The 141,915-nt window shown below is 41.6% G+C and overlaps 11 protein-coding genes and 1 long non-coding RNA gene across 20 annotated transcripts in view; 6 read left to right on the forward strand and 6 right to left on the reverse strand.

Annotated features, from left to right (window-relative positions):
• LOC108902541 (cyclic nucleotide-gated channel cone photoreceptor subunit alpha) overlaps positions 1-3,643 on the reverse strand; it is a 6,984-nt gene extending 3,341 nt beyond the window's left edge. Inside the window, exons 1-4 of the mRNA XM_018704458.2 lie at positions 2,837-3,643; positions 2,362-2,463; positions 2,133-2,239; positions 1-2,042 (exon numbers count right to left, since the gene is read on the reverse strand). The exon at positions 1-2,042 is cut by the window's left edge and continues 3,341 nt beyond it. Of these exons, the coding sequence (XP_018559974.2) occupies positions 685-2,042; positions 2,133-2,239; positions 2,362-2,463; positions 2,837-3,072 (1,803 nt within the window). The 5' untranslated portion in view covers positions 3,073-3,643 and the 3' untranslated portion in view covers positions 1-684. The remainder of the gene's footprint in view (positions 2,043-2,132; positions 2,240-2,361; positions 2,464-2,836) is intronic.
• LOC127139138 (uncharacterized) lies at positions 3,644-6,644 on the reverse strand. The gene is made up of 3 exons (XR_007809095.1): positions 6,353-6,644; positions 4,326-4,379; positions 3,644-4,221 (listed from the first exon to the last, which is right to left on the reverse strand). It is a non-coding gene; the product is annotated as an uncharacterized LOC127139138 (long non-coding RNA).
• A 7,295-nt stretch (positions 6,645-13,939) lies between these two features.
• atp1b1b (ATPase Na+/K+ transporting subunit beta 1b) lies at positions 13,940-21,619 on the reverse strand. The gene is made up of 6 exons (XM_018704468.2): positions 21,383-21,619; positions 18,900-19,028; positions 17,028-17,183; positions 16,699-16,883; positions 15,708-15,791; positions 13,940-15,602 (listed from the first exon to the last, which is right to left on the reverse strand). The coding sequence occupies exons 1-6, from the start codon at positions 21,471-21,473 to the stop codon at positions 15,342-15,344; spliced, it is 906 nt and encodes a 301-aa protein (XP_018559984.1). The 5' UTR covers positions 21,474-21,619; the 3' UTR covers positions 13,940-15,341.
• A 13,442-nt stretch (positions 21,620-35,061) lies between these two features.
• Positions 35,062-38,537, forward strand: LOC108902557 (DDRGK domain-containing protein 1). Its single transcript, XM_018704480.2, has 8 exons — positions 35,062-35,271; positions 35,935-36,084; positions 36,544-36,662; positions 36,778-36,879; positions 37,002-37,124; positions 37,772-37,810; positions 37,892-37,997; positions 38,102-38,537. The coding sequence occupies exons 1-8, from the start codon at positions 35,184-35,186 to the stop codon at positions 38,260-38,262; spliced, it is 888 nt and encodes a 295-aa protein (XP_018559996.1). The 5' UTR covers positions 35,062-35,183; the 3' UTR covers positions 38,263-38,537.
• Positions 38,447-44,838, reverse strand: cars2 (cysteinyl-tRNA synthetase 2, mitochondrial). Of its 2 annotated transcripts, none has more exons than XM_051066069.1 (15): positions 44,419-44,838; positions 44,280-44,330; positions 44,072-44,189; positions 43,914-43,985; positions 43,609-43,714; positions 43,429-43,509; positions 43,074-43,203; positions 42,750-42,883; positions 42,245-42,312; positions 42,079-42,145; positions 41,658-41,796; positions 41,397-41,520; positions 41,222-41,320; positions 40,070-40,282; positions 38,447-39,959 (listed from the first exon to the last, which is right to left on the reverse strand). In XM_051066069.1, the coding sequence occupies exons 1-15, from the start codon at positions 44,679-44,681 to the stop codon at positions 39,870-39,872; spliced, it is 1,755 nt and encodes a 584-aa protein (XP_050922026.1). In that variant the 5' UTR covers positions 44,682-44,838; the 3' UTR covers positions 38,447-39,869. The 2 variants fall into 2 exon arrangements, with proteins under 2 accessions (XP_050922026.1, XP_018559992.1); XM_018704476.2 differs by having other exon boundaries at positions 40,070-40,285.
• A 35-nt stretch (positions 44,839-44,873) lies between these two features.
• On the forward strand, positions 44,874-50,087 carry atg3 (autophagy related 3). 2 transcript variants are annotated; one of them, XM_018704478.2, is made up of 12 exons: positions 44,874-45,089; positions 45,353-45,394; positions 45,519-45,568; positions 45,833-45,903; positions 46,212-46,319; positions 46,598-46,653; positions 46,952-47,045; positions 47,142-47,176; positions 47,270-47,422; positions 47,503-47,630; positions 47,792-47,860; positions 48,187-50,087. In XM_018704478.2, exons 1-12 carry the CDS (start codon positions 45,018-45,020, stop codon positions 48,266-48,268), a joined length of 960 nt encoding a protein of 319 aa, XP_018559994.1. In that variant the 5' UTR covers positions 44,874-45,017; the 3' UTR covers positions 48,269-50,087. The 2 variants fall into 2 exon arrangements, with proteins under 2 accessions (XP_018559994.1, XP_018559995.1); XM_018704479.2 differs by having other exon boundaries at positions 44,875-45,089; positions 46,601-46,653.
• Positions 50,088-50,173: 86 nt separating this feature from the next.
• Positions 50,174-57,666, forward strand: LOC108902554 (thiamine transporter 1-like). The gene is given in 7 exon segments (XM_018704477.2): positions 50,174-50,433; positions 51,936-52,387; positions 52,389-52,491; positions 52,577-52,823; positions 52,922-53,114; positions 54,471-54,612; positions 54,714-57,666. Coding segments are annotated over 7 exon segments (1,428 nt in total). The 5' UTR covers positions 50,174-50,310; the 3' UTR covers positions 54,882-57,666.
• A 1,259-nt stretch (positions 57,667-58,925) lies between these two features.
• arl6ip6 (ADP-ribosylation factor-like 6 interacting protein 6) lies at positions 58,926-61,206 on the reverse strand. The gene is made up of 4 exons (XM_018704446.2): positions 60,707-61,206; positions 60,251-60,304; positions 59,620-59,752; positions 58,926-59,521 (listed from the first exon to the last, which is right to left on the reverse strand). Exons 1-4 carry the CDS (start codon positions 60,975-60,977, stop codon positions 59,428-59,430), a joined length of 552 nt encoding a protein of 183 aa, XP_018559962.1. The 5' UTR covers positions 60,978-61,206; the 3' UTR covers positions 58,926-59,427.
• A 614-nt stretch (positions 61,207-61,820) lies between these two features.
• arhgap1 (Rho GTPase activating protein 1) lies at positions 61,821-80,274 on the forward strand. Of its 2 annotated transcripts, none has more exons than XM_018704470.2 (13): positions 61,821-61,929; positions 69,134-69,372; positions 69,588-69,686; positions 69,887-69,974; positions 70,746-70,877; positions 72,255-72,341; positions 73,698-73,796; positions 74,121-74,228; positions 74,971-75,047; positions 75,221-75,298; positions 75,438-75,566; positions 76,337-76,440; positions 76,563-80,274. In XM_018704470.2, the coding sequence occupies exons 2-13, from the start codon at positions 69,249-69,251 to the stop codon at positions 76,728-76,730; spliced, it is 1,293 nt and encodes a 430-aa protein (XP_018559986.1). In that variant the 5' UTR covers positions 61,821-61,929; positions 69,134-69,248; the 3' UTR covers positions 76,731-80,274. The 2 variants fall into 2 exon arrangements, with proteins under 2 accessions (XP_018559986.1, XP_050922027.1); XM_051066070.1 differs by lacking the exon at positions 61,821-61,929 and adding an exon at positions 63,366-63,862.
• A 3,923-nt stretch (positions 80,275-84,197) lies between these two features.
• Positions 84,198-85,235, forward strand: LOC108902552 (CD59 glycoprotein). The gene is made up of 4 exons (XM_018704475.1): positions 84,198-84,296; positions 84,403-84,472; positions 84,608-84,733; positions 85,057-85,235. The coding sequence occupies exons 1-4, from the start codon at positions 84,213-84,215 to the stop codon at positions 85,161-85,163; spliced, it is 387 nt and encodes a 128-aa protein (XP_018559991.1). The 5' UTR covers positions 84,198-84,212; the 3' UTR covers positions 85,164-85,235.
• A 325-nt stretch (positions 85,236-85,560) lies between these two features.
• On the reverse strand, positions 85,561-101,226 carry LOC108902551 (calcipressin-1). 5 transcript variants are annotated; one of them, XM_018704474.2, is made up of 5 exons: positions 92,476-92,700; positions 92,022-92,378; positions 89,969-90,142; positions 89,354-89,513; positions 85,561-88,136 (listed from the first exon to the last, which is right to left on the reverse strand). In XM_018704474.2, exons 2-5 carry the CDS (start codon positions 92,106-92,108, stop codon positions 87,952-87,954), a joined length of 606 nt encoding a protein of 201 aa, XP_018559990.1. In that variant the 5' UTR covers positions 92,109-92,378; positions 92,476-92,700; the 3' UTR covers positions 85,561-87,951. The 5 variants fall into 5 exon arrangements, with proteins under 5 accessions (XP_018559990.1, XP_018559988.1, XP_018559989.1 ...); XM_018704472.2 differs by lacking the exons at positions 92,022-92,378; positions 92,476-92,700 and adding an exon at positions 100,749-101,226; XM_018704473.2 differs by having other exon boundaries at positions 92,022-92,700.
• Positions 101,227-103,774: 2,548 nt separating this feature from the next.
• LOC108902558 (chloride intracellular channel protein 5) lies at positions 103,775-110,974 on the forward strand. Of its 2 annotated transcripts, none has more exons than XM_018704481.2 (6): positions 103,775-105,490; positions 108,079-108,188; positions 108,266-108,391; positions 108,770-108,876; positions 109,076-109,257; positions 109,349-110,974. In XM_018704481.2, the coding sequence occupies exons 1-6, from the start codon at positions 103,799-103,801 to the stop codon at positions 109,508-109,510; spliced, it is 2,379 nt and encodes a 792-aa protein (XP_018559997.1). In that variant the 5' UTR covers positions 103,775-103,798; the 3' UTR covers positions 109,511-110,974. The 2 variants fall into 2 exon arrangements, with proteins under 2 accessions (XP_018559997.1, XP_018559998.1); XM_018704482.2 differs by lacking the exon at positions 103,775-105,490 and adding an exon at positions 107,654-107,948.
• Positions 110,975-141,915: the final 30,941 nt, after the last annotated feature.

Consider the following 141,915-nt stretch of genomic DNA (forward strand, 5'->3'; position numbering starts at 1 on the left):
TGTCCATGTATGTTAAGCAAAGAAGTTAACCAGTTGTTAGTGGCTTTAACAAGGCAATTCATTCCATTCAATAGATTTTGAGATATTGCACTGGATGAAATTAAAACTCTGACCTGATGATGGTACTAGATTAAAAAGTCAAGATTAAGTCATCAGGATTCATCTTCCAGGGACGTTGAATATTGGTACCAAATTTATTAGAAATTTGTGGAGATATTTTAGTGAGGATCAAAGTGGGGGAAGTGGTGGTGGAGCGACTTCACAACAGTGAAATAAAGCTAGCGTGGTTTAAAAGGGAAACTGCATTTAGGCATGGTGGTGGTAGTACGTGTAATTTTCCTGATTACTTTTTATATTAACAAGTAACCTCAAGAGATGGTGTTGTAATTGATAACAAAAGTGCATTGCAAGGGCTGGGGATCATTCAAATGACTTCATTACATGTGTGAAGATGACATAAATTTCAGCTCTGAGACCAAAATGATTCCATTTTGATACCTTTTGTTGCTCAGCACTAACAATTTTTTTCTACAAAAAACCTTAGTATTTTGCCATACATGGAAACAATGACTGGAGACAGGCTGTCCAGATGCTCAGCTGATCAGACGCTATTTTGTGTGTGCAAAGAGACCTCAGAAGGAAATGGAAGCGTCCGTGCAGCAGCATCACCTACCAAGCCAAGCTCTACTCATTGCCTACTCTGAGGGTTCGGACCTGGTTTGACATATTACTGAGCCGCTGTTTGAGTTTCCGCTGGGAGGATTCGTACTGTTCGTTCAGCTTTCGAAATTTTGTTGTCATGACCTCCAAACTGGCTTCAATCTGGTTGACTTTATCCTCCAAATCTTTGGCATCAGTAGCGGAGACCAGCGACTCGTCTATGAGATTATCTTTCATCAGGATGGCCCTTCCCTTCTCCTCCAGTGCATTTTTAGCATCAGGATACTCAGTGAGAGCTTCCATCAGATCGTCTTTGGACAGGGCAAACAGATCAGAGTAGCCCACGCTTCGGATATTGGCCGTTCTTCTGTTACCTGCCTTGCTGCCCTTGATGCCCAGGATGCTGATTTCTCCGAAGTATGCACCATCACTGAGAACCACAAACTGGGTAACTCCGTCATCTGCTACTACAGCCAGTTTTCCTTCTTTGATAATATACATTTCCCTGCCAATGTCCCCCTTCTTACAGATATAGTCACCAGGACTGAAAACCTGAGGCTGAAGCTTGAGGACCAACTCAACAAGCAAACCTGCTTCACAGTCTTGAAAGATGCGCACTTTTTGTAAGGTCTCCAGATGTACATTGATGGCAATCTCAGCCTTTAGCTTGTCTGGCAGATTCTTCAGCACCTGCTTCTCATCACAGGTTTTCTGCTCTGTCCACAGGTAGTCAAACCACTTCACCACCCTTGCCTCCAGGTCTTTGGTGACCTTTCGAAATTGCATGTACTGCTTGATAGAGTCAATCTTAGCCTGGAACTCTACACGTGCAGCACTCATGTTGGAAATCATGGCACCAACATTGCCGACAATTGTAGCAAAGATCAGAACCCCAGTGAGGAAGTCAACTACGACAAAAAAGTATTCAATGTCTCGGACTGGGGGCGGCGTCTCACCAATAGTGGTTAAGGTAAGAGTGGACCAGTAAAAGCAGTAGATGTACTGTCTGGCCAGGCGAGCAAACTCAGGATTCTTCATGTCTGGATACACCCAGGTGTCTGAGCCAAAGCCAAGTATCTTGGAGATAGCAAAGTAGAGGCAACCATTCCAGTGGATAATGATGATGATGTAAAGTACAAGATTAGCAATTCGGAATATGTTGGGGAAATTGGTTCGGGTTTCAGTCCGGTCAAAAAATTCAAAGAGTCGGGCTAACCTAAAGAGACGATTGAACCTCCATTCTGGGTTGTTGATTCCAATTTTGAGGAATACAATATCAGTGGGGATTATCGATATGATATCTAATCTGAATTGACGTGTTTTCATGTACTTTTCTTTCAGGACCTTTTCATCCTTTACAAGCAGTCCTTGCTCCAGAAAACCTGTGGACACAGTATGATTGGCATTATCATATAATCAAAGTTTCATGGAATCACAAACTTCATACATTCAATGAGATTTCCATCACTGACCTGTCCTGGCTCTCACAAAAATGTCAATGTAGTAGAGGACATCTGAGGTGTAGTCCAAAACCATCCACAGTGTTGAATTTGTATACTGTAGTTCATTAAAACACGCCCTAGAGGGAAACAAAAATATGACAAGGACTTGAAATTACAATAAGAAAGAAAGGTAAAGAAGAAAGAAGAAATGGTCAGGAAAATTTGAAATTTCATGTAAGGTATGTAGATCAATTCAGACCTGGCCACCAGGAACATCAGGTTGTAGAACACTGGGATAGATATAATGAACAGCCAGTAGTAGTACGTATCTGTGGCAGGGTCCATGATCCACACCTGCTTTCTGAATGAGAAAAGGATTTTTGTTTTGTTTTTTTGCTAAAAAGTATGTTATACTGAGCAAGATAAGGTATTGAGAAAGTTTATTGGTTCACGTATTAAATTGGCATCAGTATTCAAGAATTTCAGCTTGTCTATACTGTATAGGGTGCAGTTTAGAGAAGATAAACGTCTGCCAAAGTTTAGACTCATTTGTCTTTCCAAATGAAAACTTTTTGTATGATGCAACAGATATTTTTTCCTTCACTTTACTAGGTACTGTCAATTTTTAATATATGCCAAGTCAGATTATGAGGAAATGTTTCTAAGATTATAAAGACATCTAGAATAATCCCATTTGATGGAAAGTTGCACCATAAAAAGATAATGGTACTTACGGTTCTTCTTTTTTGTCATCCTTCTTGTCGTCCTTCTTGTCATCCTTCTTGTCATCTTTCTTGTCATCTTTCTTGTCGTCCTTCTTGTCATCCTTCTTGTCATCTTTCTTGTCGTCCTTCTTGTCGTCTTTCTTGTCGTCCTTCTTGTCATCCTTCTTGTCGTCTTTCTTGTCATCTTTTTTATCATCCTTTTTGGGTTCTTCTTTCTTGTCATCTTTTTTGCTGTAAAAGTCCATAAACAGACGCAGTTGGGGTAAATATGTTTAATCATATTGTCATTCAGTAGTGTCAGAGAGCCTGAGGGGGGCGCTGTGACACAGTACAGTCACTTTACTCTATATTGCAGGCATTATAAAGGGGAACACTCCCAGTGCTCTGAGCTCATCACTGATTTAGAGTCATTTCTGTGGTCAATAAGGTGTAGGGCTCCTGGTTTACACAGTTTTACAATTGTTTATACTTTCACAAGTGTTGATTGCTCATTTTTGATCACGATGATAGCCAATATATTTCAAATAAATCACACTGGTACAAGCAAGTCTTTATAGAACTGGACAGAGTACTGTCTACTAAGTACATGTAAAATTTTTACCAGCTCTGTCAGTTTTCCTCTGCCAACTCTGTTTTGAACACACCTGAGTGTGTGACTCTGTTTTATTATTAGTGAACTGAGCCACTTAAAATCAGCCAAGTGACTCTTCAGTCACACAATTGCTTTGAAGTTAGTTGATGTAACACTTTTGGACCCTATGATATTTTTCAGCACATTCATAAGACTCTTTGAATTTTATCTTTATTTCATTTAAGGTGACACTAGTGGAATGATTCTAAGCATAGCAAATTTGCATGGATACCCAGGATAGCAAAAACTGAACACATGTACACTCTTAGATATCACAAGATCATATTTCATGGAAATGAATTTTACTAGGGCTAATGGTATCATCTCTATTTCAATTTAATCAAGTAGTGTGAGAGAATCCATACACCATCTTACCCATCATTGTTGTTGGAGTTGTTGATGTTTTGTGCAGCCAGAGGCCACTGACCATCACTGCAAGAGGAGCAAATGTATTTTAATCAACACTCAGTATCAGTATCAGTATTGGTCAGCTTCTTATGATTAAATGTGAAGATTTCGTTATGAACACTGGTCATTCCACAACACAAGTTCATTCAGGGTGTCTAACAAGTGTATAAAAAGATTTCTGGGGGGATGTAGTATCCATGTGTCTGGTCTGAGTGTCTCTCCAAAGATTGGATATGGTTGCAGGTGTACAACCCACCTGCTCCTGCCCCTCATGTTGTCTCCTGACCCCTGGCTGCAGACGCTGGACCCTGCAGGACTAACACTGCTCCTCCCAAAGTGCATCATGTGGGACAGCCTTGGAAACGGGATTAACACGACCTTACTGATTAATCAGTCAGATGCACAGGAGAATATGGACACAATCACACACCCTGCAGTGTCTCTAAACTAAAGACTCACCTGGACAACAGTCCTGTCCTCACTAAAGGTGTCTGATCCTGGGTGTCCATCAGCCTGGAGACATGGAGCAGGACAGTTAGATGAGCTCACAGTCACAATGACTAATGCACACATTAACCTCAAGTTAATATGTCCCATCAGAGCCAGTAAGAGGTCACAGAAGATGGACGAGTGGGAGTTTGGGTCTGTGGTTCCAATTCTTTACCACAAACTAAGGGAGTCCAGGTCATAGTTGGTGACAGCTGCTCTTTTTTCAATTATTATTTCAGCCTAGTCCACACATGCAAAATGAAATTATATTGGTGAAACGTCTTAACTTTGATTCTGATCCAAAACGTAGCCTGTCATTATCCAACTGGGTATTTCACAGATAAACCTGGTGACCCAGTCAGGGACAGACATTTGTTTACAAAGGACTACGCTATTGTTGAAGTCCAGGCAAAAAGAGAAACAGCTTGAGAGAGTGGAATAGACTGAGTCAAAGATCATAACTCCCTCCACCACTGTATGGTGGCACCAGTGTGACCTTTCATCATGGCTGGTGACTTTGATCATGTTACACTGGGGGTCAGAGGAATGATATTTAGTTTCTCTGTTTGTTAAGCATGTGTGGAAATGACAATAAATAATAAATGGACCCCCACCCCTCCCATGTTTGATCTTTATGGTCAGGAGTAGGGATAATCTTAAGATTCAAGATTTAAGGGTTTTATTTGTCACATGACCATCTGATATGTGCACTGAATGTGTTACCTGCAGACCATGTTACCTGTTTGGCCTCAGTGATCTCTGCTGAACACAACTAACTGTGTCTGATCACACAAAGCACAGCATGGGACTATTGAAATGACCTCTCCATTTCCATATCAGCAAGTAATGTATATAATGTTTGACAAGTCTTGATGTCAACTGTAATAAAGGGTTAATTCAACTCTTAGTTTACTCCACATTGTTCTGCCTGGTCATTTGTGTCCCCCTGCAGTAGCTTTGCCTGTAGTCAAGGTGTGAGTCAGGCTGGCTGGACTCTCACAAGCAGACCTGTAGCCAAGATTTTAAAGAGACTCAGTCCAGGTCCCTTAATGTACCCAGAGACCAAAACCAAAGTGTCTAAATGTTATTTTACTTATGTGTATATGTTGCATGGCTATTACATACAGTATGTGGCTGTTAAGCAAGCAGCCATACAGTTAGAAAAGCATATCAAAATGCATCTTGCTCGTTATCTCAGTGTCAGTATCTCTGTTCTAGTCATAACTCATAACCCTCATAGAAAGGCCTACATAAAACACACACACAATTTAACATCACAAAAGGCAGCCAGATGATACATAGTGCACATACAGTGGCATGTTAGAGAAGCTGCCTTGTCATTCAAGTATATGTAGACTATGTATGTAGACAACGGAGTTTGTAAGCAGAGGTTCAGTGGTTCCATTTCCTGACTGGGCAAATCACTCAACTGGTAACTATTCTAGTGAACTGGACTGGTTTGAATTTTCACACACAGACTGACCTGATGTGTTTGCTTTAATGCTTTTATGTTCGGTTTTATATTCTGATCCTGAAGAAACAATATTTCATCTTAACTATAACTCTAACATACAGATTATATAGAAAGCAGAACAGGTCATACAGTATATTTAGTTATAAGTGCTTTCTGGTCTAGAACTACATGTCTGTCTCAGCCAGGTTCGGTGCAGGTGGGATATGAAATCTCAGTCTTGATACTCACATACACTCACACAAACTAAACACATGCATTCTTCAGTTAGTATATTCACTTTTAGTCCTATGACAGAGACCTGACAGACTGTCAAACAGCTTCTGTTTGTGTTTAGTCTCATTAGCTCAACGTGTTTCTCCTTTAGTGCTGTTAACTCAAATCCTTCTCTCCCAGATTACATCAGCTAAAATTAGATTTTTCAACCCTGTGTGACTTGTTAAGCTCAACTTCAGTGTAGTTCTTTTCTTGAAATCACACTGTAACATTAACAATAGTAACTATCTACTGTGTAAACTTAGCTTACCTGAATGTGAGTGATAATGATGAGCAGTCCAGACAGAAAGTAGTAGTCAGGGTGAGCTCTGAATCAATCTCATATCGCTCCTTATTTGTTCTTCCTCATTTCCATCAAACAGGAGACAGGCAGCGGAGCTGAGGAGTCATGATCAGATGAACAGACCAACAGAGAAGGAGTTAATATCTATCTGTCTAGTATAAGTCAGTGGAGAACACACACACTCATGCTTTTCTATGTAAACTCATTCCCTGCTGTGGAGGAGTTCCTTCTGCTCATCCACACTGCACCACCCCCCTCAGCAGGTTGATGATGGGAGGAGGGGGAGGAGGAGGAGGAGAAGAGAAAAGGTATGAGGGAGGAGGGGGAGGAGGAGAAAGAGAAAAGAGAGTACCTGAGAATCTGCCAGCATGAGTGGACAGTAGTGACATAGTTTATTAATATCATGACAAGAAACAAGACTCTCATGTATGTGTTTAATAAAGTGTAATGCTGGAGGTGGAAGTATCTGAATCCCACTGAGCAAGGTCTGTTTTTCCGGGCATTAACATGAACTTAGAATGAGCTTTAAAAAAGGACCTGGAAGTAAAACACCAAAACAAACAAACAAAATAAACTATTTGTGTAATAGTTCCACTTTTGTTTTTTGTTTTTTATCAAGGTATTTGTTCGTTTGTTATTCCTCATTGTGCTAAAGGGACAGACCATTTATTGTTTCTTAACTAAACAAACAAACAAATAAACAAAATGTTCCAATACTGACAAATATATCAGCCATCTTTTTTTGTCATTAGAATCCCTGGGTAGATTAAACAGGAGTTGCAGCTACCTCTTTATTTATATTCCTTCCAGTCTGAGTAAATCCTCTTAGAGTGTGTACAGCTAAAGTGAGACATCGGACTCTATCTGCAGCTCTCAGAGAGGAGCAGGACAATCCTCCAGCAGCCTCAGCTAATCTCAGCTCTGCTCCCACTGCTTTCCTCAGCCTCTTGGACTCTGAGCTCAGAGAACCTTTACAGGTGTGAGAGCAGCAGAGAGCAGTGAGACAGGCCACATGCAGAGGGGTTCATCAGTCAGTCCTGCGTTCAGTCACATTTTCTCATTTTGTCTGCCAGCCAAGGAATATGTGCAATCCCTGTCTGTGCTAACACACACACACATTGAAATTCTCTATTTGCAACCAATAAAGTCATTGTTTGTTTTGACTAATCTGCCTAGAATTTGCATGCGTGTGTGTATTTTTAATGAATAACTTGTCTTCATGTTGAGTGTATGCCACTGAGGTTGGACCACAGCAGCACAGCAGAGTCAGATTAGCCTCTGTAAATGAGATTAGTCATAATCTGTTGCTGCCTATCGGCTGAGCAGACAGAGAAGAAGTGATGGATCACAGTTCATGCTGTTGAACACTGAGCAATCTGTTCCAGCCCTGTCAACAAACAACATTATACTGTCATGTCATATTCTGTTTAGTTTAACCTCAGATTGCATTCTTAATCTTAGAAACTATCTCAGCTCAGGTCTGTGTAGTATTTGTTCTGTAGTTTTCAGTCATATCACATGATCTTCCTAAGCAGATGCGGTAATATTCAAATTTCTGTTTTTTGAAAGTCATGTGATTTGATTTAAAGCTCCAGAAGTTTAGTTTGTATTGTTAAAATTATTAATACAGTATTTCAAATATGATTTTAAGTTTAAAAACATAAGATACAAGATGTGTGTGAGAGGGTGTGTTGGAGGGTGGGGGAGGGTGGTGACCATGGCTGAGTCCTGTAATTCTGTAATTCTGGGGCAGACATCATAGATTTTTTACTGATGTATTTGAGGTCTGGACAGAATTACTGACTTTTCTCTGGAAAAAAGTGAATAACTTGTGCTGTAATGAGCACTGCAGACTGGGCCCAGGATCAGTGAATAGCTTAATAGATAATAAAGTGACCATACAGGTTATTTACTAACTCATTTCATGTCATTTACTAAGTAGTGTCAAGTTCCCCTATAAAGTACAACACTGAATACACTTGAATTTTATTCGGCCTAGCTGAGAGTCTCTACTGCAGGGATCTGATCTGTTGGAACCGACCTGCGACACTCATTTCATGACACTGTGGGTCATCCATAGATAATCAGCGGCCCCATGTGCATTGATAATTGCTAGGCTTGCTCTGGATTCAGCTCGTTGTCTCTGGTATCACCCAGGTTGCACTGCTCACTCAGTCACACTGCTGATAGGGCATTTCAACAGAATGGGTCAGAAAACATGGGTCTCATAGAACAGTACATGTAAATAGCTAACTGTTATTCTTTGCTATGACAGAATGTGAGCAGCATGTGGACCTTAGACCAGACTGAGTGTAGAATACACTGGTGATTAATGTGCCATAAGCCTGTGATATCACCAGGCATCCTTCCAGGTATCAGTAAGACTGAATGAAATGATAATAGTTTAAAATCTCTGACTCTGGTTACAGATAAACTGAGTGACGTTCAGTCACAGTAGATCAAAGTGTGACATCAATGTTGTTACCAACTCCCAGAGCTGCTGTCGTGCTAACAACCTGCTGACAGCCAGCGCTGATCTTACTCACCAATTAACTTTTTTTCAGCGTCAGTGCCAGCTCTGTGTGCCTTCCCACAGGAGCACCGTGCCACAGCGGCTCCTGCATCATTCAGTATCCTCCTCTCCATCCTCCTCCGCCTCTGGAACATTCTGGGCCAGTTCAGTTCACCTACACACAGACATCAGACAGTCTAGCTTCACAAGATACCAAACTAATGTTGCGTTTGGGTGCTCATCGTTCTTTTGTAAACTGGAAAAAAAAATAAATAACACCAGGGCCGTGGCCTCATACAGCTGACAAATGGAAACACCAGAAGTAAATGAGGATCAGGTGTGACGTCAGGTGTGACTTAATTTTCAGTCATTTCTGTGATTAGCATGTTCAGACTGCAACCAAGAGTCTATGCCTGGTTTCTAGTAAGAGAGACATCCAGCCTGCTTTTTAAATCATTATCAAACTGCACCATTGAGTGGAAAAAAATTCCAAGGCAGAGTTCTGAGTCTAATAAAAGGCCTTTATTATGGCATGGCTGCAAGTGGCGGGCCGTGCATTTCACACCTAACCTTCTCTGGTGTCCTACCTCTACCCCACCTCTTGATAAGCTACCTAGGCTATAGAACAATATACTGAAACACAGTATAATAGAACTTAGCATCACAGACAGGCATGTCATGTAGCCAGTAAAATGCCATTACTACAGCAATGCTATAAAAAACCAAATTAACACAATACAATAGGTCTCTACACGTAGACAAGACATAAACAATAAAATATAGGTAAAATGTATTTTACTCACCGAAACTGAATAATTTGACGACAAAAAAAGGCTTCTTCCGTCGAGCGGACATTCTTAGCCCTAAAGCGAATTAAAACTTAGGCGGGAAATACGACTGGACAGACTCGACTTTCAGAGTTCATAGCGATAGAAAAGAACTTATTGTTGGAACTGAGACGCACAGATAACCTCTACAACCGCGCCATTCCTCGTCGTCCAGCCATTGTGGGTTGAAAAAACAGCTATTAAATCGATACTAGTATGTTATAACTTGCGCTAATTGCTATACTTGCGGTTTGCTAGCTGTGACCAGTACGCTCTCTGACCATCCAATCAAATGACATGAAAATGCAGGCCTGCAAAGAACCCTGATTTCGCCAACACGAAATCTGATTGGTTAAAGGATCCGCGCGGCCACAGTTTGCCATTTATTTTAAATTACAGGGGCCTGCACTGTTGATTCTGAAGGGCTGAAATCTGATTGGATAAAAGCTCTAACAAAGAAAGTAGTTCCTGTTTTCTTTCACATGAACAAAACTGCGATAAGTTATTTGATTTTGAATTATTCACATTCCAAAGTGACTTTTTCATTCATCTAATGATACTCATGATTAACTAATAAATGCCTAATACAAATATAGTTCCTAAATACAAAGCAGTTACATGTTATTTCCTGGCTCTTAACTGCTCCATTAACCAAAGATGCTAAACATCCCAGCAGATATGACACCCGTAACACATCACAGCACAATAATAGCTGAGCTCGCCTTGTTTTTTGTTTGTTTGTTTTTTTCATGTTTGAAATCCATCCACCTTCTCTGTGCCTCTGTCAGCTGCTGTTGTCAGCACTGACAGGGCTCATGTCATTTAATGTGTCTGATGCAGCACTGCTGCCCTCTTGTGTTCAGAAGTAATAAGATCGTTTTGGTTAATTTCCCATGCTGAGTAAGCACCTGTACATCTGGTTTATTCATCTATCTATGAGTGTGTGTCTAAGGGAGGAACTGCAGTGGACACACTCACTTTTACATTTTGTGTAAAAAAAAAAAAGGAGGAGGAAGAAGAATCTTGGTGAAGAGATTTCACAGACATATACATCAGACAGAGATCATCTCTGGATAGCATCACTTTAACATGTTATAGCAGTATCCCCAGCAGAGTGAGTCCCATGAAGGTGAAGGTAGATTCTGCCATTGAGTGTGATAGTGATTTAGCAGTGTGTGTTCCTACAGGCTGCAGATAATCATGTGCATGATATCAAAATGTGACAGGAGCTCATCTATTACAGGGACCCACCCCCTACAACCCTCCTCCTGCCAGCCAACCACACAGCATATGTGTGTCACATGATAAAGTGTAATCTGCAGAGATGACCTTGTGATGGGTGACAGTGTGTGAGTAAGACAGGGCTCAGACTACTCCCTGCCATCAGATTATTAGAGTGTGACCGTGACCCTGCAGACATTAGATGCATCCTCTCAGTACAACACGCACAGATGATTTGGAACCTTCCACCCTCTGCGTTCAGGGTGCGATGTCGTCAGGCTGCAGCCTCCCCACAGTGAGGCTGGTGGCCTGACATCTGCTCAGTGCGCTCCTGTTGCCTTTGTGGTGGGCCTGACTTGTTGCCATGGAGCTTGTTTGCTGTTGTGTATACTATACAGGTGTGAGCTTAAGTGTGTAAATGAATGAGATGTAGCATCAGGCCAGGGGGCCAATACCTGTTACTAACCAGTTCATGGGTAAAGTAAAGTGGGGGAAGGGGGAGGGAGAGCGAAGGGGAGGGTAGCTGGTCAATAGCTTTTAGTCACTGACATCTGATATACATTCCACTTCCTTTTGTAGGCTCTTCCTCCACAGGAAATTATTTGCCCTTGGATAACAGCCTTTACATTTCCCATTGAGAGCTATAACTAATGTCAGGGGAGCTGTTGTTTTCATGATGAACAACAGGTTCCACTCCTGTCACCAAGAACAGAAATCTGAGGCTGCAGAGGACACAGGCTCACCAAAACTGGACAGCTGAAGACTGGAAACACGTAGCCCGGTCTGATGGATCTGTGTTTCTGCTGCCTCGGCAGAAATCCAGGAAGGAAAGTTTCCAGCTGAAGCTGTTTGAGAGCAAAGGAAGGAAATACCCAGTATTTTGACCTGTTAAGACTTCACTTCACATGTGCCATGACTTTAAACAGAATACGTTGCTGCTTGAGCTAAACAAGTCTGAAATCAATCAGTCACATGTTCCAGTGCTGTGTGTGGAGAGGATGAATTATTAATAAGAGCTCTCCTGTAACAGCCACACAGAGCCAGCAGGTTCTCAGGGGGTCAGAGGTGGTTGTGGTGGGATGAAGTTGTCCATCGTGTCCTTAATTGTGCTCCTCAGTGCTCAGTGGAGACAGTGTGATGCTATCTCACCGCTCCATTACTGTTATCTCAGACCCCGTGCACAGACCTCCAGCACGTCTCTGCCTCTCTCTCGTCCTCCGTGTCCACACTGTCTTCATCCTCACAGCTGCACTCCAATCAATCCAGTTACACTCAATAAGGACAAAGTGAGAGCATGTTTCCTTGAAATTTTTGCGAATGTATTAAAATGCAAAAATATTCAGACCCTGGTCAGGAGTTCACCTGTGGCAAACTGAATTGATTGGACATAATTTAGAAAGGTTCACACCTGTGTATATAAGGTCCAACAATTCACACAGTATGAATGCAGCCAAATACAGAGAGGTCCTCAAAGAAAACCTGCTCCAGAGATCACGCTACCTGAGACTGGGTTCGCCTTTCAGCGTGACAATGATCCAAAGTGTACGGCCAAGAGTCTCTGAGTGGCTCAGCCAAGGAGCAGAGAGCATCTGTAGAGAAACCTGAAGATGGAAGCTCACAGACACTTCCCCATCCAGTCTGATGGAGCTTTATCAAGGATAATTTAACTGGTGTTTAGGGATGAATTTGTGTTACAATTCATTTTTGAGATAACCTGCTTATAAACAAACAAATAAAAAAGGACTACACAACAGCTCCAGGGTAGAGGTAACCGAAGGAGCCAGGTTTATGAGGCAGCTGCTGACTGGTTGAACAGGCTGTTGGCCTGCTTGGCTGGTTCTGTTGGCCCCCGCGGCTCCTGGTGACTTGAAACCTGCTCTCTGGTGGTGCCTGAAACAACATCCCTCTGTTAGCTACTACACAGCGACTTCCTCCTGTAATTACAGAGCCGCGTGTCTGCAACCGATCCGGCAGAGCCTCGTCCCGCCTGCACGCTGAGGGCTGAGAGACTGAACGGTAACAGGAATCGTCGAGTCACTCTGCCCCTGTCTGAGCCAACAACAGTTCATTCATTCATCTCTGAGGTCAAACAGGATGAGGTTAAAGTTGGTTTCAGAGAAAAGAAAGATGTTGGGAAATGCTAGACTTGAATTCACAGTGTAGAAAAAGTGCTGCCTTTCAGCAAATACAAATGATCTAAGGGGGTTGGAACCTGCCAAAAGGCATCCACCAGATCAGTCTGTTTCTGTGACTACACAACATTTCAACAGGTTTAAAACAGGCCTTGCATGATGTGATAGGATGAAATTTACATATATGTCATACTATACTTCTGCTAATTAAATGAACACAACTTCAAATGTACATTTTCTTTTTTCAGTTTTAGCTTAATTAATATGGTGTGCTAAAAGGACCTGGATTGTATGAAATCAGCAATGGAGCGGTGGATAACTTTTCCATACAGGTCTAATCTAGGAGGAAGTTTTTCCACCATGTGAAGCACACCTTGTTTGTTGTACCTTGATTTCAGTTCATGAAGATAGTTTCCATGGTGACAATTAGCACCAAAAAGAACAATCTACAGTTTTGTTCAGGCTGACTGTGTATGATGTCTGCTGGTAAGCACAGCTGAGGGGACGGGAATTATCCAAGTGGGTTTAATGGGGCAGTTCAGAACCGGACTCTGGTCCACGGTTCAGGTCAGATGGTCACAGGTGGTTTCAGGTTAAGCAGCGACTTGACAGATGTAGTCTCACATGACTGTAACTGTTTATAGAACAGGACACACTACAATGTGAAATTGTTAGCAGACGTCAGTGCATGACATGAACACTGTGGGAATTCATGGTCACTATATGGAGAAGAGTCAGACTTCAGGTATTCACATAAATAATATCGAGCAGTACACAGTGCCCAGGAGGCATTTAGAAACTTCTGGACCAACACTGATTATGATCAGCTCAGAATTTCATGGAAGTAAAAGAAAACACCACAAAAGGTCCATTATAATTTTATTTGTTTCTATCTTTGATTGAATGACAAAGGTGGATGAACTGTTGTGGATGAACAGGTCCCATGGAATATTAAAGCCAACATTATTAAGTCACCTAAAGCCTCGAGCTCTGAGAACTCTTATCTTTTTTTGAAATGCATGAAGATGAGGTCATTGTGGAATTATACTGCCTGTTACCTGCTCATTCTACTACATTCATGGCTAAAACACAAATCAAGAGTTAACCATTAAAGGCGAGATGAGACACTGAACTTTAGCACTTAACATGATGAGATCCTTAAAATGAGTACTGCATTGCCTCTGATAAAGAATTCCTTCAACTTGTCACTTTGGTATTGCATTTATACATTACAATATTCTTCAAAGAAACAAAATGTACAACTGCATAAATATAAAATTCTTCCACCATGTTTAATGGCTAAAACATTCAGGGAGTTACACCACAATGCTGTGATGAATCCAGCAAAAACTAAACGAAACGAAACGAAACGAGAAAAGGAAGAAAAAAAAAAAGTTAAAAACTTGGGTTAGCACCGTCGCCCTTGCAGCAGGCCAAAGTGTCTAACAGGCTGGACACACAACTCTACATTCAAGGCAAAATCAGAAGTAAAAGGCATGAAACAAAGTAATAAAACCCCTTCACATGTTTAAGTGATTTAACAAAGCACAAAAAGGAAGAAAAAGGAAAGTAAAAAGAGTGTCCCTTGATCAGGTGTAAAGCACAAATAAAAAGAGGAAAGAAGTTCCCTGGAGTGCAGCCTTTTCTTTACACAGATCAGAAGAGCGCAACATGTCAAACTATTTCAATCATTAAGTAAAGCGGGAGTGTGTGCTCTTGTCCGACACACACACACACATCTACGACTGCTGAAGCTTGCTCACAGATGAAAATGAGGACGACGTGGTTTGGAAGGACCAGATTTTTCGACTACTGTGCACTCCAAAAATATCTACTGAAACCACACAAGGCAGCGATATGCAGAGAGGAGGGGGGGGACAAATATAGCTCGCTACACATCAGAGATGGAATTACACTTTACAGTCATCAATGAGCAATGTCCCATGGCTTGTGGAAAAGTCTCATTTACAGCGGAATAAATATTTTTATTAGGCCTACTGCTACTCTTCCTCTAAATTACATTCTAATGCTAGACAGAGGTGTAGAAGCTATTGATGAAAGCAGACAGATTATACATCGGTCCCCTATCAGTTTTTTTTCCTTTCATTATTCATTCAAGACTAGTTGTGACTGACTTAACCACTACAACCTACCTCAGCTCACTTACCATCTCCTACTTCAGCTCAGTATTTAGTTAAGGACAAAAGAGGCAGAAGGGGTGGGGATGGTGGTGGTCAGACGAAGTGCTATGGTTCTGATGACAGTCATAAACTGTTGATCTGGATCTTGATGTCAAAGCGTCCCTGGTAGCGGTCCTTGTCGCTGTAGTCGATGTTGTCTCCGAACACTTTGCACTCGATGCGCAGTTCAGTGTTCAGGGTCAGGTTGGTGAACTGCAGCGCCACCAGCGGTTGCAAGTACTGAGGGTGCAGCAGCTTGCCGTAGTAGGGGTAATACTGCAGGGGGAAGCCGCCGCTGATGCCGTGGTACTTGATCTCCCCGATTTTACCGGCATCCTCTTCTTTCTGGAAGGACGGAGCGAAATGACACACATTTGTACTGAGATCTAAACTGGCAAACAACAAAAACAAAAGGAAACACACACACACACACAGAAAGACAGTGTGTACCTTGTTGGTGCAGAAGAGAGGGATCACATTGGGCTGCACCTTGGGTTGAGCCTCTTCAGGGATGCTTTCATTTGAGGTAGGAGGCTGAACACAGAAGACAAGTGAGGATGTTAGGCAGGTGGACTGGATTCATTCAATTCACCAATTTCTACCTTTTTCTAATGTCAATAAAAATCATTCACAGAAGGTACTTAAATTATATATAGTTATATTTGCCTCAGTTACATCAGATAAACAGTAATGTTTAAGCACTTCTCAGACTATAAAACAGTGTGATTTAGACATTACAGGCTGTACGGTTTGGACTCATTCTGAAAAAACTATAACAAACAGAAAAAACCCACAAAAAGCAACACCTCCAAGCTGGGAGCTACATCTTTCCAGTCATTCCAAAATGCTAATCCTGTCACCATGGCTAAAGGTTCCGTTTCCCTGTTGTATCCCCCCACAAAACAAAAGTTAGCCTGGTAAAAATAGCTCCAGAGCAGAGCTGCGGTCTCCAGTCAAGTGACTGCAATTTACTACAGTTAACTGAAGCATTAATTTGACCACAGCCCATTAGGAACAGTTCGAATCATTAGAGTTTAAAGCATTTTTTCATGATTAGCGCGATAGTATCGTTAATTGCAATTATTTTGCCCGGGACACAAAACTTTCAGATCCTCCCATGACCCTCGCCTCACATGCTATGATCTACACAACATATCCAGACATACACACAGGAACAGTGGCAATACTTCAAACTGTCATGCTTGTCATACGGAGTGTTTGCAGCCCCACTGCTGGGTAACTGTGATAAAAAAGTAGTATCCTCTGACTCTGCTCCTGCATCACGCTTTAATGATGTGAAGTCTCTCCCTCATCAGTATGCTATGTGGATGCAGAGAGGAGACCAAGAGGACTGCGCTGGATTAATAATACACATGGTTTCAAACACTCAGTCAAAATCCATCTATCTCCACCTGCAAATAGACATATTATTTTAAATTACCCTTGGACGGAAGTTGACAATCCTATTAAGCTTTACGATCAGGCAGGGCTTGCCGTCCTTGAAACCGAAGTCGCGGTCCTCGATGCCGGAGCACGGTCCGAGCAGGGTCCTGGAGAAACGACAGGCCTTCCTGACGCCCACGTCGCTCTCCAAGTCGCCCCGGTTCTTGTAGTCTGCGGGCTCCTCTGGAGGTGGGAGTGAAGGGTCAACTTGGGTTAAGACTCATTAGAAATGTGTCAAAGTCCACTATTAGATTTAGATTTAGAGTTCAGCCAAGAGGTTTGAAATGTTACGTAAATGTCTGCCTAGTGCAGAGAACAGACACCTACCTCCACAGTCCTCGAATTTCATCTGGTCCCTCTGGTTTTCATCATCATACTTTGCCAGGAAATCCCTCAGGGCCTTGGTGTAAGGCAGGTAGGTCTCCACGTCGTTGAGGTTGAAGGCCACTTCAGCTTTGTCTGATCGCGGGGTGTGTGTAAGGCCTGTGGGGGGGACGACAGCTTGCTTGCTTTAGATTCTCCTTCAGATTTTCTCAAAGAAATCAAACACGTGCACTGTGATCCCAGAGAGCACATGAATAAAATGTCATGACTAGAGACCCCATGTCTTGGATTAGAGCAGAAAATGACAAACTTTAAAGTCAGACACATCTAAACTCAGGAGCACCAATTTCTGCCAGAATCTGCAGATTCAGTTGAGATGATAAATATCAGTGTCATGTCTGTGGATCATACAGATAGAGTTTCTTCCTGCTTCTACTCTTTGTGCTAAGACAGGCTGAATAAGCTGAATGTGGTCCAGACCTGCAGTGACACACACCAGACTCCGCTGAAACTGATAGATCTCATATGACTCTGGGTAAAAAAAGCTAACAAGTGCTTCTTAAAATGTCAGACTGGTCCTTTAGCACACATTTCGGAGTTCACGTTAACTGCTGTCTTGACTCAATCCATTAGCTGAACATTTAGAACACTGTGCCAACTCTTATCAGCTGACCAGAGATCAGTTCATTGACAGGAATTTCCTTGGGACACACATGACCTTGCATCGTGAACACAGCGCTCAAAGATGTTTTACTGCTTTACAGTAGCCACCAGCCTGCATCCTGCTGTCACACAGCAGCTCTCTCCACTGTATTCCACACATGCTCAGTTTGGCCTGGTAAACCCCAGCTGGCCTCCCCCCGCTATGGAAACCAGGCTATAATGTAAACACAGGGGAGGCTGCACTGGGACCATGATGTACTGATTTATAAAGATTTCATCTCCAAAACAATATGCAACCATGTTAGCTTAGGCTAGAGTGAGCACATGTACTAAGACTGAACACAGGTGTTCCCTTTAAAAAAAGAACTTTAAAGGCAAAACACTTCTACTACAGTTATTAAGAGACGTGGAGAGCCCTGTTTATATGTTTGTGTTGTATCAGAAACCCTGCTAAGTCCTATTAGAGGATCAGTGGTATCATGGCAGGTAACACTGTATCTAGATCTGTGCAGGTGCCTCTTTAACCAGGTTAGCTCATTGTTTTGACAGTAAAAACAATACATTTTTAATCGTGCAGAATTTCTGAGGTGCAAAGTTCATTCTTGACCTTGCTCGCAGTAGCTGAGAGGACGATCTGAATTAATCATGAGACAAACTCCACCATCTAACACTTGAATTGCAAAAAAGCCCCATGTTCACCAGCTAAGTTCTGATGAAAGAGAGATGAATAAGGGATGACCCTGACTGTAAACAAATGCATTATTCAGACAGACTTTAATAGAATGATATTAGGGGGGAAAAATTACATACAATTACTATTTGGGTCGGGTCAAATCTGTTGCGCTGTGCTGCCAAAATAAACTGTGACATTTGTGTATTTGCATCCAAAGCCAGAAACGACACCCCACATCCAGGCTTGTTTTGGAACTCAGCGTCATACATAATAATACAGTGACTTGACCAGAATATAGCACTCATGTATTCGCTCTGAGACGGCGATGAAAAACAATCTTGTCATGTCAACAAGGTCAGTGAGGAGGCAGTGATCCACTCAGTAAGAACCGAGAGGTTAGAGCTCGTCTGGAATTAGAAAAACTCAGGAGCTACTCCCACAGACACACTCAGAAATATCATCGACAAGATCCTATTCCCTTTTACTATACAGTATAGTTTAAAAAAGCAAACAGACAGGAAATGGAGGTCACTTCTTACCAGGGGGTGCGACTCTGTCCTGCCAGGTGGGCTTGTAGTTGCTCAGGGTGAGCAGCAAGGCTTGGATGGTGCCGACAAAGACCCCGGCCAGGCAGCCGTAGAAAATAACATAGAACAAGAAGATTTTGACTGCGGAGGAGAAAAAGAAGGAATGTGTCAGAACAGGTGTACCTTGTTTTAGGAGTCATATGAGAAACTGGAGATCACCTGTGTGTGATTAAAGTGTGACAGGAGATTCTGTGTTAAAGAAATATACACTTTGCTTGTCTTTTAATAACCCAGCGACCTAGCCATCCTCTGCAGCCACACAGCTCCACGCCTGAGCGGAGTAAATGTATACAGTGACCGTAACATGTGCTTCACCATCACAGCTGTGCGACAGCGCAATAAAGAGAGCGCTACTGTGACAAGAAAAGCTTCACATGACATCTCAAGCTTGCGTTTGCAGGAGACTGAGACAAAGCGGCAGAGGATTTTATGGTCTCATAAGACCTTCGTGGCCAATCAGTTAAAGCTAGGATTGTTTTACGATACAAACACGCCACGTCTGATTGTGGCAGCGACATGCTGCGGGGGGGGGGGACACCGCTCTACAGCTGGATATGAAGGCTGGTGAGGGTCAGAGGAGCAGAGCAAAAATACAGAGGAGCAAGAGAACCAACCCAAACATGAAGCCACAGAAACTGCTTTAGAGAGGTCATGCTGTAGCAGGAGCCTGTGTAATTTGACAGAGCCTGAGCCGTTATGCAGAAACAAATGTCAGAAAACTGTTATAAATGCAGCCAGCGGGGCATTGACTTTTAACTGATGGATACATAAATGCAAGCAATTATCCTGTGCTTAAATTTAGACCAATTTGTTAAAAAAAAAAAAAAAAAAAAAAAAAAAAAAAAAAAAGTTCAAGAGTCTCTACAACATGAAGGAATCTTTATTTGGCTGCTGCAGCTCCAAGAATGTCTGTCAGACACATACATGCTAACAGCTTATGTCTAAGGAACTACAAAGCCAGCATTCATGATAAAACAGTCCAACAGTGGCAGCCATTGTCTTTACAGATTTACAAGAATTCAACTGTACACCCTGTATGTACTCAATAGTAATTACCATCGGACTCCTCCTCGCTCTAATCAATTATTAACATGAAGATGCTGTGGAATTCCATGTCTATTAACTGTTACCTGTACTGTGAAGCAATAAATAAAGCACAGCTGAAGTTAACCCTGGAGCTAGCAGGCTATACTTCCATCCAGTCAATCCTTTTGCTGCATGAGGCAATGTCAAAAGGTCACAACAGCCTGAACCAATTAATGCATGACATATTACTTGAGCTTGTTAGATGCAAGGACACACAATCAAAGCCTGTGTCCTCTGGGCATTGTAAACCTGACATTCCTTGATATCTTTAGCACCTTATCTCTGCAGATGAACGTAAGGACAAGGTACATTCCAGTCATGTTTGTAAAAACTGGTTAAAAAAAAAAAACACACACATCTGACATCTTATGATTTGTTAAGGTGGTCTCGTGTCTGCCGGATGTCCCCTCATCAGAACCTTCAGCACAGCACTGCGCATGGCACACTTCCCAAATGCATCAGCAGTTTTCAGATGACCTCAGAAGGACAAATATGAGCCGCTGAAGTTGCACACATCAGCCTCAGTGAGCCGGAGCTCCTGCAGTGTCCCTGCTGCCTCACTTGCCTCCCTGAGCCGAGCAGACATCCTGTCACTGAAACAATATTTTACCCAGGTGTTAACGTCTGTGGCCGGGAATGGAGAGCTGTTTGACATTGAGAGAAAGGTACAAGGACATGCGCACTGCCGCTGCCGGAGAAACACGAGAAGAAAGGTCGAACAAGTTAATCAGTTGTATTGTTCGGTAGATTACAGTGACATCTGATCACTGAACCCGACACGGATCGATAGTCCTCTCTCTCCATTTCCGAGTAGGCCCTATCACCTTGACTCACCTTGGACTATGATGCATTTTTAACCCTTTCGGCTGCCCTGTTCCAAAACTGCTAAAAAGAGACAACTTGACGTTTCCCCAACAACAACCAGCCAATGTGGACAAGGCTGAGGTCCAATCATTAACTCGCTTTCCACTGTCTGCCTGCACCGCAGCGTCTACGCTCTCTGCATCAACAATAAGAACTTGGAATTCCCACAGAAGAACTAGCAAAACCATTCACATTATGTCCTTAGTTTAAACCGTAGCCGCGCTAATTTTTAGATGTATTGGTTCAACTGAGATGCTCCCGTGCCATAACAAAAGTGGAGACATAGAAACCGAGTGGCATTTGATAGCTTCTTAAGCTACCATGACGCAAAAACATTTCATGTTGCCGGTTTGTTCATGAATGCAGCAAAGTCAAATCAAACAGGTGGTAAGAAACACGAGGCGACCGGCGCGCGCTCCTTCAAAACCGTGAGCGCGCGTGCTGTTTTACCACGAAAAACCCGGGCAGTTAGCAACCATACTTACACCAACTGCCTCCGGTACGACCGAGCAGCTCTCCTTTCTCCGAATCCCACAGAAACTTCTTCCATCCGCCGTCGTCTTTATTTGAAGGCATTTTGATTTATTCCCCGTAAAGGTGTTCCTGTACTTGTTCTGTGGTGGACCTCCGTGTGTCACACAACCAAGTCCCAACCCGTCGCAGAGGCACCCAGCTCTGTCCGCTGGAAGGCTCCCCAATATAAACCGTTCCTCCTCGACTCCGCCCGAAACTCTCAACAAGTTACCTAGTAGGAGGGCGGAACAGTGGCGGCTAATTAGGGAGCGGAGAAGCTGTGCGTAGCTCTGACGTCAGGATGACGGACAGACAGCCTATAGCGGCAGACATGCAGCTCTATACATATTTTGGCTGAGCTTTGCAGATAGGTCTGTGCGGGCAGAAAGTTAGTCCCTGTCCTCAGGTTTTAAGGTATAACCCACACCTCTGTTAGCTTCCACTTTCTTTTATATAGGCTACCCCACTGGACATCACCTATAGCCTCTCCAACTATAGCCTCCATTGACCATAAATTGAATCAACATCTCTCTAAAACATAAACCGCCAATTGAGTATATAACTATACAGTGTACATGTACACACCTACACGTGCCTACATACATGGACATATGAATACATGATACCAGTTGATCTGTTGTGTCAGTCAGGACTTCCTGCTAGAAATGTTGGGTCCTGACAAATACACTCACCAGCATTCATGCAGCAAGTATCAGTTAAAGCTCGGGGGGGGGGGGGTGTAGAATCACTCACTCCCCCATCCCCCCACAGAGCCACCGCACCCCACCCTTCACACCCTCTCTCCCAACAGCACCCCTATTCCACTGATCCAGCAGCCACTTAGATAAGTCCAGTGACACCAGCCTGATATTCCAGGACGTACTGTACATCCATCCTGTGGGTTTGTGAAGCGTCTCAGACCACAGAGGGACGCTAAGCCATTCAGACTTGGACTGACTCCGAGGCTGGGGTCAAGGCATTTCCAGGAGAGTCGGGTTCAACTATATAACAACATTACTATACACATAGATTAAACCTAACTTTGGACTTCAGTTGCCATACCAGTAGAAACTGGATGGAGGGCTTTGGACTTTAGATTTGTCCTTATCTGACAAACTTCAGCATAGAGGAGGATGTGAGTGAGATTACATGTTCAGTTGGTGTTACTGATGAGATCATTTATTAAAAACAACAATAAACTAGCATATGTCCCACTGGTCAACAGCCTTTTTAGACAATGAGTTACTTTTTTTTTTTGTTTGGCAGAGGAGAAACTAAGGGCTTGTAAATCAGCATGACTGTTCAGGTTAAGTTACTGCATGCCAACAATGACAACAAGGCACACGCAGAATACTAGATTACAGTGCACCAACCTACAATAAAGTCTGTTCCTCTAAAACAGTCATTATGGCAATCAGTACATCCCCTCTGCTAACAGAGCTGAGTTTGTTTAGCTCACACACATATCTGTTCCCAGTTTAACTTGGTGGGTGTCCTGTGTTGTTGTGTTCGGTGGCCCCCTCTTCACAGCCACACCCCACCCCCCACACACACACCAAAGGGATAATAATCTCTAGTTACACAGCATTGCCAAGTGTACACATAGTTGAAACCTGTATATATATCCTGCCTTCTACAGCCTATAACCCCTCTAAAGCCAGCCCCAAGGGCAAATCTGCCTCCAGTGCCAGGGGCCACATGATGACCCAATTTTCTATCTAAGCCAGAAATAAGAAGCTTTTAATTGTAACTGTACCTCTTAAACACAGCAAATACCTGATCTGAATTCATTCTGAAAATGTTAAAATTCCAGAACCACATACACACACATGCACGCTGAAAGCTACACAGATATGCGCAGGTCCTTCAACGTCACATTCTTGCCGGGTTGTATGAACTGTGTGTAATGTGTGTGTTCATGCACGCATGTGTGAAATCGCTCAGCAATGCGTTGCCATCTGGGTTTCTTTAGCTGTGTACGTTTGTTTGAATGTAAACATGTGTGTGGAGGTGTGGTCGGGATTACGCACATGGTGGTTTTGACCTTTAAATATCACCTCAAGGACGAGACGAGTCGAATCCCCGGAGTTGTCCAGCACAAAGGAAAGACGGATCTTCTGCTTACAATCAAGTCCCATCTCTTTACATGTCGTGAGCCTACTTAAAGCCCTGACTCTAACCCTAACTAAAACCTATATTATATAAAGCAGCTGAAGCAAAACGATCCTTCAGCCCAAAGGACCTCTCTCTGAATGGATTGACCTTTAGAATTGATGGAATGATACTTAAGTAAAGACATATTGAACTCTATTTCTAAACAAATGAATTAAATCTCATAGTCTTGACATCCACGTCGCACAGACAGGATCACTTCAGGTGCTGGTATCTGTGCACGTATGGATTATCAGCAGAAACCTGATGCCAACCTCTACATGCAACATGTACATGGCATATTTGAACAGTTTCTACCCACCTGACATGTGCTCTGGTATGTAGAACATATTTGATGCTGATCATCTGTACAATCTTCACAGAAAGCATATTGATTTTGCACCATAATATCTGATCTTGCAGCACAATATATCCACTTATAGCGACCACAGCATTGTTGCAGATGCATGTTTCTGTTTAGACTCTCACAGAACTTGGTTAAGGTTAGGGAAAGATGCTGGTCTGGTTTCATAGAGGAAAGGTTCACAGTGTTACTGTTACTGTTCACAGTCATTTCTAAGAGACAGGGTTGCCATATGAAGTCCACAGGTGTACAGGTGAACACACACTTGAGCTCCATTGTTGTTCAAAACCTTTAAAAGACACATCAGTAAGTTCCACTGTTGCTCTGGGTGACTTGTTCCTTTATCACCATGATACATATTTCTCTTCATATCAGGACCAGAGCAACTAAGGAACATCTGGAGCTCAATAGACCTGACCATCACAACTAAGATCAGGATATTCAACACCAACGTAAGCTCAGTCCTCCAGACATGACGCTCAGAATTGAGACCAAATAGTTCAATCTTAGTTTCATCAGACCAGAGAATCTTGTTTGTCACACTCTGAGAATCCTTAAGATGCTTTTATTGCAAACTCCAAGCAGGTTATCGTGTGTCAGAGGAGAGTCTTCTGTCTGGCTGCTCTGCTATAAAGCTCAGATCAGTGGAGTGCTGCAGTGATGGTTGTCCTTCTCCCATCTCCACACAGGATCTCTGGAGCTCAGCCAAAGAATTCCTCTGTAGGGCTGAGGAATGGAGGGAAAGGTGGAAGGAAAAGTGACACCATCCTGGGATGTGGGAAAACCACTCTGTGATTGGGAGAAAACCCCACATCCTCTGAATTCTACCTCACCTGTTCCCTGATGAAGACAGGGAAATGAGGCCAAGTTAAGCTCTCCCTCTGATGAGAAACCACATAAGGCTGGTTTAGGATGAAGTGAAGATTCCTTGTTTTTAAAATATCATATTGTTAATTTTTATTCTACACATTAATTTCAGAAACACTGACACACTGAATTATGCTAATTCCTAGTTTAATTCATAGTAATTTTGTGTTATGTTAGGTTCAGAAAGTAAAAATGTAAAGTAAAAGTAACAGTTTTTCTATCAGAGTATGTAAACTTCTGCAGAATGGACTGTAAATACACAGAGTTTTGGTTGTGGTTGAGGTTGAATGAAAAAACTGCTTGTGAATCTTGAAGGATGTGGTCATTTCATGCCTTTTGCATTTCAAAGCAATGAACCACAGTTTAGTCCACAATGACTGCTGTCGTGCTGATGGTGTGAAGTTTTGAAGAAGTGGACTCAGTAATATCATTTCGCCTTATTTAGTGCCTTACAGAGAATTATTACCTTCTCCGCTCTACTGAGCTTTATAACCTTTTTAGAACTGCTTAGTCCAAGTACTGAGACATGGACCAGCACACTGGTTTTACTCTTTTCATGGGATTTGTTGACAATAAGAAAAATATAGACTATATCTCCAGACTTATCCTTTAACCATAGTTTGGTTGCTGTTAGTAAAGGAAGGAATACCAATGTACTGAAGACAAAGTTAATCCATGTGGCATTGTATATATCCTTCAAAACAGATTTTACAAATACAAGCCCTGATAATCTGCTCACAGTACCAGGTTGGTGCAGTCTACTACAACCAATTCAGTTAAGAAGTATTTTATTTCAAGCTACACCTATTTCTTTGGTTATTTCCTGTGGCAGTTTTAAGTTTCTATCAGTGATAGTCGTGGTGGGGAATCACCTGAATCACCACCTATCTGCTGCTCCAAACACAATGGGACAAACTCTTAGAATTGTTGAGAACAGTGCTGCTATATTTGTCCTGATCCAAACCTGGTGATAATTTGCACAACCACAGTGCTCATTTCCTGTGTTTATACCATGCAGCTCCTGTGAAGGTAACCATGAGGCTGGAATCACAGAGGCAGGGTTTGTGAAATAAAGCCTGCCATTTTTCTAATGATACAGCCCGGTGTCTGACAGCAACCACGCCTAGACAACTGGTGCCTTTTGCCAGCTTGTGTACACAATAAACATGTCTATGGTGTAAAGTTGAGTGGGGAGGGGGGGGGGGGGACTCAAGGTGAAAGTGAGTCTTCCTGTTTGAGGCCCGTGCAGGTCGCAGACTGCCATTTACACAAATGCAAGTTTCTGTGTCTGATCAGCTCTCACCAGCATTTTCACCTACTCTGACCGGCAGTAGTATTCATCATTGACATGGGTGTGTAACGCTGATGAAACTGAGCTGCAGCTGCTCAACCATAAACATCCTGTGCGTGAAAACACACAGTTCTGCAGCGTCTCCTTCCTGAAGGGTACTGGAAATCCATCTCAGACTTCAGTACTAGATACACAGGTTTACCTTTTACCTGGATGAACTGGATATTTTTTTCTTCCTCTAACGTCAAACACATATTTGCATGAACAGAGCTGCTACTATGCTAAGATGCTCACCGTGATAATGCTAACATGTTGATCTTTAGCTGATATTTGCCATGTAAACCATCTTAGTTTAGCATGCTAACATTTCCTATTAGCAGTAAACAAAAGGACAACTGAGGCTGATGGGAATGACATTAGCTTTGCAGGTTTGGTCATAAACTTACATTTGAGTGAGACAGCAAACATGCACATTTCTCAGAATGTCTTTTACCAAGTGAATAGTAGTAAATGATTGAATGATGGTGCTTCGGTGTCAACTTTCACAGCCAATTTCCAGTTTCTTCCAGGAAGGAGAGATTGCTGAATAGTGGCATTGACATAAGACTGATCTGTGTGTGTGTTTTCCTTAGACAGGATGTTCATGGTTGAGCAGCTACAACTTAGTTTCATCAGCATTACACACCCATCTCAATGCTGAATACTAATGAAGGCCAGAGTAGGTGAAAATGTTGGTGAGAGTTGCTTAGATACAATATTTATTACTGGGGATCAAGATGGGTTTGCAAACACACACAGCACATTCAATTATTTCTACAGCAGGACCACATATAATTAAACTGAGTTCCTGCTGTATGTATAAAAAAAGGTGGTTAGCAATGATACACTGCCTATATGATCTATAGGAAATGAAGCTAAACAGTTTCCACGTTTACATTTATGGATTGTACACCAAAGGCTCCACAGAACATGGAGAGTAGTGGAAGCTTATAGGTGGTAGTGTTGTAAGTGCAACTAAAGACAACTGGTGTGATGGCCTGGGGCATATGCACCAAATGAGTGAGATCATTACTAATTAACTCAGCTATAGATGATTACATTCTGTTGCCTGCTGGATATTCAAACCTAAGACACACTGACCTATTTGGCTTCTGCATCGTTTTGTGCGTTCACACAAATTTTCAAAACTTTTCCACCTTAAATGGAATATAAAATAAGTGGATTTGTCCACTTCACATGAGTTTGTAAAAAGTCCGGCAGGGTCAAAGAGGTTAATTACTTGTTAATTAAAAAAAGAGCGGTGGATTATAACATTCTGCCATGGAGCTGACCCTGAGAACTGTCACTCGCAGAAAACATCTCTCTTGTAGCTTCAGTAAGAACCATGTTAGTATGCAACATTATGCTACATTATGCATCATGTTAATGCTGCACTGATGTCACATTGTGATGATCATTCTAGTTGCACAATCATTCTAGATGTAATTACAACTAAGAATTTTAGATTTCTCTGAAAGAGTAATGCTTAAATGCCTCGTGTATTATGACATATTGTCAATTCACAGTCATTATTTAACAGGACCCCTGCAGCTGTAGAGGTATCGGTAGGTGTTGAGTTTGTGAGCATTGGATTCTTACCCATCCTATTTCATCTACTTGGAGAGAAAGGAGGGTGAGGGTGTGTGGATTCATCTCCATCTGCTCAGTGAATTCCATCCGCAGGCAGAGCCATGGGATAGGATATAGACAGAATATTACAGGATCATGTTTCTGACATTCAGACTGTCTTTTCTGTCCACAGAGAAAACTCCTGACCTTGATCATATTGTGCACTCCAATGTCAGTGTACTGTGCAGCTGTTTACAGGTGAAACACAGGGAGGAACGCCGTAGCGTAGGACGATATCGGTGCATTTTATTTCAGCGGGAGTGCCGAGTAAAATCACTGGAACCCAGTTCAAATATAGAAGTAGTGGGACAGTTTGCTTTTTTGACATTAAATATAATGTTGTCGATAAAAAAAGATACTACTTCTCAGCCCTTAGCCCAGTGGTTACAGTTACAGACTAACAGCTATATATCATTTGACTTCTAAATGAAACTATATAGAACTCACACAGTACATTTTTTATAGTTCCTCCAGGGTCTGTATTGTTCTTTGCTGAGACAATTCGATGCTATCAACCATATAACCTTGGAGGAGAAACATTCGAAATACCTCCTCCTGCTGCTTTGATATTCTACCTCCTGGCTTTTTTGAAGAAATGTTTCAACTGCGTGGCATTAGGTCGTCTGAAAATAGTTAAAACTTCTCTCGTCTCAGGCTTTCTCATTTCCCTCGGGCCCTGAAAAACTGCTTATTAGGCTTCTCTTACAAAAGAACAATCTAGACACCTCACTAATGAAACAGTGCGGCCAATATTAAACCTCCCACTTTTAAGTGAACAAAAACTGGCCCTAAGCAATTCTGTCCACGTTTTCCAAGTCAGGATTTTGACCGTACCACAGAACTGAGACTGCTCTTGCTAAGGCTTTGAATGGCATCCACTTAAACATAGACACTTACTATTGGGCTGGTGGAGGAACATGGACCATATCAGTACAGTTGTCAGATCTTCACACTGGCTGTTTGTCAAAGGACTGACTTTAAGATTGTACTGTTGGTTTATAAAGGACTGAATGATTCAGGTCCAATAGGTTTTTTAATATAACTGAATGTAAATAGGCTGTGTGCAAAATGGACAGTAAATGAGTTTGGTGTATGAATCACATCACATTCATAATCACAGATGCATTATTTATGTATCTATTTAGCAGGGACAGTGCACATTAATCAACACTGCAACATGTGCTAGACTTAGCTCAAAAGCTAATTTCCATCTGTAGTCCCTGAGCAGGTGTGTTTTTATTGAGGTCCCCATGTGTGTGAGAGGACCGGATGGGGGGGGACTATAGAGGTTTAACAGAATATCCAAAGTCTCTCTATGAGAATTACCTTAGTTTCTTTTTGAGTGTCGTGTGAGTTCAGACTGAGGGGAAAGGACACACACAAGCTCATCACTGACACACTGGATATTTTCCCTGCTGCACCTCTTTAAGACAAACAGGAAATGTTGATGCTAAACCCACTCTGTGCTTCCCTTGGTGCATGGAACGTCTGAAGTCCTTTTGTTAGTCACAACCCAAGGCCACACCATAACGTCCCAGAGGTCAATAATTGACAGAGGATCATTATGGAAAGTTTAAATGTCCTCTCTGAAAGACACAGGTTAATGTGTAGAGCTATGAAAAGAATCTGTGGTGACATTTAACTTGTTCAAACAGGCCTCTAACCTCACAATTCATAAGTGGAGTGAAGAAGAAGAAGCATCTGTGAACAATGAAATGTGTGAATTATCTCATCTTAATACTGTTGGAATGCACCATTACCACTCATGTTGTTACTCATTCCATCCTGCTGTCGCTAATAGCAACAAATATGGCTTAGTACCATTCCTCTGTTACCCAACTGAGTGAAGTTTGATCAAACCCACACTGGGAATTACTGAGCCTTTATAAAATATGATGTTTCTGGAAAGATTAAAAGCTTCATTAGGAATTGGGGTTGTATTTATATTTGTATTGTATTTATTTATTTATTTTTATCTTATCCTTATGTTATTCTCTTCCTCTTCAATTTCCTGCAAGGGACTGATAAAGGATTCTGATCCTGATAACACAGCATTAAGGATACCTGAGAGTTAAAGTCAATCTTGTGTATTTGTTTGTATTGAATGAAACACTGGTTTTTCTAATCAGTGATATGACTCAACAGTAAAGCCTATGTATGTATGTACATCCACATTTCTAAATGAATATAGGATTATTATAAAACATTCACAGAGCTGAATCTGATCTTTTGCCACAAATCACACAAGAGTGTCAGTAAAATCACGCTGTGTTAATGATGTGCCTGCACCGTACACTGAGTCAAGTGAGTGTTTTTCTTCATAGGACTCTGTTACCCAATCCACTGAAGGCAGGACATGATGTCACGACGGAGTGAAGGTGGGAATTAGATAGGGCTGCTTACATTTCATCCTCTCCTTCACTGTCATCAACCTGCATATCTGCAAATAGATGGGATATAGAGGGAAATGTGACAATGGGAAGCAAAATGTGAGAAGTGGAATTAAAGTGAGTTGTGATAAACAAAGAAAACACACAACTAAAACTATGCATCTGCTTTTTTTGTCCAGTACACTTATACAATGTCCTGTACATTTTTTTTTTTTTACCCAGTAATCAATAGCTTTACAGTACAGTACACAGCAGAAGGTTGATATGTTCAGCTGCTGGTGTCCGCTGTGTAATAACACCCTCCCTATTAAACTTTCATTGTTTTTCCCTCTGAGTCGTCACCACGCTGCAAACCTGCTCAGTGCAGATCACACATCCTGACTGGTCACTCTCCCGCTGCTGTGGTGAAACATGCTCTTGTGAAACTTGGTTACAAATTAATCCACACCTCACTCATATTTTTACCCTGGCTTACCCCAGTACAAAGTTTAGAACTCATTCCTTCCAATAATTCATGTGATGGTTAATATTTGAGCCAGATAGATAACCTGATCTACAGAATTAGACTCCGGGCTCTTTGAACTGGGAACAATTTAACACTGTGCGGCCACACTACAGAGGTTATGAAACTCGTCTTTTCCAGATAAAGGCCCGCTGCTCAATCTCAGCTAAGGACTGTGTCAGAGATGCAAGTCTTCTATTTAGGGAACACTTCAGCATTTTGAGAAAATCTGCTTATTTGCAGTCTCACCCAGAGTCAGATGATTGTGGTTTTAACAGCAGTTAGCGTTGAAGCTACTTGCTGACCAACAGCAACTGGGCAGGTTGGAGCTCTGTCTACACTCCAAGGCCCTGATGTTTTAAATGCTTTTCTCTGAGCACATTTTGAGTTTGTTCAAAAAAATAAATAAATAAATAAAAGCACTTAGCTGGGGTGAACCATCTATGATGCTTGATTCAAGTATATTAGCCCCAAATTTCCCAGGGAACACTGCTGCAGCTGCAAAATCCCAACCTTTTCAGATGGTTTGCTCTGAGAAGTCTCTCTCAGAATGTAACATGTTTATGGTGGACTTTTTGTTTTTTGCTTTATTTGATAGTACAGCAAAGAGAGAAAGGAAATGGGGAGAGAGAGTAGGGGAGTGACATGCAGTAAAGGTCCGACTGGATCAGAAGTCACTACCCAGAGCACTGAGGCCCATGTGGTAGCACCCAGCCATTTGCTATCTGGATGCTGCCTTAGTGTGTATTTAAGGTTGTCATTTTTAACGTTTAATTTCATTTCTGAGAGTAGTTGATTTTCTTTTTTTATCTGCTAAACCAATTGAGCTAACATTAAAACTGAATATTGCCACAGAATACCAACTGTCAATATGGTGCATCTACTGTTATCTCATTGCATTGTGAGCATTATTAATTTAACAATACAATAAGTCCATGGTGATACTGATAATATTGCTAAGCAAGATAAAACACTAATTGAAACAGTTGTGGACATTGACCACTTCACTGTGACTGGGAGCATTGACACTTCTACACAAAGAACATATGCAGACTGAAGGCTAAAGGAAATACTCAGTGACTGCAAAGAAAGTATTTGCATGCATATTAGATTATTACTCACTTTTATTTTTTTCATTTTCAAGCTTGTTGAAAGTGCACTTTTGGTCAGTTGAAAAGAAAATGTTACTGTTGTTTCAGTGTAAAAGAACTCAGAAAAGAAGAATGTTCCCTCTGGTTTTTAGTCAGCAGGACTCTGGGTGGGTTATAAAGTCCTAACCTTGACTTGATGTAGTTTGAAAAGTTTCCTCTCAGTGTGTCTGTGTGTCTGTAGCTGAGCTCCAGCTCATATTAACACCTGTTGAAAGGTAGCGCAGAGACAACAGAAACACTGTGAGTCTACCTGAAGCCATGATGTCCTTGAAGCACAAGGTGAAAGTAAGACAACACGCCCTGTCACAGTCGCTCTGACCCGCAGTCATATAAAACACACAACCATTAACAGACTCTCCGGTGGATCGATAAGGGAATATTATGCTGTAAATCAGAATCCTGTTCACACACCCACCAGTGCTCCTTTACATATCACAATCCTGTACTCATTGTTATTTATTACAATGAAATCCATGTTGAGGAGGTAGAGCTGTCATGGAGTCTGAAACTGCTTTAGCATCAATTATCTTTTCATGACATCCAATAGTGATGATTATATTTTTAGCCACGAGCAGAGTTGTAGATAAATCATAGTACAGTGGACGTCATCAGCTTCTATTGTGACGACAACAAACTCACTGTTACGGATCACCAGTCAGTTGCACACACTGTCAACAAAGTCTGTTTTTAGAGGAGGACAATCTGCCTCTGGCCTGCCCTTCACCTGTCTACTCTCTCCTGTTCACAACGGCAGCGTGAGGTTGGATTAGTCTGCAGGTATGCACAGTTAAAGGGACAGTCCAACAATTTAGTATTTCAAGTCCACATGGTTGGGGCCACTTTTAATAAACAGATTATATGAAAAGTCATAATCCTTTCTTTCCATCTTCCTCTCTCTATTATCTCTCTCTAATGGAGCTCTGTGGAGCAGAGGAATAAGACATGTGAGGCACTGGACCCACACACAGTCCTTTAGAGAGGAATACAGTGTTGTTTTGAGTCTGCACATGGGGTTTAATGACAATAAGTAGAACACACAATATCACTAGATGGATCCTTTAAAGCTAAATGTCTGGGAATGAGATAGTCAGCAATCACATATGACTGTAGTGTCCACATACTTTTGGCCATGTAGTTTAAATCCAGTGAGGAAATGGCTAATTAATGCAGCTAGCTGTTAGAATGTGTGTGTGGACTTTGTTCAGGTTTCACTCATTAACAGACCTTCCCTCTGCAGAAGAGTCACCTTGTCCCTGCAACTCTTTCTGTCTTCCTCTTCCTGCCTCTCCGTCCAGCCCCCCTGCTTACTACTACTTCCTCTTTATATCTGCACGACTGCATCCACGCTACTACACCTGCACAGCCCGCTGATGGAACTGATCCCCGGCTCCCTCCGTGTGGGACTGAGGCCACACTGACCTCTGGAGGTTTGACATAGAAAAATGGGACATTAGTCATCTTCCCCACAGCTACTTCTCGACTGTACATCGCAGCTTCCCTCTGCAAGGCTGTCCCACGAGAGGAGTGAAGTAATCTCTGCTCCCTGCAGATCACCTGAGCACAGAATCAGGAAATGCGGCAAGTGTAGTGTCCTTTGAGTGCTCACCTTCAACTTTAGACTCTCAGGTGTGCATTCATTCTTTGCATAGCACATGATAACATCTGACAGGTAGATTATAATAAGAATCAGTTCATCGTCCAAATACAATCATGCTTATCTGTATGCACACATTTACAACTCACTGTGAAACATAATACAGAGACTCATCATACTGACACTTCTGCTCAGGGAGTAACCCCCCCCCCCCAAAACACACACACACACACACCACCAGCATCATGAAAAGTGTTATTAGTAGCAACAAAACATTTCCATGTACAAGAATGAACAGATACACCGAAAAGGAGAGAGAGTGAGAGAGAGGGGGGGGGGTATCAGATTGCAGTGGGCGCTCCAGAAGGAGACTGTGTCCTCCAGATGTCACTGGCGGTGGAAAAGTACTGTCACGGCCGGTGGAGCCTCACATCTTTCTCTGGGAGAAAGGATTATACGATTAACCCGTCCTCACTTCCATTTGCTCTCCTCTGCCCCGTTCTTGCGTTCCTCTGCTGTTCTCTGACTGAGAAAAACTGCTGACTGGGACATTCTTTTAGCTCCTGCTGCACGAGCAGAGAAGGAGTTCGCTGCACTTCACCAGCCCATGAACTAGTTACAGTGTTACACTAAAGGAGCATTCCTATCAAACAACATCTGTCTCTTTTCACTCAAACTTCATCATTTTTATAAAACTGAACACATGTGTGAGTGTGAGTAAAGCTCTAAAAACACTAAATCCTACATCTCCCATAATGCAACTCAACAGCATTTTGCTGAATCATCCATTTCAGTTTTTTTTTTTGGGGGGTGGGGGGGTGGGGTGGGGGTGGGACAGGAGATGCAGGGGAATGACACGGCCCACCCGGCCAGGAGTCGAACCAGAGACCAGCTGATCAGGGCGCTCATTCCCATGTGCTGTCAGGGCGCCACTGAATCCTCCGTTTCTGGTAAATGCACATGTTTTTCCATGTTTGTCACAGGATGACATCACTATGACATCATCAGGGACCCCTTATGGAAGATTATCTCATAAAATAAGATTATCTCATTATGTCAGTCAAGAATGAACTTTAATATTTTTAATTTTGTGTTGATGGAACCAGGGTTTTTGTAAAACCAGGCAGTGGTTGACTCCATTATTAGTTTTATAATGCTATTTTGTGATAACATACTACTACTCACTATTTTGTGTGAGATGCCCGCAGAGGCAGCATGCCTGCCACCTACAGAGTGTCAAACTGCACTGCATGTCACCTGGAAGGAGGACAAACTACCTTTTCCTGCTGAATTTGTTCTCAGAACTGCAAAGGTGGCATCATGTCTGCTTATGTAAAGACTTTTTTCCATTAGTAAAAACTGCTACTGTAAAGCTGAAAGGCCTCTTAGAATTGTGTCTTTTCCAGATACTGTTTATTTTGCATCCACACTTAAATTTGGAAACTCTTCCTCATGTTGGTCAAAAGCATAATTTATTTATTTTTTGAAAAACAATTCATTTCTTTAAAAATGTATTTTTACATCTTTCCCCCCCCCCAATATACCTTTCCATATTCCAGAACATTTATATTTATTTATTAATTTAAATTGATCAACAATCAGGGAATTTGATGTCAGGACTTTACACACTCCATACAGTAGGTGGCAGCAGAGATCTTCTATGGTGGTTTTGCGATTCGCCAATTAACACAAAGAAGAAGACTGCGGGGGCCCGTGCACTGTTGTGATGAGCTGTACAGAGTTAGAGACGTGGGAATTTCTAGCTATTTAGTGAAAGTGTATATTCAGAACAGACATGGACGTGGCGCTGTATCTGGTAGCTGCTGCTATCCTCATCGTCCTGATTTTGTTCGTGCTGAAGGTGCGGAGGAAAACACAGGAAGGTAAGGAGCCGCAGAGCGTTGGTTTGACGCAGCTAAGCTAATGCTAACTGTTAGCGTAGCGTTTTTAAAACCCGCCTAAACCTTTTCGACACGGTGTTAGGTTTTTGCCACTATAGTAAATATGTCGGTCGTGACGGGAAACAGCGAAGATTAAAGCTGTGAACTTTTCAGCTTCAACTCATGTCAACGTCAGCTCACAGCTGTCAAACTACGGAAGCTGCACTGTGCCACATAAACCTGAAATATTCCCATAGCTGCTGGCTGAAGCCACAGTAACTGAATCTCTTTGCTTATTATTTAGATGTTATATTCTGTCTGTTTTGCCAGTGTATCACACTTGGGAAGTTGTTGTTCTTGTATTAAGAGTAGGTAACTGAAAGCCTCATTACAGGCTATGGGTTATGATACGTTTTATACTTAAAGTTGAGGTATTCTGTGGTTACACTCACACATACATACACACATGTCAGGACTGTGCTAATACTGAGTATGAAGAGGCTTTAGATCAGCATTTGAAGCACCTGAACACCTCAACAGAACATTTTTAAACCTACCTTAAGCCATATGAATGGATAGAGGAGAGTCTTATTGTGTTATGGGTAAGGGTGCACCAGTCTCACTCCAGTTTATTGCATAGACAGTAATGACATGTTGTGTGCTCAGCTGATGAGGAGCACCGGCGGGATGTCGTCCGGGCAGCAGGCCCCCCTCAGCCGGTGGCAGAGGATCGGGGAGCTGGTATGCCCCGCAGGAGAAGGAACCTCGCTGCAGTGATGGCCAACAGACGACCACAGAGAGACGCAGTGGAACATGGTAAACACTGTCATATATAGTTGTTTTTTTTTTAAGTAAGTAATAATTACGACTCCATGCATTAGATGTGTCCCAGGAGGCCATTCCAGGATCCTGGAGCTGAAGCAACTAAACGGGAAGTTGTATTAATGACGTGTGCTTTTTCTGCCATGGTAAATGGTAAATGGACTGCACTTATATAGCACTTTTCTACTCATGTCGACCACTCGAAGCGCTTTACACCACAGCACACATTCACCAATTCACACACACATTCATACAGTGCTTGTTCTATCCATATAGAATGCTCTAACACATGCACTCTATGCAAGTCTAGGTTCTCCAAGGTCAAAAATCTAAAAACAGAAATGTAAAATTTGCAGAAGAGGGAAATAATTAGTTGCCCTGCAGACATCTCCACTTGTGATCCTCCTAATGTGTGATGTATAGGACATGTAAGAAGTGTGCTGTTTATTTCAGAGGAGGAACGTGTGGAGGAGGAAGAGCAGGAGCAGCAGAACTTCCAGCCAACAGCAAAAGTTGGAGCTAAGAAGCAGAGGAAGCTGGAGGAGAAACAGGCCAAGAAGGCCCAGAGAGAGGTGAGAGAGACATTCTGATTGGTTAGTGTGTGATTGGTTGAAATTTCAAAATGGCTTCAGTTGAGTTCAGTGTCTGATGAGAGCCCTCACGGTTTAAACTGTGTTTTCTTTTCAGGCGGAGCTGGAGGAGAGGGAGGAGAGGAAGAAGATGCAGGAGCTCAGAGAGCAGGAGAGACGGCAGGAGGAGGAGAAAGAACGGCAGCTGGAGCAGAAACAGGTTACACGCTCAGCACTCATGACTCCCTGTGTGTGTGTGTGTGTGTGTGTGTGTGTGTGTGTGTGGTGTGTGTGTGTGTGTGGCGTGTGTGAGAGGAGACGCTGACGCTCTCGCTTATTTAGGAGGAGGAGGAGCGCCGAGCCAAAGAGGAGCAGGACAGACGGGAGGAGGAGGAGTACCAAAGACTCAAAGCCTCCTTCATCATAGAAGACCAGGGAGTGGAGGAGCAGCTCAGTGAGGACCAGGTCAGATCACTATCAACCACATTAGCCGTTAGCGTTGTTGTCCAGCAGATTATAATATCACCTTCCAAAATATGCTAAATAGCCTAAATAGTCTGTTGTGTGACAAAAGGATAACTCCTGTATTGTTAATTCTGGACCTTGTTTTCCCATATAAATGATTGACAGGGACAGTGTACCTGGCAATCACTACCAGACTCCATTGGCAAAAACAGTATTTTTACAGAGCATAACACAGGAGCTGCTGGAATGCCACTGTCTACATCTGTTCATTACTATGTGTTACTGTGTGACTTTCAGTGGTGGAAGAAGCATTCACGTCTACTGAAGTAGATGTGCCACACCATTACTGGCAAACTAACAGGTGGAAGCAGCTGTGTTTCAGCAGCTCCTGTGTCGACTGTTTTTGTCATTGGAGTCTGGTTGAGAAAAAACAAAAAAAAAAAAAAAAGCCATCATTTGTCCTTATTTATTATTTACACTCAAAAATGTGATCCAGAGTCAAAAATAACAGAGCTATCCCTTTAACATAGAAAACTTTATGATTCAAAAGTTTGGTTTTACCTCTGCTCTTTAACATTTAGCAGGACTCCAGACATATATATATATATATATAATATATATAATAAATGTTTGTGTTCTTTCCTTAGTCACGCAACCTGCTGCAAGAGTTCATCCAGTACATTGAGGTAAGACTGATCTCTACAGACTCCAGCCTGCACTGAAATATATGAATGCAGTGGTTCAGTGGTTTCTCCTCTGTCCTGCAGGACTCCAAGGTGGTTCTCCTGGAGGACCTGGCCTCTCATTTTGGGATGAGGACTCAGGATGCTATCAGCAGACTGCAGGACCTGTTAGCTGAGGGCTCCCTCACAGGTGAGTGTGACCTGTGGCAGGTATGAATGTAGCTCCTCAGAGGAAGGACAGAAACATTAGACGTTCAGATGAAGTCACTGAGCAGCTTTTCTGCTTTCCTGCAGGAGTGATTGACGACCGAGGGAAGTTCATCTCCATCACTCCGGAGGAGCTGGACTCAGTGGCTCAGTTCATCAGACAGAGAGGCAGAGTCTCCATCACAGAGCTGGCTCAGGCCAGTAACTCCCTGATCAATCTGGTGCCAGAGAGCCGCAGCGCAGCCTGATGGACGCCACGACAACAGCTCTCAAGAGACTGCTGAAGAGAAAATCTGAACTCAGATCTGTGTTGGTGATAATCACACACTGCATTGTTTATCTGCTGCTGGCTGGAGTTTGGTGCCAGATCAGATCATGGTTCAGTACCCTTAGTTCACCAGCAGCTGTCAGGCTTCAGATAGACCCGGAATGATGTTTGACTCATCTAAAAGTGAACACACTTTTTAGTGTGTAAGATATTAAGTTAACAAACACATCAACATGGAAATAAGAAAAAAAAATACTTTCCTGTTTTGTCTCATCTTTTCTGTGTTTGCTTGTGTTTATTGTAAAATGACTTTTATGGACAGGCAGAGGAGAAAATGTACTAATTAAAGAGGAAGTCACCAGGAAGATGTGAGCACCAACGTGCCTCTGAACTCATCCACGTTCTTTCTACAAGATGCAGAGGATGCTGCTAGACCTCAGCTTTCCACGTTAAGGACTTAAAGCAAAGAAACAAGAATCTGCCTGCACTTACACAAGGCTTTTCTTAAAATACAAACTTTATTTATAACACATGGAAAACATACAGTGACAAAGTCATTGCTGTAGGCTACAGTTCAGTAAGGTTTCCTGTCCAGCACAGAATCACAGCTCACAAGAGGAACATTTAACCATCAGTTACTCAAAAACATAATATATGTTATATATTGTTGTGTCATTAAAATAATAAAATTGAATGAGAAGACATTTATATTTATGGATTTGGAGCTCAGCCACTTATGCAAGGATTTCTGATCATGTCACAAGAATTAAATAAGTGCTCTGTTATTTCTACATTAATTGGAGTCTGCTGTGGTGTCGCTTTAAATGCTGCTGCTGCACTGAATTATCTCCTTTCCTTTAGTAAAGGAAGGTCAGTGTTTCCTCTGCTTGCACTGAAGCTTCCTTGCTTAACATTTTAACAATCAGCTCTGATCATGGCTGCTGCTGAGACACTTCAGTCATTTCACTCAGTTTAGTTTTGAACGCAGGCCTGGACCCATGTCTCAACACTGTGCAGTACAGTATGATGTAAGAGCAGGAGAGGATGGCGTTTACTTCCTGTTTAGACTTTCACATGTTGGTTCTAAAACCTGGAAGTGAACTAGAATTAGATCATCTCAACAAAGTGCAAATCCAACATGATGTTTGAAATATAACAGGCTGTGCTAAGAGGAGACCACAGTGACAGATGAACTGCTTATGGCCCTTTAAAGTGCACACATTCTGCTTTCCCTGCAGATGATGTGACTTGCGTTGTCAGACAGGCAGGTCATGTGACACTAGCAGCACTCTCTTCATTTACGTCACTATACTGCACTACAGTGGAGCATAGAGGGAGAGGGTGCAGGTTTTCAGGCCAGCCCTTGAAGAGAGAAACGAAGAGGAGAGAGACACTGCATCTTCATATATAATATTCATCACATGAGAGTTTGTAGACTGATGACAGGCACATCAGGCATTTCATTTAAAGTCAGCTCTGTTATGAAATCAGGATGATTTGGTCTCTTATTTCCAGAAAAGTTTTTCAGTTGGTGAAATTAAATTGAAGCCTAAATTAAAGAGTTGGTCTCAGAGGTAGAGTCTGGTTTCAGCTCGATGTCTCCTGGTCTTTATCGTGGACTCTCTGTCCTCTCTGTTTTCCCTCTGTGATCTCCCATGTAGAGGTGGCTCCTCTGTCCTGAAAACACAAGACTTCACAGTTGATATCACAGAATGTGCTTCATGGAGCTATTTCTGCAGTCAAACTATGAACCAGTTTGCATTTTGATGTGAGCCAACCCAGCATACCTTTATCAAAACACCCAGTGGCACCAGGTCGTTTCTGAGGGTGTCGCAGGCTTTGAGGAGACGGGTTCTCTGTGGGTCAAGTCCACGTTTTTTGGGGGATCCGGTGCTCGGACCGTCCAGGTGACCGAGCGCGAACGCTCGAACCTCGCTTCTGAAATGGGTCAGCTGCTCCACGACACCCTGAAGACTTCCACAGCTACTCACCGCTTCGGCCTGCTGCACGCGATGACAGGACAGCAGAGAGAGGAAAAGTGTGAGAAACAACTGTTCCCAGTCTGGACTCCATTAAAAACTCTGTGGATATTAATATGGAATTTAAATATAGTTGGAAAAAAACATCTTGCAGCATAATCTGGATTAAAACAACCGCATTTAAGCAAATTCAGTTGTATTTCTACCCTGCACTGTGCATTCTCCAAATCCCATGCACACAGCACACTACTTACAGACTACTGAAGCCACTACTGTATCTGAGCTCATGAATTACATCCAGTCAAGTAAGCTGTGATGATATTACTGGATGAATATATTTGATCAATAATATTAAAGTTCAAAAGAAAAAAATACATCAAAATGTTACATACAGTAAGCAGCTAGTAAATCAGAAATGCTAAACATAAGCTAGCTAGCACCATGTTTATATGTTTATTTTATTCAACACTGATGTTTTTTTGTTGTTCAGTGAAAGAATTTTTAAAATCTGTATTAGTTTGCACATGCCTGCTTATGACAAAACAAAATGGTTTCCCCAAATTTCTAATTCAATACTAATTTGTAAGTCAAGATTTACCAAATTCCCCTAGCTCAACTTCCCCATTGAGAGTTTTGGGAAAGCTTCCGGAAATTTGCCTGAAATTTTCCGCCCTTTTGCAACCCTATTCCCCAGTCACCAGATCTGGATCTAGTAGAACTGCTTTGGGATGTGGTAGAACAGGAGATTCATGAAGTAGTTGAGGCTATTGTGAGAACAAAGGGAGGAACTATTCAGCTACACAATCAAGAACAATTAAAACCAGCCACACAGGGTTCCTTCTTTACCATGGACACACACACTGTAGTTTATCTTGACTCACTCCTACATACACAGTCTTCCAACCAGGTGAAAAATGACAAGAATGTGCAGATGTGTATATTTTAGCCCCAGGTTCTGACCTTACTGTGCAGCAGATCAATCCCAAACAAATCCAGGACATCTCTCAGGTAGCTGACGATCGCTCCAAACACTGCAGGGCTCCGAGCCACTCCGTCAGACTGGGCAGAAACACACCACACACCTTTAGTCTGTTTATATAATCCCAGGTGAGTCTGATGTGCAGTAAGAAATTACCGTAGAAACAGGCTGCAGTTGGCGGTTTCCATGATAAACCAGATTCATCGCAGCGTTGACGGCTCTCGGGGTATCGAAGTCATCCGCCAGAGCTTTCACCACACTGGATTTAGCCTCAGCCAACCTGAAGAAACACAAGCTCTCCCCATCAGCTGAAGCATGACAGTTTCTACAGAGGATTTTTACATGTGAGTTGTGGGAACCCAGCAGAAGATCTGCGGGGAACAAACGCCAAACTAACAGGATGAACACAACACGAACCTCTCCCAGAGAAAAGCTTCCTGTACAGGTGAACACTGCAGCTGACCCTTCATGTAGGCCTCAGCATCATGGATGAAGGTGGAGATGGTTCCCAGAGAGGTCCGAGCCTCTGACATGCTGCTGTCACTGTAGTCTATAGCTGTGGAGGCAGCACAGGAAATCATTAATATTCCTCTGTTCATCACTGAAAACTAACACACAGTCTACATAGTGCTGCATTACTAGTTCATTTTACTTTAACATTACAATTATGGTAGATTTTTTCTGTCTGTAAATGATAAATATTCTAGCTTTTTCACATGGATACAAAATTCGAATTATTTGATTTTCCTACATATCACATTGCACCAAGCAAAACTGCAGAGACAGTCTACAGTCTGGTGAAAACAGACACACATAAAAAAAGAATTATTTCTCCAACCTGATCTGTATTTTGTCAAAAGACAAAACATCCGGAATTCATTGGCAGAGTAAGACTGCAGGAAATCCTGACGGAGGACAAAAGACAGAACTTGAACTTACAATATGGAGGATCCAGGTGTTTATTCTCACTAGTAGGAAAGTGATGAATATTCAGATTGCTGTACCTTGATGGTGATATAGTTCTTTAAAGATTTAGACATTTTCTCTGCACTGCCCTTCAGGTGTAAGTGTCCTAAAAACAGTAACAACCAATCAGTATGGACATCTTGTATCAGAAACAATACAATGGAGAATGTTATAGCACTTATGTTTGTAGGAAACCATATAGCTATGTGTGTCTGCTAGTCTGGTGGAAGTATTATTCAACACATTTAAAAGGTTTTTCACTGGTGTTTCCAGCTGTACTTTAACAGAGTGCTTTAACCCCTCCTGTCTGCCAATACACTGCTAATCTCCTGAAAATAAAAAACAGGTTTTCAGCATATTTTGGTGCTCATATGACAGAAATGCAAACCAGGGTTTCCTAAAAACCACGTCAATAGGCAGAATCCCATTCAGAATTAAAGCTGCTACATGCTACACCCAACACTACTACCTAGGAGGTGTATAAGATGCTGATTATGTTTTAGCAGCAGGTGTAAATGGGTGTTGCTGGGATAGAGGATTTACCTGAGTGGAGGAAGTAGTGTGCCCACTGTCCACACTGGTGATAGGCTTCACTCTGAGCTATCTCATTCTCATGGTGAGGAAAGGCCAGGTCGATACCTCCGGAGTGGATATCCAGCTGACTCCCAAACATACAGCTAAAAGCACCACAGAGACGACAACACTGTGGCGATATCATTACGCAAACAATCTAAAATGATCGATAGACTGCTTTGACAAGTCTGTAAAATGCTTATTTGCTCTCATAATATTAAAAAAAAAAAAAAGCCCAATGACAGACTAACGTAGTATGAGGCTAAATGAAGCAGACAAGTTGTAGCTCCAAACCTAGCGATGGTAGAGCATTCAATATGCCAGCCAGGTCTCCCTCTGCCCCACGGAGACTCCCAGTACGGTTCCTGAGGTTTGGACTGCTTCCACAGGGCAAAATCCCTCGGGTCTCGTTTAATTGAGGTGCCTGGAGAGACATGCAGTTTGTTGTCCATTATCAGTGCTAACATACAGGATGCTCTGGCTGTGTATGGGTCTCAGAAAACCAAATTTCAGAATATTTAATGGGACAAGTAAAACTTGGGGAGAAATCTGATTGACTGGGAAAATAAGAAGACCAACCTTCCCACAGTGATACAGATCTGTCCTCTACACTGTAACAAAATGACTGACACTGACTGAACACACTTACCAGGTTCTCCCTGAGCATCCACAGCTCCAGCAAACCTGCCGTAACGATCACCGATGGACTGAATGTCGAAATACACATCCCCTGCAACCGAAGCAGTTCACAGATGTTGACTCAGACGCCGCACAGACGCAGCCACTACGTCACAAATGAAACAACAACCACAAGTTGTCAGATACTCACCTTCTTTTGTGGCGTACGCATGTCCATTTCCAATGATCCCCTTAATAAACTCGACAATATGGTGCACGTTCTCAGTGACTCTTAAATACACTGCAGGAGGAAGCACCTCAAAAACAAGAATAGAAGATAAAGACATGTTTATAGATAACACATATAGTGTCTCTGATTACATCTGAATGACAGGAACAAAAATCTTTTCATCAAGTTCACTTCAAGACACAGGTTAGAGTTACAGCAGATCTTCCATTTCATATCAGCCTTGAAGGCAGTCAGTAAATTACAAAGTATATGTATGTAACACAAACCTTTAATGACAGCATGTCCTTCTTGAATTCGTCCTCATACATTCTGGCTATGACAGTTGGAGATACATTTTCCTACGAAGGCAAAACACATTTTCTGATTAACCATACCAATACAAAAAATCACTGGTAACTGATTTAACACACTCTTGTGATCTTACCTCCCAACCTCTTTTGATAATTTTGTCATCAATGTCAGTGATCACCATGGCGTGGATGACAGTGATTCCAAACAACCTGGATAAAATCCTCTGCAGGATGTCAAACCTGACATATGAGCTGTGACATATAAGAAGACATGTAAAGATGTGCTAAATCACGTTTACAGTGTTTGGCTCGAACATAAATTATGAGTGTTTATATCTTTACCATGCATGACCCAGGTGGGCATGGTCATACACCGTGGGTCCACAGCTGTACCTGAGAAACAACGCATGTATAACACGGTTACTACGCTGTGAATGTAACGTGGTACTGTGTGTATTACTCATATAACGATACTCCATACCAGGTAGCTACACCTTCTCTTGCCAGAATGAGCGGCTCTTTCTGTTTGGTCAGGCTGTTGTAAGTCTTTACACCCGTGTCAAACCCGCTGGGCCTCACCCATTTCTTCCCTGAAACACCGCAGCAGGACCTGGCTGATGTGACCTGGGCAGAGTTGGCTAACTGAGCTGTACTGAACAGCCCGCGAAGGACTTTTGCCTCCCATAACACCGACCTCACTGTGCGCCTCCACATAGTGAGACCTCGCTGTGTGTGAAGCAGCATACGCGCTCCTAGCTTAGCTTAGCCTAGCCTAGCCTAGCCTCCCGACTCGCACATTAACACAGCAAATAGCTTCCAATGTTAGCAAACAGCACTAGACCACATTAAGTCTTTGATAAACTACGCTAGTAGGTTATTTCACGCTAGTCTGCGTTTCACCATGCGCACTCATGTCACATCCACACTTCTCGCGAGAGTCGGATACCGGAAGTGTTCCTACGTATCATGTGATTTGCCCCTGCTGCTGGCTCTGCCTGAGTAGCTATGTCAAAATAATATTTTTTTGCCCGGACGGTTTTAGAAGAAGCTCGCGTTGTATCCACAGGGAGACTTTACAAGATGCAGAACGTGATAAACACGGTGAAAGGCACGGCGCTCGGAGTGGCCGAGTTTCTCACCCCAGTGTTGAAGGTAAACTTACATTGCATGAGCTAGCTGGTTGATAGGTGGTGGCTAGTATGAGATGTCATAGACACATGAACATACTGTCAGTGCTGTCCAGTACCTTACAGCGGCATGTGTTAGCTAACACTGAGGACGTCAAGGATTATCGACCTGTCATGAATACATTTTGCACAGTTCCGTCAATGCTATACACAACTTCTATTTACAACTGGAAGTTAATGCTAACCCCCTCCACCTGATACAGCTTTTGGTTTTGCTATTAATCACAGGAATCGAAGTTCAAAGAGACTGGAGTCATCACACCAGAGGAGGTGAGAGAGATTTGTTTAAGGACACCTACAAATTTAGCTCATGTGTTTTATTAGCTTCATGTAAACAATTGTTGTTGTCTGTTAATCTATAGCTCATATTTAAATCTGTCTTTTTGTGTTTTAGTTTGTAGCAGCTGGAGATCACTTGGTTCACCATTGCCCCACATGGAAATGGTGAGTGTCCACAGATATATTGTTTCACCATGTTAGAAGCTCCCTGGAAGCATGACTGACGTTTGACTGAGTGAGTCATGAACAAAGAGTCTTTGTGTGTGATTACTAAACCTCTACCACTCATTGATTTTGTTTGTGTTGTCTGTTAATACAAAACCTGTGCTCCACTTTGGGATTAAACACAGTAACAACATAAGGAGCACAAAACACATGGCCTGATTAAATATAATAATGTTTTATGCTTCTGATTCCATCTCCCTTCAGGGCCACTGGAGAAGAGGTCAAGGTGAAACCATATCTGCCCCAGGATAAACAGTTTCTCCTGACACGTAATGGTAAGAGGTGGATTTGCTACTCCTCTTATTTGTGATATTAAACAGCTCCCCCCAGGTCGCCATAAATTAAATTTTTTGCCATTGTCGCCTAGTGCTGCTCATGGTGGATCTGTTGGATCTCTCTCTGTAAATTTTATAAGATAAAGAGTACGGTCTAGACCTGCTCTATATGTACAGAGATAACTTCTGTTGTGAATTGGTGCTATATAAATAAAATTGACCTGACTTGGGTCACTAGTGAAGTCTGTGCCTTTTTACTTCCTCTGTTTTGCGTGTAACGCCGCCTCCCTGTGCTTGTGGTCTTACAGTTCCCTGTTACAAGCGTTGTAAACAGATGGAGTATTCAGACGAGCTGGAAGCCATCATAGAGGAGGATGATGGAGATGGGGGCTGGGTGGACACTTACCACAACTCAGGTTTGATACCACCTCTCAGCATCTATACATGACATACTATATATGTTACACAGTTTGCTTGAAGCAGTGCAACATCATTTGACTGATTCAGAAACCACTTGCTAATCCATTAGATTGAAATGATATTAAATAATAATTAGAAATATTTCTTCATGCTTATGTAGCACCAGTTTTTAGATGTAGAAGAGTAATTGGGAATAAAAATGAAGACATATAGTGGGACCTTAATATATGTCAAGGTACAAGGAGTTTGTAAAGATGATGTGAATGTGTGTCAGCAGGTGTGTTAGGAGTCACAGACGCTGTGCGAGAAATTTCACTGGACAATAATAAGGTATGTTGATTCTAGTCAAATCCAAAAAAATTCCAAATGTACAGTATTCATACCTCTTCACTTTTTGCACAGTTTGTGTCGTAGATTGAATTTTGAATGGATAAAACTCTCAATAACCCATAATGACAAAGTGAAAACATTTTTTTAAAACTGAACTTTGTCATCTACAGACACATTAATTCAGCACCATGTAGATGCATACATAGACAGTCAGTTCATAAAAACATCCAAAAAAAAACAGTGTTTGTTTGTTTCACACTAATGTACAAATGGGTCTCTTTCATCTGAATTCCTTTAGGACAAGAATATGAATGCCACATCTGCAGCATGCTGTGATGATAACGATGACGATGAAGATGATGATGAAGATGGAGAAGCAGCAGATATGGAAGGTATTCTTATCTTAATCAGGTCTTAGCAGTAATGAAGCAGCCATTTTTATCTCCCCTGTTGTGTAACTCACCATATCCTCCATGCTGTCTTTTCAGAATATGAGGAGAGCGGCCTGCTGGAAACAGACGAGGTGGACAGCTTAAAGCTTTGCAGCATGTTTGTTGTGTGATCTAATATCATCAATCATCAATCTAACTACCTGACACTGCTGTCCTGTCTCTAGGCGACTCTGGACACCAGTAAAATGGTAGAAACTAAAGCCAAAGCAGAGCCTGGGAGTGAAGACGCCATCCTCCAGACTAGAACATATGACCTGTACATCACGTATGACAAATACTACCAGACCCCTCGACTCTGGCTGTTTGGATATGATGAAGTATGTAACCAATAATGTTGAGTTGATTTTCCTTTACTCAAAGCTGCAGTATGTAACAAGTGATGTGGTGTCTCTCCCAGGACAGGCAACCACTGACTGTAGAACAGATGTATGAGGACATCAGCCAGGACCACGTGAAGAAGACGGTCACCATCGAGAACCACCCCCACCTCCCCCCACCTGCCATGTGCTCCGTCCACCCCTGCAGGTAAGAAAGACACACACTCATTGAGACTAATCCCTCGGTGACAGGCTTAGTATGAATAATCATGTAAGTGTTGAAAATCAAACTGGTTTATTTCTCTGTAATCTGTATCTGTATTTGCAATGTTGTGATACTTCAAGCAGTGATTCAGCCTCTACTTTCAGACACGCTGAAGTGATGAAAAAGATCATCGAGACTGTGGCCGAGGGGGGAGGAGAGCTGGGCGTGCATATGTATCCTTTCATAGTAATGACCTACATTGTTGCAGCGCTAATAACATCAGTATGAGTGTGGTAAGTAACTTTGCAGCCTCTAGGTGTCACTGTTGCAGCTTTAATTCACATTCTCACCACATCCCCTGCTGCTCACTAGTATTCTACCCATCAATCCATTGTGATTTAAATGTATCAACTTCATTTGAAGCTTTTCAGTCTGTCTGCCAGTAATTCTCTTTGAGCAACAACATAATGTCACATCTGCTGTGTTGCTGTGATGTAACTTCCCTGTTAGAACTTCCCTCCATGCCCCTCAGGTGTTTTTTCTTAACTGTGACTCTCAGGTATCTTCTGATTTTCCTCAAGTTTGTTCAGGCTGTCATTCCCACAATAGAATACGACTACACGAGACACTTCACCATGTAGCTTCACCTGTGTACAGCTTCTGCTAAAAACATACGTACGTGGGAAAGATGGGAGATTCTATGTGGTCTGCTCTGATTATAGCTGGTTTGTGGAATGTTTGTGTTACTCTGAGACACTTGCAGTGGGTGCAGGACATGGGGAATGTTCAAGGTATGTGGCTAAACTGTTAAAGGAACAGTCCGACATTTTGGGTGACAGGCTTGTTTTCCATGAAACCCAGAGTCAAATCAGGAGATGGGAGATCAGTTTGCATCCAGCACAGAGATGGATTGAGTCCTGTTTTAATGTTGTACCTTCTTATTGAACCTATAGAAAAATAGAAATGTAAAAACGACACACCTGGATATATTTATAAGTACTCTGCTTGCTAATAACAGTTTGAGTTGAATGTTTTATCTCTGTGCTAGACACACAGAAATGAAACTGACATCTATCTTCTCATTGGACTCAGACAAGGCTGCGCTCCAAATGCTGGACTGTACCTCTGATTTTTCTCTACAGGTTTAATGATGTGACCACAATGTGGTGAACTCTCATAAAGTTCTTAAGAAGATTCTAAAACTCACCCCATTCCACACTGCTTCTCTGCTTCAGATTCAGAAAAATGACTTAACCCTGGTTGTGCAAAGTGTCCGTTCCTTGACTTTGTAGGAATTAAATGGTCTCTGGAAAACAGCCTGTTGTAGACAGTTCCATGTGCACACATTAAAACACATTGTCATCTTTAGTTCATGCCCTGCCTTCAATATGTGGGACACAGAAATGTGTTTTTATGTCAGCAAACAGTTGCAATTGTTAAGACATCCAGTAAACACAGACCAACACAAGCATCAATTGTGATGTGTCCAAATGATGAATGTAAGTCCATTACTCACTTTTAGCCCTGGCTTTGTCCACCAGCCTCCTGAGGGAATATCTGTCTCTTCAGCTGCTAAATGCTCCACTGTGTTCACCAGCTGCTCTCTGACTGTGTCTGTCTGAGCAGGTTGTGGACAGTGGCTCTTTTTCCCCAGTGTGCTCATGCACGGTCTTCACTCATTGTTTCTTGTACAACTACAAATAATATTCAGAAAAAAATATCTCAGCTCTGTGGATTTAGACGGCTTTTGCTGACAAATGTGTGTATCTCGCTAACATCACTTTCTAAAACATCTCTGGACTATTGTACCTGACAGCAGCATTAACAAAAGCTTCTTGACTATTAACAATACTGTTCCCTTGCTTCACAGCAGTGATTATTATTGCTTCCATTCTGATGCACTGTGCAGGAGTCATGGCTGAACTATCAGCTCTTCGTGCCAGTCTGTCTTAAAGCTTCATTCTCTGAATGTGTCGATGGCTCGGCCCCTTTCATGGTTCCTGTAGTTGGTTTATGTGCTTTTTGTGTTTTATTCAGTTTTGGACAGTTTTCTCTCCTCTACAGCTTGTGTCAAAGTTTTTTTTTTTTCAGTCTTGCTTGCATAAGGTGTGACGTATCACTACTTACTTTATGTAAAAGTTGAGCTGTGACCTCAATTTACTGTCACAAGCTTCTCCACAGATATCAATAAATCCCTCAATGAATTTCCAGGCTGTTTTGTTCATAATATTGTGGATTCTAAACATTTGGCTTATATCAATGTCATGTTTCTGACTGCTTACTTAACTAAATAAAATATGAGCTTCAGTGATTCTTGCTTTACTTTCCTTGTTGTCTGTTGGTTGGATAAAATACTCTGTACTTCCTGTTGGTCCAGTGCCCTGATGTAACGTGCTCAGTGGTAACACTTGAACATTTTAAAGTAATGCACATTTATCAATAAAGAGTTTCAGAATTCTATTTGTGTATTCATTAATAACCCTAACCCTACAGAGAAAAAAATACTTTTTTTAATTATCAAACAAAACAAAAAATTATTTTTCTTCCTGGGAGGAGGTGTGTGCTGTTCCGCATTCAGACCAGCTGGTGGCGGTAGCGCACCTACAGCTTCAACGTCACCAGCATCAGAGAAGAAGCGGGGTAGAACGCTGTCAGCCGCGCGTGGAGGTCGCGTTCGTCCAACATGTCTGTTCTGCACCCGACTCTTCTGCTGTGTGTGTACGGCTTCTTCTCTAACCTCCGGCCGTCGGAGCCGTTCCTCACCGCCTACCTGATGGGACCGGACAAGAACCTGACGGAGACACAGGTGAGTTACCTCGCCTGGCTAAAGGTTACTGAGCCGTTAGCACTGACTGCTCACAGGACCCCGTGTCACACAGCTTTTGACGTAATAAACATTTGAGGTGAATTATTATTTTGTTTCTTCTGCACTAACCATTCCCTCACCGGCGGAGTGATACACAGTTTGTGCGACTTGTTTTATAACCTTTATTACATCATTTATGATGCGAGGAAGTTAGTTTTAAGTCAAAATTAACTGAAGTAAATTATTGCTATATTTAATACATTGTTAAACATTTTCGTCTCCTGGCTTTGAGAGAAATGTCACCGTGTAACAAGACTCTGCTGTAGGAGAGGTCACGTGTATCACTCCTCTGGCTGGATGTGAGAGTGAAGCACCTGTTTCTTGGATTTAATGCTCGTAAGTCTTCTCAGCATCGGTCCAAGAGAGTTCACCTTCATGCTGCCTGAGCCAAATAACCATCCCTTAGCTTTATATCTTTGTATTAAATTCTCTACACGCATCTCTTATGTCTCATTTCCATCCATTTGTATCTTAAACTCGTGGACTTCTTAAAGGATGTAGCTATTTGTCACTTACTTGTCGAAAAGAACAGAAAATAGTTCCAACATAAACCTTTATACATAGTATCAGGTGCACTGTTTCTGGATGTTGCTTGTTTTAAGTGCTCATTGAAAGCTGTAACCAACTGCAGTTGTGCTGGGGTGGAGGCAGAAACCTCAAGCGATCTCAAAACCTGGACAAAAGCTCTCACCATGACTGTACTCATATGTGATATCCTTCCACGGCAGGCCAAAGCAGTGGTGTTAGTGTTAATGTGTTTGTTCTTGTTACACCATCACTAGCGCTGCTTGTGTCAGAGCTGGAGTACATTCACACACATTCCTCATTTTGGCCCCGCCCCTGCTATCTGTCTCAATTTCTTTGCCCTTCCACCTTTTCTTAGCATGCAGATGTACTGTTACCACAGCCACCCCTCAGAGAACACTGATGATGTGGATTGCTTCATAATAACAGGACTGTCTATTGTCTGTTCTGTTGAGCTAGGCCCACAACAGGCCCACATGTAGCCTCAGAGAGAATAATCCCCAATGAAAAAGGGTCAGATCCTGTGGAATGTCCAGTTAATCCTTAAATACCTTCATTCAACTTATGAGCAAGCCTGCTAAAATCTTTCCAAAAGAGAGTGATACAGCATTTTTCGCAGTATTTTTGACCATATCAAACAAGACCTTACTATAAGTCAAAGCAGTTTCAGGAAGTGGGTTGTTGGCATGACATGGCATTTTTACTGTCACAAAAGATAAAAATGTATAGAATTAGTGTGGACATAATTTTAAATGCACTAAATGATTAACAATAAGTTATGATATTTACAAAATAAACAGAAAGGCATAAAAATTAAAATACCTCAGTCATACCTTTCTGTGTATGTGTCTGTTTTAGTAAATGGCAATCTTTTAATTTAAGTCTAATTACTGTAAATCTCCCTCTGTTCTCTGCAGGTCGTCAGTGAAATCTATCCAATATGGACGTATTCCTACCTGGTCCTGCTGTTCCCCATCTTCCTGGCCACTGACTACCTCTGTTATAAGCCTGTATTGATCCTTCAAGCTACAAGCTTGGTAGTTACCTATGTCATGCTGCTAAAGGTGCAGGGCATACTGGCCATGCAGTTCCTGGAGTTTTTCTTTGGGCTGGCCACAGCCGCAGAGGTCGCCTACTTCTCTTACATCTATAGTGTGGTTGAGCCGGTGCACTACCAGCGAGTGACAGGCTACTGCCGCAGCATCACCCTGTTCGGATCAGCTGCTGGATCTCTGACCGGTCAGCTTCTGCTCTCCGTGGCCAAAGTTCAGCTGCTCCACCTTGTCATCGTCACTCTGGCGTCAGCCGTCGTGGCCTTTGTTGCTCCCTGGTTTCTACCTATGCCCAAGAGGAGCTTGTTCTTCCACAAGAGCGCGGAGGAGAGGCCAGCGCAGCAGCAGCAGCAGCAGCATCATGGAGAAGGTGGAGGATTCAGAGAGCAAAGTGCCTCTGAACAGCCAGGATGTCTCTACAGTGAGTGACAATCTGCTGTGTTCAGGTCAAACTAGAGTTATGATGCTGAGTTATCTGTTAAAATGTTAATGTATTCTGGTCTAAGGTATCCAGGTCCTCTGAGGCAGAAGCTCGCAGCAGTGGTCTTATGGAGGTATTGCGGAAGCTGTTTGATGATTTCCTGCAGTGCTACAGAAGTGGCCCTCTGCTGGCCTGGTCGCTGTGGTGGGCTCTGGCCACGTGTGGCTACTTCCAGGTCATCAACTACGCTCAAGCACTGTGGGAGAACATCCGTCCATCCCAGGAGTATGAAATCTACAACGGCTATGTAGAGACACTGTCCACACTGTTAGGTGAGGCAGCAGCTGGTCGCCACTTGATGATGTCAACCGTGAAAGCAGTGACCTGAACAGTATTTCTAACAGTTGTTCTGTGCCCCTCTGGTCCACAGGGGCTCTGGCGGCTCTGCTGGTGGGCTACCTGCCTATATGCTGGGCTCTGTGGGGGGAGCTGGCTCTGTGTGTCCTCTCCCTGCTGATGGCTGTGTGTGTGTTCGTCATGGATACACTGAGGCAAATCTGGCTGTGTTACAGCTCATATATCCTCTTCAGAGCGACGTACATGCTGCTCATCACTGTGGCTACGTAAGTACTCGGTTACTACCTGCTTGAACCTGTGAACACACACTTCTGTAGAGTGTGTATCTGGAAAATTTGAGGGCACTTAAAATGTTGAGTTGTCTGGAAAATGTCACAACAGAGGTAAAGGATTAAAGAGATTTACAGCGGGTGTAAGCCATTGTAAGAACTAGATTGGTGAGGCCTTCTAAATACCCCCTGAGACTGTTTGTTACAAACAGCAGCAGTTTTATTTTCATTTAATTTAGACAGAGAGAGAGAGAGGAGCCCACGTTTCACACATGTACAAAATATATAAATATAAATGATAACAAAACACAGCCCAGGACTTATCTCCCTCATGTAAGAACAGCAGAGTCCAGGTGTTTCACTAACATCGAATCTGTATATCAAATGCAGTGCATCATCTGCAATATAACGGGCAATAAAAACAAATGAAACACATATAGAATGGCGTACTCTACCACCTTTCCATCTATTTCAGTTTCTCGCACCACATAATCTAATGGAACAGCTGCTTGAATAGGTATTGGATCTTAGCTAGCACAAGTTAGCAACACTTCCTGTAGTCTTATGAGCATGACTTCCTCCAACTTCAACAGAGGTGGTCTCTGCTGTTAGAAATATTATGAAGCACACTGAATTGTAGTTATATTGTTCTATCTTAAAGGATCCCAGGCTGTGGAAATTGCTGTTTGCCCTTGAATTTGACTAGCTATGAACAGACTTTAGTCAAAACAAGAGAATTAGCCAGTAATCTTAAACTTCCCTTATCAATAGAATTTGACAGGAGACTGGTTCTGTTCACCTTCCCAGGTCTAACATTCTAAATAGCTACAAGAAGGTTTAGCAAGACAGTACCAGACAAACAGATCCCAAATCATTCACGTCATAAAAACGTCAAAAGTCATTTAAAAAGTCATTTAAGGAAGGGTATATTCAGTTTGGAACGAGCTATTGTGAACTGTTTTCTGTTTGGAAGTGTCCTACTGTAAGTGAAGCAGCAGCTTCTATAATTATATTCGAAATGTAATGTCTAAACAAATACATTCTGATTTGAAGCGTGGGAAAATAGTCAAATCACCACCCCCAACAAAAACCAAGCATGAGCCTAAGCAAATAGCAGGGCTGCTGGATGATGAGGGATTATTATGCTCTCCCTCTGTGTTTTGTGCTGTTGAGGCAAGAGGTTGTGGGTGGATTTGGATGTCAGCTTTCTTAACCACTACATCCAAGTGTGTATGATTTCCGTGTTCTTGATGCTATCCATTTCTAATCTGCTGTGTAAGTCATAAAAAGACTCTTCTACGATCTAAGCTTTCCTCATGGTGTTTTCCTGTGGTCTGCCCTCTGACCCATCAGATATCAGATTGCAGCCAGTCTCAGTATGCAGCGGTATGCCTTGGTGTTTGGAGTGAACACCTTCATAGCTCTCCTGCTGCAGTCTCTAATCACTGTGGTGGTTGTGGACTCAGCAGGCCTTGGCCTCGATGTCTTCACTCAGGTAGGAGGAAGCACAACACACACGGAGGCACTTCTGGTGTTTATCATCCACCAGTATCATTTGTAGATTTGATTTGTGGTTGTTTTGTTTCCTTCCCTCAGTTTCTCATATATGGTGGCTACTTTGTGGCCATTTCTGTCGTCTTCCTCCTCGCCGGGCTCTTCAAACTGGCGTCCAGGAGGCGCTCCGAGCAGGAGGCCCTGGCCAACAGCCAAGCAGAAACCGAGTCAGACTCTCCTCCAATCAGTGACACAAGCTCCTGCAGATAAAAGATACTGACATATGACAACACCAAAGTTAAGTGAGCACAATGACTCCACAAAGTGGGCTTCAATAATCTCTTCAGCCACACAGTTCCTTTAATGTGTCAAAGTAAAATGTGACATAGTAGAAGGTAGAGGCTAAAGTAATGACTGCAGGCTGCTCACTGCGTCTTTGCCTACTCTTGTTAAAACACTTGAAAACATTATGGCCACAGGTGCCAGAGGACCTGCAGTCAAAGCTGACATACAACGTAGATAACATCATATTGTTGTTACAGCTAGTGTGTCAGACTTGCTCAGTCAGCACCCATGAAAGACAGGAGTAGTGAGGACAAACGCTGTTTACACACTTTTTAGAATAATGCTAGGCAGGCAGTTTACAGTGGGTTTATTACAACTGATTACATGCTAACTTATTTAATGACAGAAAACATCTAATGAGAGTCCAGACTAAATTATACAGAAAATGTGTATATCCAAAACAATGAGTGAAAAAGGCTGAAAAGCTCTGTAGAGCTGCAGAGATGTTCACACATATGAACAGCTGCTGTCACATTAAATAGTCATTCAATCTGGTGACTTTTAGACTGATCAATACAGCTTTAGAAGACCATACATCACATGATATCTGTCCATTTCACAGCTTCTTAAAACTGATGCCTTAGCCTTGAAGAAGCTAAATAAATACTAAGAATGGTACCTTATTAGTACTGCTACTTGTGTTAAATTTGACACCAGCCAAAATATTTTTATATTTATAATTTAAATGTAATTACATAGATTATGAGTTTAATTCTAATTGATAAGTATTGGTACTGATAAACTGTATCAGCATCAGGCTTATCAATATCTATCTTTACTGAACACAATGCTGTTGAAGCTTGAAATACATTACATCGTTCACCACTGTGGACCGTATGTTTGCTGTTGTAGCTGTGTATATCTATAGAAGATGTTCATTACTGCTAAACGATCTGTTACTGTGTTTGGAGAAGTGCCTAAAAAGGTCAAAAATACCTAGAGATGCTTTCTTTTCTTTTTTCTTTTTAATAGTTGTTGCACAACAGTGGAGCTTTATGGCACAGAGGAATAAGAGGAATAGGTTTGGGCGACACAGTAATTGATTGTAAACGGTGACATTAAAATTTGGCAGTAAAGTAAATTTGCATCGAAATTGGCAAGCTGTCAATATTTTTTCAGTGTCACTGGTTTTCTGTTTCAGATTTCTGTCACTGTTTTGGTGCAGAGAGGAAGGGCTTGTAGGGAGGGGCAGTGAGTTCATGACCCACAGCTCACTGGAAAACCACTGCCCTTCACCTTCAGTGACAGAGAGTGGTGTCAGTTTTATGTATTGTTGCTGGTGCAATGTCAGTATGACCATCAACAGATCTTTCAAACTATACCAAAACAGTGACAGAAAGTTGAAACTGAGAACTAGTGACATTTAAAAAGTACATCATTAAAAAAATGTCCTTGAAAAAAGATAGACATCAAGAAACACAGATTTAATGTCACTGCCCCATAGAAGATCACCAACTTACATTTTAAGTGATAGAAGTGATTATTATTGTCTGACATCAACCAAATTAATTTGAAAGAAATAACAAACACATATGACCAAATACATGCAGTTGAAAAAGTGTCTGCTTGGTATGGTATGGAATATGACTGTTGCTTTGGAGAGTATACTAGTGTGTGTGCAGAAGTGTGGAGCACTTCAGATAATGCCTGTTTCTTTATACTTGCCAAATGTTACGCACATTTTTACTGCATTTTTTAAACTTAAAAACTACCTAGAGAGCTCTGATCAAAAGACATGTAGTTTGTGTTGGCAGCTAGTGTTAGTGTTAGATTCACATCCTTGTAACTGTTCACTCGTATATAAAATTATACCTTGTTTATTTTGCAGTACAATCACAGTATGAGCTGCATTCATTGTTTGCCTTTTCAGAAAAGGAAACTGTGGTTTGGAAGTGAATCACTTTGATTTCCACAGGAAAAACACGCACAGACACGTTGGAAGTATTGAGTGACTGAATTGTTATTTGCAAATGTGAATTATGTTATTTGCAAATGTGTATCAACAAAAAACCAACCAAATACTTTGTGTAAATGTAAAACAATTTTACATGACAGATGCTCCATGCACACGGATTTAGCAAATTTCAGCACCATCAAATGTCACAAAGGTAATATTAATATGTGAAGAACACTACAATGCGGATCTATTAAAGTGAGTATTTATTCATAAAATTGTTTTACGCTTATTCAAGTTGGATGAAACACATTTGTTACCACTGTTAAGACTAATTTCTCTTTCTCTTTTTTTTAAAATAACCGTTACATTATTACAGTTATATGAATGACCTACGTATGTCTTCTTTCACAATCTGTCCAGTCTTAGCAAATGCATTTTAAACACTGGGCTTTTGCTGTGCCTCTCCTCTTTTTCCCATGAAGATTCCCAAGCTATCATTTAATCAACTGTATTCATTTCCTTTGACACTGGTGGAGGTGGTCACCTGTTTAGCCGGGGGGGAGGGGGCTGCCTCAGGAATGTCATGTATTGTGTGAGACCTCAACTTGCTCTTTGAAAGATTTGTGTGACTGTGTTCATTCTGTATTTCCATTTAAACCTTTGCACTATTTTTAAATGTGATCATCTCTGAGTGTGTGAAATGGGTGTGTGGTTATTGTTACCTGCAAAAAGGCACGTTGTGATGGACTATCCACACAGACATGCTCTCTCTATGCAATACCTATCACAAATAAATGAACGTTTTTATGTGTATTTTCATCGATCTACATAATTGGTCAACAAATGTTTTCTGCTGCCTACAAACCATTCCAGCTCAGCTAGAGACAAGTTGGACTGTGGAAAAACAGTGGTGGTACTTTCTTTGTCTGGGAAACATTCAGCTGCTTCCAAGTAGTTAAACAAGTAAAGCCACACAGTGATTTTTCACCAAGGGTGCCACTAAGTCTTGGCCCCTCACCGCACCTCTGAGCACAGTAGAGATAAACACTGCCATGTTCCTGTCCTAGTTCTGCACCCTTCAGAATCACTTAGCACTCTACCTCCCAACAGCAGCTCTGGACTGTGACATTTGCCACATTACTTCTCCTAATGAGGTACAACTGGGTTCAGACAAATACCTTAACTTTATACTTTGTATATTTTGAAAAGTTAAATTGTGTAATATTTGAATCTGTGGGACTAATTCATATGGGAATATTTAGAATGTATAAACACATACACCACTTACACATCTAGCTATAGTTGTGACTGAAAATTACAAATCACATGCTGCAGCTTTGTCCAGCTGAGGACTGTCAACACTGCAGCCTGGTGGAGACAGTGGAATCAACACACCAGCTATAGACCTGAACATGTAACTCATAATCATTGATGAAGATTCCAGTCTGTAACATACAGATGTTTCTCTATGTGAAATTACTGTATCTTGCATCTGGACTTATCTCTGACTCTGACTGGTCTTGTCTGACTTCATTCTATTATAATAATTATTATAATCAGATTTAGAATTTTGTGAATTTACTGATACTGCTTTTCCCCCTTGATTTTCTTCTGCTTTTTCTCATGGGGAAAAAAACAACATGTTTTTCCTTTTTTGATTATGTGTTCAAGCATTTCTACCCTAGATAGAAACAGTGAGGAGCGACAGGAAACACAGGGGAGAGAGAGAGAGAGGGAGGCTTTTCATGAATGAAAATGCCTCAGCAAACCGGTCTTCATTTGAAAAAACATCTTACTGTGAGGATGAATCATATTAGATTTAACTCAAACAAGGACTTCTCAGTAATTGCTAAAACTTTTAAATCATGTTTGTGTACTGTAGGTTCAGTCTCAATGGTAAGATGTCTTATGCTGGGCTCTTATCTGTTATCACTGCTGTCCTGGATACTGCTCAGATAAAATAAATAAGTACAGACAGTATCAACAGACAGAGCACATAATAAACACAGTCAATCCAAACTGTTCTGTTCTGTATAACTTTAGTTCCACTTAAAAAAAACAAATACTGGTCATCATTTTAATCATGTTCTCTTTTAATGACAACATGTAACAGACTGCTAATTAATTAGCACTGAAACCATAATTGAAATACATAGTAAAGATTGAATATCACTATAAAACAAAGTCAGTCTTGACTACAAGTGTAAATAGTAAGTCTGAATAACAACCAGCCTGGTATACACCTGTAGTATATTCAGTCGTGGAGCAGCTCCAATGATGTGAAGTCTTTAGCTGTTACTCCTGGGTTCTTTTTACTTCGCTGAACATTAGAGTTTAACTGTTTGGATACAAAACACCCAGAGTGCACTGCAGAAACTATTAGAGACAGCCTTCTCACACTGACTGGATGCCTGGTGGTTCCACAAACACATAATGATTTATGTTCAATTCCAAACTTTTATTTTAAATTAATAGTAGAGAACTTGTCAGAAACTTTTACATGGTCACTGCTTGTCCATCAGATACCTGTGCATCTGGGTATTTCTGCTGAGGATGTGTGTGTGTGTGTGTGTGTCAGGTGAGGCTCCAGATGACAGTGAGCATGGCCATAATGCCGTTGAGGACGACGACGCCGTACGTCATGTGGAAACCACGGCCAGATACGTCTCTGGAAGAAAACACAGACAGACAGGCACTGATTCCTGATTTTAAACATGAGGAAGTCATCACCTGCAGGCAGACCCACACTGGTCTGATTACTGTTACCTGAACTGGGCCAGTGCCAGCGGTGTTGGGAAAACCATGCCAGGCTGGTACGAGTCAAGGTAGGTGAGAGTCCACGAGCAGACGCAGCAGATACATCCCACTAACACCGACAGCACGAGGATACTCCAGAAACCTACACACACATATAAGGTTAATAGATAGAAGTCTTCACTCTTATCTTGCTGCTTTTCTCTTCCATATTGATTATCTTTAGGTTCTGGACTGTTGGCCTATTCTTGGACATTTCAGAGAGAAAACAATTGATCAATTAATTTTTCTGATTATGAAAATAATTGTTAGTTGCTGTCCTATAATATTTACATAGAGGGTTTCTTTCTGCAAAAATGAATCTCTACTACTGTACTTGATATCATATTGATGCTGATATTGACTGTGATATTAACTATTCAATACATTTTGTAGCAATGAGCACAAACTTGCAGTCACTGAATGCAAACTAATTGTTATCCCTACAAAACTGCCAGTAGAAGGACAGGACTTCAGCTCTTTGTCACTGGTGGGGGATAATATGGTTACTTAATGCATGTAGTTAAATAGAAAGTCCAAACTGTGCATGAAGAGGATAAAAAACAGTGAATCTGGGACAGAATGAGTAGATGATGATACTCACCCAGAATCCTCTCTTCAGTCCCATCCTCTCCTCTCACTCTCCCTGCCCGCAGCTCTGAAACAGTCACTGTCAATCAGTATCACTACTGACAGAGTAGCAGCATCACATCTTTGGCAAAAGCAAATACTGACTTGAATATTTGTCAAAGCATCAGTCAAAGTGGACCTTATCACAGAGATTAGCTTGTTTCTGAAGCAGTACAGTACAGTCTGACAGAATAATCCCTACTCAAGGCTCACTTACTTACCTTTTTTTACCTGTAAGATAAACTGGTGTAGTAAGTGGACCTTGTGTTAAGACTATTTAGTCAAACTACTCCTCCCAAGGTCAAATAACATCAGATTTCTTTTTTAAAAAAAGACTTAAAACCAGTAACTTCTTAGCTGCGGATTCCACAGCATTGTGTGCGCGAGGCACACACCCCTATGTGACACACGTGCACACGCGCGCGCTTACCTTTGAGTATCGGGTAGACGAAAGCGCAGAAACAACCAACGGCGGCCGCAGCTACAGCGGAGCCCAGTACCGACAGTACGACGACGGACCACCGTTTGGGACCGTTCCGACTGGCGAACGACCGCCCCACACTCCCACCGAGTCCCTCTCCTGACATGACACTCATACTGGGTTTCCCAGAGTAAGTTTCTGGATGTTCCATATCCTCTGGCGAATGTGAGCGACCGAAACTTTCTCTTACAACGTCCCAGTCTGTCGCACTCCTCGGCATTCTGATGCGTTTGAAATTATGAGCTTTAGTTTTGTTTGCATAGTATACGCTGACCGTTGTGGAGTTGTATCAGGAGCTGTTGTAGCCTAGGTTTCTTCTTTTGCCTTACTCCACTTTTACTTCCGCACACAACATTGTCCCTCGGGCTGTTCCGTAGGTGTAGTTTTGTTTATACTTTGTGGTTACGTTCGTTTGAAATGAGCCAGGCCTGCGCAGGACTGTCCGACTTGATCCCGATTTGCTCTGACGTCATGCATACGATAACCTCCCAAAATCAAGGTGCATGATGGGAAACGCCAGGCTCTCACCTGATCTCAGAGCTGATTGGTTTAGGTTTTTGACCAGGTACACGAATTTATATTTTTGTGGCATTTGTGCTTTTAAGGTTTATTCTGTTAACAAATATAGTTTTTAAAACCGGATGTTTTGGACCCATAATGTCCCCTAGAGGGCATCAGGTGGAAGAGGTGGATGAGGCAGGATGAGAAGGGTCAGAGATTATTATATCTGTTAATTTCATGTGAATAACTGCATATCTACATTTGTAAGAGTTATGCAGAGCAGTAATTTAACAAAAATTGAAGTGATTTTAGATGAAGGTGTGTGTTGTGGACATGTATATTTTGTGTAAAGCACTTTGCATTGCACCAGTTGTGTAAATTAAACAAATTAATAATTATTGATTATTTCTCCCAAGTGTAAATATTGCAATGAACATAAACCTTCTCTTTTAACTCACCGCTTGTTCATTTAGGACACAAATCTTAAGAGTGCTTTTATTTTGACATATACAGTACAAGGTAAATAGAATTGCATACGCTTACTTTGAAAATAATAAACCGGAAAAGGTGTTGACGCAGTTCATTGCTGTCAACAACACTGACCAAGTCGTACGGCGACTACAGACGCCACAAAGCCCGTCGAGTGATTGCGAAGCAACTAAACAATTACGGTAAATAAATGTTTCCCTCTGCTGTAGCCAAGGAGGTTGCTTTGGTGTTGTTGTAGGAAACTCAGCGGTCAAGTCAGAAGCAAAACGGTCGCGTAAATCTTTCGTTAATGTGTGCTCAGAGTCGAGTATCATGGGGCTAATTTGTTGTGGTAACATTGATTTACCATACTGCGGTGGTCTGGTTTAGCTAAGCGGGACCTCAAGCTATGAATTTACACATAGCATAGCAAGCGTCTGTAAAAACTGTGACTCCGTATGTAGGCATACTGCTCTATGAAGCGTTCCAGCTTGCTAATGTGTTTTAGCTTTTTTGTCAGCTAAGGGAGCTGAGTTAGCCTGTTAAGGCTTTCTAAGTAACGGCTGAAATAACTGAAATATTTTCCTCAGCGGGTGTTTTGGGTTAAAGTAAAGTTACCTGACTGCTCACTTGTTGCTTTTTAGCAGTGGACATATCAGTAGCTAGACTGTTAGCTCCAGCACCTCCTGAATGGGGAAAGCAATATGCCAAACTCCACTTGAAGAATTGTCAATATAATGTGTCGTTCCTTTCTTGTCCTTTGAAGGTAACACTTTAAATTTTGCATACAAAAAACGCTTCACATATTTTCTGGCAGTATAATGTTGAAATGTACAGTTTAACATGACAATAACGTGATTTCCTGTAAAGTTAATTTGCCAACGTTATGTTAGAGTAGGTGCGAAAATTGAGCTGGCTGAGCTGTTGGGCTGCTATTTTCACTAGTGCCATTAAAGTCACAGTGAAATGAATACATAAAGATTGTGACCAGAACCAGGAAGGCCGTGTTGACCTTAAGGTTAGAGAAGCAGGCTTGTGACTGGATGGTGCCCCTGAGCAAGGCTCTCAGTACTTCACCCCCACACTATTCTGATGAATGTGTTAGAACATCAGACTGTGGTTGAACAAGGCAGTTTCCAAATGTAATGGTGAAATGAGAACACTGCTTTTAAAACTAACTTGGTTAAATATTAAAAAGTAAATGCCCACACATCATATAAAACCATCTCTGTATTTTTGACTTTAAAAAGTATCAATTGGCAGCATCAGCCCAGTTAAAGATGCTGAAACTATGGGATATTTCTGCTCAAATTATATGTGTATTGTCTTTAAAGTTGTAAAAGAAATACAAATGAAACCCCAGATTTTTTTGTGTTTTGAAAATTAAAAATGAAAAGTAATGAGGCCTTTCAGTGGTGTTTCAGCCAGGAAACTACAAACTGAAAAGCAAAGAGAAACTTACATCATTAAAAGCATTTAACATTAAATCTTTGGATTGGTTCCTCTCAGGACTGTTGATGTTTTTTCCAGAAATAGTTTTACTCTTGTTCTTAGCTTAATTTAACTAGACGCCACTTATTAAGTATCAAAACATGCACCAAAGCTCCTCAGCTTAATTCTGGGGCGTTGTGGTTCATGGTCAATGGCTTAATGCCAAGGCCACTGTTTAGTTATTTAGTTAACAAGCAATGTGGGCTATGATTCTGAGCCAGGCTAGCTTTAACTCCCAATTTACTAGAGAAAATATAGAGGACATAATCTTAATTGTAGTTAGCTGCAGCCCTTGTCCCTCTCTGGTTTTGTCACATGGAATATATTAGATAGCACTGAGTGTATTTTGCCAGACCTTAAGGAATATGTTTGTGTGTGTGCCTGAGAGGGAGGGAGAGAGAGAGAAAGAGAGAGAGTGTGTGAAAGCTGCTGCATGTGAAGCTATACAGACTGAACATGGTATTGTGGTGTGTTTGCTGTAATTTGTTAACAGTATGAATCCCTTACCATGAAGTGGCATCGTGCCTATTGAAGCAGCACTGTCATGCAGACGTGTGGAAGGACAGTGCGCAGAGCAGTATCTCAGATGTAGAAATGATCAGTGATAACAGCGTTGTGTTTCCTCTGCTTCTTTTCATCTCTGTGGTAAGAGGCCCTGAGTGATTGTGAGGGTTTATGTCTGCAGTATAGTTTTTCCTGGGAACAAATTTCCAACCCCCTCGAGGACACTTTGAGTAAGCTGCTTTTCTCTGCTGCTCTGCAGTGCTGTGATAGCGAGGGGAAATAGAAGGGGGCAGGGAGCTGTTACTGCTGGATCCTTCTGTAAACTGCTCATGTGCGCTCATTGGCCATGTGTGTCTGTGTGTGTGTGCATGTATATATACATGATCCTTATACACTGACACCTGCAGACAGGTGTTGTAGCTGGGTGGGGCCGGGCAAAGCACCGGATACGGTGGATCCTTGAGTAAGCAAACCGACTGTTCCTCTGTTTGTCTAACGAGCTCGCTGGCTGCATCTCTGTCCTTCTGACGTCAGTGTTAAACTGAAGATATGGGAATGGTTAGATTCTAGCTAAAAAGCTCACAGATATGAATCCATATGTTTTCATTTCACTGGCAGCAGCAGTATGCTGACTGACTGGCTTTACAGCTAACTGACTGACTGGCTGACTGAACATGTAACATTAGTCATAACCAATGACGTGGTTTTAAAATCTGCTCAAGATCAGATCAGATCAAACAGTATACGTGCCTGGGTTCCAGCACACAGTGTGACCCTTAAGGCCTTTTCACAGAGGGGTGTTTTTTTCACACTGTTTATTCGCACATCAATTACTTTTTTCAAGCTGTTGTTAGAACGCGAATACAGCAGCAGTTGCATCCCCAGCAGGACCTCAAACTGTCCCACAAAGACCCTAAAAAATATGTCCGCAACCAACCGCGGTGGAGCTTCAGCTTCTGTATCTCAAGTATCTCACATTTTCATGCTCTATATGTGCATTGCGCTATGTGTGAAAAGGCCTAACACAGGCGCCCCCCCATACTTCTCTTTCACCCCATGCTGGATGAATCCGTTATACATTATATATATAACTTTGAGTCAACAAGAAACTAATCCACAGTAAGCATAGTAAGTTTGTTCAGATGTCATGAAGTAATCTTTTGACATGTGGACCACTGAGAAAACTCCATCTGCTGATAAAGACTGTGATACTGTGTGAAAGCTCTGGAAAAGGCTAGCAAAAGGACGTTCAGTTGAGATTGTTTTGGGGAAGGAATGCCTCTGGTGTCAGGTGTGAATCTTCTCTTTGAATGTGTCTCGTGGTGCTGGTTTCTGGTCATCAACTGATTCCTGGTCATTGACCTTTGACCCCTTTCCAGGAGCTTGCAGTGAGTGGTTTTAGTCAGCTGAGGCCTGTCCTATGAAGCAGGATTTGAGGTTGGTGAAGTAACTATGGGTTTAACATTTCAGTGTTACGATGGTGGTTCACTCCTTAGTGGGTTAAATTGCCGTGGTAACTAATGCTGGACCGCTAACCTGCTCTGGTGCAGGTAATGCTCAGAGGATCAGGTCTAAACCTGTCAACTACAGTACTAGTTGACAAGTGACACACACAATCAATAGTTATTGTATAGTGTAGCAGGAGGCAAAGGGGGTTGATAGGAAACAGGAAATGACATGCTGAAAAGGAGGGGGATGGGAATGGTACAAGTAGGAGACACACCTGGGAGCTGATTAGGAGAGAAATTCAAACAAAGGAGAGACTGGAAGGAGGTTTGATAACTGGAGGAGTGAGAGTAAAAGAGGAAATGTGAGAGAAAAAAAGAAAGGAGGACTAGTAACATGGATCAAATATGGATTGTCATGGACTTTTACTGAGGAAGTTTGAGATGGAATATTGAATTAGTGGAACTAGGACCGTAGGAGGAGAAATGGGAACCCTGGAGCAGCTGGACCTGTCCTGCTTGGTTTTCTGAGGCTTCTCTCTCCGGGTCAGAGGACACTTCAACCATCCACCCCCAGATAAGTCCCCTTCACAACCCTCACCTGAATACATTCCTGCTCTCCCTCTCCCTCTCTTTACCCAAAAACACTCCCACACACCTACATACAAACGGAACGGAACTTGACTGAGTTGTATTCGCTTTCCCATATTCATCCATTCACACCAAGTGACTGTAACCCCCCAGTGGACTCACACATGCTCTTACCTGCATCCATACCCACGCTGGTTTCAGGACTATCAAATGAGACTGTCTAATGAGATTTTGATTTGTGATATGTAATTTTTTCCCTCTCTCTCTCTTTCTGGATGCTGCAATGTTGTGTTTCATTATTGATGTGAAAGAGCTGAATTAATACAAGATGCATATCGCACATTTATTGGTTGGTTTTTCTACTGTTCCTTTGACAGCTATAGGTGGGTTAGTTTATACCTCGTCTGTCTGGCGCCCAACAACCTTATTAATTTCTGTTAAGAGAGGTGCCTACGTTACAAAATGAATCGTTTTGCTGTTTGAGGCTTTCCATGTGTTCAATCTGAGCTTCCAGTAAACAGAGGGAGAGTTTATTCCACTAAATAACAACATCAGAAAAATTATACCTTCATTTTAATTGAACAGAGATACTTAAATCTGACAGAATTCCTGACAGTGCTGATGATTTTATTTTATTTTATTCCATCACTGCATCTCAGAATAACATGAGTAGATTCTGTGACCAAAACTGGAAACACAAAGCTAAACCCTCTGATGTCTTTTATTTAAAAAATGATCCACACACTATTGAATCTTTCCCATGATTAGAAATGAACATGTCAGTCAGATTGACCTCATCAGACATGAACCACCTCCTTCCTCTGCTCTCTGCTTTGGCAGCGTTTACATTTCATCCTGTTGAATGATTTTTGAGGTAGCTATGAACAAATTTACCTGTAGGTATCTGCATTTCTTCTCATACCGATGTTAAATACTTTGTTGATAACGTTAACAACTCTGCCTCTTTCACTTGAATGTGCTCATGGCTGGATCAGGAAATCCTGGGCTGACCCACAGAGTTGAACAGTTAGCGAGTTGCAGTTGTTAGACTTAGTGAAGCCACATAATGAAAACCTATCCTGAGTATGTTGAACTTGCTTCATAGCACAGGCTTCTGTGTTGTTTACCCCAAATATATGACCAACTTGTGATCACATGACCCAAGTTCCATATTTAGATCACATGATGATGCTTCAGTCAGATCCATTCACTGATGAAAACCATGAGATGTGGATGAAATGTCTGAAAAAGCCAGTCTTAGAATAACATCCGCCACAGTTTTTGCTGGTCAGCTACTTGACTAATCCTATCAGCCTGATGACTGATAGTGAGTAAATCATTGGTTGTGGTCCCTCACACAAACACGCACTAGTCAGACTTATAAAGCAGTGATTCTAAAAAATGGAATGTGGTGCTGGGTTTGTGTTGCAGTTATGAATACTGACTGTAGAGCTAAGCCTGTGCCTGCAGATGAGCTCACAGGTCAGGTGGGTTGTCCTTGGCCCTCTGCTGTGACCTTCGCTGGCTGACCTGCTGTGTGAGCACAATGGGGTTGTGTTCAGGAACACACAGTGCAAGAAAAGAGGAACCTGTTACTGTCCACATCATCCAGAATCCTACCCAGTGTCCTCCCTTACAGCTTCTTGGTTACTGACTAACAGAGCGACAGAGTGCCAACAGTCGATTTTCACTATCTCTCTCTCTCTGTGCGTGTGTGTGTGTGTGTGTGTGTGTGTGTGTGTGTGTGTGTGTGTGTGTGTGTGTGTGTGTGTGTGTGTGTGTGTGTGTGTGTGTGTGTGTGTGTGTCAGCAGCAATAGGCTGGCTGTGCCTGTTGGTTAGTAGCGATATTTATTTAAAGCAACATGCTGTCAGCTAGCATAACATCACAGAGAAGAGAGAGAACAGTTGTGTGTGTGTTAGGGGAAAGCAGGGTAAATAAGATGAGGAAGAGGTTGCATGAGTGGAGAAAATGGAGAGAGTTAATATGTGAGAAGAGGAAGAGAAGGTCTGTTCTTCCATCAGCATTGTGTGAGGAGAGGAAGAGATATGCAGTCATTAATTTGAAACAGATAGATTATGCTTGGCTCAGGCTTACTGAGTCTACAGTTGGGTTGTGGTTGGAGCTGCTGGAGCCAGTATTTGAATATAAACTACAGTCATCTCATCAGCATACACAAGATAGGGCTGTATTATCACCAACATCACAAATACTGTATATGAATGAACACAGACAAAGCTCTTTGCGAGACATTATATTAGTGTGCAGGAAATGACAGATAAATTTTTAGTGCCATTCTGTGATACTTCCCCAAACTGTCACACCCTGATGTCACTCTGCACATCTCTGTCAATCAGTCAGTGTGTGTTAGAGATGTCCTCTCTGTCTTTTCATTGCTGTTGCATAGTATATCTTCAAGAAATGGTGCTAATAAAACTATAATCAGCACAGTGACTGCGCTTAATTAGCATTTAAGCAACCCATTCCAATCGCTTTTCCATTTGACAATCCTGACAAGTCTGCTTTGCAGTCTAACAAACCTGTATCTCCACATGTGCCTGTTCACCAAGCTTTGCTCTGCATAGTCATAGTATCTGACGAGTAGTGGCTCCTGATACGTGTGACAGCTTGTATCTCTGAACAAGACATTTGATTGTGAATATCTATAAATGCCTGTAATCCTAATTATTAACAATTAAGTTTTAATAATGCATTTTATTTGTTTATTAGTGCATGTCATAACTTTGTCACACATGCAGCAAAACCTGTTTTTCATGTTTGTAATTGCAGAGAGAGAACCACACACTGAGCTGCTAAAATCACTATTTTATGATCATTGTATTGTCTGACCATAGCAACTGAAATACAGGTTAATGACAGCAGCTGTACTTTGAGATCATGTATATTGCTGTTGTTGCTCTCTCCTGCTGCTAATGGTGATCAGACCTATCTCTGGTTATAGCAATATGAGGATATAAAAATAAAGATGACAAAGTTTGTGCACTTTGCAGCCATAACATGTTGGATTTATTGGTTTGGATGTAGCATCAGCACATACTCCTGTACACACAGACACACCCACTATTTTAAACTGGGGCTGCAACAAATACTTATTGTCATTATCAGTGAATCTTTTGATTATTTCATAAGCCATTTTTTTTGTTTTTAAAATGTCAGTCTCAGATGATGGTGTCAAATTCTTGTTTTGGAATAGTCCGAAATCCTGATACTCAGTTTACTTTATGAAACGGAGAAAAGCAGCAAATCCTGACATTTGAGAAGCTGGAGCCTGAGGAAGTTAGTTATGAAATCCTCCTTGTTTAATGATCTGTCGCTGGTTTCGGCAGCTGACCTCACAGTCTCTCTTTCTTTCACAGGAGTCTGGCTGCTGCTGTGTGGAAGTCGCAGCTCTCTGTGTCTTTTGTGTCTCTGAGACATCACTGTTCAGTGTGTGTGAGAGGGTGCGTGTAGCGCCGTTCTGCAGTGTGTGTGATGTCTTCAGAGCTGCTGGTAGATTTGGGCGAAGACCCTGCGACTGCACAGTTGGGACAGCTGAAGCTAGCCACGATAGAAGACCAGCAGTGGCCTGCTGATGAGTCTACTCTCAGCAAGTCAGGTGAGCACACACCTGCACACAAAATCACACGTTTCTACACATAGACTTAAAACTTTTATCTCTGGCTTAACAATTAATCAAAGTATTGTGGCAATATCCAATACAGTGAGCTTCATAATGGAGTGAGTTAGTTAGTTAAACTGTGCTCAGAGATGTGTCAGTGTGTGTTTTTCCTGTTGGATGTATGTATTTATGTATTGGTGTGTATTTTTCAGAGACAGACATCTCCCAGCGCTTCGATGGCGGCTCTCCTCATCTGCCCTGGGACCATCCTTTCTATGACATCGCCAGGCATCAGATCATTGAAGTGGCAGGTCAGTCCTCACAGACTTTTTGGTTTTGTCTGGTGTATAACATGTCTTCACTCACACCTGTAACATTAATAATTGAGCTTTTTGTGCAGCTTAATTTGTAGAACCAGGGCTACTTGTTATGCTTTTCTATACAGTGAAGCTAATCTATTTTTACATACGTGTTGTTGAACCCCTATCTCTGTCTTTCTGTGTATGTGTAGGTGATGACAACTTTGGCAGGAAGGTGATAGTGTTTAATGCCTGCAGGATGCCCCCACAGCACCAGCTGGACCATCACAAGCTGCTGATGTAAGCAGAACAAACTGCTACAGGAGTGCTCGCTATCACATGCAATAACACCATACACTGTACAGTCTTTTATATCTATTGTGTACTGTGTCAGTGTCCCTGCTTTTGTGTTGCTGGCTCTGTGGGAGGTAACGAGCCATCCGGTGAGCAATTAAGTGGTGTTTAGAGGCAGCTGCAAAGCATTGTGGAAAGATTTTCTGCTGGATTCAATGAGCCCTGCTTTTCAGCTGTACAACTAGTCCAGTGCAAAAGAGAGAGTGAAAATGTTGTGATTCAGCAGCTGCGAGCACGAGCACCGTTACAGGAGCCTGAGCACCGGAGAAGCAAAAAGCTTTCACAGATATTAAATGGGTTTATTTTTGCAGTGGTTTACATTTTCATCCATGTGTAGCGTGTGTTAACTCTGACATGAAGTGATTCCGATGACTCCACTGAGTCTGAGAATAGAGAGTGGGTGGAAGGAGGTCATATGCTCTAAAAGTGCTTCGTTTGAGTCAAACCAGGGATATTGTGGTAACTTAGACTGGACTGATGACACAGTATGAAGAAACATGACATGTTTTCTGAGAAATCTTTAAAGGGAAGTGTTTCACTAAGGTCCATGAAAGGAAGCTGAATGTTATTTCAGCTTTTTTTTCTCCCCACAATGTTTTTTTTTTTTTTTTTTTCACCACATCGCCTGACAGCTTCTGTAACATGCTGAAGCAAGATGTTTGGCAAAAACCTGGATCAGTGGATGCAAACACTTCCTTATTTGATCGTTTTTTGCAGGTATCTTAAAGGAACACTGGATCAGTATGTGGAAAGTGACTACACTCTGATCTATTTTCATCACGGGCTGACCAGTGAAAACAAGCCGTCTCTCAGCTGGCTACGAGATGCATACAGGGAGTTTGACAGAAAGTAAGTTCATTAACATCACTGGACATGACACAGGCAGTTACATCATATCATAGCTGACTGAAGTTTTATCCTGGCCTCAATTCTTCTCTAGGATCTCACTAATATAAACACTTAAGAGCCCCATTTTCATCAAGTGCAAGCAGTGCTTTGAGAGCTATTTTCCTCACCATGAAATTGGCTTTTCCTGGGTTTATGGTATTTTGATTCAGGTTGTGGTGAGAATAGTTTCTGTTTCTGGAGCAATGTCATTCCACCGCCACTTTGGGAATGTCATGAACAAGTAAATACATGAAGCAAATGTGCAGTGATAACACAATGATTAAACACTCCCCAGCCAGCAGTTGTTTTTAAATCACCATTATTCAGATACAGTTCCAGTTCCAGTGTGGAATTAAAGCCCTGCAGCCATCTGAATATATGGCTGTCCACTATGCCTACCTTTGTTATATCACATGCAAATGGCACCAGACAGCTAAACAACAACCACACACACCTTTATACACACCAGAGACAACATGAACTACATTGGGAATCCTGACATTGTATCAGATTGATGGTCAACTCTCTCTGGTCTACAGGGAGCTCTTGGGATGGCTTGGTTTTTGTCCTGACATGCAATGTGAATTGGTGGAACCTTAAATTACACAGTACAACTGACCATAAGTTGGAGTGCTACAGCAAAGGGTCTTGATACTTTTGCACTTTTTCAGTTGTTGATTTTTAATGAATTTGTGAAATGTTCTAATTTCATATTTTCAGTTGAACATTATGGGTTTTTGTGTGTAGATTGATGAGCAAAAATTGCAATTTTATGCATTTAAAATTACTCCCATAGCACAATAAAGTGTAAAACAGTGAAGGGGACTGAAGGCACTGGTACATGATCCAAAATGGCAGGTGGAGTCGCCCACACAGTCTGTGTCCCCAAGACTTGACACTTTGCATTTATTGTCGTACTTGCTCATTTAGATAGGGCTGACTTAACTCCTCTCTGTGGAGAAAAACACTGTCAGCTTATTTAACATAAAGGACATAAATTCCACAGTCCTTACATGGATGAGTAATTAATATAAGAAACATGTCAATATACCCATGATTTTCTCTTGCCCTGACTGTAGTTGTAGTTGTTATGATCAATACAAAATGTTTTTCTGAGTTTCTGACACCACAATCTGAAGTATACTAGTGATGTTTTAAACTGCTTAAATGTGCTCTGTCATTCTGCACTGAAGAGGTTGTACTAATGTGTGGGGGGGGAAAGGAAAATAAATGACTTGAAAAAAATCCTGTGCACAACCAGTAGAACTGCTCCAGAGATCTTATCCTTACTGTCTGCTCAGTACAGTTTGTCAGAATATCTGCTCTATGTGATTTCAGGTATAAGAAGAACATCAAGGCTCTGTACATCGTCCATCCCACCATGTTCATCAAGACTCTGCTGATCCTCTTTAAACCAATCATCAGGTGCTGCCATTATTGTTTTGTACTTTGCATTTTCTCTAAACACTATAGCTAGTCCTCTATAGGACAGAATTGAAGGATAAAGTTTAGTACTTTCAGACAGCTCTCTTTGGCCTCACCACTTCACCTTAATTTACCTTTCATCTTTCACATATAGCAGAAGGTCCAGCTTGGGTAAAATGATTTGGCCTGGATGCGTTTGCTTATACATTGGATTTGTGAGCAGACTACTGTTATTAAACCTGCAGGGATTGAAATAAAACTTCTAATTAAGCATTCTCAAGAGGATTTATCCCAGTTAATCAATGAGGGGCTAAATTGCAGCAGTATTTGATTAAATTGGTTGGTGTAGTTCGTATTTAATCCTCTAACTTGGTTTGTGAGCAGACTGTTGTTATGAAACTTGCGAGGGTTAGTATTTAGAACATTACAACACACAAGCTGTTGTATAATGATCAATATCTGGTCAAATGGCGTGGATATTAAACAAACTTACACAGAAGTTGTAAGTTTTAGAAGTTGAGTTTCAAAAACTGTTTTTTAATACACACAATAGGTTGGGTTTTCTTTCTTATTTTCTTTTTCTTTATGTTATCTAGTATCTCGTATAGAAACCACAATTACTCAGTTTGATCACATCCTGAAGTCATGCTGCTCTCTGCTTCTCTGCTGCTTTTGTGTTCATGCACACAGCAGTTACAGAGAATTCACTGAAGAAACATGTTTGTTTATCTCTGATCAAGTAATTGATAGAGAATAGTAAAACCAAATGCAGAATGTTTGGCAGATCACTCAGTGGTGATAAAAACGTATTCAGAGACCTATTAATAATGCACTGCATCCATAAAACATGATAGTGCAGTAGCTGCTTTTAATAATAAAAAGTATTGGTATGGATAGTGATAAATCTGCTGCTGGTATTACTGAGTAACTCGTAGCCACAATTCATAGTGTCACCCAGCCCTTTATCATAAGATAGCTGGGCCTTGTTAAATGCTCCATGTATCATAAATGATGTTATATTGGATGTTTTGATGCTACCATATATATATATATATATATATATATATATATATCTCAACATCTTTGATTTCAGTCAGTGACACATTGACATACATTACATGCAGCACTCAGTTCATTTGGTCAGAGTTTTCAAGATAGAGGACACAGGTGTGAATATTTGTGCTACTTGTACATGATATTTGAGTTCTTGGATACATTGACCATCTATGTAGGGAAATAAGAGCCTTAAAGCAGTGCTTTAAATTATGGACGCAGTCATTTCGTATGGATTTGGGGCAAAGTAAATTACAAGATAATCAATGCTCTCTCTCTTTCTCTCTCTCTTGATCTCTCTAGTTTTAAGTTTGGCAGGAAGATCAACTATGTGAGCTATCTGAGTGAGCTGGAGGACGTGGTGAAGTGTGAGCAGCTGCTCATTCCTGCCCGTGTCAGAGAGTAAGAGCTGATATCAGACTCCACGTTTGTTCCAAAATCTACCTTGAGAGTATACACAATGCATTTTCCATTTAATTTCCTACTGTGTTCTACTGAGCTCATACATTTTAATACATTTCCATGGTGAAATTGTTGATTGTATAACATTCACTGTTGCTATTTTTCTCCTGTTTCCATTTTCTTCATTTCCACCCAGAAGTCATCTACAACTAATCATATTTACTCACCTTCAGGCACATTAGTATTCAACTTTGTTGATGCTAATATGCAAGTTCTCTTTTAAAATCCAAAGAAACTAAAGATCTAATGTGGTCTCTGTATCAGGTACGACAACAAGTTGAGAGCGTCCCTGAAACCGACCGCCCAGCCTCCCATGTCTCCTCCTCGCAGCCCTCCACTCCCCAACCAGGTGTTTGGGGTGCCACTTACACTGTAAGTGACTAAGAGTGTTTTCATTCCTATAGTTTGTTTGCTCTGGTCCATATCAGCTGATGAGGTTGTAAACTTAGAATGCTTTCCCCTTCGTTTGCTTTCTTTTCACACAGACAAATCCAAGCGAACCAAAAAGCATAACTACAAAAATGTTCACTCATCTTATTGGTCAAATGTTTCTGGGGCAGGAGCAAGACAGTAAATACAAGGATAAAGCACCTTGTTTCTCATTGCTAGACCAAGTGAGACCTCTCTGGTTGTTTTATTCCACACCTGTGTGCGGTTACTGTGTTCACACCTGCCCAAAGGAATCGCACTAAAGGGGAAAACGAGCCAGAGTCTGGCTCAATGGGACTAAAATGCACAGGTGTGATAACACCCTAAATCTCTGTCTGGCTACTAGACTCTGCTGTGGCAGATTGCACTTGATTCCATGTCTCAAACTGGTTTCATGAACGTGACAGTTTTACTGGATTCAGATCTGGTGACTGGGGAGGTTGGGATGTGGTATAACAGGAGATCGGCAGCATGAATGTGCAGCTGACAGATGTGCAGAGATGATGTGATGCAGTCACGTCACCGTGGAGCAGAATCTCAGAGGAAAGTTTCCAACATCTTAGGGCACAAAGAACTCAGGCTGTTTGAGAGCAATGGGTGGAGTTACCCAGTATGAGAACACTGTTTATATTGCAAACCTTTGGTCTAAGTTTTTTGTCTTAACCGCTGCATGTGTGTGTATCAGGCTCAGACAGAGGAGTCCAGATGGTGATCCAGTTCCTGTGGTGATGAGAGACACAATTTGCTTCCTTTCAGAGCAAGGTATCTCTTTCTGTGATGCTACAAACACAAACATAAAGCACTAATGAGCTATTACTGTGTTTCACCTACAAAATTGTGCTGTTCTTACCTGTGTTTATGTGTTTATGTATGTGTGTGTGTGTGTGTGTGTGTGTGTGTGTGTGTGTGTGTGTGTGTGTGTGTGTGTGTGTCAGGTTTGGAGATCGAGGGGATCTTCAGACGGTCCGCCAACGTTACTCTGGTGAAGGAGGTCCAGCTCAAATACAACTCTGGTATGAGGCCCGTTTAACCTGAACTCACCATTCTTCCCAAGTGTTTTGCATCAGTGACCAATCACAAGTCAGACCTGACTGATGTTTTTTTTTTTTATTGGATGGATTCTTAAAGTGTGTGTATTTGTGTGTTTTGTAGGTGCAACAGTGGATTTCAGAGAGATAGAAGACGTCCACTTGGCTGCTGTGATTCTGAAAACATTCCTGAGGGAACTCCCCGAGCCTCTTCTGACCTACCAGCTCTACAATGACATCGTCAACTTCACCTGTATGTTCAAATCATTTTTTATCACTAGAATTTGCGGAAATCTCATGCTTAATAATATATATAAATGATATAACAATGCCTTATAACAAACCCTTTTGCTCAAATTGTGAGGAAGCAGGTTTTTCCATTTACCCTTCTCTGTAACCCTGTGATCACAGCAGGGGCACAGTGGATGATAGCATGACCACAGGACAGGTGTCAGGTGTATACACACTTCGGTCTTCAATGGATCTATTTAGTCAACACACGATCTTTGGGCTGAAAGCCACTGATGCAGACTGTATTAATGGCACCATAAAAATGGCTTTTGAGGTTTCATATCCCATAAGTTGAGGTTGGTTTATATTTGTGAACTTGACAAATGACATGTTGACAATATCTGATATTCATTTTGAAAGAAGAGTGAACCAGTGTAACATGAGAGTTGTATGTAGTCTTAATGTGGCTAGACTAGCAAGTCTGTTTGTGGTGAAACTTATCGAGTTAATCAAAATGTGAACTTCGCTCTTATTTCAGTTGTTACAGCAGTTCCTGACACAGCTCTGGTCAACACTATGAATGTCTTCCAGGAGAAAATGTGTTCATTTATCTTTTATATTTAATAAAATGAGTGAGTGTAAACTCATCTGAGTTCCTGTGTAAACTATTCCTACCTGTAACCTGGATTCTCATGGATGAGAATGCACTGATACTGCACATCTACATCCTAAATGAGCTCACAGTGGTATGTGTATATGTGTGTGTGTGTGTGTGTGTTTGGTCTGTTTCAGCTGTATCCAGTGACAGCCAGGCGACAGCTATGAAGACTCTGGTGGAATCACTGCCAGAGGAAAACTACGCATCACTGCGGTACCTCATCACATTCCTGGCACAGGTAGAGCCGACTCCGGAACCTCTCAGGCCTCTGCGTGTGTCTGTGTTTAGACAGCCGTCGGTAGTGAGGTGAATTAGGTGACTAACAGTAACCTGTGTGTGTCTTTGTGTCTGTGAGTGTAGGTATCAGCCAACAGTGAGGTGAATAAGATGACCAACAGTAACCTGGCTGTGGTGTTCGGTCCCAACCTGCTCTGGGGGCGGGACAACGCCATGTCACTGAGCGCCATCGGGCCAATCAACAACTTCACCAGAACCCTGCTGGACCAGCAGCATCTGATCTTTACCTAAACCCGCCAACACCACTGTGACCCTCCTTGTCATACAGCACTTAGTCTTTAATTCAGCCCAGCTACTGACCAATCAGGAGCTTCGTCAGGGTACTTCTCTACCAACAGCGCTCAGGCCTGGTCCATACGTACATAGGTATTTCACAGAAATCTCTGACAACATGAAAACACACTATCAAGAACTGTCCTGGGTAAGCCAAATAAAAAGGCAGTGTTATAACCTTAACCATAAAGCCATGTTAGCCAATCAGAAGCCTGTAAAAAAAAAAAAAAAAGAAAGAAAAAGAAAAGAAAAAAAGACCAAACTCTTTGTTTTCCCTGTCTACACAACACTGAAATCAGAGTTTCTGAAAGAGAAAAAGCTATTTAAAAAACATACCTGTGTATGTGTGGACAGGGCCTTAGACAAGCCAACCTCATCTACTTCTCAATTAAAATACCATAGACTTTAAAAAGATCCAATGGACCAATTACATTTCAGTTTCAGTCTTTCCAGTCTCATTGGCCCATTAGCAGTCGTCTTGTTATGTGAACTGGTCTGGATTACTGCCAGCTTCTGGCCCCCATTTCCAGTCTTTGTGAATGGAAATGGCGCATACATTCGACCGCAGCCAAATAACCCTCAATTAACAACTCATAGCACAAAATTCAACACCTAATAAGTAGGTGACTTACCGTCTATTTACAGAGTCATGTTACCGTGGAGACCAAAGGCACAGATTTAACCCCTGTTGATGGAGGCAGAGGCTGCTCAGGTGTTGCTTTTTGTGATTTTTTTGACGAGTCAACAGAGCTGCCTACCAAGTTGTAATAATGTAGCAGATATTCTGACTTTCAGTCCCTTCTGTCAAGCTCCAAAACACTGAATCCTACTTTATATTTCCAGTAATGCAGCTTAAGGGAGTCTTTCATCAGACCCTCCATACCAAGTAAACCTGGTCTCTCAAACTCCATGACCCCAGTTTATCACACAGGCATTCATTTTAAATGTGATTATTGATTTAGAAGAACTGAACTTCACTTAGAAAAATGGTAATATTTCCTCAGCATGTGATTGATGCTTGTTGTTGCAGGTTAGCACATTATTAGTGCTGTAACATAATCACAGAGTATCTGTTACCTACAGTGGCATGGAAAACTGAGTGAAATCCTACCTAGTTACCTGCAGTAATTAATCATAAAATATGATCTGACCTTCATCTTAGTCAGACACAAACATTTACCACTATATGTTGTCCAAGCAGCTATAGCAGTGGTGTTCAAGTATATACAGTAGCTAGGTCCAGGCCAGTGCTGTTCATGGGTGTGCTTCTGGTGTGCAGAGTCACCGGGAAGATGATTTAAATGCGTTTAGGTCTTGTCAACATATACAACATGTGAAAAAAATTTGTTGACAGATACAGTTCTTGTTCAAGAAATGAACACTACGATTTGTGTGTTATTAGTTAAAATACATTGGATTTGTTGATAATTGTAACTTAAATGAAGATCTGATCATATTTTAATACACATTTACAGTTAAATGCAGGCAATTCCAAAGGCTTCACTTTTTCTTGCCACTGTTTGACATTGCTGAATCTACCAGCCAACCAACCATTCACAAATTCCAGTCCTGATTGCATGTGTTCATACTTGTATTTAAGTGTGTCTCAGGCCTGACCTGAAGCCTGAACACAGCCTGGTTCATTATGATTAATAGAGTCCTCTTCTGTATATATGTGCTGTGCTGTCAGTCTGTCTGCCTCTGTCTGTGTAGTGCCACAAAATGGGTGGTTATACATAATGTAGATTAACTATACAGGTAATGAGACTGAATGAGATTGAGGAGAATGGAGGGGGTGAGTTTGTGTTTCTATGAAAGTCTCAGGTTAACTTAGAACTGGTGAACTTGGTACCAAACGTCGCGGACAATCTCTGAAATGCTGTAATTCTATGATGCAGTGGAATAGATGCTGCGTGAGTCTACCAGCAGATCATTAAGCTGTGCATGTGGATGAAACGAGTGCTGGACCTGGATGTGGTTTTGGTGTCTGAGGACTCTACCGTACTATATCCAGTTGTACGATTCTTTCTCGCTCTCTCCTTATTATATTTGACTTTCATATTGTACTGATATTATTAACATTTCTACACTTTTCCCCCGTCACCACATTATAACTGACTAACCTCTGTTGTCATTATAGTAACTGATTCAGACATGTCTTATCATAGTGGTTTTTTTAATGGTACGTGATAAACAGCTATACAGTGAAATGTAATATTCAGTAGCACAGAAACCCCAGTTCAGCATGTTATTACCATCAGTCCTTGACTAGTGAAGGGCCTTTATTTACCTCAGCGGCAGAGAGAACCAAGTCTATGTTTAGATTTTCATGACTATATTCCACCTGTCCAACAACAGTGTCATACTCGTCATACAGTTTTCATCCACTAATTAATTGCCGTCTTTCTCTGAGTGAAATATTTTACTTCCAGTCTCTCCTATATTGGAAGTCTTCCTTGATGGGGAAACAGGTGAATAAAAGTAGTGTGTAGAGAGCAGCTGTGTGCTGGATATGACACTATGCACTGTGTGGGTTTAGTGACAAAGATTTGGATTTGTCATCAGTCTACATCACAAAACAGAGACACAGCAACATAGAACAATCCCTGCTAACTGAGACAGTGTAGATTTAACCTACTTAAATTCTTGTGTTATGGAAAAACCAGGGTAGTAGATCTTTACCCCCTCCCTCCTCCTCCCTCCTCCCTATAGTGTCCTTTGGTATAAAGAACCACATGTAGCATTGGGTGTTGAAGTTTAAAGCATTTTTAAACCCTAAGCTGCCACACGTAGTGCTCCTGGTTGTCGTGAGATGACTTGAAACAGGCTCGTGCACTTGATACTCTGACAGCTGGAGTGTGGGTTAGTGTTGCAGTCTTTGTCTTTGGTAGTTCCAGTCCATTTGTTGCCATCTTTAGTCACCTCTGTGAATAAAGATGGCAACACATCATTTATTTATTTTGATTCCTCCCTTCACACAGCACAGGATATCCTCTAAATAATTTAAATTACTGATACTGTTGTGATGTGAGTTATTTATATTGTCAGTTGCCTTATATTTTAGTTGATGGAGTTTGTCACAGTCATATGATGGTCTGTGGGTGTCTGTCCTGTCTTCATGGTTCAGGGTCTTCTGGTCTGTTAGTGACACATAATCCAGGGTTTTCTAACCAAACAGGTCTGACTGGCTCGTCCTGCTGCTGCATCACCACGGCTACAGTCATTTTAAGTATTGGTCATCCATTAATTGAGTATTAATCTAGAAGCTAGAGCGGTTAACTGAGACTAACGTCAGAATCCAGTATTCTCTGTAGCCACCATGTCTGGAGCAGCAGGACTGTGGAGAGAATGCAGCAGGAGATGAATTAGCAGAAAGTTCAGATGAAGATATTTCTAGTGTAATGTGACTGTAACTCAGACACTGGAATCAGGTCTTTAATCCCATGATTACTGGTCAGAACCCGCCTTTGATTCGTGACTTGGACTTAGCACAAAGATTAAACATTAATGCCATTGAATAGTGTTTGTTTTCCTTGTTAAAGCTCCATATAGACCCAGTGCAGTTACTCTGTCTATCCACTTTAACCCCATGCTTACATTTGATGAGAGAGCAGCGTAAATAGAATCAGCTTACAGAGGCTAGCAATGTCCTACATTCAACGTCGACTCATTTTCTTTCATGTATTGCTCACACAGGCCAAGTAGTATTTCTGTCCTGATTATTCAGAGGAGCATCTTCAAGCTTTATTTTTGGTTTTCACTCCGATTCCAAAGCCTTAATTTCAACAGCGTTTTCTCATTTTCTGCCACCTGTCTCCAAATTCAGCTCACCCAAAGCATTACGTTCTATGTCAAGCTAAAAGAATTATTTGGAGTGAAGCAGCTCCGTGAACTTGACCTGTAGTTGTGAATGGGTATGTAACATTTACCTGTTTGACCTTTGTGACCCCTGATCAGTTGTGTTTCCTTCCCTGTAGTCACACAGTTTCTGTAAAGACTCAAAGGGGCCACATGCTATTGAATCAGTTGTCTTTTATTTTGTCAGTGGCCAAAATTCTAGCAGTAAGTTATAGTGTTGTAATGTTGTTATGATTCTTATATTACAATGTGACTGAAAAACACCAAAAGATTTGAGATATAGTTGAAGCTTAAAACCCAAAAAAAAGAAGAAAAAAAAAAATCTCAAATGTTTACCTGTTGTAACTCCCAGTCATGTCAATGCCATGGTAACTGACATGCTATTGGTGTATATATGAGTGTGTGTGTGTGTGTGTGCAGGTGTGTATAGACTTTTTCATCTAGACCCAGCACATTTAAACAGAATATGTCCAACTGTTTAAATATATCACTAAAATTTAAACTAGGGCTCCGTCAGTTTGAGGTGTGAGTGTGTGTGTGATCGTGTGTGTGTCGATTTTTTTTTTTTTTTTTTTTTTTTCTCATAATGAGAAAGATTATCTCTTCAGGTTGACAGTGTTGTGCAGCCGTGCTCTCAAAACCCATTCAAAACCTAATTGAAAAAAATAACAAATTAATTTGTAAACAAGGCGGCAACATGTAGGCTACAAGTGTGTATGTGTGTGCGTGTGTGTAAGTGCATGCTCGTGCCTTATTTGTTCCCCTTCAAGTGATCATGTGATTAGCCATCGAAGTGCCAGTGTGCCCGTTCTGCCATAGATTAAAACCGTGCGAGGTGCGTTCAATGAAGCTCTGGTGTTTGTTTAGACAGTGAAGACGTCCTGAGGAGAAAACACACAGGGGAGCAGTCGAACCAAACCCCTCAGCTTGTTGAACGCAGCCCAGCTGTAATGGACAATCACAGGCTTAAAGAAATTTAATCAAATCCATAACTTGTGAAGAGGATTCATGTTTGTGATGGATCTTAATGTTTAAAGATCATCAGATTCATTAATCCTCTTCTACCACTCCTTATTTACTTCAATGTTTAGCTTTTGTTTTGAGGTTAAATATGTTTTCTATGCTATCAAGTTAACCCTGTACTCATTTACAATTCACAAATATATTCAAATTATTGATTAAAAGTTAGCTAGGATCAGATACAACTGATTTCCTCTCTTCACGTCTTCACCGTATCTTTAATTTTTAAACGCAACCAAGTACAGTTTCTGTTCATTTCATTTCTATAACTCAGTTTCTCCTTAACCCTGCTGATCCATTACAGCCCTGTCTAATCTATGGATCTTCGTACTGTAACTGTTGTCATGGTGACAGTGAACTATATTTCTCAGTGGTGAGAAATTCTATGGTTTCCAGGCTGATTTATTGATACTTAGTGATCTTATTTTCTTAACTCTTCAATTTTTTTCATCCTTTACTTTTGATATGTTGTGGATCTTAGTCTTCTCTATATGTATGAATAATGGTAATATACTGTAATATCAATGTGTGCAAACAATAAACAAATGGTGAATGGAAAAGATGCAGAGGTCTTCCATACTTGTATATTTACATCAAATGTCAGCGACTTTGCTTCTTCTATTTTTCTTCTGTTTTACTTTAAATTTCAGCTTACATCCGTACAGGTCACATGAACCGTGTGAGAGCAGAAGTTAGTGTAAGTACAAAAGTACAACCATGCAGTAAAATGACAGGATTATGTTCGTGTGGGTTAAGATTAGCATTGCAGACCACTCTAATCCCTTCCTGTTTGTTAAATGTGTTGTAGAGCGCCCTCTGCTGGACAAAGAGAAATAATCCCAGCCCTCTCTGTCTGATGATGTGATGACGCAGCAGTAAGAGCTACACCCAACACCACTGTTCTAAAACACTGAACAGCAGGTAAGAAAATCTCTCAACTCCTGCCTGACCCCTGAACCAGGACACACACACACACACCATCTATCATTTGCAGCAAGACAAAGGGAGACACAAGAACTGGAAAAACCTTTTATTTCAAAAATTCCTTTGCATCATTTGCCTTTTTAATTGTGGTAAATATGTTGATCGTATTAATAATTACACTGATCAGCCATAACATCATGACCACTGACAGGTGCAGAGAGTAACACTGATTACCGTAATTTCTGGACTATAAGCTGCTACATTTTCACACGCTTTGAACCTTGCGGCTTAAACAATGATGCGGCTAATTTATAGATTTTTAATTCATTAATTTTAATGAATTACAAGTATTTACAAGTGTGGCCTGTATTTGTACTTTTTTTTGTTTCTTTTTAAATTTAGTGGGTGCGGCTTATATTGAGGTGCGCTCAATAGTCTGGAAATTACAGTATTTGGTTACATAACATATTTTCTCCTGAGAAACCTTGGGTTCTTCTAGCATTTATCTTGATGTTACTTTGGCACCAAGTAAATATTGTTACAGACCACACACCTACACACCTCTCCATAGCAAAAGCACTCTCCAGTGGCAGGGGCCTCCCCCAGCAGTACAATGCTCCAACCACAACTGCTCAGGAACACAACAAAGAGCCTAATGTGTTGACCTGGCCCACAAACTCCCCATATTCCAATCTGATCCAGCATCTGTGGGACCTCCCTAATATCATGTAGGTCCCCCTTGTGCTGCTAAAACAGCTCTGAGCCATCAGGGCATGGGTTGCAGGGTGGGGCCTCAATGGATCTGACTTGTTCCAGTGCATCCCACAGATGCTGGATCAGATTGAGATCTGGGGAGCACATGAGCAGTCTATGTGTAATGAACTGTGTTGCTACAAGACCAGAATATTTGAATTCTAAAGAGAAGCACATAGACTGTTACACCTACTGTTTTACTGAATGTATTTTTCTGCCGAGCTCAGCTGTCCTCTCTCCCACAGATTGATCCATGGGAAATCGACTGCTGACGCCTTCAATTTTTTTAATCTGAGCGATGAAGTCAGTTTGTTCTACACCACATCAAGACGGTGCCAGCTGGAAGAACAGGCATTTTAAAGTTAATATTAACACCAGTTACTGCCCACTGCCCACTGTGCGGGCTCAGCATCAGACACCTGTTTCCTTCACTATACATCCTCACCGCCAGTTATTTAATATTTAATCCAAAAAAAAGTTTTATTTTCAGGTCTCGAGTCGAGTTGATTCTCAGAGCTGAGGAATCCAAGCCCCAGTTTAACTTCAGTTCAGATCTGGTTCTGCTTCTTTTCCTCACCACTGTGAACTGTTGGCTCTCTCTCTGTAAATGTTCTAATCTAAAGAGTTCAGTCTAGACCTGCTCTACATGAAAAGTGCCTGAAATTGTTATTTAGCGCTATATACATAAAACTGAATAGAACTGGATTGAATTTTAAAAAGATGGCTGTATTTAAAATAAAAAAACAGAGGTTTATCACAAAGCTCCATTGTACTTGAAATGTTTCCAGCAGGCTCCAGACCAGCGGAGCTTTCCTCGTATCTCTGTACCCGGGACAGAAAGTTCTGCAATATGGACGTTTCCCACAGCAGTGAGTATTATCAGTGATGAGCAGGCTGATGAGGAGCTATAAAAGGACAGAGGAGGCAGAGGAGAGGTACACAGTCGACAAACCTGCACAGGTTCAGAAGGTAACTCACCCTCACAGCAACGACAGTGACTCTTTATATAAAATAATTTTAAAAGGTGAGCTCACATAACAATTTCTCTTTTTCATTTGGTTGATTCCTCCTGCAGACGTCAGAAGAAACAGTGAAGATGAAGGTGTTTGCTTTCGCCCTCCTGCTCCTGGTGGCCGTCACCTACGGTAAAAACTGCGTTCCTGAAGGGAGCTTTATTGAAGGCATCACATCACATTGATTAGTAGGTCGATGACTTTTTTTTTTGTGTCACTATAATGTGACTGCAGCCTACAGCCTGTCTGTGCTCGTGTATATCGCAGGTGAGGCCCTGCAGTGTATCAACTGTGTCCGGGAGGCTCCTGACACTGGGGACTGTGTGGAGACTGTGGAGACGTGTCCTCCAGAGATGGACACCTGTGCCAAGATTACCTACCCCGCCCCCCATGGTCAGTACAGAGACGATTTAAATCATTTCACATTCATTTTTACAACTTTTGGCTTCAAATTGCTACAGTACATCTAGAAAACTACCAAGATTATATTTTTTCTTTTCCCTGTAAATCACATTAAGAGGAGTTCTCACACAGAAGCAGGCATGGATACTATTATTATTTAGGGCTAGGCTACTATTAATCAAACCCTTTAAAGTTATAATGTTAAAAGAAAACCAGAATATTTCAGTAGACAGATTGTTGAGAGAGACCCATCATGCCGTGGTCTCTTCCAAAAGGAGGAAAATAAAATGCATTTTGTCGTTCATTTTCTGCAGAGAACACTTTCCACAAATCCTGCTTCAAGATGGTGGAGTGTCTGAAGCTGGCCATCACTCAGGGTCTGAAGGTCAACTGCTGCAACTGGGACAGCTGCAACAAATAAGACCCCATCCCGCACCATGAGATAATTCATGTGACCCAGTTAAATACAATAAAAACAACGTTAAAAACGTAATATTTGACATTCGATCAAATGCATTTTCACTAACAAATGAGTGTAAGTTCCTACAGAGTAGATGATAGTAGACACTCAGTTGAGACTAGGGTTGCAAAGGGGTGGAAAATTTCTAGTAAATTTCCAGAAACTTTCCACAGCTGATGCTGCAACTCCACCTGCTGCTGAAGGACACGTGGTCGAAAGCTCTGGAAGGAATTCAGTAAGTTGAACTTCCTCATTCACAGCTGATGCAATGCTGTTGTTTATTTATATCCAGTGAGTGATGCAGTAAATTCATTTTTGCTGGTGCATTTAAGTGAACAAACTTGCAGAGACGCGTGAATCGATGGTCAAATCTTTATTCAATGGTAACTCAATGTTAACTGATTTCTTTTAATATAAACAAACTTAAAATACCAGTAGTACAAAAGTAGCTAAACTGACAAAGCCATATGCAACCTCCAATTGTATAATGTGGGACAGATGAGCTGTTGGACTTGCTGGCAGTGCGTCGTGTTTCACAGTGCTGCTTCCGCAAGCTAACGTTCTCTCATCATCATGGATGAAGAAAACGTTTTTCAAGCAAACTAAACCACAAGTGTCGTACTGACCAATACAACTTCTCTTAACTTGAGCTCATTTAAAGTGGCTTTTTAATTCACTCGTTTAAAAGTTAGTACATCATCTGATCCGGTAAAAGATGCCACCACCAGCCCCTGAAATGAAAACTAAAGCATCTCTCACGCCAAGACAACAGACAGTACTGGCCACAGGGAGAGAAAAGAGCCATGTAGAACACAGTTAAAGTGGATTCGGTCAGTTGAAGATAAACAGACTAGCTCCAGTCATAATCAGTGTGCTGAACCCTCAGGGCTTTCTTGTATAACCTAATGTTCACGTTGTCATTGTTTTAAGTCATGTCCATGTAGCATGTTCTAGTGGTGAAACTGTGTGAGGGAGTGGTTATGTACCTACAGAATAGTTGACAGTTAAATGCTAGGACAGTGTAAGACTGTGTTAAGATTTAGCTTGAAGCTAACCAAGTGACAGATACAACATAGGGAGAATACAACAGAAAAGCTAATGGCAATGGCAGAATACAGACGTGTGTTAACACTGGGGGTTTCGCTGCGACATATCTTACATAAATGGGTGTGACAGTATATTTTCATGTGGTCGTCTGTGGATGATGTCAGTATTTAGAGGGTCTGTCACATGCTTGCACACCTCTGACGTAACACTTAAAGAGAGCAGTTTAAACAGTGTGTGTGTGTGTGTGTGCAGCAGACTGGCCACTCCACTGCTAATGGGGAAGCAACAGTTAACACACCCATCTGAACAGAAGTAACACGCACAAACACACACGCTTCTGGCGCGTATTTTCCCAACGTACAATTGTTATACATGCAAAACAGTTTGTATGAATACAATAAGACGATAACTACAGGAAACGCACTAATCTCCTTTAGACGTACAAGCACTCTTTATCGAATGGGGACCCACCAGCAGAGGCCAGAGAGCGCACTGGGCCCTGAGTCAGAGGTTGAATAACAGTGCTTCAGTTGGAGTTTCTCACAAAGACTTTTCTTTCAGAATACAATTTAGCTCAAGTATAAATTTTTTTTTTTATGTCAACAATAAACCATGGTTAGCTGAAGCTGTCAGATGAAGTCTGGTGTGAGCACTACATTCAAAAATAAAAAGCCTCATAAAGCCATTTGTATTTTAGCTCTATTATATGTCAAATAGCAACACCTCTTTGCTAAGCTACAACCAAAACACAGACACAGAGTACCAAAACTGAAATAACCCACAAGTAACACTGCTGAAGTCATTACAGGAACACTGTTGGTGCAGACTCCTCATTAGGGATTAATGTTTAAATGTAAGCAGAACACACTGAAGCCAGTCTGGATATGGAAGTAAGGCGAGCTTTGACTTGACTTATTGTCCACTGTTAAACAGCTTGCGTGGGGGGGTGGGGGTGAAGGTGAGACATCAAACAGTAGAAGAGTAACAGGGAGCCGCGGCGCCAACATGACACGACCGCACAACCAAAAGGGAAATCTGAAAAAGCACATGCCAGCGGTGTGCAAACTGAAAGTCAGCTTTCTACAGCTGACTGACAGAAATATGTAAGCAAGAATCAACAGCTGCTTTCTTCACTGTCCGTTACATCCCATACTCTAGATGAGGAAAATGCAAACATGACTTCTCTGAATGATGCTGCATTCATGTCATGTGGGAATAACACCCAAATCACAGGCTTTCACCTGACCAGCTTCATCTCACAAAAACACACCCAAAAAAAAAAAAAAAAAAAATCACCACAAAGCAAACATCCAGCAAAGTCTCCTACCGTGGTATCTTTAACACTACAATCAAAAATTGGTTTACATTATTTCCTACAGTTCAAAAGTCATATTTCCTTCAGTTCCATCTCCAAACGTTAAATTCACAAGCAGTACATTTCATCTGATGGCTAAACTCAACAGTATCTTCCACTAGGAAGTTGATATCTCCTGTCTTTCCCATGGGACATGAATGCAGCATTCAACACTGTGTTTTCTCTCTTCATCTTATGAAATGCTCGTCTACGGGACATCACAGCACCCTTAGGCGCCTTCTCAAAGTCCCCCATACCTCCAAAGCTCAGAGAGTGTGTTCAGCTCTTGACCAGTCACTTCAGGATGGAATGTTACAGTCGTCACACTGCCGTCTCCCTCGCTGCCGCTCACTGCTTGACCCCGGGGCTGTAGTCGGGGCGTCGCGTCTGGATGATTTTTGGCCGCGGGGGGCGGGGCTTGTCGTCCTGGTCGCTGTCGTCGGGGGCTGAGCTGTCGCCGCGCTCGTCCTCGCAGACGTGGACCACCACGCTGGGGGTGGTGGGCGTGGCCGTGTGGAGCTCGTATTTGTCCCCTGAGAACAGACGCACGTAGAAATGAAAAACTTCTCAGATGTGAAACAATATCACTTCATCAAAAGTTTGGCCTGATGTGCATTAGAGTTCTAATAATTATATAATCATGCTCTTATTCTTAATGTTAAGAATAACTGACACATTTTCAACAATGAGATCAGAGTCTGGAAATGATGGGAAGCTGATTAAAAAGAGAACAGACCTATTATAAAAGGCTCAAACTGAGACCGTATACAAATGACAGTGTTCCTACTTAACACAGTTAACTACTGTTTACTAATAGAGTGGTGCAGGGATGATGCATTTTTGTAGGCAGAAGTTAGCATCACCCTAGTTACCTTGACAACCAGGCAATGGAGTTTTCCATTGATTTTTGGATTATTGCAGAAATGTGATCAGAAAAATCTAATCTAATCTTAACAATAGCAGGGTACTTTCTGATGTATTTTATGTAGTGGAATAAAACATGAATGTATCTTGAGCTTGTGTTAAAACCACAGACCTTATTTCAGGCATTTAACCAAAAGGCCCATTCAATAATTCACTGACTTTAAGACGAGGGAACCAGGAGTGCTAAGATGCTAACTTATTTCTGGGTTTTAGGACTCATTCCTGCATCACTCTATTGGTTTTTATGACACCATTTCTAATTCATTCTAGTTCTACATAGAGAGGAATGGTGTGTTTATGTGCTGTTGTGTATCTCTATCGTGTAACATTCAATACAGTACAATGCATTTATTTACACCATTTGTGTCTGATAATCTTTTGTGTTTCCTGTTGTGTCTCTACAGGTGTGGCAGCTGAATCGAGCTCTGTCGTCAGAGATGATTTAGTGGTACTAATAATAAATGTGATTCATACAGTGCTTTTAAGGGCATGGAGCGGAGGAGGCCACTGCTCTCCAACTAACATCACAGTGCACTTACACTTTGCCAAAGAGCAACTTCACACTCCATTCAGCTGCTGGCAAAATGTGTGTGTACACTGGCTAATGTTTGTGTTGGACTATGTGTTAAACTTTGTTCAACACAACCTAAACTATGGGTAATTTTATGCCACAAAAAGGTCAGTCAAAAGTGACTAACTAGCTATTGTTAGCCACATTAGCTATCAAACAAACTCTGGGAGAGAATTAAGTTGTAATGTTAGACCATCTTGGATTTTAAAATTCAAGGATGATCAAAAGGAAGCCTGTAAATATTGTGTAATGTACCTGGTCCTAATTTGGAGATGGCGCACAGCAGATCGTAATTGATGACTGGCGTGGCGTCCTGAGACTGTTCCCAGCCAACTGGAGGGGAGGCAGGGGGGGAGATCAGGAACTGCTTCTCTGGCTTGGGAGGCTCCAGCCGAGGACTCCCTATGTGGACAGACTTTAGGACAAAAAGGGCAGCTGTGAGTCTTGGTTACAGCTGAGTGGAAAAAGTAGCTGATTGAAAATCCACTAAACAACTCTGAATGAAGGCAGCTCAAAAATATGGAGCTACCTACCTGCCTGGTTAGCAGGTAGGTAGCACGTGCACTCTTGTTAAGCTAAATGGAAGGAGCGGCTATTCTGTTTAGTAACAGCAGCAGCTTCCTGTTGGCATTGTTGTTGCTCCAGCTAACAGAGGATAACTGGCTATACTTGGTGGCAGTTGCTGAGTTTTCAAAGCAAGGCTATCGCATTGCTAAAGCTAGCACTGGCTGCTAATACAACTGTTTAAATGAGAAAAGAGGTCAAGATAATTCTTTGGCCAGTTAACTGGGACCAATAGGATGAAATGGTGGAACTTTAGCCAGTGGTTGTGCTGCCTCCATCAGTCCTGCAGGGACATACATCACCTACCTGGGCGAAGTAGAGTCTCATCTCTTTGCCGTTGAAGTCGGTCTTATGCAGTCGCAGTCTCGCCTCGGCTGCTGCCAGAGCATCGCTGAAACTGATCCTGACCCGCCGGAAGGACCTGAAGTACTGGAACTGCACCTCCGGGTCGAAGGAACGGAACAAGGCCTCAAAGCTGGCCTGGAAAGTGAGAGGTAGAGGAAACGGGGGAGAAGAGACTGAGATGATGATTGAAATCAGGAAAATGAGACCAGCTTTTGCTTCATCTCCTCTGCTTCCATTTGTTCCCTTCAGCTCTTTGCATTCTCCTCTTATCTAAAAATATGAAGACTGGGAGCCAGAGGCTGCCATGAATACAGCTATGAGACTTAAAGTCACCATGAATAAAACAGATAAAAATAGCCCCTATTACCAGACACTATATCTGTCGCCTCTCTTTGCTCAAGACAGCCTGCAGCCTGTATGTTTCTGATGGTGTGTGTGTGTGTGTGTGTGTGTGCTCTGTCACAGAGGGAGAGCCTGTGGCCTCAATTTTAGATGACCAATTATTGTTACAGAATCTAATTAAGAGAGAAAAATGAACTAGACAGCTGACCTCGGCTATCATTTCTAAAGAGGACACGCACCATGCCAAGAGTCAAGCAATCAAATCACTCCATCTTCAGCTAATGTGTCAGCTCAGGGGTCACTGTGTACACAACAAGACAAATACATGTGCTGTCGTGCAGGGATTCTCACAACATAATCACGTCTGCACTGTATAGCCTCATATACGATGCAGTGTCTCAGTGAGCTGCTGTTTTCTCTTTACTTCAGCTGCAATGACGCAAAGAGCCTTTGTTCCAACCTGTCTCAATCAGACCAGCTCACACACATGATGCAGTTATGAGCATTTCAGGAAACATTTGCCATCAAACTCAGAATATTAATATCAATATTCATGGGTGAAAATGATATTCATCTAATTGAGTCTGGGAGCTGTTTAGCTGTTTATAGGTGGAGCTCATAAACTGGCAACTGAGGCTTAAAGACGACAAATGGAACATTGCTGCAATCATCGCAGTTTGAATATCTGGATAATAATAGCTTTTCACAAGTCATCCCTGCCTCCTGCAGTGATCAGTCAGCATGTTGTACCCACTGGACTGCACCGCAACACGAGAGCAATCACTGACCACGGGCTCGAGCAGTGAGTCATGGGGGAAGTCAAATGAGGAAGGAGTACTCAGAAGGTCTTAAAGCCACTCATTAGCACACAAAACCCACAACACACACGACACTTTAACTTAATATCATGTGGTTCTCTGTGAAATTCAGAACGACATGCTTGTCTGTATCAACAGACTATACAAACTCTGCTTTTAAATCTACCTATCGTATGGACTGATCCAGTACATACAGACATACATGTCACTTAATCATCTGAAAACAGCTTTAAAAATGAAAGGACAGATAATTGTGCACTGCGTGCACGCACACACACACACCAACACAAACAAAGTCTGGGAATTAAAAGTTGTACAACAACAATCAATTCTACACTTTTTGCCCCTCTAAAAGCATTTAAAAGCAGTCACTTTGGACATGTGGACAGATCATTATTGCAAAATCGGTTATCTTTGTGACATTACATCAGCAAGAACTCGGAGTCACCGTTTCACACTTCTGATTGGAACATTATTTTTGAACAGATAACCTTTGTCAAGCCGGGTCTGAATCTGGTACCAAGCTTTGCTGGTGAGGGTTTGCATAACTGGACTCTCTTTTAGTTAGCATCTTTCATTCTCCGTGGCCCCAGTTTCTTTTTAGTCTCTGAGCTCAAAAGGTGTTGGGATGCCTCTTAAAACATTCATTTAGATTCTTTTACTATGAAAATAGTTCGCTGCAGCCCTTATTCACAGTGACAAGAACTCAGTTCAAGAAAAAGCTGTTTTCTTGAAAACTTCTGGCAGTAGTTTTCAGAGACAAAGCAGACAAACAACACAGCAGTGCTGTGTAGAAATCATTTCCAAGGAACCTGGTAGGCAAAAGTAGCACCAGAGGCAGACCACTCTCTTACCTGTGCCTCAGGACGGCTGAACACTTCCTGGTTGGTCACTGAGGCGACCAGGCAGAAGCGGTTACACTTAGTGGTCTTGATGTGCATGATCGGCGATCCCGGGAGCCAAAACCTTTTCCACCGGATACCTGAAGTCAGGGCACAACGGGACGTCGAAACAGACTTCAACGGCGGTGAGGACGATGAGGGTGATGATGATGAGGAGGAAGGGGGGAATCGGGGGGGTCGGAGAAGCTTTGCCTTCCCCAGGGTGACAGACAAGCAGGAAGTAATATATGGTCCCCAACAGGAAACAGGTCAGCTTTTATCCAGCTCTGGCTCCTTATACATGGATCATCTTCTTCTTCTGTCTTCACCCTGATCCAGTCCACAATGTTAGAGATACACTACGCTACATTCAAGAAACCTCAGTCAACAGAGTCATCTAACCCACATTCCAAGGTTATCTGGTCACCTGCAGCAACATTGAGCCAGATGCTATTCAGCCTTCCTGCCTCCCTCAGTCGCTCTCAGCGAGCGAGCTCTGCAGCAGCCGACAAACTGAAGGAATTTTCCAGAGATTTGGGTGTGGAGAGCTGAAAAATGTCATTCAGCCTCCTCTAAGCTCCCTCTCTCTCTCTCTCTCTCTCTTTCCTCCTGCTGCACAGCCACTTAAATGAGCCCCTGCCAGTCGATGACGCATTACCCACAATCCCATCCCCCTCGTCTTCCTGGTGTCATTCATCTGTTCATTCACTGCAAGCCAATCGCCTTTGGAAAGGGGAGGGACACTGTTTTTCCCCTTCCTATCCCTCTACTGACAGACACCGGCTAATGCTGACTAATCATACAGAAAGAGGACTAGTATGTGTGTGTGTATAGAGAGAGTGACTGGAAAATAATGACATCACCACCGAGCAAACAGAAAGCACTGATCTGCTTTCTGCTGCATTTAAACTCAGACAAAAAAATCCTTTGTTGAATGGAAAATATGTAACAATGAGCCTTTCACCTCTTGATTTCACACACATACCAAAGACTTATCATCTGACTCCTGAGTGAACAGAGCAAGACACGGAAAACACGTCAATCTTAGTAAATATGGGTGAAACGGTGAGAGAGAGAGAGGACAGCTGATAGACAAAAAGGGGAGGGAGGGGAAAAAAAACAGTGAGTAGAGAAAGAGACACATCAGTGGTAGGAAGAATGCAGGGATGAGGGGATAAAAAGCAAGAGGGGGGGGCAAGAGCGAGCTGGTGCTCATGGAAAGTATGCAGTTTGATAACATGCTTTTATGAGGTATTAATAGCAGAGAGCTTGAAGTGGAGGGGAAGTGTGTGGTGTGAGTGTGTGGTGTGTGTGTGTGTGCAGCCGGCAGTTGGAAAAACAAGAGCAGGCTGTGTGGCCAATTCACTAACATTTGCACCTGTGTGAGAGAGAGTTCTCTGTTGTGAAGAGGAGGGCGACATTTTGGTGCAGTCCTGCTTTGTTGTGTTTCTCCCTCTACAAAGTCCCACATTTAAAGTTTAACTTGAGCTTTTACTTTGTGACAATAACATAAACCAGTACATTATTCTACTTGCTGAACTAATACCATACTCATTCCCGTACAATACCTTTATGCTAACATTTAGTGGAACATTAATTATGCAATTAAGTAAAGTTATGCAAGTAAATATAGAGTTAGCATGTGGTCTGTGAATTGCCAACCCACATATCATGTGGTGGGTCTTAAACACACTCCTAAACAGTTACATAACAAACCACAAGCCCTGTATGTATGTAGGCCACACTACCTGCCTTGCATGTGCATGATTGCTACTACACTGAACTGCTGTGGCTCACAAATGTGTGCACACTACCAGTGTTTCTGCCAGCCCTGTATATCTTTCAACACTCACTTTGCCTCTGATAATAGCCATCAATAATAGAATGTTTCATTTTATTATGAATTTAATTGACCTGTGTGCAGAGAAAGAGAGAGAGAGAGAGAGAGAGAGAGAAAATACCAGAAAACTACTGCCCCCCACCTTCAGTGAAAGTTTGGTGGTATGATGTCAATGTGAGTATCAACACGTTTTCCCTGTCTGTTTTTGCTGGGACCTGTGTGTGTCACGCGTGAAAAATGGGTGAGACGCTGAAACTCTAGATGACAAACTGCAGCTGCGAAGGCTTGAGCTGCATTAGACGCAAACACGCCCACATCAAGTGACCAAACAGCGCTGTGTCTATGTAGAAGTTACAGTATATCTCAGCCATGTACAGGCAGTGACATCTGGCAGGTGGTTTGACTGGAACGTGCCTATTATAGGCTATTAGACTAACATGTCGACATACTGTACAGGATTACAGTGGCCCACTGAGTGCAGGTGTTAATGCACAGTGAAATGGCTAAAAGCACTGTCACTGTGTGCGCGCTGAGTGGAAAATGTGTGTGTGGAAAATAAAGTGGTGTAATGTTGATGAGCCTCCCGACAGTGAAACTGATGCTCTCGTGTAAGTGTTGTTTGTTGATGTTAAACATTACCGTGTGACTATGTGTGTGTAGGTGCTAATCATCTCCAGACCTCAACCTCACCCCGGTGTGGTCGCTGTGAGTGTGTGTGTTTTGAGTGTGAGAGAGCGTGCGTGCTCAGCCCTGCATTTTTTCCATCACGCCGTTTTTTCTTTCATCTTCCCATTTTTTCCATTCCCTCACTCGCCAGATAGGCAGGCAACACACACACACACACACACACACACACACAATGACAGGTGTGTGTGTGCACAGTGCACACAAGAACAAATCTCCACTGCCTATCACATTCTGGACAGTGTTGTGTTACTAGCTGGCTGTTTCGTTTTTATTGCATCATGCTCTTCTTTCCAATGCCGGGGTGAAAGTTATATGGTTCAACTAAGAACTGATAAGAGTTTAGCCTATACTGCTTTTCTGAGGCAAATACTAATATTGATACTATAGTAGTATAGTAGTTATAGTATGTAACTTTCTTACCGAGCTACAGGAGAAGATAAAGTAAATCATAAAACACGTGTGTCATATTTCGTGTAAATATGAAGCTACCACAAGGAGCTAATTAGCTCATCTTAGCACTATGTGGAAATGGGGAAATGGCTAGCATAGAAAATTTAGACAAAAAAAAAAAAAATCTTAACACAAGGTCCTCTCACTAACTTCTCCACATTATACCACGTCTTCATCAATGGCACTGTGTGAAAAAATAGTGCTAATGTGAGAGGTGTAATTATACTGTTTATACTGATGACCTGGATACAAAACAGAGGATAAAATGACTGCAGCTGTAATCATTTTCCGTTATTGTAAATGCCTGTATTATAGTGTTGACTTTTTATTTAACTCCAAGGATACATGGTCCAAGGACATGTGGTCCATTAGAGATTCTTCCACATGTGAGGTGGGGAATACTAGAAATACTGTTGTATAGCTGTAATTTTGTTAAGATGCAGAGTCAGGATGTGGACAGGTGATCTCTAACTTGGAGCCAGACGAGCGAGCAGTGCCAGGTGGCTGGTAGCAGTTAACTGCAAGTTGTGTTTTGTGATCAATTGTCTGATTCCATAAACCCCATGTTGTGTAGTTTCTCCCTAGTGTTGTGTGTTCTGTGAATAACTTCATACTGTATGAATTTAAAGTTTAGGTTGTTAGTGGACGTCGGTGGATTCCAGTTCCTTCAAGTTAAACCCCAATGACAACATTCTTATTTTTAAACCCACGGCTCTGAAGAGTTCTGTGATCTGTCCTACCGCAAAGCCAAGTTTCATCCAGACAGACATCAAGTTACGGAAGCCTCCACTCCACTGACTGGCTGTTTCCTTGTGGCTTTAACAAAAATTCCATATCTGAGCAGGAAAACAGGGCCTGGAGCACAATGACACATCTGCGCCTTTTCCACCTCTGTCTGCCCACCACTTCACTGACGGACAAATGCAGAAAAACAACAGTAAATTTAGTTAGTATTAACTCTGAGTCAGTGCATATGCAACAAAGCAAAACTACTCAGACTTTCCATTCAGCCTAAAACTTCTTTGATACATGAGACCTGGTGAAGTTAGTTTTCACATTAGGGTGTTGGAAACATGCTTCTTATCCATTCAATCCACCCATCTTTGTTTAACCTGCTTATCCTGTTGCTAATGCTAATCACTGTGCTGGAAACTGTGATCACACATAGCTAATCTTGATTTTAATCAAAATAATGGGATTGTGATTTGAATTTGATTAAGTCTTTAAGCCTCGATGACTTCATGTCTACAACTGGGTGTGCCCTGGAAAAGTCCATGAAACTTGCCTGACGTTCCAGGCCTACATTAAGAGTTTTCCCTGACCTAAATCTATTCTTCCATTCTGGTTTATTTATGCTGTTTCTGCTGCAGCTGGGCTGAGAACAGTTTCACTTGCACAGCACAATAGCGCCTTTGAAAAGTTAGAGTTTCAAAATACAGTATGATACAATACTGATGGAAAGATAGCAAGATTATTGTAGTTAAACCATTTGAATTGACATTAACAAATATTATACAAATGGCAGTGGGTACAGGTGGGTTTTTTTAAAGTTTTTTGGGGAGAACTGCTATGACATTAGCTGTAAATACTCAGCTAATGTGCTATTAAATATTGCCAAACAATACAGAAACAACATAAAGCTAACATCAGTGTGCAGTAGGGCTGCATTGGAATTTACATTAAAATGACAAAGTAAGGAGAAGCAACTGTATCTTTGTGTGAAATCATAGCTAACCAAACACTGGTCAGATTTAAGGTGATTCTGTCACTACATGACAGGCTCCTTTTAATGAGAATCAAGCCACCAGTGCACACCTCCATTGCACAGAAGTTACCTGTTCTCAGTTACCACATTAGAGCTGTGCTGCTGTGATATTAGCTACAGGGGTCCAGAGGAATGAAAGACTCGGCTGTTCTGACCCGAATGCTCCAAACCAGCAAACTGGCTGCTACTAACCCTCTTACTTCCTATGGAGGCAGGAAGAGTGTACTTCCATTTTTCATAAACTGCCTCTGCATTTTGGCCTATAAGAACAATGGGACCTGTGAGTGTCTTCTATGGATAAGCTCATCCTTATTTTGTGTAAATGATCCTGCCCTTCTTACTTTACATGACGTCATTCCACTGAAGTACAGTCATTCCCTCACTGAAGCAAAACAACTGAAGTGTTCCCACACCCAAAGTGGAATATTCTGCCATACGATACATCAGCTGACCCTCAAATCCTTGCAGATGCCAAGTGGAAAAGCAGCAGGATCATGGAAGATGGAAAAAAAAAAGTCATTTTTTCACTAGTTGCCTCCCTCCTCCGATGTTTTTCCTTTTGCATCAACGTCAGCAAACCCCTATAGAGTGTCATGTAACACTATAGGGTATATGGGCTCTCAGCCCATATACCTGGTCAATTGCACGTGTGTGTATCAGTAAGTATGCTGATGTACAATAAGACTTCTGCAGGACTAGCCTGGGACGTATTAATACAAATGTCAATCACAACCAAAAATGAAGATATGTTCAAAAAAGTAGGACATTATAAAACACTAGAATCATTGATATCATGGATAATTTGTATTAAACGTTAATGTATTTGTTATAGTACAGGGAAACTGATCACAAACTGATCACGCATAAACTCTACGACTCATGAAATTAAAATACCCAGGCCAATGCATTGATTAGAAAACAATTAAGTTTGAGAACAAAAGTAAACAAGTGACCAATAAATGTGGCACTTTTTCGCTGTAATACTGCTGGCAAAACTGGCTGCGCAGTGGTACCATATCCTGGTCTAATAAAACCTTGGTGCCTTAAGTACCCAGAATGCAACATGACAACCAAAAGCTCCAGCCAACACTCACTCAAGTGCCATCTGTTTTGGACATTTATCAGATTTCAAACAGCTCCCAAGAATAACATGACAATACTGTCTATGCATGTTATGGTGCTTCTACTTAACAGGAAGCAGGAAGCATCCAGTCATTAGGTGTACTGCTTATCCAGGGTCAGGGGGCCCTAGGCAACACTGGGCAAGAGGCAGGGTACACCCTGCACAGGTCACCAGTCTATCACAGGGCTGACACAGAGAGACAACAACAACCATTCACGCTCACTCTCACTCCCATGGGTGGTTTAAAGTCACCAATTACCTATACCCAGTACCCAGAGGAAACCCACTCAGGCACAGGGAGGACATGCAAACTCCAAACAGAAAAGCCCCAGCCGAAACAGGGTTCAGACCCGGAGCCCTCTCGCTGTGAAATGACAGCGCTAACCACCGGAAATTTAACTGTAAAGGAATTTTTCAAATGTCTGCTGATTACTGTAAACACTACTGTAGTAATGGAAATGACTATGTCTATAGAGACTTGCTTTAGTTTGTACTTCAGTGCTCCATTGTCACTTTCCAATGAGCTGTCACTTTCCATTACCTGCACTTGCATCTATCTTCCATCCACAGGCTCATAACTGCAGTGTTTGTGAGTGAGTGGTTGACTTGCTTTAGCTGTTGTTCAGAAACCATGGGTTAGCAAATATCTGAGCAAGTATTCAGGAAAAAAAAAAAAAAAAAAGAGTTCCGAGGTTCAGTACTTGTCCCTACTGGTTACAGTTGTTGGGCTGAGGAGATATAATGTATTCCGAGCCCTTCACTTTATACATTTACTCCTTTTAAATAGATTTGCAAGAACTTCTAAAATTCTATTCTCACTTTGCCATCATGGAGTATTAAGTGTAGACTGATAAGACAAACAATTTTTAAAGGCTGCAACATACCAAAGTGAGAAAAAGTGAATGGGCCTGTATACTTTCTGGATGCACTGTATGTAATTTGCTATTGGTATATTTTGAAATGGAATGTCTCTCTTATACACACCATCCTGCCTTACAGAGTGAAATTCAAACAGGGTGTTAAACTGAGGACTGATGTTTTCAGAGAGGCTTTAGATAGCAGTTTGTTTCGTCTGGTTTTTGTCTCTGCTCAGAATCAGAATCAGAATCAGAATTAGAATCAGAATCAGAATTAGAATCAGAATCAGACTTTATTGCCAAGTAAGTTTGCACATACAAGGAATTTGTCTCGGTATATCGGTGCTAAAGGACAGTTATAGCAAAAGAAAAGAGTGAAGAGCAAGAAGCAAGAACTATATTTACAAGGAACATAAAGTGCAAAAATGTTAGAAGGTGGCAGTGATTGTCTGGATGTGCGTTAATGTAACGCATAGATGTATGTTAATGTAACATGTAGTGGGGGGTGGGGGGTGGGGGGATTACAGTCTGTGACAGTCTGTGTGTGTGTGTGTGTGTGTGTGTGTGGTTGGGGGGGGGGGGTTAGATCTTGTTGAGGAGCCCAGTTGCTGTTCTTGTGGTGTGAGGTCTTGGTTTTGATGGACCGCAACCTCCTGCAAGAAGGGAGTGTCCTGAAGAGTTTGTGACCAGGGTGGGAGGGATCAGCCATGATCTTTCCTGCCCGCCTCAGGGTCCTGGAGGTGTACAGGTCCTGGAGAGAAGGCAGGTTACAGCCAATCACCTTCTCAGCAGACTGGATGACACGCTGCAGTCTGCCTCTGTCGCTGGCAGTAGCAGCAGTGTACCAGGTGGTGATGGAGGAGGTGAGGATGGACTCAATGATAGAGGTGTAGAAGTGCACCATCATTGTCCTTGGCAGGCTGAACTCCTTCAGCTGCCACAGGAAGTACATCCTCTGCTGGGCCTTCTTGATCAGGGAGCTGATGTTTAGCTCCCACTTGAGGTCCTGGGTGATGATGGTCCCCAGGAAACAGGAGGACTCCACAGTTCTGACTGGGGAGTCACACAGGATGATGGAGGAGGCTGAAGCTGTGTTCTTCCTGAAGTCTACAACTATCTCCACTGTCTTCACAGCGTTGAGCTCCAGGTTGTTTTCACTGCGCCACATAACCAGCTGATCAGTCTCCCTCCTGTAGGCGGACTCATCCCCGCCAGAGATGAGCCCAATGAGGGTGGTGTCATCTGCAAACTTCAGGAGTTTGGCAGCCTGGTGACTGGAGGCGCAACTGTTGGTGTACAGGGAGAAGAGTAAGCCTTGAGGGGAGCTGGTGCTGATGGTCCGAGAGTCAGAGATGTGTTTTCCCAGCCTCACATGCTGCCTCCTGTCTGACAGGAAGTCTGTGATCCGCCTGCAGATGGGGTCAGGCACGCTCAGCTGGGAGAGCTTGTCCTGTAGCAGTGCTAGAAGGCCACAAACAGGATCCTGGCGTAGGTTCCTGGGGAGTCCAGGTGCTGCAGGATGAAGTGGAGGGCCATGTTGACTGCATCGTCTACAGTTGGTTCTGTAGGCGAACTGCAGGCGGGTCCAGGAGTGGGTCGGTGATGGATTCACTCAAAATGGGAGGAAGCAGGATGTGTTCATTTTTGTTGAGAGCTCAGCCAATAAACAGCAGGATTCTCTTAACCGTTACCTCCACCTGGTGGGTCTCTATCAAACTTAGGGGATTTAGAACAGGGAGAAAATGTACGTCTGGATCATGCTGTCACTCCAAGAGATACACCTGCAGAAACACACCTGTGAATCTGCACACTGGAGTACCAAAGTCCATGGAAACATTAGGCGAGGCAAAGAGCACAACTCACAAGGCTCACCACATATGCAGCACATGAAATGTTAAGCAGCATAATAAAATGACAACGTTAATAAACGCTACACCCAGCAGTTTTTAAGAACAGATACACACAAGTTTGGCCTTACCTTTAGGCTGCCTTCATTGAACAGGTCCTCCGGCACTTTACAGGCTATCAGGGCGTTTGGTAAATCGGTAAACTGGACATCCACAGTTGCCTCCTCCTCGCCGCCATTTTCTGCCTGCTGCATCACGATTCACTATTATCTAAAGCGTTTTCTGGAAACACAGGGTGTTTTCATCCAAACAGCAAACTGAAGTAAACCTGCAAAGCTGCTCTCGAGTGTATTAGCTTACAAGCTCTTACTAAGCTGCCTAGCTAGCAAGTTATGCTAAGCAGGAAAACGAAATGAAGCTGTTAAACAAACGAAGCAACACGGTATTTCGTGAATTTCTTCTCTCGCTTAGTTGTGGGTGAAGATGGTGGCTTGCCAGTGGGTATTGTCCTAAACTGAAACAGCGCACTATTATACAGTATTAACTCTAAATAAACCTCTCGGGTAATTTTGTTAGCATGGCGCAGGGGGATGAAGGAGATGACGTCAGCTCAGCAGCAGCTGATGTATATTTCCGGTTTTGAAGTATTTATATTTTCTCTGTTCTTTTGTAAAAAAATATTTTCATTGCGAAAAGATGTGGAGATAATCTGAAACATAATCGAGTGCGCCACTGACAGCACACTCATTCAGTTAACGTCCGATTTGGAGACTTTAGTATAAGGGGAAATACTGAGCACTTCCGTTTTTCAAAATAAGATGTCTGATCAGAACACATAAAAAGTGAGTAAAGTGAAGCGGGAAATAATCAGACTATACTCAGACTACACATTAAGGGCACATCATGTATAAAGCAGCAAGTTGCACTGACACTGAACTTTTACCCTCAGGGAGGCGCTATAGACAAGTAAGAGACAGGAATGCCTCTTGCCAACTGCAGCAGGATGTTTAATGCACTATTTTCTTCTCTAAACTTTATTTTATCTTAATTTATCTTATGTTTTTAACACTGTGTGGTGGAAGTAATTTTCCACAAATACGGACAGTAAAGTTCCTGACTAACTAATTAGGCTCAACAGCTTCCAATTATCCTGTTCTGTTTGCTGCTCTACTCATCTTACAGGCAAGATGTTATTTGCAGTTAAGATTCTATCATCTTGTGGCAGGCTCTACTTACAGGTTGAGGTTTTGCAGTTGTCAGCTCAGATATGCACGTTGCCTATGTTTATGTACTGTTAGTGAGCAACAGCACAGACATATATAATGTTACCCAAATTCATGCCATTATACAGGTTTACACAACTGCTTGGAAAAATGGAAGTGTGGAGGGAGAGTGGTATGAAAAAAAACTGCATTTGGAAAATTTGGGGTTCAACTACAACTGTATGTGGTGTGGTATGTGTGTGTGTGTGTGTGTGTGTCTGAAGTGGTGCTGGTCCCTGGGTGGCAGAGGGGTTTAAGCTCCTTCCTGGTCATGTGGGGATCAGCCTCCACTTAATCCTCTAGAGAGAGAGAGAGAGAGAGAGATTGTATTTATTGATGTCTAACTGTGCTTAAGGTACAGTACAGATTCCAGAGCCTTATAGCCACAAGCAAGGAATAAAAAGAGTGTGTAGTTACAAACCCTAAACCCTTATGCCTGAATAATATTCATCGTCCTATCATCTTTGGAGACTCCATATTTTCTCTCCCTTGCCTGGAAATTTGGAACTTTCTGGGAATCATACAGACCTTTCACAAGCTTTCCCCAGACCTCTGTAAAGATCATCTTGGACCTGTTTGGAAACCTGGACTCCTCTGACATTCATCCCTTGCATTGCAACTTGGGAGCTCTTCCAGGATTTGAGTCCTCTTGTGACTTTGGAAACACTTTCTTCCTAATCCTCAGCTGAGGTTCTTTTTGAATATTTTTTTGGAATACTGGGTTTACTTATTTATTTATTTTTTATTGTTTTTTTCTAACTTTGGTATCCTCAGAAACACACAGAAATCCTCTTTTTAACCTAATCTCAGAAGTGGAACCATTCTACAATTTTTGTCTCAAAACCTCTAAAATCCACCTTTAACCTTTCCTGGAATATTAGGCCCATTCCACATATTCAACATCTTGTGGAACTGCACACAGATCCTGGAAACTTAGGCACCAATTCTTCCTGAGTAAGTGTCCCACCTTTTCCTAAAACTTTCGAATGGCTCAGTCAGGTTCCTGCCCAAACCCAGACCTATCAAGTGCAGCTATCATCCACAGCCCACTAGATATCTGTTTGGACCAGGATACCCTGAGAGGAAGAGAGGATGAGGAGGGAGAGGAAGAAGATGAGGAGGTCGAACTCGCTGAGGAGGTAGCGGAAGATGTTTTGATGATGGCCGAAGCAGGAGAGTGGGAAGTTGAGAAAGAAAGCGAAAGTGGAGCGCAGGGTGAAAGAGAGGACATGAGGATTATAGAAGTGTCCCTCTTACCAAATGGAGAAATGAAAGAGGGGGAGGGAGGAAGTGAAATACTGGAGCAAAATGGGGAGGAAGCTGTAGAAATGGCCAATGAAGAGCACAAAAATATAGATGAACAAACAACAGAGGAAGAAGGGAAAGGAAATGGAGAAGACAAGTCAAAAGACACAAAGACAGTGACTGGAAATCCATGTAACTTTTCTGCATTGATAAAGATTGAGCAAGCTCAAAAGCAGATATTAGACAGCCATGGAGAAAAAGAAGAGAACAGAGAAAGTGAAGAAAATAAACAAGAGGAATTGATAGCAAGTTCAGAAACAGAGCTAAGGGAGGAAAATATGAATGAGCATGAAAACGGGTTAGAAGAACGCCAGATAGTATCCACTACTGATGACGCAGAGACTAATCAAGAATCAAGTATTCTTGAAGAGGAGTCAGGAAAGCATGACGACCCCAACAATACAGAAGATGTTATTCTTTTCACTAATACTGAGGTGACTGAAACCACTGAGGATCCAGCAACAGATGTGACCCTTGTTGCCACGGGGATAGATGAACAAGTCAACATTCAAAATGATCTGTGCCAGGCTGTTAGCAGTGATAGCCCACCTTTCAATTCTGATACAGTGGTGGACAATCAGACCAACCAATCAACCAGTGAGAATCAAGATGAAATGAGAAAGACTGATGAAAAGAACAACTCAGAATCCAGCAAACAGGAAGATGAGCCAACTAATAATAGCATCATGTGGCAACAGACAGATTCCGTAGAGGCAAACATTGAGGATGAGGGAACCAAAGAGTTCATGAAGGATCCAATGTCCGCTTCTGATGATATTCTAGACACTGGGGGTGAGGCAAATCTGAAGGTAGAACAACCAGAGTTGGCCTTTGTACTCTCTGAGGAACAGTCACAGACAGAGGGAAGGATTGAGGAGACAAGGCTGGCAGGACAGACAGACGGAGGGACTGAGGAAACAACATTGGGAGGACAGACAGACGGAGGGACTGAGGAAACAACATTGGGAGGAATCAACCAGAAGGACCAAGAGGAAGAGCAAGCGCAACATGTTGGTGTTAATACTCTGGATGGGGGAGGAGCAACTATGGAAGAGGAGGGGAAGACAGGTGATTTTGTCAGCGAGTTAATGGGTGAGGAAGACCATAGTGGAAGAGGTGATGAAGAAATTCAGAAAGAATCTATTGCTGAGATTGAAAACCAGGCTATGGTAGATCCTCCAGAACCAGCAGTGCAGTGTGTAGAGGAGGTACCTTTAGACACACATAAAGATGTGGATTTGGACCAGGTGGAGGAGGCCTTTGAACTGGAGGAAGGGGGTAAAGTTGAACCGGACCAGTCAGGAGGTGAGGTCACATCGGATGAGTCCACAACACAGAGTGGTGGCGATTTGCAGGAAAATCCTCCACAGGTCCTCATAGAAGCAGGGGTAGACTGGGGGGACAACTTGGGAGAACAGCCAAGTGAGAAGGTCTTTGTAGAAGACAAGAGGGGAGGAGAAGGAGCAGAAGAAGCGATTGTGGGAGAGGTAGAAATGGTGGAAGAGCCTGTGACTGTTTTAGATGATGAGATTGAAAACATAGAGGAGAATCAGACTGGTGAACTTGACGAACAAAAGCCTGCCACCACTGCAGTCCCTTCTGAAGACACCATAAGGGAAAGAAAGGATGAAGGATGTCAAGGACTGGAAGCTGAGAAAGCTGAACATGGCAAAGAGAAAGATGAGCAGCAAAAAGATGAAAATGGAGAGGAAGAGAAGGATGATAAGCCAGAAGATGACAACAGAGACTGTGATATAAATGGAAGAGTTAAAGAGCTGAAGCAAGCAATGGAGAATGGGATCCTGTGTCCCGAGCCACAAGCACCCATGATAGAGGGATGGGGGACAGCAAGAATGCTGTCACCAAGGAGAAAAGATAATGACTGGATTAAAGCTGATCAACCTGAGGAAGAGAGAACACCAGAAATAAAAGAGTGGAGGAAAGAATTGAAGCCTGTGAAAAAAGACATGTGGGAAACAGAAAGGGGAAGGAAGGAATGGGTGAAGAAGGAAGCATCACCAGAGGAGAAAAGTGCGCCGAGGAACGAGGACTGGATAAAGGAGCTGAAGTCAGTGATCAAAGATGAATCCCTGCCCAGAAAAAAAGATGAGCAGGTGAAGAGAAAACGAGTGGTGCTTTGGGAGGATGGCCATTCATACATTCCCCAGAGGGAGGAGATGACTGAGGAGAAGAGAGAGGAGGTGAAGCTGATCTCCCATAGGAGAGTGGAAAGCCCTTTGCCTCCTGTGTGCAGGAACAACACAATACCCCAAAATCAGGACTATGAGATCTCACTCTATGTCAAGGTAATGAGCCGCATACACAAACACAGCCTCCTCAACACACACATACTGTACACATATTGTACGGCCACACTGAGTTGATGATACTTCATATATATGGTGAAAATGAAAGCTCTAGTCCATACATAGCCACCTTAAGGCCAGGGCCAGTTTGACCTGACAATCAAAATGCTCCAATCAGCAGACTGGCATAACTCTGGCAAAGCCATACCTGTTGGGAAATAGAACCATGGCACTGTAAACTACAACAGAGCAAGGCATCACAATGCAAGACATATAACCACCTAAAGTAAATGCTGTTCAACTTTTATATGTTTTTGAATTTTACTGTTTTTGACTGAAAAAGTTCAATAACGCATGCAGAAGCATGTCAGCTACCTTTATATATGTTTCGTATTTGTACATTTGTGTGTGTGTGTGTGACGCAGAGAGAGCAAGTGAGGGAGACACCGGATCTTGATCTGCTTACCTTATCCCATTAGCACAGTGATATCCTAATCCATCAGGCATGGTAGCCTACATTGCTGCATTTGTGCAATTCTAAAGGTAGTGGACAAAATAATAGGAACACACAATACTATTTGAATTATAATCATATGATTTAAGCCAATACAAATATGTTGTTAGAAATGTGACCTGTGTGACACATATAATGGTCACTTTTTGTTTGTTTTTTTTTTTCTCCACTCTCTGCATGTGTGCTCAGACTTCATCTTAAAGGTTTTGCTCTCTGGTTTAGCAGCACATTCCTAACTGAGGTGACAATAAAAGAGGGCAGCCCTCTGAGGGCCAGCGGAGAGGTTTAACGCCAAGAAAAAATGCACTAATATCTGAGAGCTGCTTCACACATACACACAACAAGCTTGTTCTCTGTGGGAGTTCACATCCGCACAATGGCTTTCTTTGTCAGGGGCTCTGCTGGCAGCATAGGCTGAGGTAGATGGAAATATAATGGAAAGGTTCAAGCATCCCTCTGTGGTGCTGGACTCAACAGCACTCGATGCTGCTGCTCCTACTCAATAAATGCATGGGAAAGATGTTCTTTTCTTTTAATGCAGCAAATGACTTGACTACTTATCATAAAATCTGACAAAACTTTTTTCTCACAGTCTTGAATGTATCCCAGGTACCACGTTTAGGGCACTGATGTCTGAATAGTACAACAGTGCTATGCTGCTGCCAGTAGCGTGCAGGGTTAATCTCTGCATTCTCACTCTGCAAGCTGATTAGCCTGCTGTTTGGTGCTGAGAAATCTGGGCACAGCGGTGCTGGAAACAACACATAGTCACTTCAAGATAAACACAGCGTTTACATTATGTTAAACAGCTTGTAAACAAGCTCAACAGAGACTGACTGGGTTCTTAATATATAAGGCTGATACTGGACGATCATTACAATCAGCCACTATTGATCCCCTACCATTTAGATTTATTCATTTGGCAGACAGCTTTATCCAAAATGATGTAATGCGAGGGAATACATCAGTGTACACTGCTATAATAAGGCAAAGTGCCAGGATGATAAAAGCATTCTTTTACGTTTTGACTTTTGAGGAGTTCTGGGTTTAATTTACAGCCAGTTGCAGCTTTAAAATTTAAGTAATAACAAATCATTATCAGCCTGTAAAAAAAAGAAACAAACATCCATGTCTGATGAATTCTGGAAAAAACAGGGGGAGACATCTCAGTTGGTGTGGGTGTGAAAAAGATCTTTCCATCCCCTGCTGTTAACACACACTCACCCTTGTATGTATGTATGTGTGTGTGAGCTGGAGCGGAGATTCCATTTGCCACCCACTCCTCTGGAAAATGAAGTAACTCTGTTCTGTGCCTCCCGGCTTCACACAAAACTGACCTCAAGTCAGATTAGAATTGGATTAATTCTGAAATTAAAGTCATTTTGAAAAGAAACACCAGATAAACAGTGCTGTGTCACTGGAGAGGGAGCTGAAGTTAAGAAAAAAAACTCTCCGAATATTTTCCATAATGCGACTGTGTGAACAGATTTTCATCCTCACAGTGTGATGTGATTAATTCACACACACACACACGCACAGACACAGTTTAGCGCTTAATATGACAAAGAGGGATTGTCTGAGGAGGACACACTGACATACCAGAGAAAGCCAAAAAAAAAGAAAGAAAGAAAGAAAGAAAAAAGAGGAAAAACAACAAGCAGTCCAAATAGCAAGCAGATGAATGAGTAGTTGGAGAGAGACAGACACACAGACAGACATGGTACTGACTGGCACTTCTCATCGCTTTATTGGAACATGACACAAATATACTTTTTCTTATCACCACTGGGAATAAAAACTGTCATCTGAGAATCTTTAGAGGAGTGTGAGCTTTCACACAACCTTTCAAACTAAATGGAAAGCTGACCTGGACTGTTCACCATGTCCTGGTATAACACTGTAGTTAAAAAACTTGGCTACCCCACCATTGAGTTGTTCGTGAAGGTAAGTGATGTTGCAAACTCGTGCATCTTCTTAATTATATTCTTGCTAAATGCTCCGCTGTGTTGATCTAAAGCATTCTCTCATTTCTACACTTGTGTGTGCATGTCTCTTTATGTGTGTGTGTGTGTAGGCGGGAAGTGACGGGGAGAGCATCGGTAACTGTCCATTCTCCCAGAGACTCTTCATGATCCTGTGGCTTAAAGGAGTCATCTTCAACGTCACCACTGTCGACCTCAAACGGTAATATACTACACACACACTTCCGCATAATCATACTATGAACCAGAGTGTCTGCATGTTGTGGTTTGTGTTGTCAGGAAGCCAGCCGACCTGCAGGACCTGGCTCCAGGAACCAACCCTCCCTTTGTGACCTTTAACGGTGAGGTGAAGGTTGACGTGAACATGATAGAAGAGTTCCTGGAGGAGAAACTGACCCCACCACGGTACAGAAACACACATTCACTGGAATATAGTTGGCCAGAGGAAGCTTTGTTAATAAACTGTAGATGCAGATGGACTGTCTTATGTAACTTTCTGAAATCAAAAATTGATGACTATAACCAGTCCAGGTGCACATAGCCAAGATCACTTTGACTCACCATCCTGGTACTTATGCACCTAAAATGTCAAGTGTGAGTACAGTAACTGAGTTGAGACACAGTAGATATAATGCTGGGGGTGGGGGATTTGGATTTTTAAAATAAAAGCCCCAGACAGTAACAGGAGTTTATCAGGGCCACTGGAGTATGCAGAATTTTCACAATAAAAGCCCCCCAGAGGGAAACAAGAGCTTGACTTTTCTAATGTGTCTTTAACACCAGCTATCCCAGACTGGCTCCCAAACATCGTGAAGCCAACACAGCCGGCATCGATGTGTTCGCCAAGTTCTCAGCTTACATTAAAAACCCAAGAAAAGACACCAACGACGGTAAGAGGAAATTAGGATCAGAGGACAGAGAGATGGGTGGCTGAGTATTTTTGTTAGATCTCTCTGGCTCAGGCAAGCTTCTTCTGCTGCCCCCAAGTGGCCATACATATCGATTAATGCAGCTCTGGTGTGTTTAAGGTCCTAAAAAGATCCATTAATCCATTTGTCTACCTCTCTTTCTCTTTGTACCTCTGTGCAGCCTTAGAGAAAGCCTTGCTGAAGTCTCTTCGGCGTCTCGATGACTTCCTGAGGACCCCCCTCCCCGAGGAGATCGATGCTTACACCTCAGGTGACCTGCCTGAGTCGTCCAGGAGCTTCTTGGATGGATCTCAGCTCACTCTGGCCGACTGCAACCTCCTGCCTAAACTACACATCCTTAAGGTTCATTCAGCCTGATACTCATATTTTGGACTGTAACGCAGTGATCCCAACTCCTGTCCACTCCATTCTCTCCATGTTTTTCTCTCTCTAGGTCGTAGCCAAGAAGTACCGTGGCTTTGAGATCCCGGCAGAGATGACGGGGTTGTGGAGGTATTTAAACTGCGCCTATCAGAGGGAGGAGTTCACCAACACATGCCCTGCTGAGAGGGAGATTGAATTTGCCTACCTGGATGTTGCGAAACGAATCAAATAAGAGCAAGAGTGGGAGAAGCATGGGGACAACTAGATCAGATACAAAGAGTAGGTCTTTCAACAAATAGCTAAAAGAGAAAAGATGGAAAGAAAGTAGAAATAAGGAAGAGTAGTACACATAGAAATACAACAGGTGTTTTGGTGAAGCCTAATTAATTGACATGAAGATGAAGAAAGAGGAGGAGTGAGTAGAACAAAAAAAGATGGCTGAGGCACTCACTAAAACACCCTAACCTGAAACTCTATTAACTCTTTACAAAGTTTGACATCTCTGCATTGGCAGGTGGCAAGCTACCTATGTGTGTGTGTGTGTGTGTGTGTGTGTGTGTGCTCTCACAGGTTGGGTTGCACAGCGGTCTACTGTATCTCTATGCTAATCATTCTACAAGTAATCTATAAAGTAGAGATTTGCTTGCAGAATTAATACCTGATTTCTTTTTATTCACTTTTCAGATGATGGCAGGGCCAGGTTCACTGCAGAAACAGAATAAAAAGCAGTATTCAGTATTCAGTATTAAAGTATTAGAAATCACAAATCAACTTTTAGCAAACCAGTCCCAATCAGAGTTTGATTAATGCTTGTCTTTAGCATAAACGTTCACTTAAATCTACTATTTACACTGTTTTTAAATCATAGTCAATTACAACAATTTAATAATATGCATCTAACATATCTATAGGAGCTGAATCACAGAAAGCATTATATTATCTTATGAGTCCTATGGCCATGACCAATGAGTATCTGGTTTCCCTTTTTAATACGTCAGGGTAAAAAAAAAAGAAGCATCCCCAGTACTGGCTCAATGATGTTCCAGCCTTATCTTAGTGCACAAGTTCAGTGACTGCAATAACCAGAAAAATAATACACATACCATATTAAGCCAGTTATTAATTAAGCAGTGTGTAATCATCTGACTCCATTTTCTCTGCTAGATATATTAGTCTTAATGATGAATCAGTGATCAAGATGAAAAGTTAAAGTGTTTTTTACTCATGTTGTCATTATCCTTGGACAGTGTGTCTTCTGTATCTAATGTTACTGACTGCCCGACTGTGGACAGGCCTTGGTGCTGGATGGTGTTGATGAAGTTTTGATTAATAAATTTTGTAGTTCACGCAGAGACCACTGTAGCACTCTATCACTTTTAAGTCACCTTTTTGGAGAGAAAAATGGCTCAGTATTTGGTGTGTTTTAATTAATTTGGCCATCAGTCCCCACATGCAAAATTATGTGTGCAACTTTAATGAGAGGACAGAAATATCCAATTGTTTCTTACTTCTCTTGAATGCAGCATTATTTCACTAACGTCCCATTATGGTTTAGCATGTTTTTGACACCAAATTACCACTTTGACACAGAGACAGTCTGCCATTAACCAGCCCTGACACCACATGTTGTGTTCTGGCCTTACATCCTCTCTGTGGGGATAATCTTTATTAAACTGTGTGATTGTCTTCAGTGTTTCTTTTGGCTCCGTGTGTCTGTTATTATCATTATCATTATCATTAGTAATCTGATCCTTCTGTTCAACAAGAACAAATCGCTGAAATATAAGTATTGTTCAATAGCAATTTACACTTAGTGCCAGCAGTAACAGCAGTTCAGATAATGGAGTGTAACATGACAAACAATTTAACACCAAGTTCACAAGCTGAACTGAAGAGATGATGATTAGTCATCAGCGTCACTGACTGAATCAGCAGTGTCTTACACTGGAGCTCCTCCCAGTGGAGACTGTTAGTACTGTTTGTTGTTTCTTAGTTGAAATCTCTCTGTTTAATCTGTGCACTGAAATGTAAAAATAACAATATGTGGGTTTTAGGGGCAGATATGTGCTGAAACGCTTTCTTGGTAAACTACAGTTTTTCTGTCTGGAAAGCATTTCTAGCTATAGCATGGATTTAAAGATACATGTACAGGTGGTACTGCATCTGACAACCTCTCTGTGATGACAAGACCTCAGGAGGATGTGCACAGTCACTGCACCTCTGCTGTTCACTCTGAAAAACTTCCAAATACTAATACTATCTCTGTTTGTGCAGAGATTAAACCAATAAGACGTATGGGCATCGGACAGAGCTAGCTACAGGCTATTTACTTATTCTTTACAGATTAGATGTGTCTTTATATCATATTCCATGTTACAGTTCACATCCAGCACTGTGCCACACAAAAAATTAAGTGACTACCTACAGAGCAACAAGAAGAGCTCTGATTGGCTAGCTGTTGCTATGACCACACACAAATTCCCACTAACACATAATATATATATATATATATAATATAAATGTAGCAATTTATGAATTTGTAATGTTTAAACTCTAGGTGGCATCTCTAGACTACATGAGGCTATTCCTGTACTTTTATTTTGAAATCTTTATACTATTTTTTTTTACCTCATATACTAAAGCCATATGTCATGACTCTTTGCTCAAAGAATCTAAAATGATTGTATGTGCAAGACCAAGTATATTTAACACACACACACACACACACACACACACATGTTGGACATGTACAGACACACACACTCATCACTGGGGCAACAGTGATAGGTGACCTCTGTTGAAACCCTCTGAATGTAATGACCCAGAGTTTACACACCCAGACAGCAAACACACACGGCTGAGCTACCATAGAAACATGAGCAGGAAGAATGTCCTGCTGTTCGTACTGTGTTGAGACTAATAACACTGTGTAAAGTCACACTTCAGGCACTGTGACTGTAGAGTTGTAGTACAACACACAATATATCTGCTGTTATAAATTAATTACCCAGAATTCATCTGTCAGTGTCCAGTCCTTGAGTCATGGTCCTGGAGCGGTGCTGCGTTTAAAACTAAAGGTTTCTACATGTCAGTATTTGAAAAGACGTTTTACGAAACAAAATAAGATCAAATACGATCAAATTTCACAAATTAACAACACTGAGAATGGATTATTTTGTAAAATACATACAAAAGTTTTACAAAATAAATTCGCAAAAAAATCTTTTATATAATATTTTTACAATATATTATGGTACCATATACTATATTTTAAAAAATTCATAATAGACTCAACCTCAAATTTAGTGTCAAAATGTAGAATCTAAGTAAAACTAAAGGAAGTTACAACTGGACATGAGGTAACATGAGTATGTGTGTGTGTCTATGTAATGAACAACTAAAGAGAGTGTAGCTGTAGAAAAATAATCATCAATCTTTATTGTCACAGAAGGTTTTTGCCATGCCAGAGACGAACTTTATTTTAAACTTTGCACACACATACAAAAATGACGCGTGTCTGTCGGAAAAGGAAAAGAAAGTGTTAACAGGTGTTCATGTGCCGGCCACAAGCACACATCGTCTTCTTTGATTGGTCAGTCTTGTTAATTAATGAGTGAATGAAAAGGTCTGAGTCGAGGCTGGCGCCAGTGTGGTGGCGGTGGGGGGGCACAGGGCTTTCTGATGCCACAGCAACAGTCTCTTAGCACTCAGAGGTCAGAGAAGAGACAGAGGAGAGGAGAGGAGACTGGAGGGAGAGGCAGAGGATATTTTAGGATGCGTCTGTTAGGTTTATCTTTACAATTCCAAATAACCAACCAGTTGTAAAATGGATTTCTACTTGGTGTGGATTAGGTCCACCACTAGGCCTCCAACTAGGTGCAAATCTTTAAGTAATGTATCTTTAAGAAGCCATTTTCTGTTGCTTCTTACTCAGTGTGCAACCTCTTTGCAACAGTGTATAGTACAGCACTGATAATGGCATAACATGTGAACCAATAGAACAGCCAATTGTGTTAATTTGAACCCATGTATAATCCAAGGATGTATAATTTATGTAGCTCCAAAACAGAATACACACTATCTCAAAGCACGCATGGCAACAGAGCAAAAACTCTCCATTAAGTCTATCGTAACACAACATGCCACACTGTGTGTATGTGTTTTTGCACTATTTACATACTAGCTGCAAGGAGATCCTTTAATGCTTGACTATGTTATGTAATTTAGTGTGCAAAAGTGCTCCCCGAGGTTCAGCTGCAGTTAATGTGAGGCTTCAGCAGTCTGACTTAGACTCAGTGAATGGCAATTTTCCATAAGTTAGAGTCTGTTTAGTACAAAACACAACCCAAACACAAACCTACACATGACAACCAGGATGAAGATATCATATTTATTTGTCTAACTCTGATTGCTGAAGCATCATATTAGCGTCAGCCCAGCTCAGGGCCTCCTGTGCACATTGTATAAGATGATGTGATTATGACCAGAATCAGCGCTGCACTGATTTATCCATAATGGTTAGATGATGTTTTTTTTTAGTATAATGAAATTTGGAAACATGATATATTAGGGGGTTTATTAAAAGGATGGATGACATGATGAAGAGGTGGGTGAGAAAGTCAAAGAGTATGATGGGAGACCAGTAGTGAAAAGGAAACACTGGCTGGGAGCTGATCAGTTCTGGGAGCAGTATTTCCAGAAACACACTGTTGAAGACAGAAAACATTTGGTTACAAAACATGAGTGCACACAATAAACACTTTTTTATTTTTGACAAGAATTCTCATCTTCTCATCTTATAATAGTGACTCTGTCACACTACAGCTTTTCATAATTTGAGTCCTGAGCATCAGTTGTGACAAGTAAACCATAACATGCAAGGGTAAACTAAATGATAAGTGTAAGATAAAGAAAGGCAAAGTTAAGGCCTCTGACTCTCACCTCTTTTGTTGGTCTTCTTGTTCTGTGGTGGGAGGGACTTCCTGAAGTTTCGACCAGTCAGGCTGGGGACGACGACATCTGCACTGGCTCTGGACACAGTGCTGTCAACTGCTGCTGGGGGTGTAGTGGTGGACTTCACCTCTCCCTCAGCAGAGGGAAGCTGCCAACCAGAGCAGCAACAGAAAGAACGATGAGGAGGTGATTACTGAAACCAAGACTGGTGAGCTGCCTGTATCCTTGTAAACAACACAAAATGTTGTTCATTTTGTATTTCTAACGCTGATTGATCTGATTTTTCAACAGGCACAGCGACTTAAGTGACATCTGCATTTAGATCTATGGGAAGGACATCAGTAAATAGTCTGAAAATGTGGTTGACAGTGTGCATCTGATGAGACTGTCAGTGCAGGATGTGACCTGAGTGTTTGACTCTTACAGTGATGGGATTCAGTGGCTCTGTTATGCTGTAGGGGGCATTTTTCTGGCATGGTTTGGGTCCACTGCAAATCAATACAAGGTTGTTCTATGATGAAATATGTCTATACCAATGTATAGACATATGTATGTTCGTTTTTCCTTTAACTGGTCACCTGTCTGTGTTTGAATCACTCTTTCTTTTCTAGCTCTTTTTGGACTTCATTATATCATTTTGGTTCAGAAGGCATTTTCTCCCTGAGTGTCGACTGGAAGGCAGTCCTCCACAGGTTTTTAAACCCAGCCCTGCTTACACCTTATTGTGCTATAGATTGATGTGTCACGTAGAGAGGATTCAAAAGTTTGTCTAAGCTAGTTTTCAGAGCTGATATGAGGTTCCACATAATCAGCAATTTACAATATTTGTTGACTAAATATAAATAAATAATCAAGGTAAAGTATGAGTGCAAATATTTGAAATGAACTTACCACTTTAGTTTTTCTTCCTGAATTTCTGCCATTGGCTGTAATGAAAAACAAAGCAGGCTTTAGTGAAAAGTGTCCCCCTGAGGAGGAGCAGTGGGTCAGTCCTGGGTTTACGTCAGGATGAAGAGACACAAGATAGTCCACAGGTGAACGTGACTGTGTCGTTCATCCGTACCTCGCGGCATGATGGTGATCCGTGAGCTCAGCGTGTTGTTCAACGTCCTGTGTAGCTCCTCCAGGGCTGAGATCATCTTCAGCAGCTGGGCTTGTTTGTCTGAGCTGGCTGTCTCAGGGTTGATCCTTAATCGCCCAGTGATAGTCCTTACAGTGCTTTTTGTTGTTCCATCCACTCCAGCTGCTTCGGCACTCTGAAACCACTGTTTCAAATAGTGGCTCAGATTCAGCGCTGAAGACTTCTCAGGTACAGCTGATGCATGAGAGAGACTGGCAAGAGGCTCTGCAAATGGACACAGAGGTAGTACATCTTTATCTAGCCTATACACACACTTCCACACACACACACATGCTATTTTGTGGGATTCCATTGCATTGCTGGTTGCTAGAACAGTTGCCACGGGACCTTCAGCTGTGACATAAGTGTTGTATGAGTTGTGTTTATTGTTGTGTGTGCATAATGACGTCTGAGCTTTTGCAACAATGTGGCTTATTGTCACACATCCATCCCCCCACATACACACTCACTCTCTCTCTGCCTCCCTCTCTCTCTCTCTCTCTTTATATACTCTATATACTCTCTTTATAACTTATATATGTCATTAGAATTAGCTCTCGCTTGTTATCTCAACAGCTGCCTTACCTTTCTCAATAGGTGCTGCCTCCACTCCCGTCCCAAGAATCATCAGCATCATCATGGCAACCTTCATCGCTGACAGCGCTGCTGCTCTGTTAAGCATTGCAGCTGTAATTGAGCACTTGAAAGCAACAGATAGTTATTTACGTTGTGCAGACCTTCTGTCACCAACAACGCAATGAATTTATTTTCCTCTGAAGTTTCTAACTCTGGTCAGGATTCTTCTCCTTGAGGACGTCTGGTATACAGGTCCTCAGTCTGTGCTGTTTCTCCCTACGCTCAACTTATTCGTCCGATTCTTCAACCTTTTAACCGACGCTGGAGATCTTGCAGATGGTTTAGACATTAGCTAAGGTGATTGTAAAGTTGGTCTGTTGCTGTTTTATCCCTCCCCTTTTAGGAAGTTGTTCTTCAAAGTTCTGAGGGTCAAAACATGTGATACAAGGAGAATCCTCTTTGCGGTAGTTGCGATAGGTCGAGAAGTTTCTCTTGCTTTCAACCAGACACTGGTATTCGTCTTTCAATCCACGTCTTCTCAACAACTTTACAGTTAAATACCTGTCTTTTTATCTGTGTAACAAGGCGAGTCTCTCTGTTCATGTTCCATGGATGCGCCTCTTGAAGAAGGCTTGTCAAGACCACGTCTGATGCGTTCCTCTTCCTAAAGCACCCGACCAATCTCGCCTTTATAAACCAGAATTTGCCCCTAAAAACGTGAGTGGTGGCTCAGTATCGACCAATGACTGGCCTGAAAGGCTCTCTAGCTCCGCCTCTTTCCGCCTCTCGATGGACCTGTGACATTTGGTGAGTTTGGCGGCGAGCTTTGTGTTTGGAGTCAAATCTATCTTTTTGTGAATGTGGTGTGTATTTAGGCTTGTATTTAACGTGTGTGTGTTTTGTGTGTGGCCCTGGCTGTATAAGCAGTGATAAGGTAGATCTTAATATGTTTGCTCAGGGGCCACAGAAAGAGAAAGGCCCTCTGACGCATGAGGGCCTGGAGCCACACTGACTGTCCACACACACACACACACATACACACACACATACACAAGGCTCACAAATACAACATTCAAACACAGAAAACGACATGGCAAACTCATGTACACACACACACACACAATCCAGGGGTCAGTTTGATTTGGAAGAAAGGATGCAACACACACACACACACACACACAGACTGTAAAGAGAAGCGTGGTATGCACATCAAAGGGCACAGAAAGGCTGAGAAGTCGTGTCCAAATGACAAAGAAGGTTTTTGCCTTTTCCTTTGTTGTTCATTGTGACGACTAATCCCACAGACAGGAAGTTGACAGAGTGACGGTAGAACGCCACCCCGCCAATAACCACCACAAATACCCACCCACATCCAACACATGCGATGGAGGGATGAAATCAAGATGAATGAATTTGGAGGCGGTTGCGAACGAGAGGTTGAGGCAACAAAATACTGAACACTGCAAAGAGTAGGAATGATATGAGGTGTGTGTCACAGTGTGTGTGTGTGTGTGTGTGTGTCAGTTGCTGGGTGAAGAGAATTCAGCTTAAGAACATCCACTCATTCATTACTGCTCTTCATCTGTCTGCAGAGCTTTGACACTAATACACTGTGTGTGTGTGTGTGTGTGTGTGTGTGTGTGTGTATCTCCACATGTGAGAGAGATAGGAGAATGACAGGAAGTGAAAGAGTCTGAGGGTTTAAGGTAAATAAAGAGGCATTTTCTTCTGACTTCCAGCTCATCCATCTTCTCTGTTCTAGCGTCTCTCAGCCTCAAACAAAATGTTTTTCTTCATCTGTTTACTCCCTTCGTTCATCCTTTGCTTTTTTCCAGTTTTTGTAGTATTCTCAGATTTCAGATACTGTTGAAAAATAAATCTGTTTTTGTGATGTGATGATGCTGTGGTTAAGGTTTTGATTTTTTTACAGTAATAAATACCTGGGATGATGGTTAAATGATGAAGTATCTCTTACCTCTGTGGACTTGTCGCATTTGAACTTTTGCTAAAAAAAAAAAAAAATTGATGCTGATGTTTGTCTTGGGACTTTTTCTTCCTGCACAGACCATCATCTCCATCCCCTCAAATGGATCTTGCAGCCCTCGGTAGGGTTTTGACCCAGAGGTTGGGGATTAGTGTACAATCCACAGATTTCATTCAGTTTTTATCTTATTAGTTAATTCTGAGGTCTCAGGGTTATCTAACAAATTGTTTCCAGGATGATACTTCAGGTGTACTGGGGTTTAGACAAGTATTCCAAACAGAGCTATGTCATACACTGGACAAATAAAACTAAAACTAACTCCAAAAGATAAAACCAGCATGGGAGTATTATTACCTGGGGAGCTCATGACCCGGGAATTTGGCCACATTCGCTCAACACACTTGAAATAACACAGAAAAGACTCATATTGCACAATGTAGTTAGAATGTACCTTAGACAAATTCACACATGATCGACCCTCTGTTGCTTATACACGATAATCCGATAGAAAACTGTAAGACCCTAGAGAGTCATGGTCAACTTCAACGTCGCACTTTATGGTAACCTCAAGAGACCACAAGCAGCAAGTCCCAAAGAGAAGATTTTCCCATTTCCCCCCCAAAAATCTTTTGGGGGGGGTGGGGGGTGGCTCCTTTCTGTCTGAACAGAAAGCATGTGGCATACAGAGTAACAGAAACACATACAAAGTGAATAACTGATAAACTTTCATGCTTGATGCTGCTTTTATTTTCACCAATCTGATACATGTCTCCTGCTGCCGTCTGTCTGCCTCACCCAGACACAGGAAGAAAGGAAAGGCCAGCATAAGCAAACACACAGCTTTTTACAAGTCATTCCAGTATGGTCAACATATTCGTGGCTGTTTCCCTTCCAACCAGTGGCATTTTCTTCTCTAGAGGACAGTAATGTGCCTCCATTCTTTTTGAGTCAGCTCTCCAGCAGAAGCCAGTCGACATCTACTGCGCCATTTCGTCATGCAGCTGAAGGACAAACATAACCATTGATACAAGTTAGGGTTACTTTACACACTCTGGATTATCAGCAGCTCATTTGCATGTTCTCTTGTTTTTATTTCTATCACTGGACACTCATTTTTTCTAACTGATTCTTGTCACAAGTAGATGCCGTTTACGTTTGCTGTGGAGTGTGTCTTCTTGTAGAAGGTGTGAGAAGAGACCACACAAACAATCAAAGTTTACAAGTAATAGTAGTAGTGAGCCTGATGGTAGGAGGGAGGGAGGGAATCTTAATCATTACAGTACAGATACAGCTCTTTCTTTTTCTATTGGCATCAGTGTGCAAGAAAGGCAGCAGCCTCTCCTGGACTATTTGTATTCAGTCACCTCTGGAGGGCAGTCTTCCTCTAGATTTAACCTCAGAGCTTCAGACATCCAGTATGACGGATTCCTGACCATGAAGCAGGGTCCGCCCCAAACTGCAATAGGCTTCAATACAATAGGTTGCTGACATGTTCACAAATTATATCTTGCTTTTCTTCTGAAGCCTCTTAAACCTGAAGTTACTTTAAAGACCCTAATAGGGACAATGGATGTAGTTTATTTCTTGCAGAATTGGCCCAGATTGAACAAATAAGTAAATAAAAATGAAAAGGTAAAAGGATCGTTCCATCTGTGATATTTCAAATAATTTGAATGACCATCATCAGGGAACAAAAAGAGTGCAATCTGAAAGTGTTCAGTTCTTCCAGATTTTGGAAAATACAGCAGGACAATGTTACATTTCCAGTGGTACTGAAATAAATGAACTAATATGATATTTGAAGTTTATAGGAATGCTATTGGATTCCACTGGAAAGCTGAATATTTTAGTGGACGTGCAAGAAAACTCTGAAACAATAAACCAGCATGTGGTGTGTAAACTGGAACAAAAAGTATTCATCCAAACTTTGAATGTGATAAAAAATATGTCATTATAATAAGCTTCATCAACAGTACAATAAATATGAAGTTAAGCACAGTGCCCATGTCGACCAGACCTGTTCTTATAGTAATGAAAATAAAAAATAAATGAAGTGATAAAATAAGAGAAATAACAGTAATAACAATAATAAATGGACTGCACTTATATAGCACTTTTCTAGTGCTGCACACTGCAGGTCACATGCACACATTCACACACTGAAGATTTGCCATCGCGGGCAATTTGGGGTTCAGTATCATGCCTGAGGATATTTCAGCACACGGACTGGAGGAGTCGGGGATCGAATCACTGATCTTCTGATTAGTGGAGCGACCTGCTTTACCTCCTGAGCCACAGCCGCCCAATAGTATTATCTGTCCTCTCCAGTCTACCTTTCATTTTACTCTGTTAAACAAAGAAAGAAAACCATGTGGGGTGCTGACACAGAGAGCGGCCTGCAGATGAAAAAGAGAAAGGAAAGATATTAAAAGAAGCAAACCTAGCTCTTTATAAAGAAGCTGGATACCTGTTCAAATTCAAAGATGAATAAATGGATGATAATGATGAACAGTAAGTCAGTGTATTATCCCATCTATTATATACTATAGATGGATTTGGACATGGGCACTTTTTAGTTTTCTTTATCATTTTAAAAGCTTTTGTTATATCATATGATTGGCTCCACACACTCCACACACTAAAATGTAATTTCCATACACACTTATGGGTGTTATTATCACTAACTTTTGTCTCCTTCCCTTTTATATTTCAGTTGGTTCCGCACTAAAATATCTTTTCAAATTTCAGTTGAATGATAAAAACTAATCTGAGTCACGTTCAAGCATGTACTGATAACAATAAGTTCAGTGAGCATTGGTAAGTGATATTTACCCTTCATCTGGTTTTTCCTCTCAGGCTTTAGCCAGGAGAAGTTTAACCAGCAACCTGAGAGGAAGCCTGCACCTACCAACTCCTCCACAACACAGTGAATACAATCTATAGTCAACACTCACTCAGCAAATTCTGAAAGTGATTTTTTGTAAGGTTACTTTATTAATAATGAAATGTATTAATTTATTTTTAAAGCATGGCAAATTTTATAATTTCTATATTGACTTACATATAAAGAAGAAGAAGACGAACTTCTGGCTTTTTGTTGATGGAATAGTGCAGACATTAAAATCAAATCTTGGTTGAATATTTTATTGAATGGAGAGCTGGAACAACATGATAGAATATAAGATTCTGTCAGTGTGGAATAACATGATTGTAACAAGCTTTAAGCTGATGGGGGCAGAAAAGGGGAAACAAATGGGGAAATTTCTTAAAAGTAGAATAAAGAGAATTTATGCGATGCCTTCGTTGATGAGATGAGGAAGTTGCCAGCCGCTAATAATGAAGTCCAAAACCACAAAGAAGATAATTGTTTTCACAAAGTGATATTTCTCAAAGACAAAAACAGACAATAGAATAAAATGACAATCTGCACAATCTAAAAGAATAACTTATAACACAATGCCTTACAAATAAAACAGGAAAACACCCATCAGGTATTTTTTGAAATGCATTAACATAGCATTTAAAAATAAATTATGAATAAAACAAAGGACATTATTAGAATTCAGTATGAATCACAAATAAGACATGAGAAAATGCTATATAATTTGTGTCATCTGTATTGTACAAATTATATTTATGTACAACTGTGACAATAATGACAAGAACTTAGATTAGAACTATAATTATGTTTATGTATATGCAACAACAAATTGTGCTTTACAGACATTTAAACAGATAAAGAATGAGAAAATACAAAACCATGAGAAAGAATTATATTTGTGTTTTATATAGACACAATATTACAATATTACTACTACTAAATATACTATTGCTACAACATAATGGTTTCTAATGCAGTAATAGTAGTTAAAAATGGGCTTTGTCTGCATTGTGAAGTTGAATTAATACATAAAAATACATTTATTTTAATAATAGACTAAAATTTTAATGACTCTTATGAGCATGTGGCAGAAATTCAGGTTAAAAGGAGACAAAAAGAAAGTGAGAAAAAGAGGAGGGGATAGAGGAGGAGAGCTGGGATGGAAAAAAGATGGTGGGCTGAGTGATGGAGAGGAAGAGGAGAGCACCCATGGGAGAGAGATGAGAGAGAGAGAGAGAGAGAGAAGGGGAGAGAGAGAGAGGGAGAGAGAGGGGAGGAAGGTCAGAGAGGAGGATGAAAAGGAGAGAGAGGGTGAAAGAGAAAATGGAAAGAGTGGGGGAGTGTGTGTAGAAACAGAGAGCTGGTGGTGGAGAAGATGTGTGTGTGTGTTTGTGTGTGTTTGTGAGCGGGAGAGTGAGAGAGTGATTTGTTTTCAGTGAAAGGTGAGGCCACTTAGCCGAGGCGTAGAGCTACAGCGGAATCTATTACCGTGTGTCAAAGGAAACACGAGAAGGGCACGACCTGACCGTGTGTGTGTGCATGTGTGTGTGAGTGACAGAGAGAGAGAGAATAAGATTGAGTGTGGGATGCTTTTGCAAGAGCATGAGTGTGTTTGATATGACAGTGTATTTTTTTTGTGTGTGTGTGTGTGTGTGTGTGTATGAGAGAGAGAGAGAGAGAGAGGATGCACATGCCTGCTATGATTAAAATGATAGATACTGTGTGTGTGTGTGTGTGTGTGTGTGTGTGTCTGCATTTGTAGCTTAATGTGACTGATGTTATGGCTGTGTTGCATTTTGTTAGATAAAAGCATTTCGATTGATGGAAGGTGAAGAGTAGCCTGTAGAGAAAAAGCTGTGTGTGTGTGTGTGTGTGTGTGTGTGTGTATTTGGTGTGTGGCAGCTGGGCAGTTACGTTACAAAAAAGAAAAAAGAAAAAAAGATGAGGGTGGAGGTGAATCTTTTCGTGCAGTGTCAGCAGACAAGCTAACGCTGACTGGCTAACATTTGTTAGCTGTTAGCTGATTAGGTTAGCTAACGTATTTTCTATCGGTAAAATCTCTGGTGTTTCGCTTAGTTTTTAGTAGCAAAACTAAAAGATAATTCCAGTTTCTCACAACTCCCGTACCTGTAATGATGACGATGTTGTACCACACACCAAGTTTATTAGTTAGATGTGGAAACATGGCAACTTTGCCATGTTCTAACACAGCAACAACACGAATATTCAGACTGTCAGACGTCATAAACAGTTTATCCTGATGATCTGATATGGAGATAATAGGCAAACTACAAAAAGAAGACTTAAGTTGATTAAGAAATCACAACTGTCCTCTACATCTACACAGGCCTCTCAGATATTTTAACTTTACTCTGGTGTAATGAATATATTAATAATACCAATAAAGATAGAGGTTCATTAAGCTGTGCCAGTGTGCCAGTGGAACTCAAACGTTAAACCTTTTGGCAGCTGAAACAAGCTGAAAAACAGAACAACAAAATCTGACATATTATTTTATAAAGTTGGTAGCAAGTGGTTGCTTAATTAGACATCTAGCAGACACAGACCAGCATTATCATTCATTTAGTATCTGTGTCTTTAGCTGCTAAATGTTCCACTATGTTCCACAGCAGAATGCAAAACGACACTGTGATGTTATGAATATGCTAATTAGTGTATTACATTATCTTACTACATTTAGCGATTAGAGTCTTTAATAACATTAATAAATGTGCTCAGTGGCTGTTTAGAGAAACTCAAATGCTTCATCAAGAAAGAGACAAAATAAACAGCTAATGAGAAAGATGGCAGACTGAATGATAGAGCGTTTATGAAATCGATATTCAGTCAGAATGTGAGGCGAGGTGTGTGCGCGTCTGTGGTTGAAAGTGTACGTATGAGTTGATGAGAAAAATGATGAGATTCTACATATATATGTGTGTGTGTGTGTGTGTGTGTGTGTGTGGGAGAGAGAGGGAGAGGGAACTTGTCACTCTACACCTCATGGATTCTGTGGCTCACCAGAGGCCAGTGTGGTTCACTGGGGGCTGAGACACTCTAACCACACTGTGCGAGTGTGTGTTCTGTGAGTGAGTGTGTGTCTGTGTGTGTGTGTGTGTGTGTGTGCCAGCCAAAGCCACAGGCCACTGGCCGTCCTCTCCGTGTGTATAACAATAATTCTTTGCGCCTGCAGACAAGTTGAGGCAACCCAAGCAATCCTTGTCTCCTCTCAGGTATTTGAAGCACAGTCTCACACACACACACACACACACACACTCACACACACACAGGTGCTACTCTTTGTCCATAGGCTACTCTCCTCCTTCCATCAACCCAAATAATTCTATTTAAACAGAAACATCATTCACATTTAACATGAAAACACCAGTGTATTTACCATGTCTCCCATGTGTATCTTAGTTTAGCATGTTAGCATGGGTAGTATTAGTATTAGTATTGATTTCTGTCTGTCTTTGCTGTTCTCTCTCGCTGCCTGAGGGGGGGGTGCCTTTCACCTGTTCCTGTGTTTGTTTCTTTAAGGAAGTTGAGTTGTGATGGGGGGCATCTGATTGGATGATGGTGCTGATTTTAAAATGCTCTTTGGAGAGGATGGATGTGCTTCGCCGTTTTTTCTGACTCCGGACTGTTACCTTGCTTTGATTGATGTGTGTGTGTGTGTGAACATGTACATAGTGTTAATAATTGTCTATAAGAAGTTCATATTATATTTATATTCTATATATTTTGGCCATGCTCACCCAGATGCCAATTTTACCTGTATTAACCAATAAATCAGTGGTGCTTTTAGATTACAATTCGACACTAGTTCTCCTTGGGAGCGAGGAAAGGGGACGTCACGCTCAGGTTTCCCCTAGGCTCAGCGTAAGGAGTCATCCTCTTGGAGCCATGAACATCTGTACGACATTTTTTTGCCAATCCATCCAAATTTAGAAGTTAGTGAGTTAAAGAAAGCATTCATATAGACCTTCACGATTCAATATTGAAGTGACGTTTTGTCCTTTTCTTGGGAGTTAAATTCTGCCTTATTAGTGATTTATTCTGTGTTTGAGTCATACTGATAACATCTGTGAGTGTGTGGAGATGCTGTGTCAGCATTTAGTCTCTCAACACTCCACTAGGTTTGGAACAAAACAAGAAAAAAAAAAAAAAAGAAAGGGATGGAGAGAGGAGAGAGACAGGACAGGAGGTGGAGGAGGCGATGGGGAGATGGATGTGAAAACAAGTGAGCGGACTGACAGTCAGGGGAGCCATTGATCCTCCTCTGCTCCCCTCCATCCCATCCTGCTCTCCATCGGCAGAAGACAGATAGTGTTGAGGTGGCCTGTATTGGATTTATGAGTTAATGGCCTTGCCAGGATGAGACAGATGGAGAAATAAGGAAGAGGAGAAAGACAGAAGGAGGGGAGGGAGAGGAGGAGGAAGAGCAGGAGTTTATCTGTGGGGAGGGGGAGGACAGAGTGGAGGGGAGGGGACAAATAAGTAAGGACAGTGGGAAAAAAGCGAAAGAGTACAAGGGTGGAAGAGGAAATAGAAGTGAAGTTCATTCATTTTTTTGTGTCCCAACTCCTTTGTATCTAGTGAAGGTCAAATCCAGAGGTTAGGAGTTCAAACCCCAGCCCCTACTGTCCCCATGTTGATGTGTCCTTGGGCAAGACACTGAACCCCAACTCGCTCTTGATGCTCAGCCCTGTGCATGGTCAGGTCACTGCCATTGGTGTGTGAATGGATAAATGAGAGGCAAACTATAAAGTGCTTTAAACAAAAGCTGTATATAAATGTAGCCACTTATTGTTTTACTATTTGCAAAGGGCTCTTTGAGACCGCACCACAGCACTGCAGTACTTTAAGCTAAATGCTAACATAAGTGTAGCCCAGTGAAATTTTGTCATATTACTCACTATGTTTATTTTTCTTGAATTCTCCATTGCTACAATGGAGGCAATCAGGTTTCTAAGACTCAAGATTGTTGTTTTTCTTTAATTTCCATTTAATTCAATCCTGTTTTTTTCCCTTTACAACAATGTTTAAATGTCATTACTGTCATCATTATTAATTACAGTGACATGCAAGCCAGGTTTAGCATATTTACACAACTACAGAAAAGCATGATGTGCAGAAAAGCAGGAAGGAAGTGGTTCAGAGGATGCAAGACAAAAATGGAGGAAGAGACTTCCAGCTCCTTAATGACATTTGATCCAAGGTTGTGACTCTTATTCTTTACAGAGTGACGAGTGTTGTAATCTATATCAGTTACTGTGTCTGCTGCCTCTAATTGTATGGTATATATGTAAGGGTGGACTGGGGGGATTGGCCACAGACTGTAATGATAATAAATATGGTTATTAATAACATTAAAGTGAAGTACGTTTACCCCAGAGAGATGATGTACTGTAGACGTGTCCCCCACATCTCAGCCATTAAACCCACCACAGGCTCACACTGCTTCATGTAGTCTGCTACTCTGAGAGAAAACTCCAATATAAGTTAAATGATTAAATACAATTTAAATAATCTATAATTATAATAGAAATTTTGGTGGTTGTGGATAAGCAGCACAGTTGATTTTAACATGTTTGATGACATGTGTGCTTTGGAAAATAGTGAAATAGTAATAGTAAAGTATACTTAGTTTGTAGTTAATAGGCTAAAACATGCAAACTACCACTGTGAAAGTCAGACTGTCAACCCTCTGTTCATTTGTCTCTTCCCTCCCACCCAGCTGACCTCACATGACCCGTTCAAGTCGCTACATTCATTCCACATCTAGAATTCTCCGCTCATTCCTCCATCGCTCCATCCTGCACTCATGTCTTTTTTGTCATCCATGGAGGAAAATTAAAAATGTAGATCCGAGCAAAGGGGGGGGGGTTGTAATGTGATCAGGATGACAGGGGATCAATGGAGACTGTCCCAGACACACATACATACACATTACAGCCACCATTGCAATATCATGTAAGGGGAAGTATGGATGAGTGGAAGGAGGAAAAGGAGGAGGGGGCAGTAGATGACTACTCTCGCCTTATCATTCCCACTTTTTTTGCTTATATCTCAAACAAAGCAGAATTTATCTCAAGACCCATCTGAGTTGGAGGCAACACCCTCTCGGGATGACTGACTCTGACACACAGGCTGGTCAGGTGGTGTAATAATGCATGAGTGTTCCTCTCCGCTTCATCCTTGCTGGGGGCACATAGGAGAAGATCGTCCAAATATGCCATTACTCTTAGAGCGGCTCCAACAAATTTGTTAAAAACACTGAATTTTGTACTTTCAAAGGTGGAATTTGCAGAATTCCAGAATGGCTGCATCAGTTAACTCTGGACGGGACCACTGACTTGTACACTGCAAGCAGCGCCTGTGCACCCATGCATACGATGGCAAAATGGATGAGGGTCACTCCCTGAGATATTCGTTGGAATCGAGCTGCTGCTAACATTTGCTCAACTTGTTTCTTTGATAACTTATGATCCAGAAAATCCTTCATTTGATTAAATATGTATAGTTAAAAAACAACCGACATGCTGGATGTGTCAAAGTGGCGACACATTCAGTGTCTCAGAACTTTTTGATTGCACCTTGTACGCTACATAGCACATGATTGTGCAGTACATCTACCTGCTGCAATGTTGGATAGTCAGGATAGGACAGGATATTTTGCAGGTTCACTTTGTGCTTCAGATGTTCTTTGCTGTATTTTCACAAACTGTGGGTACAAACAATGCATCCCTGCTTCTCTCTATGAAAGAAAGAAAATCTGATGTATGAATGATCAGCAAAACAGTTGCTATGTTTTATGGTGTAGATAAATTGGTGGTTCTTTGGTCTTCAAACTCTGAACTCCAACCTGCTGCATCCACAGTGTTCCTGATCCAAATCTAATCATACTTTAATCATTAACTGTCCTCTTATCACAGCCGCACACCTACATAACTACATATACACAGTATACCACACATTGCACCTGCACAACTCCCATTCTCACACAGACGCAGTGATTGTGCAAATGGAGCATAAATGAAATATTGACCCAGAGGATTCATGCGTACTCATCACTTTATGTGAGCGATGTATGAATTAGATATGCTAATGAAGCTGCACAGACTGTCAGTAAGAGATATGATGATGATGATATAGAAGAAGAGAATCAAGTTGTTTGGGACTCACAAACACATCCCATCAGCCCCTTCACCTCCCCTGCCAGTCCGTCTAGTTATACATTCACAGAGCATTTTATTAGGAACACTGTATTAATACTGGATAGGGCCTTCTTTTGCTCTCTCAGTAGTTATCTGAGTTACCATAGCGCTTCTGTCAGCTGCAAGCCAGCCCAGCCATTGTCCTCTGACCTATCACATCAACAAAGTTTGATGCAAAGTTGTTTGTTGCACCATCCTTTGTACACTGTACTGCTGCCACATGATTGGCTGATTGGGTAATTACATGAATAACAACCTAAGAACCTGGGAGGAGATAAAAGGGAGAGAGAAGACACCACCTTAACAGCAGGTGTTCCTAATAAAGTGCTCAGTGTGTGTAGAAGCTCATAGATGTAGAGGATTCAAACCCTCAAAGTAGGATCTGGATAAATATTACATCTATTATGAAGAAGCAGTTGATCTTTAGCAGTTGAAGCATATTGAACCCTTAATGATGCATTCAGTTACGATATGAAGTGAAATTCACATCCTCTTAAAATTTGTGCTATATTTAAACAAATTTAAAACATGCATACAAACAGGAATTTACTGCTTATCCTTATACATACAGAAGATAGTCTGAGGATTTGAGGATGTGCTTGTATGTTACTGTTACAATATGAGTAGGACATTAGTAATCTACTTTAAGTGGATGTCCTTGACCTGGGATGACAACACTACAACCCTGTGTGTGAGTATGTGTGTGTGTGTGTGTGTGTTTCTGTGTGTGCTGGTGGTGAATTTTTGTGGGTTGTATAAATCGTCCACTGACTGACCACTGTGGTCAGACGCAGTGGTCAGCTTAAGTGCCCCACCCAACCCAACCCTCACCCCCCCCATCCCCTCCGCCCAACACACACACACACACACACACACACACATCTTCATTAACAAAGAAACATTTCTATTGATCTGGTCTACAGCTGCTCCTCATGTTACAGCAAAGAAATATGTATGGGGAGCACTAAATGGGTTACACACACATACAAAATAGACACAGACAGCTTGTTACACACACACACACACACACACACACACTCACACTTTGTCATATACACATACACTTACACAGAGAAGGAAAACATACAAACGCACTCCTTCCTCTGTTACTTACACAGACACACATGCACACATGCAGAGTGACTGGTCAGTGCTAAGCAGGTTAGGGTAAATGAATTAGCATTGACCATCTCCTCACAGCATTATCTGTGGCTACAGCTTGTCACTGGTGTCAGAACTGCTAAAATATGTGTATGTATGTCTTCATCTATGTGTGCTAAATAACATGATTTTTGTGAAAAAGAAATGATCTCATTATCCAATTGGATTAATTTTCCCGAGCTGTAATTCCACTTTTAATGGAGTTTAAAGTGAAATTCTTTGGATTCTTGTGTGTGTGTGTGTGTGTGTGTGTATGTGTGTGTGTGTGGGAGAGAGAGAGAGAGAGGGGAGAGAGAGACTGAGATCCTTTAGCATCATAACTGTCATAGAAGAGGTTCTCCTCAGACCTAATGCAGCCATCATTCATATACACTGGCAAAGTGTCTCATTTGTGCGTGTGTGTGTGTGCGTGTGTGTGTGTGTGTGTGTGGAAGGGGGGGGGGGGGGGGGGGGGGGTGTAGGTTGTCATTTCTGAGAGAGTTTTATAAGGAGGATGAATCTCAGTTTTGCTTGGAATGCAGACCTCCAGACAGTGACGGAGAGAAAGGGGGAAAAATGTAGAAAGAGAGAAATAATTGAAGTAGTTACAGTGGTGGTGTATGTTAGGACCGGGACTGGCCCACAATATATAACATCCTTTGGTGGAACAATCGTCCATGTGATGTTATCAGCGTGTGGATACTGGCCCGACAGACACAGTATGGATGAAGCCAGATTTGGATGGCCCTGGCTAATTTTGGAATTGATCAAAATTTGATTGATTTGATCAGCAAATTAGACTGGTTGTTGTTTGATGTGCAGTTAGAAGTAGTCACGGCGGCTGATTAATTGACTGATGGATGGATTTCTAGCAGCATGACTAAAATGTGACACCAAAAACTGAGGTTTGTCTAATTTCTCCTACCAAAAGTTAAAATTGGTTTCATTTTGCTTTCTCTAACCTTTAGGCAAAGGCAAGTGAGGTTCAGTGGTTGAACCTGACCACTGACTGTCCGGTTAGTGGATGACCAGCTTTACCTCCTAATTCTGTGACAACCTCAGTTTGTTAAGAAAGACCATGGGAAGTGATTGAAAGCTCCAATTCTCAAGATCAAGAGCTGTTTTTTTTTGTTTGAAATTTGGAAATAGAAGCTTGACAAAAGTAATCTCAACTTGTTACTTGCTAGCTTTTTCTGGAGCTTTTCCTGGATCTCGCTACCACATCTGACAGTCTTGTTGTGACAATGTACAATTTGTACAATTTGAGGTATTTTCATTTTTCTAAATTTTGCTTTCCTTTATGGTTTTCTTGAAATGTTTGTAATGTAGTAAATCCTCCTTCATCTGCTGTCATACCCATTCTTGATCGTATTAGCTTAAGTCTTGAAATGTGAAATGTAACATGAGACAGAGAGTTCAGTACATCTCTATATGACAGATAGGCAGTGCTGGACTTCTGCAGACATCAGTCAGAGCTGGCACAGCTTCAAAACCTCAAACCATGACACATGTCAACCACAATCACACACACCATCCAGCCTACACACACACACACACACACAGACATTGGTCCTGTCTGTACGTCTATAGCAATAATACATCAGATCTACCTTCATTGGAGCAGAGCTAAAATCAAACCAGCCCCCCGTCCGCCCACCCACCTCTCCCCGTCAGCCCTGGCCAAATCCAATCACAGCTCGATACTCGCTGTGATTGATTGGCTTCCAATCCAATTGAATCTCTCACAGATGGAGATGGGGGTAGGGTGTAGGGCGTAGGGGAGGAGGGGGGGGGGGGGGGAGTAATTGAGAGAGATTGAGGGTGTGTGAGATAGAAGACGACTGAGGGAGAAAGGGAGAGAGAGAGGGATGTCCATATGTTTGCCAGCTCCCATTTAAAACGAGACAAGTGGAAAGTGTGTGTGTGTGTGTGTGTGTGAGAGAGAGAGCGAGAGAGAGAGAGAGATAATAGGGGGGGGGGGGCAGATTTCTGTTTGTCTGCTGCCAGTTCCTGTTTTAATTGCTTTGTTAGAAGTTGACTGTAACTATGAACTACAAAAATGCTGAGAGACTCCAGGGAGGATAATAAAGTGTCTCATATTTCTGCTTTTTGTTAAATAGCAGACAGATGACATGGCACAGACACATCCCCAATAAAATAGAGTTTTTATTGTAAACTGTATCAAAAACTTGTTGTAAAACTGACCAATACTGCAGAGGTTGGCTTTGGGAACCCACTTAATCTGACATATTCTGTTGAAATGTTTGTGTAACAGGGTAGACTTGTATCAATATAGGATCTGGTGTGACACTAGTGGTGGATTTGTGGTGTATGTGTGGGTGTGGCTTTGCAGGGTGTGTTTGTGGAGTGATTTCATGGTGATGGCTGATCTGAAACAGGTGTGCTGGATGTGACTGTACTAAACGTAAAGGCCAAATGCAAACCTGACAGCTGGTAAACTAGCAATAAATAGCTGAGGTCCCAATGGTCCTGATGTTGAGTTAAATGTTTCAAAAACCCTAGATTAACAGATTGCATTGAGTTACAGAAGCTAGCAGTACAGGTCAGACTTGTCATCAGGACTTAAGCTCTCTATTGTGGTCAACTTGTGTTCCTGGCTTGATTGTGGGTTTGCCGTCGGCACACTGGCTACAGTAGTTCACGAAACTAGACCTGTGAGTAGTCACTACATCACCCTGACTCTAGCACCAAAATTTTTTGTGAAGTTGGTGAGTGAATTTCGCTGTGCCACTTTTTGGTACAACCAAAACTTATAATAAGAAATTGAAAGCACTGACACGTCATAATACAGTGACTATTATGGTAAAAGGTGGTTCTTGTGTTCAGCAGCCACACCACGTTGTTACCACTTGTTATTTTGTGTCTCAGTCATCTCTCCCGTGAATTCTTGAGAAAAGGTTTGACCTTTTGCATCTTGATATTTACCTTGTCTTCGATCATATTTACAATGTTGTAATGATGAGCTGGTTTTGTTTATCATTACAAACCACATGTCTTTCTGCTTTGGCACTGTATATCGGAGCATATGATCTGCCTATACATTAAGGCACTTGGGAGTTATTTGAAGTCTGAAGCCCTGCCAGTGCCCCCTGGACCAGTGCTCTTAGAATTGAATTCCAAAGTGTTCCTCCTCTTGGGAGCTCAGCCAATCTCATTACACATCACATTATGAGATATACTGGCTGCAAAGTTAATAGTGTTGTGAGTGTTCTGCTGTAACTGAAAGGGTACACCATCTGGGGAGCATGAAAGAGCTGATAGATTTTGATACCTCTCGTCCTCAAGTGGAAAATTTGGTGTAATGGTGAATATCTATAGGAATACAGCTAGTGCTAATTATGTTGGTGTGGCCAGTTTGATGCTTTTATATGTACATAAAACATTATGACTGTGTGTCTCATGTTACGTTGTTGCGAGGTTTGACTAAACCAAATGCTTCTGTGTTAAGTTAGTACTTGAATGAATGTACTGTTGCAGTGTCAGGAGCCTCAAGGGATAAATATAGACTTGTGAAGAAGTCCAACAATCACTGGTAGATGGTGTGTGTGAGACAGAAAAGACCACACACACATAGACACACTGGCAGATGAAAAGAAAGGCTTTATGTTGATAATGAGGCAGATTTGACATTACTCTCATTTGGATGTGGTGTTTATTTCTCTGCCTCTTCCTCCCACAATTCCCCCTGACCACAACTCCCTGTGTCCTGACAAACCAAGAGAGAGAGAGGGAAGAGACAGAGGAGGAGCATTAAAAAAAATGGAGAGGTGAAGAAAGAGAGAGCAACCCACAGACCACATAATGGTTGTGGCATCAGTTATATGGCTAATGCTGAGAGAGAGAGAGGAAGAGAGAGAGAGACTACAGTTTGACTACTGCCTTCAGCCAACTTTCCATTTACAAGATGATACAATTCAATATATTTTCTAGTATTTTACAAAAAGTAGCAACAGCATAGAGAACAATAGAAGGCTAGAATGAATAGAACGAATCAGACATAACAGAAAATTCTAATGGGGAAAGTAAGTTAGCAATGACATTAATGCTGGAGTGACAGTAATTCAATCCTGTTCAGGGATATAGGTGGGATTAACACAGATGGTCAAATCTTCACCAACAGATACATTAGTCTCCAGTATTCTGCTACTGTGTGCATCTCATCTGTTGGATAATGTTACATTAACAGGAGAGAAAAGGAAGGACCTGCAGCGGGTGGCGAGGGCGGCGCTACCCTCCTTCACAGACATTCAACCTGTGTGATTTTAAAGGACACCCCACCCCACCCTGGACATCCTCACCTGTTCTCTGCTCTGGGAAGAGATACAGGACCAACAGATTGAAACACAGGCGGTCAAGTGCATAACCCCCTCCCCCATCCCTCCCCTCTCTTCACTGGTCTCTTTATAATATTTGCACTACTCCCTCTGTATATACCACCTCATTATGTTGTGTTTTATTTCATTTTAATTTATTATATATTGTATATTATATTCTATTAAACCTTAAAAGTCTTGATTTACGTAGACAAAACTTTTACAAGCAACAGGAACTGTAATGTTGCAATGGATTCTGTGAGTTATGCTATGGGCTACAACTTGACCCCTGGTTTTTAGCTCCTATATTTGTTCCTATTTTGGAAAATATCACACCAAATATGTTATTAACAGTTCCTGTTCTGTTTGCTATGCACCACTGGATGTACTGAAAACTGTCAATCAATGATTTTGATACTATAAACATGCTGAGATACCTGCATATCGAATCAGAGTGTGTAAAATGTGTGCTGCTGAATTTTGACAGCAGCTCTGTCGAAGGCCACATGTGCAATACATGTTGATGCGTTGGCACAATGAGCAGGATGATAAAGCTGTTGGATATCTCCCAGCTCTTACAACACCTCCTCATATCTCTGTCTATCTCTGTTCATGTCTCCACTTTGTCCGCAGTCATAAAGATTAGATGGTTCTCTTCAAACTCCTCCCGGTCGGACTAAAGTCCAGAGGTTACCTCCGCCTGCTTAACAAGACCGAGCTGAGACACCAACACTCACACACAGGAGACCAACACATGAAGGTGAGTGATCCACAGTCTGGCTGTTATGGAAATCTTTCATGTTTTCTCAATGTTTCTTCTTTTCCTTTCTTTCTAAGAATAATAAGAAGGGAAAAAAGAAACAACCAATCAGATTTCAGGCTCACTAAATTACATTAAGGTGCCTAATAGCAACCTCAAATCCCCTCACTGGCAATTTACTAAAATTCACCTATGGATTGTGTTAAGCTCGGCGACTGGTAGAAGTAAGTGTGTGGTATTAAGGTCAGTACTGGGCATCAGGAGGTGAATTTTCATTAGCCATGTCCCCTAGAAAATATATAGATATATTCTAATAACAATTTTTAAATTAATGTTTCTGCAAAGTTGCAAAGTTTCCATACAGTAGCCACATGAAATAAGAAGAGCATGGTTAACCACTATAGAAAAGTTTTCCTTGAAGTTTGGACTCATACCTCCCAGTTGCAAATGAACCAGGCCTTGTACACAGAGGAGATCTTTTGAGTGTGAACAGACGATCAGAACCTCCAGTCGGTCAGACAGTGAACAGCTCTGTCCCAACCTGCTCGCACTGATAGTCATGTGTTTTACTGTGTAGAGATGTTACTAGGTGTTAATGCAGTCAACATGATCTCAATCCAATAGTGTCTCGATACTGGCCTGATGCACACACACACACACACACACACACACACACACACACTCACACTGTAATCTCTCTGCAATTAACAGGGCTCTGTCTCGGCAACTTGATATACACTTAGTGAAGTGGAAGAACAGAGTGAAGACAGCGAACTGAGTCAGAGACAAATATCACAGAAACATTATTGTTTTTTTTTACTACTTCATATATATATATATATATATATATATGCAAATACCGTGAGCTATTTTCCATACAATCGCCTTGCAAATTTTAAGACAATTTTAAGACCTTTGAAGAGTTGCAGAATAATTGTGTTTTAATGTAAAATGAAGAATAGGAAGATGGATATTAATCTCATATATCAATCTCAGTGTGTTAAGTAAAGAGCTGGAGTCAGGATGTGGTCAGACTGGAAGACTGGAACCAGTCTCTGCTCAGTGTCAAAAATACACCTACCAACACTGAGCTGTATGGTGGTGCAGTGGTTAGCACCAGCAAGCTTACAGAAGCTCCAGGTGTTCTGGTTTCCTCCCACAGTGCAAAGACCTGCAGGTTAGGTTAACTGGAGACTCTAAATTGGCCAAAAGTGTAAATGTTAGCATGAATGGTCCTTGACTCTCACCCAGTGTCAGCTTGGATTGGATCCAGCCCCCCTGCAACCTTCAAAGATAGCAGTTTTAGTTAATGGATGGATGGAGTTTTTAGTTTTTACGCTCTGCGAGTTGCCAGATATGGTCCATGAGCACAAGCTTTGGTTGTTGCCAAACCTGTCAACCTCACTGTGACAACACCTCAGTGAGCTGTGCACCAAGCTGTTTTCCAAGAGATAGCTCCAGCAGAAGTCTCCTATAAAAACCACAGTGTTGTTTTATACATTTCTTTTTTTTTCTTCCTGTTTTAACAATTAAAATACACAGTCTTAAAACAGGAGCTTTAGACAGCTTTGGACAGAGCCTAGGCTAGCTGTTTTCCCCTGCCTCTTTATGCTAAGCTAGGCTAACTACGTCCTGACTCCAGCCCTGTGCTTGACACACAAACACAGAACTCAACATAAAATACAAACAGACGAATTATTGATCACCTGGTTATTTTAAAATGTTAAGATGATAAGAAATTTTGTATGCAAAACCGATTTTTAAAAATTTGTATTTATTTTAACGTTTTTTGTTTTTTTTGTTTTTTGAACTGGCGCTACAGAAAAGTTCAGAGAGTGCCTTTAGTTTAGATACCTTGTTAGGTCACAGTTGAGAAAGTTTGGCCTGATGGTTGTGTACAAGGAAAGGGAAGACACCATAAATATCTGCACTAAATATCATGACAGTCTGGGTCATAGTTGTTCAGAAATAATGCTCTCAGTGAACTTCAATGGGCTGGCTAAAGACCACAAATCACCTTGGGAGGAGATCATTTATACTTTTTTTTTTTTTTTCAGATGCTCTATCCATACATTCACGCCTGCTCACACACACACACACACACACACACACACACCCTTTTTACCTTTCTCTATCTATCTCTATCTATCTTCAGGTGTTATCTGTCCGTTTAAAGCGGAGGGCAATTAGGCCGTCAGTCTCATTAATAATACATTGTTCAGCTCGTTAATTATTTACCTTAATTGCTGATTTAAGTTTCCCTTCCCTTGACACAAACAGCCACAAAGGGAGATACACACACACACACACACACACACACACACACACACACACATACAGGAGGTCACTCACTCTCAAAGGTGATAGATGGATTGAGTTTCTCCTGCTCTCTTTCCAATCTTTTCCTCTCTTTTTTATCCTATTGTGTGAGTGTGTGTGTGTGTGTGTGTGTGGGAATATGCACAGAATGCGATTCTGTAGTCGCGGATGGTGAATCACGGTTCCTAAATCAATACAGTTGATTGAGTGTAAATGAAAAGCTACTAAAACTAAGTGTCACCGTGTTTCTGTGCTTTGTTAATGAGGCTGCATACAACAGGGAATCCTAATATTTTATTAGGGGGGACATCTCAGGTTTACACATTAAATAAGAGTAGCTGATTTATTAATCAGCAACAGGACAACTAAAATATTAATACATTTCTAATTAAGTGGGAAATATTCATTGGGAATATTCACTCTGCTTTACCTCTGTTTTTGGTTTTTGGTCTCAAGTAAAGCTAAATGTATTAGCTTAGCACACAGACTGGAAACAAAGGGTTAGCTTGTCTTTGTCCACATGTGATAGAATCTACCTAACAGCACTTAAAGCTCACTTTTAGCAACACACTCTAATCTGTGTATTCATTCAAAAATGGAAGAATAAAAAGGACGTATTGTGGTTTTGCAAGGGATTATGAACCGGACTATTACTTGGTTGACACCAGTGTTTTACATGAAGTCTGCTCTCATTACACTAGTTGATATTACTAGTTTAATGTGTTGTCTGATGGTAATGTAACAAGCCAGCTAACTTTGTATAATAATGTGTGCTACATGCTTATCTACAAACACCTTTGGACTTAACCTTGAGTCTTTATCAGCAACACATAAAGTTGTCTCCCTTTCTGTCCTTTTCTAATTTTCTTTTTTTCTTTCTTTTCCTCTCTGTCATTTGCTCTTTAACTCTTTCCTTCCCTCCCTTTTTTTTTTTTTGTTCTCTGATGGCGGTGTTATAGTCTGACTGAGTCATGAAACACACACCCTCTCTGTCTGTTTCTGTGCAGGTTCATGTCATCTCTCAGCGCTGTGAAGAAGGTGGTTGGAGACCTGTCAGTCTTACAGACAGACAGACAGACAGATAGTGATATGTCGCTGTCAGTAACAAGGATTCATCCTGTTGTGATGCTGCATGCTGACAGGAAATCACTGTTACTGGGTGCGAGTGTCACACTCACACACACTCTTTACTGTTCGAGGTGCACTCTCGTCTTGTGATTTCATTTTGAATAAATTAATATTTCTTTCTGTCTTTAGCTGAAAGTTAAAGGATCAGTCTGTGTAGACTTTACAATGTCAGAATGAATTTATTTCTGCAGTGTTGCATGATGAGGCTTTTTTCACCACTACATGAAGAGGAGGCTACATGCATGTGCCTGAAATATAGTTTTTATGTTTTTTGAAAAGAAACCATTTAGGTGGTTCATTATGTCAGCATTGTATAGTCACACACACACACACACATATACACACACACTCAGTAGCAGTAAAGAACAGTCTGATGTCTCTGTCCATGGTGCTGGAGAGACTGATATTAGTGTCACTCAGCTAACTGAGCTGTTTTAAAGGTATAGTATGTCATATATTAAAAATATATGACACTAGCTCCACTAGCATGGCTCTAAACTCTTGTGAAAATATCCTATTTTATGTCACTTTTGACCAATAATGTTATCTCATATACTTAGATATGTAGTTGTCTGTGCAGTGCAGAAACTCTATGTCTATATGTAGACTGGTTAAACTTCTGGAGAGTGTGAAGTGGCGCTTGTACTTGTGTTACAATATCACTAAATGAGAGAATGGACTCTAATTATCTTCAGTTGCACTGTATGGTCTCCTATCAGAGTCTGAGTGTATGTTCTGTTGGTGTAAGCTCACATCACAACTGGCCGTCTGGTTAAAATTAAATCCACCAAAACACACACACACACACTCACACACACACACACACACACACACACCATCCCCTCCCTTCCACACCGATTTGGTTTCACCCGGCTAGTTCGTAGACAGAGCCTGGTGTGTGTGTTTGTGTGTGTATTTATTTACCTGCCACACAGTACTTTTACTGCAATAAGCCCTTCACTCCGACCCTGGGGAACCTGTGTTCCAGCATGTGCACGCACACACACACACACACACACACTCACTTGCATGCAGACATACATGCACGTGCATACAAAACTAAACACAAGCACACGCATATACACACTGTTAAAGGACAAAATAAAACCTCTCTCTCACACACACATGCACTCACAGACCCCCGTGAGGCCTCCCGTTAGCTCTTGGTTAGACGTTTGGTCGTGACATGCTGGAGGAAAGGCGGCCCAGCGGAACCGACTATGGGCAAACACAAACAAATAACAGCAGCCAGATGCCAAAACAGCAACAGGAGAGCTGAGCGGCAGTAAGAGGAGGAGGAGAAATTCACTCTCATAGAACTACTGGTTTGTCAGGGCAACAAAGATGCACTGAAGTGATCACGAGGAGACACTTCAGGAAAGATTTTACATCTATCTACAATTTTATTTATTTATTTATTTATTTTGTCTTCTAACTCAGAGTGTTATTACATTACCATTTCTACAGCTTTTATCTCAAAACCCATCCTTTGACTTTTGAGACTTTTGAGTTGGGGGACAGTGGCTGTGATTGGTCACGTTAAAAACCTCCAGCCTCCAGCCTGGAGAGAGACTAGGATCCAAATGTTTTTTCAGTTTGGATATGTGACGTCAAAATTATGACTAGTAATAACTGGATTGTAGATGTTTGAAATTGCTCTTATTCCTGGTAAAAAAAATTCTATATCTGAAAGCCTGATACACATGAATAGCAAATGTGACGTCATTTGTCTTTGGAAGAATGACGCTGTGGATATGAAATTTAAAAACTTTTTAACCAGGAAGAACTTTAAAAAAAATATATGTTAAATTTAGTTTGGAGTTGTACAATCAAAGTTGCAGATTTTACTGATACAAATGTTAATTATGGATATCTTTAATTGCCATTCTGACCAGTAAGAATACAATTGATATTATGGATATCTAAGATGTATTAACAGGTAGGAGTTTGGTTCAATCAAAGTTACAACAGTCTTAGCATAAGCACCATCAACTGGCCCGGCTGGACTGACGTATGAGAGAGAGATTATGTGTCAGTGACCAAACCAAACAGTTAACCAAAGGTCATGGTCAGTGATCACAGTGACAGAGCAGAGTCTTCAGCCACTGTCCTCCAAAGTCTCAAAAGTCCACTTGAAGAGCGAGTGAGTGTTGAGCAGATGTTTGTGTGAAGGTTGAACGCGCCCTGCTCGCAGACACTGTTCTGTGCGCTCTTATCACAAGCACGTTTTGAGACTAATTAAATGCCATAAGTAGTGCAGATGTTGCCTCTGTTAGTGTACACACACACACACACACGCGTGCGCGCGCACACATCTTGTAACACAGTTAGATTGTAATACTCACCAGGGATTGGCTGAAGAAACAATCCATGCGGAGTGCTGAGCAGAGCGTAGTGTATCATGGCCATCCAGAAATGGTTGAGAAGCGGCCCTGGAGATCTATGTGGACCCTCTCTGTCTCTTAAAGATTTCTGCTCATGTTTCCCTCCAGCAGAAACTGATATTATCATACAGCAGTCAGTTCTTCTGTTCCCCATGGAGCCCTTTCCCTTAAACAACCCCCAATAACAGTAAAGTTGCAGGTCAAAAAAAGGTGTACTTGCTTCCCAAATACTGACAAGGATCAATAAACGACAAGAAAGGTGCATCTTAAAAAAGCACTTTTTTTTGTATTATGTCTTGTACTTGGCCTTTTTTTCCTACTACACTGTGAAGGAACTGCCAACTGTGGTCACTAACTCATTCATACACTCATTGACGCTGAGCTCAGGGAGTGTGTCTGCCACTTAAAGTTCCCCTCCAGAAATGTTTTTAAGTATGTAAAAATACTCTGCTAGGATTCATATTTTTTTCACATGGTTTTCCCAAATCAAAAATGGAAAAAAATAAATAAATAAAAATCCTAGGTAGGTAGGTGGAAGGAGGGGAAAGTGGGGTTAATGCAGGGCAGAGGGGTGTGGCAGGGTCTGAAATGACAGGAGGGTTAGTAATATGGAAGAGGCAGGCAGATAATGAATGACTATTAATGAGTTGTGACAAAGAACCACTTCCTCTTCCTCTCTCCTGCTTCAGATTAATAATACCCCCCTACTTTCTGACTGCATGCCCTCTGCTTTAAAGGACGCCAATCTCCAGTCTCTCTTTTTCTCTGTCCCTTAGTTCTGCTTGATCTGAATGTTGTATTTGTGACTAACTCTTACAGAATCCTTTTAGAGGTTTAAGTTGTACATGCTTGGCAGGACACACAATGTTATTCTAAACCAACTCTCTCTGATTAATCTGTGATTGCCCGTTGTGTCTTTTGGGATACCACAAGGCTGCGTCTTAGGACCAAAGTAATTTCATAGTACATGCAACATCCTCTGTGAACTGAAGGTACATTTCCAGTTTTAGGCAACAGATTGTAATCCGTTGCCATCTATCTATACTCCATCTATACAAATATGAACAATTATGTTGTAATATGTTGTAATAAAAAGTCCAAAGTACATAAAAACTGCAGGGAAGGTTTGCTGTCACTCTGACTCATTACTTTACTTTGTATAAACAGCGGCCCATGCTCATGGGTATTGTAGTATTTAGACCCAACAGGTTAACCTCTCTGCAGAAACAAATGGCTAATAGGAGCTGGGACTCAAAAACCTTGACAAGTAGGCTGTTAATTGTCAGTGGTTCAGCACTACAATTTCAAATTCACATTACACACAGCAATTTGATTTAACACAGCTATCAAAATGATCATTTTGGCTGTAAGTAAAAGGTGGCCTCAGGTCTGCGGAATATTAGATTATGTGAGGAAAAGAATGAATGAATAAATGAGGCTCAGGAATAAGTAACAGGTGGAAATCTTGGCTGGACATGATAGAAATTTAAAGAAATAATAGATGGAATTTCTTTGTGAAAGAGAGGGAAAGAAATGATTTTTCAGGAAACATCCAGCAGTAATTGAAAAATGAAAAGTACAGAAATGAGATTTCCAGTCAGTTTCTTTGATGAAGGCTTACTGTAAGTTCTAATTGTATAAAAGATGTTTGGAGAATGGAGGAACCTCTCTGTCCTTCACTCTCTTTTTCCTCATTCTTCCACGCTGACACACACTCTCTTTCCATGCGTATGCATGCAGTCCTGATCTCTTTACAGTGACATTAAAGCAGAGCAGCGTCTCCTCTCTCTGCTCGGACCGACTGGGACTTTAAGTGTATTGTTGTCTAATAGAGAGAC

Source organism: Lates calcarifer, linkage group LG7_2, assembly GCF_001640805.2.
Source record: "Lates calcarifer isolate ASB-BC8 linkage group LG7_2, TLL_Latcal_v3, whole genome shotgun sequence".
Classification (NCBI taxonomy): Eukaryota; Metazoa; Chordata; class Actinopteri; family Centropomidae; genus Lates; species Lates calcarifer.

Coding starts and splice junctions, on each gene's coding strand:
- LOC108902552 (XM_018704475.1), top strand. CDS start 84,213: ATGAGCAGGCTGATGAGGAGCTATAAAAGGACAGAGGAGGCAGAGGAG. Junction 84,297..84,402: donor AACCTGCACAGGTTCAGAAG/GTAACTCACCCT, acceptor TTCCTCCTGCAG/ACGTCAGAAGAAACAGTGAA. Junction 84,734..85,056: donor TACCTACCCCGCCCCCCATG/GTCAGTACAGAG, acceptor CATTTTCTGCAG/AGAACACTTTCCACAAATCC.
- atp1b1b (XM_018704468.2), bottom strand. CDS start 21,473: ATGCCTTCAAATAAAGACGACGGCGGATGGAAGAAGTTTCTGTGGGAT. Junction 16,884..17,027: donor GAAATTCGAGGACTGTGGAG/GTAGGTGTCTGT, acceptor TCCCACCTCCAG/AGGAGCCCGCAGACTACAAG. Junction 15,603..15,707: donor CTCTCTTCTGCACCAACAAG/GTACACACTGTC, acceptor CCGTCCTTCCAG/AAAGAAGAGGATGCCGGTAA.
- atg3 (XM_018704478.2), top strand. CDS start 45,018: ATGCAGAACGTGATAAACACGGTGAAAGGCACGGCGCTCGGAGTGGCC. Junction 46,320..46,597: donor GGACACTTACCACAACTCAG/GTTTGATACCAC, acceptor AATGTGTGTCAG/CAGGTGTGTTAGGAGTCACA. Junction 47,631..47,791: donor TGCTCCGTCCACCCCTGCAG/GTAAGAAAGACA, acceptor CTCTACTTTCAG/ACACGCTGAAGTGATGAAAA.
- LOC108902557 (XM_018704480.2), top strand. CDS start 35,184: ATGGACGTGGCGCTGTATCTGGTAGCTGCTGCTATCCTCATCGTCCTG. Junction 36,663..36,777: donor CCAAGAAGGCCCAGAGAGAG/GTGAGAGAGACA, acceptor TTTTCTTTTCAG/GCGGAGCTGGAGGAGAGGGA. Junction 36,880..37,001: donor GGCAGCTGGAGCAGAAACAG/GTTACACGCTCA, acceptor TCGCTTATTTAG/GAGGAGGAGGAGCGCCGAGC.
- arhgap1 (XM_018704470.2), top strand. CDS start 69,249: ATGTCTTCAGAGCTGCTGGTAGATTTGGGCGAAGACCCTGCGACTGCA. Junction 73,797..74,120: donor ATTCCTGCCCGTGTCAGAGA/GTAAGAGCTGAT, acceptor TCTCTGTATCAG/GTACGACAACAAGTTGAGAG. Junction 76,441..76,562: donor TCATCACATTCCTGGCACAG/GTAGAGCCGACT, acceptor CTGTGAGTGTAG/GTATCAGCCAACAGTGAGGT.
- LOC108902558 (XM_018704481.2), top strand. CDS start 103,799: ATGAGAAAGACTGATGAAAAGAACAACTCAGAATCCAGCAAACAGGAA. Junction 108,392..108,769: donor GAGAAACTGACCCCACCACG/GTACAGAAACAC, acceptor CTTTAACACCAG/CTATCCCAGACTGGCTCCCA. Junction 109,258..109,348: donor CTAAACTACACATCCTTAAG/GTTCATTCAGCC, acceptor TTCTCTCTCTAG/GTCGTAGCCAAGAAGTACCG.
- LOC108902551 (XM_051066073.1), bottom strand. CDS start 99,938: ATGTGGCGCAGTGAAAACAACCTGGAGCTCAACGCTGTGAAGACAGTG.
- arl6ip6 (XM_018704446.2), bottom strand. CDS start 60,977: ATGCCGAGGAGTGCGACAGACTGGGACGTTGTAAGAGAAAGTTTCGGT. Junction 60,305..60,706: donor CGTCTACCCGATACTCAAAG/GTAAGCGCGCGC, acceptor TGACTGTTTCAG/AGCTGCGGGCAGGGAGAGTG. Junction 59,522..59,619: donor CTGGCACTGGCCCAGTTCAG/GTAACAGTAATC, acceptor GTTTTCTTCCAG/AGACGTATCTGGCCGTGGTT.
- cars2 (XM_018704476.2), bottom strand. CDS start 44,681: ATGCTGCTTCACACACAGCGAGGTCTCACTATGTGGAGGCGCACAGTG. Junction 43,204..43,428: donor GGATGCTCAGGGAGAACCTG/GTAAGTGTGTTC, acceptor ATGTCTCTCCAG/GCACCTCAATTAAACGAGAC. Junction 42,884..43,073: donor GAATGCTCTACCATCGCTAG/GTTTGGAGCTAC, acceptor TGGTGCTTTTAG/CTGTATGTTTGGGAGTCAGC.